The following is a 107,895-nucleotide window of genomic DNA, read 5'->3' as shown; positions in this document are numbered from 1 at the left end:
AGTGCCCGGCCATTAGCCACAACTCACAGATGGCTAGACCAGGCTGAGCCCAAGCCCCTTGGGGAGTTGGCTGCTGACCCTTGCCCTGAGAGATAGGCAGAGCCTAGGGGTGAAGGTGGGGTCACAGGCTCCCGGGTGAGGTTTGGGGGTGGGAGGAGTAGCTGAAGGAGTAGGACTCAAATGCCCCAGGGCTACCTGGGGCCAGTGCTGCTGTGTGTCCAGAGGTTTAAGTCAGCAGTCCCCAACCTTTTTGACACCAGGGACAGATTTCGTGGAAGACAATTTTTTCAAGGACCGGGAGGGGAGGGATGGTTTTTGGATAATTCGAGCGCCTTACATTTATTGTGCACTTTATTTCTAATCTAATGCTGCCGCTGATCTGACAGTAGATACCACTCCATGGCTGGGAGGTTGGGGACCCCTTGTTTAAATCACTCCAGAAATACTTGTTCCCCACTCTTCTCTCCTTAGGTGGCTTTAGTCCTTGCCAGAGCCCTGAATCCCCACCCAGAAGCATTTCAGATAGCTTCATGTGCACCTGGAGGCTCCCCATAGACCTTGTTCTGCTGGGGGCTCCTGCCTGCCCAGGGGCGGGCCAGGGGGCTCCGGGTGGCTCTCTGCAGGCAGGAGGAAGGCTTGGGACTGGGGTCATCTGCCTCTGGCTCCCGGCCAGTGCTGGTTCTGGTAGGGTGCATGGCAGAAACTCCTTTCTTTCTGCTCATTTCCATGCACTAGGCCTTTAGCCTCTCTACATTCCATCTATGATGCCCTGAGACCCAGCCCCTGGTGCCTGGGCAAAGGGCACTGAATCCAGGCTCCAAGCCCAGCCGGCACTGGTGGGGCAAAAACCGGCTCAGCTCTGGCCACCTGGCCTCCAGGACAGCTCCCTGAATCCATGAATGAACGGGCGAATGGGCCGCTCTCCAGAGAGTGGTGTCAGCCGTCTCACAACCTCCTCTTGTCAAATCAGAGATGGCTTGCTCCCAGGTGTCCTGGCGGAGCTGGCCTGGCCCAGCGGGCAGCCCTGAGAGGCCGCAGGGGTGAGGAGCCGGCCAGCCGCACCACATGGTTCTCCTGGAACAGAGCTGGCCAGGCCCTGCCAAGCTGCCTGGAGCACGAGGGCGGGAGTCTGTGGCAGGGACAAGGTCAAGAACTGCATCTGGAGGGAGAGGCAGTTCCCGAGAAAGGCGGGCAGGAAGGGGGAGGAAAGGGAAAGGAGGTGGAGGGAACATGGAGGGGCCCTGAGCGAGACTGGCGTGAGATGAAAGTGCTCGGATATTCAGGCCTCTATCTCAGGGGTCAGGGCAGCCAGGAGGCCCAGTGAAGGCTGACTTCAGTCTGAACTTCCCGCAGAATCGGCCCCGTTGGATCTGCAGATGGCAATCCTTGTCCAGCAAAGCAGCCAGGGAGGCCAGCCCTGGAGAGGGGAAAGGGACAAGGCAGGATGCAAGCATTTCCCCCTTGAAATGGGTTTGTTGCTTGCAGTCAATGCAGAAAATGAACTAGCTTCTGATAGTGGCTGATGGCAGAACTGTAGCCATTTCAGGGAAACCCTGGTCGGTTCAGGTTTTCTAGTCGGCTTTTCTTCTTTTCTGCCTGGCATCTCTTAAGTTCTGAGGTCCTGTGGCGAGTCCGGGGATCTGGCCCTCCCCTGTCATTGCACAGCCCTGCCGACTTACGCAGGAAGGCCCGTCTGTATCTCTCTCTGGGGCCTGAGAAACTTCTGGATGGTGTCTTTTCCTATTCTGGGGCTGCAGGGAACTCAAGGATATTGCCTCAGACAGGCCATTCCTCCATGATGATGGTAATGATCAAGATACTTATGGATTATTTACTAGGTATGGCCCTGTTCTAACTGCTTACCATGAATAAACTCATTTTATCCTCTCAACATACCATCAGCTGGTTGCGACTGTGCCCCTTGACAGATGAGGAAACAGAGACACTGAAGGGGGAAGGACTTGGCTGATCACTTCTCCACCCTCCCTGCTTTATAAAAAGGTTGGGGGACAGGATACAGGAGAGAACCCACCCCCACCCCCCATGATCTTAGTCAAACTCTGAGGCTCAAGAACTCTGTCTCAGCCTGAGACATCTGTGCTGAGTTTCAGAAGCCTGTTTTGAGTGTAAGGGCTAAAAGTGACCTCTCTCCTTTCCTTTTTCTCTGGCCTCCATAACTAAGGCAGCGGCGTGGGACACCTGATTAGCCTGGGCTGGGGTTGGACATGGGACACCATGCACAGAATTGCATGTGATTGGGACTTCCCTGGAGGTCTAGTGGTGAAGACTCTGTGGGGCCCGGGTTTGATCTCTGTTTGAGGAACTAAGATCCTGCATGCAGCACTCAGCGGCCAAAAAAGGAGAATTGCTTAGTATGTGTAGAAATGAAGTAGGGGCTTGGTTCATATATGAGACGTTTGTAAACTATTATGGATATTTTATTATTTTTAAAAATTGGAGTACAGTTGCTTTACAGTGTTGTTAGTTTCCACTGTATAGCAAACTGAACCAGCTATTCGTGTACACATATCCTGTATTCCTTGGATTTCCTTCCCATTTATGTCACCACAGAGCACTGATTCCCTGCGCTATATACAGTCCGTTGTCACTAGTTATCTATTTTGTACATAGTGGTAGTGGGGGTTGTGGTGGTGGTTTAGTCGCTAAGTCGTGTCCGACTCTTGTGATTCCATGGACAAAGGAGCCTGGCAGGCAGGCTACAGTCCATGAGATTCTCCAGGCAAGAATACGGGAATGGGTTGCCATTTCCTTCTCCAGGGGATCTTCCCAACCCAGGAATCGAACCTGGGCCTCCTGCACTGTAGACAGATTCTTTACCAACTGAGCTACAAGGGAAGTCCTTTGTACATAGTAGTGTATATAAATCACTGAGGATGGTGACTGCAGCCTCAAAATTAAAAGACACTTGCTCCTTGGAAGAAAAACTGTGACAAACCCCAGACAACATGTTAAAAAAGAGAGACATCTCCTTGCTGACAAAGGTCCATATAGTCAAAGCCATGTTTTTTCCGGTAGTTATGTACAGATGTGAGAGTTGGACCACGAAGAAGACTGAGCACTGAAGAATTGATGCTTTCGAATTGTGGTGCTTCATTGGAAGGACTGATGTGGAAGCCGAAGCTCCAATACTTTGGCCACCTGATGTGAAGAGCTGACTCACTGGGAAAGACCCTGATGCTGGGAATGACTGAGGGCAGGAGGAGAATGGGGCGACAGAGGATGAGATGGTTGGATGGCATCACCAACTCAATGGACATGAGTTTGGGCAAACTCCAGGAGATAGTGAAGGACAGGGAAGCCTGACATGCTGCAGTGTCCTCTGCGTTGACAGGCGGATTCTTAACTGCTGGACCTCCAGTGAAGTCCAGAGATTAGCATTTGAATCAATAAACAGTAAAGAAGATCACTTTCTCCAGGGTGGGGTGGGCATTGTCCAATCCATTGAGGGCCTGAATAGAACAAAAAGGGAGAAAAAGGACAGATTTTCTGTTGAGCTAGGACACCCATCTTCTGCTCTCAGGTATCAGCACTTCTGGTTCTTAGGCCTTCAGACGCCAACCAGGGTTCACAACTTGGTGTTCCCAGGCCCAAGTTTGAATTGGAACCGCATCACTGGCTTCCCTAGGTCCTTAGCTTGCCGATGGCAGACGGTGGGACTTCTCAGCCTCCGTAATCCTGTGAGCCAATCCCTCATACTAAATCTCTTTCTATATATCCTATTAGCTCTTTTTCTCTAGAGAACCCTAGTGCACATTTCTTCCCGTGTAACATGGGGTTACTAGTATCTGCCTCATAGGCGTATTGTGAGGATTAAAGATAAATGTAAAACGCTTACCCTCAGGCCCAGCTCCTAGGAAGTGCTCTGTAAGTGCGACCCGTGGGCTCCCATTACCTCAGTATGATGTTTTCTACACGTGTCCTGCTGCCCCAGTGAGAACTGAGCTCCAAGGAGGTGGGCACTGTGCATTTTTTTCCCTGTATCTTTGCAACCTGCACATGGTTGAAAAAAGTGAAAGTTGAGTCGGATTCCACGACTCCATTGGCTGTAGCCTGCCAGACTCCTCTGTCCACAGAATTCTCTGGACAAGAATACTGGAGTGGGTAGCCATTCCCTTCTCCAGGGGATCTTCCCAACCCAAGGGTCTAACCCAGGTCTCCTGCAATGTGGATTCTTTACACTGTGATACACCAGAGACGCACGAGTTGGTAGTTGATAAAAGCTGCCTAAAGAGCCAAAGGCATAGAAAGACCCTGTGTCCTGTTCAATGTGCCTCAACCTCAAGTAAGTTCTGCCAATATTTAGCCAGCTATAGAGGAGGGAGATAGCCCTTTTCAACATTCTTTTTTTTTAAAGTATTTTTGAAAATTTATTTATATGGCTGCACCGGGTCTTAGTTGTAGCACCCAGTATTTTTTTATTTTATTTTATTTTTTTTAGTTGTAGCACGCCGGATTTACTTCTCTGGCAAGGTCAAACCTGGGCTGCCTGTATTGGGAATGCAGAGTCTTAACCACTGGACCACCAGGGAAGTCCCCATCATTGTCTTTTTTTTTTTTTTTTAAATCACAAATAATGCATTTAATTGTTTTAGCTTCTTGCAGTACTCCTGGGTCAGGAAGATCTGCTGGAGAAGGGATAGGCTACCCATTCCAGTATTCTTGGGCTTCCCTTGTGGCTCAGCTAGTAAAGAAACTGCCTGCAATGCCAGACTTGGGTTTGATCCCTGGGTTGGATAGACCTCCTGGAGAAGGGAAAGGCTACCCACTCCAGTATTCTGGCCTGGAGAATTCCAAGGACTGTCCATGGGGTTGCAAAGAGTTGGACACGACTGAGTGACTTTCACTTTCATTTCACACTTTCAGTACTCACATGACAGAAGCTTCCCTGGTGGCTCAGAGGGTAAAGAATCTGCCTGCAATGCAGGAGACCTGGGTTTGATCCCTGGGTCAGGAAGATCCTTTAAAGAAGGAAATGGCAACCCACTCCAGTATTCTTGCCTGTAGAATTCCATGGACAAAGGAGCCTGGCGGGCTACAGTCCATGGCGTTGCAAAGAGCTGGATACTACTGAGTGACTAACACACACATAACAAACTGACAAATCCATGTTGTTGTTTAGTCACTAAGTCGTGTCTGATTCTTTGACACCCCATGGACTGTGGCCTGCCAGGCTCCTCTGTCCATGGAATTTCCCAGGAAAGAATACTGGACCCATCATTGTCTTTTAATAAATGAGACTTGGTCCTTTGGCTTCTTGGGCCATGAGAAGCCCCATCGGCAGACCCCTGGGCTGCAGTGACGATGAATTGATGGTGCAGGTCTGTTGTGTTGCACCTCTCGCCACCCAGACCTCACAGGAGGCACTCCTGCTGTTGTCTGTAAATCCTTCAGATAGTTTCCCCAAACCCAACACCAGCTGATGTAAACCTGTAATGGTCTCAAGGTAGCTGCCTCAAACCCTGTCACATCTTACTGCGCGTTTGGCCTGCCAGAATATTTACCCAGCCACCTCAAATTCCACTAAGTTCTCTATAAACCTTGTTTTAAAATATGCATTGTCCCTTAGATATTTCTCAGTATTGGCTCTTGGACAAATCCTTTATCTTCAGTTGACCTTACAATTCAGTTAAAAATAAAGACCCACTCTCTCATAGAATGATCACGGCTTGGAGCTCCACTGGTGAGTGGGGCAACTTGAGGTCACAGGAATTTTAGGTACATCACAGAGATATTTTCAACCTGAGTGGCTCTTCTAGGGACCATGCACATTTAAAGATGTCCCTTTGTTTGGTTCTCAGATCTAAGCAGCCTGGTGGAATCTTGTTTGCAGTCCTTGAGTCACTTTGCCTAACTGTGGAACAGATCAGAGGAGTGGGACAAGATTTTGACATCTAGCTTTTCCTAAACCCTGCTGACACTGTAATTTATTTGGGGGACCCCTTGGCAGCAACATCTTCAATGGCCACTCTTGTTCTGAGGAGGGCAGGTCTTAAAGGCGGTTCGAGAAGCACGTCTTCCTCTTTTACCTTTTCCTCTCTCTTACCCTTTCTCTGTCCCTTCTTCCGTTGTTTAGAGAGTCCGTTCAGGCACAGTTTACAATTACACCACAGAGTTCGCCTATGTTAAGCGCACAGTTCAATAAGCTTTAGTAAATGCATCCAGTTGTGGGAACATAACCACAGACCAGCTTTCAGAAGCCCCTCATCACCCCACAAAGTCCCTTCGAGCTAGTGGGCAGTCCATCTCCGCTCCCCTCCCCAACCCCCAGCAGCCGCTGCTGTTTCTATTTGCCTTCCTAGAAATTGCATGTAAATAGGATCATACAGTATGTAGTCTTTTGTGACTGGCTTCTTTCACTTGCTGTAATGTTTTTGCAGGCATCAGTGGTTGATTCCCTCCATCTTTATTTTTTGACTTGGCTTTGTCTCTCTCTCTTAGACACACACCTGCCTCTTCTTTTCTTACTGAATTCTCTGCCTTTTTTTTCATCCTAAGTCTTGATCTGGGCTTTGGGTGATAAGGTGCAATTAGGAGAGAAGTGTGGAGTAAATGTACCAAACCCTCCTACGTGGGTACCTACAGGGGCAGCCGGCCAGCCTGTGGGGGCCTGACCAGCCCCGTGGGGGCCCAGGCTGTGTCATCCCTCGCGGCAGTGATGGTGGGGGGCAAGGAGAGGTGAAGCGGGGTGGGGTGTGGGAGGTGCACTCCTCAGAGTTTCAGGCCCTGAGCTTTTGTCCAAGGGGACTGGAATGAGCACAAGACAAAGCTGGGTGAATAACGTCAGTTTACTGATTCCACTCAGGGTGGAGTGAGACCTGAAGGGGCGCCCTCCGCAGAGGGACCCCAGGCCATGGGGCCCACCCACTAGGGCCAATGGGTCCCCTTGGACTTCTGGGTGGAAGGGCAGCAGCTGGGTAGCCGGTGGGGGCTCAGCAAGCCCAGGCCTGGGACTGAGCGGATCGCTGTTGCTGTCTGTGGATGCTCGAGCCAGACCCCAAAAAGAGAGTGGCAGAAGGTGAAAAAGATAACTGGGAACGTGGGTTTCGGTTTCAGTGGCGAGGAGGAGGAAGGGAGGCTTGTGGGCACGGAGGAAGGGCGGCCAGGAGGAAGGCTTCTGCCCGGCCAGCTCCAGGGCCAGCTCCCTTGCTAGACAACTCGGCTGCTGCCTTCACAAATGCTGCTGTCACTCCCATCTCCCAGCTCGGAACCTGGAAAGCAAGAGGACGCTCAGGCTGCGGGCTCTGTCATGGAGGAGGATGGCATCGTTGCCCTTCCTGCCCGGCTCCCCCGAGCCCCTGCCCAAGCACCAGTGACAAGACACACACACACCACACATACATGCTACAGTGCCTGGAACAGTGTGAGGAACAGAGACCCCGCAGACTTTCAGGAATCAAATTGGCTGGACACAGAGGGTCATGGGATGGGCGGGGGGCGCACAGAGCCAGTGAGAAGCAGTGGAGTCAGAGTGGAGGAGGTGAGGTGGGGGTGCTTTCTTTATTCTTGGGAAAGATTCTTATTCTCAATATTTCTTTTCTCATTGGCTGGAGTGAGCGCGCTCCTTATTTGGAAGCACATTCTGACTGGTGAAGGGCAAGGGAACAAGAGTAATCGCCTCCCTCCATCCCTACCTGGACCCTATCAGCTTCTTCCTCCACAACAACGCAGCCCCAGCTCCAAGAGCTGCCCACCTTCTTTCCCCTTCCTCTTTCCCCCAAATCTAGTTGCCTTGACTTGTACATTTGGGGGGGGAGGGGGAGGGGGCATGTGCTCTGGCCCAGCCTTGGCTGAAGGCCTTCATGGCCATTCCTGTCCACACCTGTATTGATGGCCGCTGGAGGCATGATTCCCCTCCCTGGACTTGGACTGGGCTGTGGTGACCATTATTCGTGCCAGCCAAGAAGCAGCTGTCAGGGGGGTGCTGTGTGACAGTCTCTTAGACCCAGGCACGCCCACCCAGGGCCTCCCCCCAGCAGCCCTTACCTCGGTTCCCAGGCGCCCAGGACAATGTGCCCAGCGAGAAGGTTGGCATGAGCCACAGACAGGCTGGCATCTTTGTGTCACCTGCTGGGCCCTGATGTTTTGCCTTTTCCCTCCCTGTTTACCTGCCTGGGGCTAGGGCGGCGGGTCACAGCTGTGAGTCAGGTGAGTCCTGCCAGGCTGCCGGGGACCAGAGAAGCCATGGCCCCAGGGGGAGGGCGCGAGGCGTGTGGATCCGCCTTGGGCTGCCCTGGCTCTTGTCCTGATCAGGGCTCGGGCGGGAAGCCAGGCCCCGGCGGCGTCTGACCAGCGTGCCAAGACGGTCCCTCTGCGCGGGGCTGCCCCTGCCAGCGCCTGGGGTGTGCGCAGGGCTCGGACAGGCGGAGAGGGCCTAGACCCGTTTCCAGCGGGGGAACTCTGAGGCCCCCACATTAGGACTCTACCGGGAGGGGGTGGACCCTACAGCTAGTCCCAGCTTCCTGAAGAGACGTGGTTAGAGACGTGGCGCGGGGCCGGGGGCGGGGACCATCTGCCTCGGAGCAACACAGGAGGCAGGGTTCCCTCCGCGGCGACTCCGTTTTAAGCACCACCCCGGGGGCGCTCTTCTCCCGTCCTCTAGAGATGTCACCCAAACCGGGGGCCCCAGACCAGGAGCCGCGGTGCCCCTTCCGCATCCCCAAGCCGGGGTGTGGAGGGAGGCTCTGCCTCCTGCTCCGGGCCGCCCCCCGCCGCAGGGCGGCAGCGGGCCCCGCTGGGCACTAGGGGTCGCCCCTGCCCAGCCAGACCCGCCCGGGCGCGCCCGCCGCCGCAGGTTTCCCCGAACCGGGAAGAGCGCGGGCGCCTCCGGGGAGGGGCGCGGCCGGGAGCGGCGCCGAGAGCCTGCCCGGAGCCTCGGGCCGCCGAGCCTTCCTGGCCGACGCGCGGGGGACCTTTCAGGACCGAGCGTGGGCTCTCACCGAAGGCCGGGCGCAGACAGGGTGCATGCGCCCGCACACAAAGGTCTTTCCTAGCCCTCACCGCTCGCTGCCTGCCCTCCCTTCCCGGCGGCCCGAGGGGGAGCAGCTGCTCGGGGTCGGCCCGGGCGACGGCGCCGGGGGACCGGCCGCCCATCCCGAGTGGCCCCGGGACCTTGCGAGGGCTCGAGGGGGCTCTGGGCCCTCACCCGGCTCGGCTGGACCCCCGCGGTGGCGCCCGGGGACTGGGACCCTACGAGTTCCTTTTGTGAATGGTGAGCCTGGTAGAGCCCTCCCCACTCTGAAAATGAGCTGCCGGGTTCTGGGACTGCGTGCCCTGAATAATAGATTGGGTGCTCTAGGGTCCTCATCTGGGCCCCACCCTGTGGAGCTTTGAGCTGGTTCAGCCTCTGCAGGCGGGTCGGTTGCGGGGGGACGGGGTGTGGGTCCCCAAAGCATGACCATGACCACTGTATCAGGGTCACCAGGCGCCCACCCCAGTGCCTGAATCGGTGTCTCTGGGAGGGGCCCAGGAATCTATATTTTTCTAAGTTCCCCAGGTGATTCTGATGGCAAAGCCTGAGTGGAAATATCTGTTTTAACCCTTTTAAGGCAGGCCGTTGTGACATTTCTCTCCAGAACAGCCTCTGGGGATGGAACTGTCACCTCTGGCACCCCCTTCCTTAGCTCACTGTAACATTTATCCTCCCAGCTGATGGGAAGGGTCTTCCCACATCTGACCACCAGCCTGCCTGCTTTAATTGAGCATGTTTTCTTTAGTCGGGTTTTCTATGGGATCATAAGCCTGCTTTGGAGACAGCTGGCCTGGCCCTTTGGCCCTTTCCCGATACTTGTTTTCCTTGTTCAACTTCTGAATCCAGCAGGCCCACTGGCTTGGGCCGAAGAGTGAGAAAATCCAGTAACTCCAATACTAGCTTGTGAATGATGGTGGTCCCTTCAGGTAATGGCTGCACAGTGCCCTTCCGGGGTTTAAAAGAAAACCCAAGAGGCTTCCCCAAGTGCTCGATGCTGGAGAATCCCAGCAAAGGGAAAGGGAAAAAAAACCTGCTGCGGGTCATCCTATGTCCAAGGAAGACTGATCCTCCCTTTGCCCGCCTTTGCTCTCGCTTTCAGCTTGAGTTCAAACTCATCTCCTCTGCATCCAGCACACTTGGACTGCCTTGCTGACTGCTGCAGCTAGGGTTTCCCCAGCTTTGTGGGGTTATTTTTGCCTCTGGGGGCAGGGGGTGGTTATTACTTCCTTCCATAGGATTAGGTTGAACACAGCCACAGAAAGACAGCAAATTGCCAAACACCCTCAACATGGCAGGACTGATCCCCACACCTACTTTCATTTTCTTCCGGCCTGGGTTGTGGGTAGTTTCTTGACAACTATGGGAAAGAAGACAATGAAAAATGAACCGTTTTTTCCCAAAGCAATTGTGAACAGATGTCTAATCCCCTAGCCGCGGGAATATTCTAGGAATCCCTGACATCACCTTAAAGGGGCAGAGGAGGAGGCGTGGAGGTGCAAGGGCAGTGTTGATATTCAGCACCTGTGGGGCGTAGGCGCCTCCTAAAGACAGCGTCAGCGATAGCACAGGTCACCTTCGCCCGTTTGGGGCATCTAAATTTGGCAGTGTGAACAGACCTGCGTCTTCTCCGCAATTGATCTGAGCAGCAGAACCCCATCCGGACGGTCCAGAGTCACATTTCCAGGCAGTGGGGGTGAAAGCCGTGCTAATTGGCCACTTGCCTCACCACTGGGTTTTAAACAATCGGTTGTATTCTCCGCCCGGCAGGAAGCAGCAGGCCCATCAAGGCTCTGGGCTCCCTCTTTGTTCTGACTTTATGGCATTTTATGCCACAATGAGAAACACTGTTTACTCCGTGGGAGGCCATTGTGCCAGGCTGCGAGGATGTGGGCTCTGGGGCAGAGGGGCTCCCCCCCAGGGGGAGGAGGGCCTTTGTGACAAGCTGGGGAACAAAACAAGGGGTGCTGGACACTGTTACTGGGGCAACTGCCTGGCCAGTGTAGCCCCTGGGTCCCTCTCCTCAGAAGGCCGGGGGGAAGGGGAGAAGGTTGGAATTTCTTCTAGAGGAGCAGTGCTAGTTACCTGGTAAATTATACATCCGCCGGCGCTAGCAACGGCCTCCGTGTTCCCCAGGCTGCTAGGACGACCTCATCCCGCCTCTAGATTCTGTGCCCGGAGATGGTGGCTATCTAATGATGGCCACCAGGGGGCGCCAACTTGGTGAGTAGGCAAGCTTTCCCAGTAACTGGCCAAGCCTGGGCCTTGCATAATTTTGGGTAGATTTGGTCTTCTGAGGCAAGGGTTTTCCATTTTGTAGAAATGGTGTGAATGGGGAGAGCCTAGGGAAAGTCCATGGAGCCTCACACACAGATAGGCCAGTGGGATTTCAGAGTGACTTCCAACGCCCTCCCTTCCCCCTCCAGGTGAAGTGTGAAAGTAGCACACCTGTGGCAGAAGACAGGTGGGTACTTGTGCCAGGAGGGCATCGTGGAAGGCGTGGGGTCCCGCCTGCGCTCTGCCTGTTAGCGTGCACACACACAGAGGAATTCTTTCTATTTCATCTAGTTTGGCAAATTAGGCACTTGAGAGGTGTAAGGAAGCTGCCATGGGCAGGCAGGGAAAGCAATTTCGGGTACAGGGTCATTTCATTGAGGGGGGGAGATGGACAGCGTGGCACAGACGAAACCCACAGCCAGGAGGAAGCCCAGGTTAGGGAACCCCGGAGGGTGCAGTCCCTGAATACTGGAGTGCCCCACATGGACGCTGAAAGGGAGAAGGTGGAGGGAAGGCATGTCCATTTAGCTTCACCCTGCAGAACAGTCCTGTGTCCCCATGAGATTAAAGGGTGAGCCAAGTAGGTCAGGTGAGGCTGGTGGGGCCCCATGTTCTCTGGAGATGCTCCCATTGTGAACAGCTGAAGAGAGAAAAGGCCAGTTTCCTGCTAGGCTTTGCAGAGCATAACAGTCACTGCTCCCGTCAGCCCACACCTCACTCTGTGCCCACTTAAATCTGGCCCTCCATCTCCAGTGCCCCCCACGTGGGTCCCCTCACCCTGTCCCAGTGCAGCCACCACCCAGCTGGGCTCTTCCCCCTTCAGCCCACCCTCCACACGGCCGCTCCTGTTCCCTCTCAGAAACATAGCTCTCCTGACCTGTCAACCCCAGGCTAGAAAGCCTGCCATAGCCTCCCAGAGCTGCACCCAACCCCGTCACATCCTGCTCACTTCCGACTCTGGCCACACTCAGTGCCTTGACTTTCCCAGACACGCAAGTCTTTTCCTTCCTGAGGCTTTGTGTTCCCTTCTGCATGGATGCCCTTCCCTCCCCACCAGCCCTGGCCTGAGATTCAGCTCCAGCATCACCTCCTCAGCTGATCAGTTGACAGGAGCAATAAAGAAGCAGCTTTGCCACCAGGCTCCCAAAGCCGTGGGAAGATGGATGGCAAAGAGGACAAGCTAACTGGATTCAGAGCAAAGCCCTCTGAAACGTTGGCTTGTGTCCCTCCTGTCTGGAGGGTCTGTCCTGGAGAAGGTATGGAAGAAGTGCGGCGGGGGGGTGGGCAAGAACAGTGGCCCCCTCCTGTCCTTTAACTCTGCCTTCTTCCACATCCGGCTCCATCTCCTGAAATAACACAAGGCACTTTTTTTTTTTTTTTTTGGATACTGTTGGTTACCCATCTGTCTCTTTAGACTCTGAATCCCTTTTAGGCGAAGTGAGTCTTGATCATCTTTATATTTCCCAGGATCTAGTTTAGAACTCAAGGGCTTCACTGATGGCTCAGTGGTTAGAGAATCCACCTGCAATGTAGGTCGAGACACGGGTTCAACCCCTGAGTCAGGAAGATCCCCTGGAGGAGGAAATGGCAACCCACCTGAGTATTCGTGCCTGGAAAATCCCATGGACAGAGGAGCCTGAGGGTCTACAGTCCACAGGGTCACAGAGTGTTAGACATGGCTGAGCAGACCAAGTACACTTTAGAACCTAGCACGTGGTAGGCATGCAGGAAATCTCTGAGTACTCAAATATACCTTGAACTTGAAAGTGTTCCTTTACCTGGAATACCCTTTTCTCTCCATAAATTTACATTATCACTTTCTCCAAAACATAACTCAATACTTGCCTCATGAAGAAGCACGTATTGTTCACTTTTTCATTGCTTGAGCATCAGGAGGTTACTGAGTACCTAGTATGTGCCAGGCATTTTCAAGGCACTGGAGGACCACGTGTACAAAAGAGATAAGTGTTCCTTGTTCCAACTTGCCAATGACCATATCCTCCCCCTGACCCACTCCTGCAACCCTTAGCAGACCACATCCTTTTCTGGCAGTAATTCAGCAAGTTTGTAACCACTCAATGCTCCTGGCATCCATAGTGCCTGGGACTTGGTCAGCAGTCAAACATGATTGATTGTGTGTCCAGCTTCAGAAAAAGGACAGATGTAGAAGCTTTGACTGTGCCTTAAAAAGGCTCACAGCCTCACTGGGGAGCCAAATTATTGGTTTATAAGATCACTGAAAACCCCAGGAAGCCACTGTCAGGGAAGATCTTGGGTTTTTTATTTCACAGCCTCTGGGAATTCGCTGGATCTGTTAGTTCTCTTGATCAAGGGCTACTTTTTGATTATTTCCTGGTTTTCCCTATATGTGAGTCTCACCTTCCCACTTGATTGTTAACTCTTCAGAGAAGGGGACATCATGTCTGATAGCCACTTTCCCAGATCCCCATCTCAGTACCTGACACGGGCATACATGCAGGTATGAATGAGTAATCACCACCATGGACAGGCCTTCATCACTGTGCCTTATTGAGACTCAACCAGGAGCCTGTTGTGAACAGCTTTTCAGGTTCTGGTCAGTAAAGAAGACAGAAGGAGGCACTCTTTCCCATCATAGTGCCTCTCTCTTGCTAAACGTCACCCTTAGAATCTTCTGCAAGAAAATACTGAGACTCAAATCCAGAAGAGACTCAATCTGACAAAAGACACTTGTTACGGCAAACCCACTCCAGTATTCTTGCCTGGAGAATCTCATGGACAGAGGAGCCTGGCAGGCTACAGTCCATGGGGTCACAAAGAGTCAGACATGACTGAGCAACTGAGCACATTCAGACACCTGTTTTCCTACTTCCATTCGGGTACCTCTTAACTGGTTCTTAGTACTGGTTACTGCTTGGTGGTTTATATGGGTGAGAGCTACTGGGCTGGCCAAAAAGTTTGTCCGGGTCTTTCTGCAAGATGGTACAAAAACTTGAGTGAACTTTTTGGCCCACCCAATATTTCGGGGGAATCTCAAATTACAAGTAAGCTTGTGACGAGAGAAGTGTTGCCTTGTCCTTCCTGCTTCCTTCCCTGCTGGCTCCCGGCTTGCTCCCCGCATCACCTGCTCCTTCTCTGGGATAGTTTTACCAGAACGTTCTCTAGAGTCAAAGCTTTAAGGGTGTGGGTTTTTCATCAAATGGGTTGCACTATCTGTTGCCTTCTCGTGTGCGCATTACAGTCCCAGAGGCTAATGTCTCTTGCCTTTGTTAGTTGATGGTGTGGCCATCTGTAACCTATACTAAACCCTGGGTGCTTTGAAGTTCAATGTGCAATAAAAAGTTCATTAAAAAGATGTGGAATTGTGAAAATAAGGTTATAGAAATGTTAACAAAGGATCATTTCCTGCTTCCTGCTACACTTAAAAAAAATGTGTATTTCTCTAAGGAATTTATGTCACTATTAAAACTACGGAAGAGTGAAAGGAAGGACAGGCCTGGGTCAGAGAGAGGGTGAGATGCCTGAGGAGATATCTTGGCGAAGACCCAGCCTGTTGTCTTAATTGAGAGCTCAGGGTCTAAGGGGAGAATGGAAGCCAGAAAGATATAGAGACAGATCTCAAATTCTTATGACTAATGGTTTGAACCCAACATTTCTAGTGGCGTGCATGTGTGCTCAGTCATGCCTGACTCTGCAACCCCATGGACTGTAGCCCACCACGCTCCTCTGTCCATGAGATTTCCCAGGCAAGAATACTAGAGTGGATTGCCATTTCCTCCTCCTAGGGGATCTTTCCAACCCAGGGATCAAACCCATGTCTCCTGCATTGGCAGGTGGATTCTCTGCCATGGAGCCACCACAGAAGCCCATTTCTAGCAGGGATGGCTCCAAATGGATTGCCACGGCCTCCAGTGGTGCAGGGACTGGGGCTGTGTAGGAAGCACTTGGAGTCGAGCAGTTTCAACTCCAGACAGTGACTGGTGCTGGCAGGTGCCTCTTGTCCACTTGAGGTGGAAGAGTAAAGACAGACATGGAGAGCCAAGATGGTGAAGACAAAGAGGTACGTGGGACATGTCACAGAGCATCACTAAAACTGCCTCACGGTTCCACTGGCGGCTTGTCCACTGCGACACTGGCTTGCTTTCCAGTGGTGACCTTTTTTTTTTTTTTTTTGGCATGTGGAGCTGTATGTGGGATCTTAGTTCCTTGACCGGGGATCAAACCTGTATCCCCTGCATTGGAAGCATGGAGTCTTAACCACTGGACCACCAGGGATGTCCCTTCTGAACCTGTGAACTCTGTGAACCTGTGAATTCAGTCCCTTCTGAATCTGTGGTGACCTTCTGCAGTGAGCAGAAGGTCAAATTTCAAGCCTCAGGGGGTGTCCTGGGAACCCCAAACACTAAAAGCATGTCAGTGCCTGGCATGGCCTTCAGGTAAGGAAGGTGCCCCTGTCCTGCAGTGCTCTTCCCTGGCCCGGCCACCGGGGGGCATTTAACCAGGAGGGCAGTCTCTTGGGGCTCAGGGTTCTGACTTGATAACAGCCAAGGGTATTTGTACATTTCAGAGGTTTCCCTGCTCTCCGGCATTTTGATCTGAGTGGTGGATCTAGGCTTCTCGCCCCACACCACGCAGTCTCCTAGAGGGCCCTGGTTCTTTTATTAAAGGAAGGGCAGCCACAGATGATCATTCCTGGTAAATACGCTGTCACTTCTCTAATGACAGATGGGACCCCATCAGCACCTTTGTTTCTTGGCAATACACACACACAGACGCTGGGATAACACACCCTGGGAGCCAAAGCAAAATAAACAGCCCCCTTGGCTGGGGGCAGGGAAGGTTCCTGTTTCTCATGGACCCTCCTTGCTTGGGCAGTGGACATCCACACGTAACGCACACCCAGTCCCCGCAGCCTTGCTGGCCTCTATTTTGGGGGCCAAATATCCGTAGAGACCCACTTGCTTATATAACCATTAATGACCATTTAATTACCACTCATATTTAATAGGAAACAATTATGTGACCTGGTGGCTCAGACGGTAAAGAATCTGCCTGCAATGCAAGGGACCCAGGTTCAATCCCTGGGTCAGGAAGATCCCCTGGAGAAGGGAATGGCTATTCATGCTGGTATTTTTGCCTGGAGAATCCCATAGACAGAGGAGCCTGGTGGGCTACAGTCCCTGGGGTTGCAAACAGTCAGACACGACTGAGCAACTAACACTCACACTTGATGGTCACTTTTCAGCCAGAGGGCCACTGTGCCTATACCTGGCAGCCATGAGTCTTGGTGCCAATGATACAGTGCCTCATCCCACCTGCTAAACACAGATACACATCTACTAAAGCACACACAAGGTCAGGGACGCTGCTGCTGACGGTCCAGGCAGGGCCCCACTCACCCTCTCTCTAGTGACCCGGTTGTGGTTGAGTCTCATGAGTTCTGCAAACCTCTGTTCATAGAGATGAAGCAGCAGCACCAGGTACAAGCCTGAATTCATCAGCTCATTTTGTACCTAAGGTGGACAAGAAAGCCTTTAAGTTCATCTATAAAATATTCATGGTCTCAATCACAGGGTGGAGGATACTAGGCCAAGAGGGGACAAGAAATAGGAACGGGAGCCCAAGCCCCAAGGCAAGGCCTGCTCCAGAGGGGGACCGGAGAACAGAGCAAAAGGGGACCCAGGGTGGAGGCAGGATAGCCATCCTGGAATCCTTGACTGCCTAGTGGAGGATGCCTGAAGAAGCTCCTGGCCTGGTCCTGGGCTGTGGACACTTACTGAGTAGTTACCTGCCATAGCCTTGAGCTGAGTGTCAGGAGAACACAGGCCCAAAGGTCTCCGCTCCCTGCTGGGACCCCATTCTGTGATGTGGGAGAGAGTGTGCCTCATTCATAGACGGCTCCAGTACCAGCGGGATGTGTCAGGGGCCACAGAGGAGTCGTGAAGGGGAAGAAAGAGGCTGGTGGCATATGACCTGGAAGACAGTGTCTCTGATGGTCCTAAAAGGATGGGACGGACTTTGGTAGGTGGCTCTGGGGGGCATTCAGGGCCTTTCAGACAGAGGCGCTGACTGGCAGCACACACATGAGGGGGCAGAGTGTGTGTTGGGCAAAATTCTCTACTCATCAATATAGCTGGAGTATACGGGGAGGGTGTTGGCTTTGAATTTTTTAAAAATCTTGGCATGGGCTGGGGAGATGGTAAGGTGGGACCATATTAGGCAGAACAGAGGCAATTGGATGTCATGTTACGTATACACGTGTAGCTGCTGGGCGCCAAGAGGAGTCAACAGGATGAGGCTGTGTGTCTCAGGAAAGCGGATGGGTCTGTTGGAGAATCTGGGACCCAAGTGCCATGGCGGGAACATTTGATGTTCCTACTTCCCTCATTTGCTCAGGGAAAGGGCCTCAGGCCTTAGTTCTCTAAGTTTCTCCTTTCACAACTGGGCTTAGTGATGGTCGCACCTAGGGGCTCCCTGATTCCCCACCCTCCCCAGCTGTCCTGTTGTCATCTAAGCCCCAGAGAGCATGTGCCTGGCCGGGCCTCGGATGGCGCGTGAACCTCACGGCTTCTGCGCGTGCTCTTTCTCACGTGGTCTGTCAGCTTGTTTTTGTGCGTCTGTTTCTTTTGAAAATCTTTATTTAGTTGCGCAGGGTCTCCGTTGCAGCACTCGGAATCTTTGATCTTTAGTTAGGGCATGTGGGATCTTTAGCTGCAGCATGCAAACTCTTAGTTGCAGGAGGTGGGATCTCGTTCCCTGAGCAGAGATCGGAGCCGGACCCCCTGCACTGGGAGCATGGGGTCCCAGGCTCCGCACCACCAGGGAAGTCCCTTTGTGTCTCTGCTGTGAAACCTCCTCTGCCACTTTCCACCTTTCCAAGGCTGTGTCCATGTCTTTCTTTATAGCCGTCACAAGGTTGCCTCCTTGCAGAAATCTTCCTGATGAAACTCATCTGTTCCAGGCATTCCTCCCTGAGTCCTAAGCCTTCATCTTTGCTGTGTATGCCGCGTCGTGCACTGGCTAATGTCTTTGCTTTTTCTCGGTGGGTGGGTGGTGGTGTATTTTTCTCACTGGTGCTGACAACACGGGGAGGTTCCTCTAGGGAAGATCTGACCATCCGACTGACCATGGCACCTCTGTCCTTGGCTCCTTTGGCGGTCTGTCTTGCAGAGCCTCGCCCCGTGGACCTGCCTCAACCTTCAATAAATTCTCGGATTTGTGATGACTCCTCCCCGTCTGCCGCTTTATTTCCCCATCTGTCCTCGGGTCAGATCTCCAGGGTGGGAGGATCGGGGATGGGCCAGACGATGCTTAGGAAACCCCAGGGGACTAGAAGCCCCGGCAGAGGGCACGGCCCTTGACATCACCCTTGGGAAAGGTCGAAACCGTGACTGCTTTCCCAGGAGGACTGAAGCTCGGCCTTGACACAGTAGCATCTCAGCGCCTCCTCCTTCCTTCCCCCGGGAGGCCCAAGGGGCTTCACAGGCCTGGCGTCCTGTTCCCATCCCGTGGAGGGCAGCACAGGAAGCCGGCAGAGAGCACACCCCTTCCAGGATCGACCGGCTGCCAGAGAAGGTGCTCAAGCTGAGCAAAGATCCTTGTGCTTTTCCCTTCTGCATCGGGGCCAGCTCTGAATCTTGGTGACCACCGGCCTCAAGGTCACTGCTTGAGCCCCCTCCACCGCCCTACAGACCTGCCTTCAAAGACTCCAGCCAACAGTCCTTAGCGGGTAGCCTATTTTTAGCCTTTCTCTTCTGACCTTGGCCTAGAACAGGCAGAGAGGAGATGGCGCGTTTCTCCTTTTTCTGTGTGAAAGGCCTCCTCCCACCTTCCCCAGGAGTCGGTGCTTCCTTTGCCATCTGTCTCAGGAGCCACCGCCTCTGGGAAGCCTTCCCGGACTACCCACCACACAGACCAAGCCTTGTCCCTCATTGACTTTTCCAGGTGGGGGGTCTCCCGTGAGCTGTCGATGGCTCTCTCCTGAGTGCCTGCTTCACCAGGAAGCCTTTCTGCTCCCAGACACTCCGATGCATAATGGCAAATCAATCAGCTAGAAAATGGCTCGGAACTATCAGGTTTGTCAAAGCGTGCAGGGAAATCATTTACTTTTTATGACTCCATAAGACCCGGAGGCATGCAGATGGGAAAATATCCACTAATGTTTTCTGCAGATCATTTGAAAAGTCACTTCCAGCAGATTGTGTCTCTGCTCTGGTCTGTGGGAGGGAACCTGTCACTCGGTGCCATAAATCTCGCTGGCCCAGCTCCATTGTGTGTGCCCTTTGCCGAGCCTGTGATGCTGGACAAAAGGGGCCGGGCGGGCCAATCGGGGCAGGCATTTCATAGTCAGCTTGGAGTCATCCTTTTTACCCTAAGCCACAAGTGGGAGGCGTTTGTTATCAGAGAGTTCCATCCGTCATGTTTGGTCGGTAAGAGCAGGATGAGCTAATTTTTGGAGCATTATTTATTGGAGTTGCTCCCAACCTGACCCTCCTTGGCCCATGTGCATCACACTTTGCTGGCCACGTGCAACAGCAGAGATGGGGGTGGGGAGGCACGTGAAGCAGTGGGCAGGAGCTCAGGGGGGCACTCAGCCCACCTACCAGATGTTTTTCTTCCTTTTCTCCTGCCCTTTTATTTTGTTCACATCCATTTCGGCAGAGAGATTTGTCATGGATGGAAATTCTCAATGTAATCTGCTCGAAGAAAGACAGCCTGGCTAGGAGTTCTAGCAAGTCGTCAAATATGTTCCAAGGATGCTCCCAGGTGTGAGGGGGATTAGGTGGCTGTGTGTGTCCAGGGACATCCGTCCATGGCCGAGAGGGAGCACGGTCAGGCCTGTGCTTCCAAGCAATGAGAGCCAGAGGCCCGCTGAGCCCCTCCTGTGTGGCAGGGGCCAGGATGGCAGGGGCACTACTCCATCACACAGGGAGCCTGGGACCCCAGAATGGGCAGCCTGGGACCACCATGCCCTGTGACGTTGGGCAAAGACTTTTAACTGTGCATGGGCAAGGGGACTCCATTTATCAATGGGGAGAATTGTAGCCTCTGCACTGCCTCGTTTCCTCAAGGCGTCATGACAAAATGAGTTAATACGAGCGGACAAGGTATTTCGCAAAACAGAAAACATCCTGCAACAGACAAGAGCTAAAACTAGGATTCGGGGCAAGGACCACATGTGCCTTGCCTGCCCCTCTGCTCCTAGTGCCCGGCTCATGCCTGGGATATGATTGCTCAATAAATACATGCATGGATCAAAGAATGAGGGGGAAAGTGTATAATTTGGGGTTAGTGATGACTTTTGACTCTAGTGGTCCCAACTTTAACACATGTCAGAATTACTGAGAGGGTCTTTTAAATGCAGTTACTGGACACCCCTTTTTTTCCAGATGCTGATTCGGTGGGTTTGGGTGGGGCCCAAGAATGTGCATGTCTAACAAATCCTCAGATGATGATGTGGGCCCTGGTTTGGCAACCGCCCATCTTTGAGAGCCCCTGCTCTCAGCTAAGGATCAACAGTTGGTAGCCAGTAAGCAGAAGCTGGCCTGTGGATGTGCTCTGGTTGAAAGGAAGGAGGGAAGGAAGGAAGGAAGGATGTGACCACCTTCCGCTGGGGGGAGTATTCACTGCCTTGCCACAGTCGCCACCACTCCCAGTGGATGGCCCTCGGGAGATTCTGAGCAGCTGTTAACCTGCCTGGTCTCTATGGCATTTGAGTGTACAATCTTTGACCTCCACTTTTCTTAAACTTCTTTTCTCCTGGTCCATTTTGGAACCTGGACTGTTCCTCGGAGCTCTACCTGTTGCCATCAAGGAGCTCTTCCTTCCGCTCAGAAACCCAATCAACCAACCCATCAATCAATCATAAGTCCCACCTCCAGGTTCAAGAGCGTGTGGAGTTGCTTCATGGGCAACACTGCAGGGAGGTGGGCAGTGGGTGTGGAATGCCTGCTGGGCTTCATTTTCAGGCTTCTTTGAGTAAGTGTGGGAGCAAGTTGATGCCAGCCCCAGCAGGCCAATAAATGGACCACCTGATGCCCACAGCCCAAGGTGCTTAGGTCAGGTCCTGGTCTCCCCTCCACCCCCACCAGCTGATTTAGCTTCATTGGGGCCACTCCCCAGACAGCCTATAGGAGTTCCTAATCTAGCCACCTGGAGCCTGGTAACAAGCTCTGGTGGACCCTATGGGGACCACCCAGTGTCCAAAAAAAGGAGGGATAATTGGATTTCAGTGCCCTGTTAGAGGCCACAGTTAGCATTCCTGCTGGCCCTACTCAGCTGCATTGAACCAAACCAGGGAAACACACACTAATCCAAGCCCCTCAAGGAATATTGACAGTGCTGGCTGGGTACCTACTGGGCAAGTCCACAGTCTGTGGTCAGATGCTAAGTGAGGTATCTTAGAGGGCGTTGTCCTCAAAAGCCTGTGTGTGGAGGGCTCACTCTTTTTCCTCTCTGGTCTTTTCTTGGCTGTGCTGGGTCTTAGTTGGGGCACATGGGATCTCTGATCTTCACTGAAGCGTGTGAGATCTAGTTCCCTGACCAGGGATCGAAGCTGGGATTCCCTGTATTGAGGGCACCGAGTCTTAGCTACTGGACCACCAGGGAAGTCCCTCCTCACTATCTTTGTGCTAGACCACAGTTACTCCCATCTTCATCCATGGAGAGTTTCTGAACTTGTGGAAGTCACATTTCCCTAGTGCCTCCAGTTTAACTCGGACTGTTAGCAAACAGACACTATTAAATTCACCACCAGCCATCGGAACAGTTGGAACTGCCATAAAAGTGTGAGCCCTCAGCTGCTTTCCATCCGCAGATAAATATTGCACATTGGTTCTTGGGACCTTTGTTCTCCCACCAGGGTGGGTCTGTCAATCTAGTTTCTCCCTGTGATTATAATGAAGGGCATTTTTAAAAGGCTTTGATGGCCTGTCAAGTTCTCCTCGAAACTAATTTAAACTCTTTTCTGCTTCCATGTCATGTAATTAGTGTGCTGGATATTTTCCATCTTCCCCTCCAGCTCCATTTTCTACCCTGCTCTGCGGCCGAGAGGCTGATCTCTATGGATTGCATTTACTTGGCCCCCTTGTCCTCTGGCTCCCCATTGTGTTCAGCCAATGGGAGGCCCTGAGAGGAGACCAGAGGGCAGGAGGAGAGAGGCTGGGGTAATTATCCCCCAGTTCCCTCTCTGTGGGGCAGTGGGGTGGCCATGGAAGCTTTCCCCTACCCACAGGCTGGTGGTGACTCTCTCCTGGAGCCATAACCCAGGATTTAAAAAGGTGACTATAGGACTGCCCAAACTCAGGGGAACCAATTTGACTCTGTTGTACTTTATGCACAGAAAAGGTCTGGATATAGGCTAGGGCTTCCCTGGTGGCTCAGTGGTAAAGAATCTGCCTGCAGTCCAGGAGACGCGGGTTATCAGGTTCAATTCCTGGGTCAGGAAGATCTGGAGGAGGGCATGGCAACCCACTCCAGTATTCCTGCCTGGAGAATCCTATGGACAGAGGAGTCTGGTGGGCTATGGTCCATAGGGTCTGAGAGAATCAGACACAACTGAAGTGACTTGGCACGCACACATTGACAGGCCAATGATCTGAAAGCCAGAGTGACTCCTCTGAAGAGTGACATTTCAGTTGCTAACAATGATTTTATGGTTTTTAAATTATGTCATTTACAGTGGTGGTTATTAATCATTTTTTTTCCTAATTGCATGATGAGGGAGGTCAGTCTTGAATTATAATGGTAACGATGGCCTATTTTCATTTGAGATAAATATCTATTGACTGCTTATTTGCTAGGCATCGTCCAGATCAGCACTACCCAACAGAGATACAATGTGAGTCACCAATGCAAACAACACATGTAACCTGAAAATTTCTAGGAGCCACAATAAAGAAGTATAGAAAGAAACTGGTGAAATTATTAATAATTTTAATAATTTTACTTTATTTGATCTGATATGTTTTAAATATCATTTCAACTATAATATGGGCTTTCCTGGTGGCTCAGGTGGTAAAGAATCTACCTGAAATTCAGGAGACCTGGGTTTGATCCCTGGGTTGGAAAGATCCCCTGGGGAAGGGAAGGGCAACCTATTCCAGCATTCTTGCCTGGATAATCCCATGGACAGAGGAGCCTGGCGCGCTACAGTCTATGGTGTTGCAGAGTGAGACACAAATGAGCGACTAACTTTACTTTTTTTAAACTATAACGTAAAATTATTTATGTGATAATTGACTCTTAGTTTTGGACTGAGCCTTTGAAATTTGGTGTGTAACACAGCACACCTGGACTGGAAATAACCACTTGTTTGACCTAGTCAGTGGCTTGTGGCTTCCATGTTGAGCAGCATAGCTCTAAACAGAAAACCATTTGCCTGAGACTTGGGCAATGAACTATTATTCCAGGCATAAATCACCTTCCCACCTAAAGTTAACTCTTTCACAGTATTAGAATTGCAATCCAATGCCCCAGGAGAGTTAATTCAAGAGGTGTTTTTTTTTTTTTAATTAAACAGTAGGGAAATTCCCTGGTGGTCCAGTGCTTAGAACTGATTGCTTTCACTGCCCAGGACACAGGGTGCAGCTAAAAAAAAAAAAAAAAAAAAAAAAGGACAAAGTAGGTGCTCACATGTTTTTAAACCCTGAGCAAAGCAGTTCCTCATTACCCCCCAAGATTCCTTGATATATAAATTGGGGACTATTTCTCCAAGACCCTGATTTTTTTTTCTCTTGTGCCTACTCAACTTCAATTGTTTCAGCAAATTTGGGTGTGGAGCTTGCCAGACTTTTCCTATTTCTGTGTGTCTGCTCAGCTACTGCAGCTTCCTACTTTGTCCCTGTCAGTAGTGGGACCTCAGCAGTGGGACTGTCTTCTAATCCTCTGGTCCAATTTGGGAACAGACTTTCTTAGAGAAGTGAGATGAATTAGGAGCCTTGCACAGGACCTCCGCACCCCACCTCCACTACTAGTCCTTGTATCAGAGAGAGCTCCTTCCTGCCTTATTCCTCCACCCAGCTCTAGCCTGTGGACCCGGCATGTAGGAGGTTCTCTTACCCGGGACTGCTGGTGCTTTTGGTAGAACTCTGTCACGTTGAAATCATCCAGGTTGACCAGTAGGCTTTGCTTACACATCTCACAGGTCTTTACAGCACCAAGATCTGCTCCTTAAAATGAAAGAATCTTGTTACATGTAACTCTCTTGGTGTTGACATTTTGAGAGTGAATTTGTATGTGTTAGGAATTCTGAGTTTCCGTGACCTTCTTTTTAAAGTGGGTCATCTTCTGTAGAAAATGACCTTGAACCTGAGATCTGAAATTTCCTTTGTCATTGTTTTCACTATTACGCAAGCTTCCCATGAGTGAAATTCCCGTGACTTTTAAATAACAGGTCTTGCTGTCTGTTTAAATATAAACACATTGGTTCATAAAATTGGAATTACTACATGGAGGCTGAGAGTCTGTAACACAAGTGTTTGCCAGAAGAGTGAACATTGGGTCTATGTTATTGATGTTTTTCCTGGTAGATCTAATGCAAGTCCAAGCAAATAAATTAGTAAGGACCAAATTGATGGCAGAAGCTATCCTTGATCTATGGCTTAAAAATCTGCCTTTACTTCTGCCCATGTAACTCCCCGATTGAGAAAAGTGAGGGACCCCAGGCCCATGCGTGGGCTGTGGTATAGCAATATCTGGGGTGAACACTTGAGCCTGGGCTCAGCCTCATTTGGGAAAAGGAACAGGAGGAGGTTCCCTTTGTTCCTGGTTCGTTGCTGTTGATTTTTTGTTTGGTTTGGTTTTTTTAATATATTTATTTATTTGACTATGCCAGGTCTTAGTTGTGGCACGTGGGACCTTTAGTTGTGGCATGAGAACTCTTAGTTGTGGCATATGGGGTCTAGTTCCCTGACCAGGGATTGAACCTGGGCCCCCTTGCATTGGGAGTACAGAGTCTTATCCACTGGACCACCAGGGAAGTCCTCCTGTTTAGTTTTGTTTTTTAATGTGAATTCTAGATTAGCACATTTTCCCCCCTTTATCCTATACCTCAGTGCAAAGTGGAAGATGCAGATCTATGGTTGTTATGTCTAAGCAAACGTGATGCCATATGTCCTTTCCCCCTGGTGTGTATTTTGGTTAATGATGGTGCATTTTGGTTAATGATGTACCAGTGTTTGTTTAATGCTTTAGAAAACAGAGAACTGGGAATTCCCTGGTGGTCCAGTGGTTAGGACTCTATGCTTCCAATGCAGAGGGCCCAGGTTTGATCCCTGGTTGGGGAATTAAGGTCCCACAGGCCACCAGGCATGGCCAAAAAAAAAAAAAAGAATACAGAAGACTAATCAGTTACTTGAATTTATTTGGTAAAGATGGGGTTTGTACAGTTTTATAACCCAGTTCTACTTTTCCCCAGTGGGGATACAAAGAGGTAGTAAATAATAGAGAATTTCAAAAGACAAGGATGAACACTGATCCCTCATCTGCATTTTGTTGACTTGATTTCTTTTTTTTTTTTTTTTAAGCAGCATTCTGTAATACTTAAGGCTATGGATCGTCCCATGTGTCCTCCAGTCTAATCCTGCCTAGCACACCCAGGCCAGAATTGGCATTTATAAGCATTTAGCAGCACTTTCATCACACATCTCATGAGTAATTTTTTTCTGTGCTAGATGTTTAATTGGCCCAAATTTCTAGCAAGATAAAGCATCGCACGGCAGGGTCATTAGCTGCTGAGATCCACTTGTTCTTTGCTCTCTGAAGGGCTAGGTTCTCTGCTCACTGTGCAAAGATGCATTTAAGCAACTTGGGCTGCAGTCGCTACTATTCTGCAGATGTGGAGAAAGGGCCTCGGGGAGAGAAGAGTTAACCAGTTCATCCCGAGTGTTCATTCCCTGATTAAATGGTGTGCTGTGCTTGGTGAGGGGGCCTGGCCACAACCCATGGGGACAGGGTCAAGTTCTAGGTCTCCTGGGTCGTCTAGCACAATGACAAGCAAGGAGGAGAGCATGGAGGAGAGAAACAGCCTCTGGCTCTGGGGTAAAACGTTTGCAGAGATGGGGACTCTGAAAGACATAGCAGGTCTTTTTAAAGTAAATGCTTCTTTGCATTGGTGTCCTTTTTTTTGTTGTTGTTCAAGTTGCTCTTGTTCATAAATATTTTAAAGAAACTTCTTGTTCTCTGCCAAGAAAACTACAGCTGACCTACTGACGTGGCTATATTTAGGTTATAACCTCCCCAGGGGTTGAGAACGGGGACTTCACACCCAGTTACATGCTCTGTAAAGACAGAGCTACCGAAATGAGCACAATGGGAATGTCTTTATCTAATGTGGGGCTAGAAAAATTAGATTGGTAAGCTTTTCCTGCCCCTGTTCCAGAAACGCATCTTGGCTCAGTTTCTGGGTGTCAAACCTCTCCACACCTCCCACTCTCTCTCACAAGTGAAAGGAAGGTCTTCTTGCTGGGGGTCTACCAGCTGTCCTGACTGCTGGGTGCTTGCTGAGCCCCAACCATGGGCCCATTTGTAGTTCCCTCCTTCCTATGAGACAATCTTAGCATCTCTGCTCAGGCCTCAGACAGGAGTAGAATTTAAGAACATTCCAGGATTCATCCCGGAGCCTTGAAAAAAAACAAAAACCTAAAACCAAAACCAACTTCTTTTCCTCCCATAATTTGAAAGTAGCATTTAGTCCTGATCCTGTCCGTCATGGGCCTGCCAGCAAGAGCCCTGGGACGGTGCCCCCCCTTTTCCCTGTTGTCGGGGCTCGCGGGTCCCACACGGCGGTGCCTCATGTTAATTACATATTGCGGCACGTGTGTCCTTGCGCCTTCCCCACCTACCTGATGTTATTTTCACTTTCAGCCATTTTTTCAGGCACTCCTGATGAACAAACTGCAGGCTTCCCACACAGCCGCATGGCTCCAGGAGAGGGTTGGTGAGGGAACCCCCGGCTATCTGACAGATGCGACACAAGTCTCCCTCCTCCTCGGAATCCTCCTCCAGGAGACTAAAAGGAAAACAAGGTCTCGTCACCAGGAGTCTGCGCGTCGGCAGTTTCCACAAATACTAGTTTCCGCAAATACTAGTTCCCACAAATACTAGTTCCCAGATCATCCTTGGGGCCGGGGGAGGGGGGGTGGGGGAGGCAGAGGGAGCCTGGAGGGAGGAAGGTTGAGGGAGCACGATCTCCACCGCTGTGCCTTCCTGGGGCTCACCCACTGCTCCCTCCGACCCTGCAGCATGGTTCCTGATAATAAGCGCGTGGATTCTTGGCAGGCTTCTTTGCAGTTACTGATGGGTGCAGCTCACCAGGAGAACCCAGCGCTCCTATCACACAGCTAGAGATTGGGAAAGGACTCCAGAGGGAAACTGAGCCGGAGGCTAGGAGCCCCTCTCCACACCTCGGCCACTGTGGGGTTTCGCTGGTGTGGTGTGTTAGCGAGTGTGGTGGGGAGGTGAGCGTGGGGGGATTTGGGGTCAGCAGGCCTGGGTTTGAGGCTTCCTGGAGTTTAACAACATGCTGCTTAAGCTTCCCAGGTCTGTTTCCTCAAGTGGAAAGCCATGAGGATAATCTGACAACTGCTACCTACTTACAAGGGTGGTAGGGCAGCCTGGGTGCAGGGGGTGGTGATAAAGTGCATCTGGAGCCTGTCGAGCTTCGGCAGGTGCAGACCACTCAGTAGATGCTGGTTGGGACGAATGATGAACCAGTGAACTTGGACCTGAGCTCACCAGTACCCTTGCCAGTGAATTATGCCGACATTCCAGAATATAAGCTGCTGGTATGTGATGAAGATGGAATTAATGAAAGTGTAAGCAAACATATTTGTATCTCATAAACAGTAAGTCAGGAATAGCTGGTGGATATTTCTGTAGGGAGGCTTTTGAGAAGCCTAAGGCTATTTTTTTATTCTTTAGAATCTTCATGGGCCTGGGGACTGTCTGGTCAAGGAAAGGAAAGTTGGCTGGAGACTAAAATCAACAGAGAGGAAGAAATAGCCATTGCTCTGGATATAGGAGAGTATGCTGTTAAGAGAATTTTCTCCCCAAGAAAGGGAAGTTCAATGAAAAGGAACAGAATTACACTTTCTCGTGATAGTCACCAACAAAAGAAGAAGTATGCCATGTTTATCAAAAAAAGACTCCCCCAGATAATCTATAGATTCAATGCAATTCCAATGAAAATCCCAACAAGCTGATGCTTAAGTGTTTGTATAGTGAAAGATTCTTATGGAACAAAATGGAGAGGGAGGCTTTGCTCTGATAAATTTATAAAGCTGCAGTCATTGAGATGATGTTCTTTAGGGAAAAACAAAAAGGCCAATAGGACAGAAGAGAGAGCCCTGAGACAAACTTACACACTTATGTTATATGACAGATGGGGCTCTGCAGGGGGAAGATCCTGGGTATTCACAATGCATACCTCACACCACACATTAAATGTCACACTCAAGTCCAAAATTAACTTCACATTAAGTCCTAAGTATGCAAAGCAAAACTGTAGAGATTTTGGAAGAGAGTAGGAAGAATGCCACAATGACCCCAGGTTACAAAGGATTTCTTAATTAAGACAACAAGATACAAATCACAGTCCATACAAAAGATGGATACAATTGACTACATTAAAATTAAGAATTTATTTTCATTAAGAAAACATCAAGAAAGAGGAGATACCAACTATCAATACAAATTGAGAAAAGATATGTCCAAAATATAACTGTCAAAGGATCAGATTAGTTGCCAGAATATATAAAGGGTTCATATATATATATATATATATATATATATGAAGGATTCTTAACATAAAAGAAAAATATTCTAAAAGAAAAATGGGCAGAAGACATAGGTAAGCATTTTATAAAAGAAGAAAGACAGATGGCTGTTTAACATTTAAAAGTCAAGAGGGACTTCCCTGGTGGTCCAGTAGTTGACTCATCTTGCAGGGAGCACAGGTTCAATCCCTGGTCGGGAAGATCCCCTGAAGGAAGAAATGGCAAGCCACTCCAGTATTATTGTCTGGAGAATCCAATCGACAGAGGAGCATGGCAGACTTCAGTCCATGGAGTTGCAAAGAGTCCGAGACAACTGAAGCGACTTAGCACGCACTGTGCTAAGTGTAACTATCGCTGAGACAGTATACATTGTACACATCATTGTACACATCGTTGAGACAGTATGTTAACTTGCACAGTGGAAGCTGTGTGCTACCCACCAGCCCAGCAAGTCCACTCTTATACAAATATCCTGGAGGACCCATCACATGTATGCCAGACAACATTTACAAGAATGATCATGCAGCACCGTGTACAGAAAACAGTAGAAGACGCAAATGTCCATCGACTTATGGTATATTTCTGTGACGAACTGGTCTGCAGTGGTGAAAGCAAATGCATTAAAGCCTGAAAATATTAACCAGGATGCATCTGCCTAATGATATAAGGGGGAAAAGCAAGTCACAGAAGAACAGCTATTCCATTTCTATGGAGTTCAAAAATAATAGTAACATTTCTACAGAATTCAAAAGTATACACAGTGTGTTGTTTAGGCGTGCATATACTCACATGGTGAAGCCATAAGGCAAAAAACTTCTAACAGCAGCAAGATAAAAAGCAAAGGAATTATAAATTCAATGCAAGAATGGTTTCCAGGGGCAAAGAGTCAGATATGACTGAGCACCACACACACACACACACACACACACACACACACACACACACACACACACACACACACACACACACACACACACACACACACACACACACACACACACACACGGTGTTAAGAGGGAGGAGATGAAGGGAGGACATGAGGAGGTAGGGTGGGTGAGGGGCTCACAAGCTCCAGTGAGCTTCTGTCTGCTGGAAGGTGGTCATACAGATGCCTAGGTTTTGTTCTAATTTTCTAGATGTGTGCAAATGTTATATACTTATTTGTATGTAACTAATCAAGGGAAAAGTTTAAAGAGTGTAAGTGGCATTGAGAAATGGGCTTGAAATCTTAAGTCATATTATAAAATATAACCATGTTTACTAAAAACTGCATTTATATGCAAAGACCAAAGACTGGAAACAAAGTTTTTCACAGTGCTTTTCTCTGGATTATAGGGTTATTGGTGATTTTTCTTTTAAGTTTGTATTTTTAATATTTTCCAAAATGAATGTTTTTCAAATAATTAGAATGGCATAAGGTTTATTATATACAGAAAAAGAGAGTGTCTGATAAACACAGTACACAAATAGCTGTTTAATGCATTACTACACCTAGATGCAGATGCATTTTTAACAGAAGTCATTTTTTCACCCAAAGGCATTGCTTTGGGATGATGGAAGTCCAGACCCTTGACAAGTGGGTTTAAAACTGTGTTTTGAGGTAGATGAGGATGGACTGGTGCTGAGATCTTTTGGCCCTTAACCCTGGGTCAGTCTTTTGGTAGTTTGATATGAAAAAAAAAAATGCCACTAACAAGGAAGTTAACGTCATCCCTGCAGTTGGAGAATAGCTATAGGAGTGTTGTGTGCATTCTAAGTCTTAAGTCTTATCTTTTCCTCCTTTTTGCATTCAAATTCACTGCCATGGAATTTTCTTACTTGCAAATGAATATTAATAAGTTAATGGCCCAGTGAGCCATACTAACACACAAGAAAGAGGGCTTGCCTTCAAAGAACCACTTTCCAGATCAGTAAGCCAACATCAGGGCATGGTAACCCCTAGGAGGAGTGAAATGGTCGAATCCTGACATGATGCTTAATGAAGGCTTTAAAAAGTATCACATTTCATAGTTGTGGAATATCCCCAAATCATCTCACAAGAAAGGAGAGATCAAAGAAAAGAGCAATTCAAAAAAGATCTGATTTCTTTCTCATGCATGAGAAACAGCACAGAAAATGGAAGCAGTGATCACCCCAGTGTGGCCCTTCAGAGAACTGAGGTAACTATGGTAACTGTTTGAGACTGTCCTTGTAGTTTGGAAAATTCAAATTCTAGAACTATTGGTTGGATTTGCCCAGAGTCCCATGGGGGAGAGCTGGTGAACTTCAAGTGCTGAGTGGCTCCTTCTCTGGGGAGATAGCAACCTTTTTGTAAAAATCTCTTAATTGCTCGTGGTGGGGGAGTGGGTAAAGGCAAGCCCTATGTAACAGTCAAAAACCCTCGGGACTTCCCTGGCTGTCCAGTGGTTAGGACTTGGTGCTTCCACTGCAGGCGGCATGGGTTCAATCCCTGGTCAGGAAAGTAAGTTACTGCAAGATATGCAATGCAGCCAAAAGACATTCTATCTGGCAAACTTGCCTTTCTTACAGTTATAGCATGCAAGGGAAAAAAAACACTTTGGGAATACTGAAGACATTGGGCTGGAACACAGAATGTTTCTTTGTAAAGACATATATTTTAAAAGCAACAAAATAGACAATTTTCTTGAAAGAAGCAATCATTAAAATGTCAAGGAAGGGCTTACCTATGATTTAAAATGCCATGAACCTTTTTTAGGAAAGCACTGCTTAAGGCATTAGAGAAATGGAATTTTAAAAATATAGATGCATATTCATACATTTATGAAAACCCCTCACCTTTCTTGTATTTTCTTGAGTTTCTCAGGATCCGTCTTCATTTTAGGGGTTCCCTTTGCATTGGAAAAGCCAGGGAACTCCATTCTGCTCCCATTCTCATTTTGGTTTGGGAACTCAGACACTGCAAAGAACGTAAAAGGTATATTTTCTTGCAGAGACCGCGCCACATGCAAGTGGCCTTGTACATTCATTCCTGATGGGGAGGAGCTGGAAGACTCCATCAAGGACAAGTTACCCTGAGGATTCGGCAAGAGATTGTCTGTATATAATGGAGCCTCCTGAGATGGGCTTGTTGAAGTAACATCTTCTGCTGCCCTGACATCAAGTTCATGTGTGCTATCTACTGGAAAATAACTGCAATTTTCAGCACCAGCAAGTAGATTCCTGTTTCTAATGGAGGACAGTGGTTGACCAAACCTGGAACTTCCCTCCGAGTCTGAACTGGGAACTAAGGTAGATGGTGGGGGCAGGTCTGCCAGAGTATCATCTCTCAGAGTGAAATGTGTGACTGATCCAGGCATGTTATGGGACAAATTCATTGATGATCTTGGAGCTGTCGGTCTACCAGCAAGGAAAGAATCAAGAGGGTTACTAGACTCACTTAAACAGGCTTGCCAGTCTCTTTCATAAGCATGGGTCCAAGGCCTCTCTTCCATAGAGATACCATCATAGGATACATTTTCAGCATTGATGTCATCCTCCAGGCTGGGTTCGGATTGGGTGTCCCATGAATAAGAGGCCTTTTTCTCACTTTCACTGTCACTGCTGTCTTTCCTTTTAATAGATCCCCCATCAGACAACCCAGGGTTTTGAGATATCCTTTGCCTGACAGAAGATTGCTCTGTCACTGGCTCCACTGCATTGCTAATTCTTAAGGAGCCATGGCTGGCCTCACTCCTCCTTATAGAATTCGCTCTGCAGTGTGCAGGATTTTCTTCAGAATTTTTATTTTTGGCCTGAGTGGCCAGTGTCCCAAGGAATCTACTTCTCTTATAACTGGAAGGAGAACGGGGCAGGTGCATGCCAGCCATCAAAAGTGCTTCCTCCACGTGGGTTTCCTCTTCTGTGTCATCATTTTCTCCTCCAGGGTTTGAGGATAAAATGGAATAGAAGTCTTCATCTCGGAACCGAAACGTGGTTCTTCTCGGCCCTCTCAGGGTGCTGGCTGCAAGTGGTATCCCCAAGGACTCGCTCAATTCTTGGGGACTGTGTGTTCCTTGGAAGGCCTGGGGTAGGGCTGGGTGTGGCTTGCTCTGGGAGAGCGCGCTTGGGTCTCCTTTTCTGGCTCCCTCAGTGGGGGTGTTTTCCATCACCATTATTACTTGTGAGGATGGGACCAAGTTTCTTCTCTCTCGTGTTGGCCTCTTCAGCTTGGTGTCACTTGCCCATGTTGGGTGTTCTTGTTGAACTATTGGATCTGCATTAAGAATAGACAAGCTTAATCATTTTACTGTAGGTGCTCGCTGATGCAAGACCTTTTAATACCTAATGGGAGGGTCCTATAAGGCAGCCAACAAGCCCTGGAGAGGAAAATGGGCATGGTTAAAGTGGCTGGAGCTACTGGGAGTGTACAGGGGTGTCAGTCTCAGTTTAAAAGTAAAGTGTGAGTCACTCTGTCGCGTCTGACTCATTGCAATCCCATGGACTGTAGCCCACCAGGCTTCTCTGTCCATGGCCTCAGTTTACCACCTACAAATTCTGTTTTGCATACTTGTGGAGTTCAGGTTGGTCCTGGGGCAGCGGAGTGACCCTGAGGATACAGATCTTTTCTGCAGAAACTCTTGGAAGACTGTCCAGCCCCCATATCAGTCAGGGCTCATGATGAGTAAAACCTCTCATTCAATATGAATATGATTTTCATATTCATACCAGTCTTTATTGAGAAGGAAAACCAGCACTCCAGGAATGACTATTACAGAAACTACCAGTGCTGTCCCATCCCAGTTCATTCAACATATATTCAGGATACTCCTGCTTCACACGCAGCTTCACAGAACCTTAAGAAATGCATGGTCCACTGTGGCAGATTGGAGGAAGGCTCTAGAAACTGGTGCCCCATTAAATTGATGGTTGTGGTTACGTTTACTATTCCGTGCAGATAAAATCATAGCTCTCTCATGAAATCACGATCTCCCCTTTGTCACTAGCCCCTAATCAGTTTGTGACCTCTGGCCATGATAGAATTCCTCTCCATTGTCCCCTGAATCTAAAGTATGGGGAGATGTAGAAAGAGAAGAGAGGGTGAGTGCCTAAATGGGTGGCATCCTCTGAGTGTGAAATGGTTTGGTCAAAATTTACCTTGTAAAATTAATGAATAAGCACGACTTATTGAGGGCAGCATGCTAACTGTGCTATATACATTAGGAGGTCACATAACTTGCCAAGATCCTATTTCCAGTAAGTGATGGAGTGAACATTTGAATTCAGGTCTGCCTGATGCTACAGTTTGTCTCCATAACCACTACCCTGTGTTGCTCCTGAAGAAACAATTTCCTTGTGAAAATAAGAATCTACTTCATTCATCACGTGTGAACTGCTGAGCGTTTTTACCCTCATAGTGTGGATAGAACACTGGACCTACTTCTCTGATTCCACTCACCTGTGTTCCCTCTTGCCATCCGCCCTCCTTCCGCCCCACCCTCCCCTCCCCCGTTCCCCTCCCTGCTGTCTTGCAGGGTCTGGTGAGGTGCTACTGTCCTTTTCCTTCAGTTTCTAAAGCAATTCACCCTGTAGGGTGGCCAGCACTCCACAGCTTTGGGAAGGCCTGTGTGGTAACAGCTCAGGCAGGCAAAATGCAAATCCTCTGAGTGTCCAGCTTAGCTAAAGGCCAAGTCCATACGGACTCGCTTTAATGGAGGCGTCTCCCAGGCAGCACCAGTCCTGGTCCCTCTGTAAGCCTCTTTTTATTGTGAACCACATGGGACACTCAGGGACACAGTGAGAATCTTTACTCATTGGCTCTTCTGGAAATCAGTTAAGCTTTCCTATCAGGCTCCTCCTGGGTTTTATAAAACCCAGTAAGAGACGAAGCAGCGATTCTAGGATGCTCTGGGCGTGTGGCTGTGGATATACAGGAATGGAGATTTGTGTCCACCCAGGCTGGGCTGATGGCTTTTTAAAGAACAAATGCTTCTATGTAGCGATCTGAATTCTCCTGATATATATATATCTGTTGTTGTGCTCGTGTTCAGTCGTGTCTGACTCTTCATGAACCCTGGACTATAGCCCACCAGGCTCCTCTGTCCATGGGATTTTCTAGGCAAGAATATTGGAGTGGGTTGCCATTTCCTCCTCCAGGGGATCTTCCCAACCCAGGGATCGAACTCACATCTCTTGTGTCTCCTGCATCAGCAGGCAGATTCTTTACCACTACGCCACCATATGTGTCTATGTATAAATATGTGTATATTACATGTACACACTGCTATTTTTATTTATTTTTGGCTGCACTGGGCCTTCACTGCTGCATGTGGGCCTCCTCTAGATGCGGTGAGCAGGAGCTACTCTCTAGCTGCGGTGTGGATATCTCATTGTGATGGCTTCTCTTGTTGCAGAGCACAGGCTCTAGCGCGTGGGCTCAGTACTTATGGCACACGGGCTTAGTTGCACAGTGCCATAAGGAATCTTTCTGGACCAGGAATCAAACCTGTGTCCCCTGCGTTGGCAAGCGGATTCTTATTCACTGTCCCACCAGGCAAGTCCATATATATGTTTTTTTGTGTGTATATATATATATATATATTTTTTTTTTTTTTTTTTTGAGAAAAAGATAATGTGGAGGATTCAGAAGTATAGTCTTTGGTTGGTTACTTTTCATTTTGAATGTGACTGGAGAAGGAAATGGCAACCCACTCCAGTATTCTTGCCTGGATAATCCCAAGGACAAAGGAGCCTGGCCAGCTATAGTCCGTGGGGTCGCAAAGAGTCGGACACGGACTCAAGTGACTGAGTCCAAGGGCCTCAGAGATTAGCTAGCAAGTGCTGAGACCTGAATCTTCTGGTTGTTCCCTGAACACACAGAGCCGCTCCTCTGCCCTGAGTCTGTTTAGTTCAGGCTCCGGGAGACCCCCGCCCCCACCCCCGCAACAGGCTATCAGCTAGCTAGCTAGCTATCTAGCTAACAAGAATCAGCTTGAGCGGCTTCTGAAACCCAGAAACTGGAAACAGCAGGAGCCACAGCTTATTTCACAGAAGCCGCTGACACGGGCCTCTGGGTCAGGAGGAGTCGCAGGCTAAGTGCGGCCCTGCAGCGGTGCAGATTCCAGAAACACCAGGGAGCGCGTCTCCACCCTTCCTCATCATCCCAGCTGCCTCCCTCTTTAAAAATTCAGTCGCTGGTGTGTGTGCGTGTGTGTGTTTCCCCTAAAGGTGGCAGACTGTGCTATTCTATGTTATGCTATTTTAACCCTTTTTCTTGTGTCTATCAAATAGGGAGCAGATTTCATAGCTCCAGGCCTGGGATGACCCCTCGACTGCATATGTCCAGGGATGTAGTTTTCGCAGATCAGGCCTTGCAGATGCTTCTGAGGCCCTGCATGGGCTCCAGCTGTGAGCAGAGGGCCTGCTGTTTCCAGGAACCCCACTAGGTGCGACTGAATGTTGTAGGTGCAATGAGATGAAACCAGAAAAAGCACCTCTCTGCCGAAGGCTGTGGCTTTGTTCTAGACTTCTACATGTGCTTGACCAACAGTTTCATCTGTTTTGACAGCCATAAACTTTTAACTGTTTTCCTCCGATTAATAAAAGTAGTTGATGTTTATTGTAGAAAACTTGGGAGACACACAAGAGGATTGAAGAAGTAAAAATCACCAAGTATCTGAAACTCAGAGGAACATCGCTACTGTTCTGGAATTCAGAGGTGGGTTGCAAACTCAAGACCCCGGGCTATTTTTATTTTGCAGTTGTCTATTTGAACAATGAGTTACTTGCCTTCAGGTGGAGTGTGTCTGGTTGACTGCAAGCATCCTAGCCCTTGTTAGGTACTTCTCTTGCCTTACCCACCTGTCCCCTGAAGACATTTGAATTTACAACCTAGAGCTTGCTTATCTAGAAATACTGTTTTTAAAAACAAAATTGGGTATTGGGTATATACAATTTTCTGTCCTGCTTTCTTTCCCTAAACATTTTTATGTGAGCATTATCCCCTGCCATTAATTATTCTTTAAGAACATGATAATGATTCTACTCTAAGGGTACATTATACAAACCCTTCCCCTGTTGGGTATGTAGATTGTTTCCAGATTTTTGCTGCCACAGATCACACCATGATAGACATCCTCGCTCATACCTCCTTGACTGCAGGTCTTATTTTCTTAGAACAAATTCATAGGAGTGGAATTGCAAGCTCTCTAAAGACTAGGACACAGGTTGCCAAATTCCAGTTTGGACCAAGTGACCCTCCAGGTAGGATATGAAAGCATCTCTCCTAACTGTGGTGGTTACTGGGAATGTATGCTGTGGGCTTGGCATAGCACCTGAGTATCTGTACCTGGGAAATGTTAGTCAGTAGTTTCACTATCGGAGAAGGCAATGGCACCCCACTCCAGTACTCTCGCCTGGAAAATCCCATGGATGGAGGAGCCTGGTAGACTGCAGTCCATGGGGTCGCTACGAGTTGGACATGACTGAGCGATTTCACTTTCACTTTTCCTTTCATGCATTGGAGAGGGAAATGGCAACCCACTCCAATGTTCTTGCCTGGAGAATCCCAGGGATGGGGGAGCCTGGTGGGCCGCCGTCTATGGGATCGCACAGAGTCGGACACAACTGAAGCAACTTAGCAGCAGCAGCAGCAGTTTCACTATCAGTATTGAGCTTTTTTTTTTTTTATATAATTTTGTTTATTATATTTATTTATTTTTAATTTTGGCTGTGCTGGGCATTCATTGCTGTGTGGGCTTTTCTCTAGTTGGGGTGAGCAGGGGCTACTCTCTAGCGGGCCGTGTGTGGGCTTCTCTTGTTGCAGAGCAGGTGCTCTGGGGTGCACAGGCTTCAGTAACTGTGGCACGGGCTCAGTTGCTCTGCAGCCTGTGGGATCCTCTTGGATCAGGGATCAAACCCATGTCTTCCGCATCAGCAGGGGAATTTTTCACCACTGAACCACCAGGGAAGTCGTTGAGCATTATTCTAGAAAAAGACCTTAGCCAATTTGGTAGGCCAAATTTCTCTCTTGTAAATTTACATTTACTACTGAGTGAGCTTGAACTTTTTATCTGCCACCCCCCACCCCAGATTTTATTAACCACCTGTATTATTTCTTCTGTGAAACTGTCTGCAGTGCCTCTTCCCCAGTTTTTCTATTAGGTATTCATGTTTTCCTTATTGATTTGTAAGCGCTTTCAATATATTAGCTCTCTGTCACGTTTGCTTTGGATCTCTTGCTGACACAATTCAAACATCTGGCTCCTACTCCAACTTATGCAAACGACTTTATTATACTTATTTATTTATTTATTTTGCAAACTACTTTGGAATGTGAAAAAAAAAAGGATTAGAGGCAAGATAAGGAGTCAGGGGTATAATAGAAGATCAGGACAAATTCTCAGTGAATCTCAGCATAATGGAAGATATCTTCTGGGCACACGTGGAGGATTAGATGAGCCTGGTGGGTCAAGGGATGTATGATGCGTGGGGAACCTCACCTTCCAAACAGCAGTTTGGAGTTTACTGAGGACTGTTGGGGAGATGGCAGGAGAAACTAGCGTAGCTGAGTGCCCGCGATATTCAAGTGCTGCTGAGAATAGCACTTGCTTTCGTTATTCTAGCAAGGCAATGAGGTAGATTTCATTATACTTATTTTAAGACATGGGCATTGTAACCCAGACTGGCTTCTTGACCACCCCAGGCTGCACTGCTGGGAGGAAGGAGGGCTGGAATTAGAAGTGAGGTCCGCCCTTCCTGCCAGGAGGCATTAGATCACTGGGGGCCTGTGGACATTGAGTTGTTACAGTCACATGTGCTCTAATCACCCCTAACTTCAAGCCATCCGAGTGTATGTTCTATATTTACTTGTGTCCACCACAGTACACATCGACCTTTTAAGTAAAGGCTCCTGCGCTCAGTGGGTGGTGAGGAAATGTGATGCTCACTGGCTCCCCCAAGGGGATGAAACAGGTGCTTGGCTGGCAAGGTGGGCTGTCAAGTGTCCCCTTCCTTGACGCCCAAGGGGGCTCCTTAGGACCTATTCCTCCTTTGCTTTGCCACAGCAGGAGAGGACAGCGTGATTAGCAGAACAGCGTGGCTCGGGCCTTGGGATGAAAGCTCAGGACCAAAAGAGATGTCGGCCAAACCAGTGTTTTGAAATAAAGCCTATATCCGCCTCTATGTTATTTCTTACACATTAAGATCTTGACACCTTGGATCAGAAGAGAGAAAATCTCTGGGGGAGGTGAATTGTCTGCCATCCACAGACCTCTATCCTCCCCTCCTGGGAGGCGGGTGGGGAACTGCGGCGGGGTGAGACATCCTCAGGGCTGGAAACTACTTCTTTACCCTCCCCCTCCCCCACCCACTCCCATACCTAACACCCACCACCAAAATACCCTCTCCAGAAGCCTAACGGCGGGCATCCATCCACTCAAAACCTTTCATGGTCTCGCTTATGGAGTAATGGCAGAGAAAATGAAAACTCTCCCCGCCCTGCCTTTTCCTACCAGCCTCCCTAGGAGAAAGAAACTGGATCCAATAGTTTGTTTTTAAAACCTTTTAAGTGTTTCATTGTAAGGTACACTCTCTTCACATAAAAAGCACATGGAATTCAGCATGTAACAGCTCAAATCAGTCTCTGAGGTCAGAGATGTATGAGCATCCTTACCTATTCCCCCGAGGGTAGGTACCTTCCCAGGCCGCTGCAGTTTCTGTCTGCTTTTGTTCCCAGACAATCGTGGGCTCTGCATCTCTGGGCTGACTGTCAGTCTCCCCAGGTTTGGCCTCCTCTTCCTTGATAAAATCTGTGGTGCCTGGGCTGCTGAAAAGTGCAAAATCTTTTTAATAATTTTTTATAGGAAAACATCTTCATAGAAAGACTGCTCAGAGGGCCTGTGGTGGGGAAGGAGGTTAAGGGAATTAAAAAAAAAAACCAAAAAAAACAAAAAATAGGAGGCGAGGGCGAAGCTGGATTTGAACCCTGGTTCGATAACCTTGTAACCACATGGGCTTGGACAGATCACTTCCGGGAGCCTCAGTTTTCCCCACCTGTGACATGGGAATAATAATACCTACTTCACAAGGCTCTGATCACCATTCATGAGCACCCCCTGACACCTGCCATGTGGAGTCTGAAGGGGGTCCTTCCTTTTGCTAAGAAATTTCTAGCTTCCAGTTCATAGATATTGGGATGGGCTTGCTGGTAAAACCATCAAGAGCCTTTACCTTTGGGACACACAAAGCCTGGCTCCCCATGTCCTCATCCAAACGTGAATCACAGTCTGTTCTGCACCTACACATTCATATCCTCAGGTTGTTTATTAGCAACTAATATGGCATTCCAGAAAGATTCCAAGCATCTGGGGACCTTTTTTTTTTTTGCTTGTGTGTTACCCACCACTGGGTGGGGTTGATACATTCCCAGAAAGACAGTAACTGAAGTGCCAAGTCGAATTGAGTTACCGGTAATATATTTTTTTAAAGTCACATTTTGAATTAGGTTGCTAATTGGTATGAATAATCTCAAGTTTCCTCTTCACATGTATTAAGTCTCAGTGCATGTGAGCTAGGGAAAAGGGTTTTGCTGTTTTCCAAGCATCTCTACAAGTTCTCAAGTTCACAGGCAGTTAGATTGTGAATTTCTAGATGAAATGCTTCCAGGAGAATTTGCCTGGCTCATCTCCTCTTGGACAGTTCAGAACTTTCACAAATAGCCAGCAGTCAAGGGGGAAGGGGGTAAAGCTGGGAAGGGTCTCTGAGTTGTATGCAAGAGAACAGCCTTCCTTGGCACGTGAAGATGACTGGATTTATGTCCCACAGTGTAAGTTGTGGTTATGTGGATCTTTTTAAATCAGATTAAGGAAAGGAATGGAAGTTCTCCTTGGCTGCCCGTGAAGCCTGGTTTAAAACAATGATTAGCTACAACCTACTTTCCCTGACAGGCCCTCATTGGGGAACTTGCTAGAAGGGGGAGCTGCCGGTGGTGTGGGTTCCAGCTTAGGGCACGTCAGTGGAGCCCAGAGAGGTTGTGGGCTTGACCAGAAAGAGAATTCTCCAGAAAATGAGAACACATTCTTTGGAGGGTGTAGGATGGTGATTAGACAGGATCTCACTGACTGAGTTGGGAGAGAGGAGGGTGAGAGAGAGGGATGGAGGGCTTAACCGTAGGGGATCCTACCCCCCCACCCCAGGAGCTGCATTCCTCTAGCGCATAGGCTTCTCCCAATCACTTGAGGCCTTATTCCTCTGCAGCTCTCAGAAGTCATCAACTGCCCCCTGCTTAGCACCTGACAGATGGGTGCAGCAGGGCGGGGAAACAGCAGGATCATTCTTTACTGAAGAGGAAACAGGAGGACCAGGGAAGGGGCAGGCTTGGGGTGCAGGCCAAGTCCAATGGATATTCAGGACCTGGCTCAAAGGTCCTTCCCATGAGGATTTTACTTTGATTTCCAGCCGAATATTCAGACTTCCTTCACACCCCAGGCAGCAGCCCTCCTACTCCCCCACCCCATCCACACCCCTACACCCCCTGCCTCCCAGAGGGCCTTTTTCCTCCAGCCAGCCTGCACTAGCTTGCTCCAGCCAGCAGGTCCCTGGAGGTCTGTTTCCTGTTTTACAAGTCTGCTTTGGCCAGAACTTTCAGGGTCCTTAGGGCTTTTAGTATTTAAATATTCCAAGATTGCGTGAGGATTGTGTCTTTTCTCTCCAACTAGACTGTAAGCTCCTTAAGGATGAGGACCCTGTCTTAGCCAGCCTGTGTGTTTTCTCAAACTCTCTGGCAGGACAAACAACCACCACCTAGTATGTTTTATAGGGCTGGAGAAGGTGCATTCAGCTGAAAACTGTGTGGAATTCCAAAAGTAGCACCATTTTTTTTTCCCCTTGTGCTGAACACCCCCAGATAACCCAAGATAACAGATTAGTCTATTTTCCTGTTCAAAAAAGTACTTTCTTCAAGGCATCGGATCTCTTAAGTGATTTCCAAAATGATTTCTGTAACCATGTCTCCTCTAATTGAGTTCTCAGCAAACTGAAGTAATGAAACGGAAAAAAACTAGAGATGGTTTGACCGGGTCTGGCAGTGAAGAAAACCTTGCTGGTAGTGAAGCCAGAGTCCTCTGACTTTGGGGAGTTTGAACCTCAGTATCTACAATTGTAAAATGGGAATGTTCTCATTTCGTTGAGTTATCGTGAAGTTTAGCAATAATGTAGGTAGATGGTCTAACTCAGTGTCTGGTGCTTATTAGTTGATAAAAACGGTAACTGCTGCTTCTACCATAAACAGCGATAATAACACTACCAATAATGATTGGAAATCTGATGTCACTCCCCTGAGAGAACTGAATTTGACCAGAAATGTTTTATTATGCAGGCTTTATAGGTTCAGGATAACTTATTCAGCAGCCTTTATTCCTGTGTAATTCTTGCTCTCTTCTTTAATCCTATTATAAAATCCAAAAGACAAATAACAACTCTTTTTATTGTAATTTGTTCAGCAAATGCCTTTTCTGTGTAATAATCCAAGGGCTCACAAAGATGAGTAAGACATTTTGGCCTAAAGATTATAATCTAACTTGGCTGCACCACTGACTTCTTCCCTGTGATACCCTTTTAGGTTCTTTGGAAAGCAAAGTCTTATGAAATATTCCTTCTTTTCTGTCTGCATCTGCAGTTACAAATGAAGGGACCTAAGCTGCTTGCAGTGCAGGAGATCCGGGTTAAGTCTGCAGACTGGGAAGATCCCTGGAGAAGGGACTGGCTACCCACTCCAGTATTCTTGCCTGGAAAATTCCACGGACAGAGGAGCCTGGAAGGCTACAGTCCATGGGATCACAAAGAGTTGGACAGGCTAGCAGCACACAAAGTGCCTAGTTTGTATGTATCAATACATGAATTCCAGTTCCTAATCACCTTACTCACATCCAAAGTGAACATAACCTCAGGCCATGGGGGTCTTTCTAAGACGATCTTCATGGTAGCATGCTACATATATTAATTTTTAGGAAGACTAAATTATACTGACACTAAAAGGTAAAATATAACTTCCTCTCCAGGTAGTAAGACAAAGCCTTTGTCTTACAGAGGATAGAGCAAGTTGTGTTCAAAAGTTTTATTGCCAGGCAACCTATCAACCTGAAGTTTGTCAGTGAATTTTGGGAAGAATGTGGCTTGCTTTGGGCACCATGAAACCCATTCCTTCTAGTATCTGGGCAAAGGGATGCCTCCAGTAGCAAAGAAATCAAACAGCTGTTTACATAGAAGATGTCTGCCTCAATTGTCTTGACATTGCTGGGACACCAACTGTTGACTGAATAGTTGTTAATTTGACCAGCAAAGGGGAAAAAAAAAGTAGAAATCTTATATTTATACAAGACCCTGATGACTGGAGATTAGTTCAAGATAGTGGAGAAGAAGGGTGTGCACTCACCTCCTCCTGTGAAAGCACTGAAATCACAACTAACTATTGAACAACCATTAATTAGGAGATGCTGGAACACACCAAAAAAAGATACACCACGTCCAAAGTCAAAGGAGAAGCCACAATGAGATGGTAGGAGGGGCGCAATCATGATAAAATCAAGTCCCATACCCACTGGATGGGCAACCCAAGAACTGATGAACAGTTGTATCACAGAAGTTCTCCCACCGTTGTGAAGGTTCTGAGCCCCATGTCAGGCTTTCCAGCCTGGGGATCTGGCAAAGAGACTAGGAATCCCCAGGGAATCTCTCTGTAAAAGTTAGCAGGATTTGACTGTAGGACTTCCACAGGACCAGGGGAAATGCAGTATCCACTCTTGGAGGACACACACAAAATTTTGTGTACACTAGGACTCAGAGAAGCAGCAGTGTGACCCCACAGGAGACTGAACCACACCTACCTGCTAATGTTGGAGGGTCTTCTGCAGAGGCATGGGTCAGCAGTGGCTCGCCACAGGGACAAAGGCACTGGCCACAGCAGTCATAGGAAGTACGCTTTGGCATGAGCCACCCTGGAGATCACCATTAGCTCTACCATATAACCTGCAGATTCCAGGGATGGGTTGCCTCAGATCAACAAACTAACAGGGAGGGAATACAGACCCACCAGACAAACAGATTCAAGTTCTACTGAGCACAGCCCTGCCCTGCAGAGCAAGCCTCAGTTCTATACACCACCAGGTCCTCACAACAGGAAGTTTGCCCAAGCCTCTTAGATAGCCTCATCTACCAGAAGTAAGAAGAACTATAATCCTGCAGCCTCCAGAATGAAAATCATAGAAATGGAAAGGCAGAAGATTATGTCCCAGATGAAGGAACAAGATACAACCCCAGAAAAACAATAAAGTGGAGATAGGCAACCTTCCAGAAAAAGAATTACTCAGAGCAATGATAGTGAAGGTGATCTGGGATCTTGGGGAAAATAATGGAGTCAAATATTGAGAAGATGCAAGAAACATTTAATAAAGACCTGGAAGAACTAAAGAAGAAACAAACAGATGAACGATACACTAGAAGGAATCAATAGCAGGATAACTGAGGGAAAGACAGAATGGTGGAAGTCAATGCTGCAGAACAGAATAAAGAAAAAAGAATGAAATGAAGACATCCTAAGAGACCTCTGTGATAACATTAAAAATACCAACATTTTCATTATAGGGGCCCTAGAAGGACAAGAGAGAGAGAGGACCTGAGAAAATATTTGAAGATATAATAGCTGAAAACTTCCCTAACATGAAAAAGAAAATAGAACTTCAACCAAGTCCAGGAAACTCAGAGAGTCCCAGGCAGGATAAACTGAAGCAGGAACACGCTAAAACACATACTAATCAAACTGACAAAAACTAAAGATAAAGATAAGATGTTAAAAGTAACAAGGGGGAAAAAAAAAGAAAAAGTAACAAGGGAAAATGATAAATGACATACAAGGGTTAACCCAGAAGGTTAACAGCTGATTTCTCAGCAGAAACTTTGTAAGCTAGAAGGGAATGGTATATTTAAAGCAATGAAAGAGAAGAGACTACAACCAAGAATACTCTACCCAGTGAGGCACTTATTCAGATTTGATGGAAAAATCAAGAGCTTTAAAAGTTAAGAGAATTCAGCACCTTCAGTCAACTTTACAACAAATGCTGAAGAAACTTCTCTAGGCAGGAAACACAAGAGAAAGAAAAGACCTACAGAAAACAACCCCCCCACCCCCGCCCGCCGCAGGGCCCCTGACAACTGAGAACCGAGTCCATTTAGTGGCCCGTGTTAATTCCATGCACCTGATCATCCTTTAATTCCTCACATCACTGTATACACAGACACAGTTCTGGATAGACAAAGTCGAAAAGGAAGGTGGAGAGAGAAATACAATTCCTGAACCTGTACCCCTCCCCCACACCATCTCCACTTTATTGCCCAGTGCCTAGGATTGTGCCTGAGAGATGCCTTTTGAATAGGTTTTATTGCTTCTTTTGGATCATGGGCAGAATTACAGCTTAACCGCAAGAGCTGATGTTGCCCTGGTGGAATAGGCAGCCTTCTGTACAGTCACAAATAATAGGCTGTGTCTGTTTGCTGGTCTGAGTATGCTGGGAAATGTGTGTTGTCTCACATCCCCAGAGGAGATCTTAATGAAAGCTTAATTATGGACCATAAATGTGTTTTATTTAGGAACACAGGAGGTGGGATTTTTTTTGATTTGGAGAGATGTAGGGCCTAATAAGTAGTCAGGAAAGAAAACATAAACAGTGACTGAACCCTTTCACTTGTCCCTCCCCGGTGCGGTGCTGAGCGGGCTCTCACATCCAGCGTGGACGTCCCCCACCCAGTCCCGTCTCTGATGCCTCCCTCTCAGGGCCGGCTCTGCGTGCATGGCCATGCCTCTAGGACTACGATCGGACACGGAGGGGCCTGCTGCGTTTCTGGTGGTTATGATCCAAACTGTGCCAGACACAGGCGTGAAGAAATCAAATGAGTCTCGAGAGAGAGAGAGAGAGACTGAGAGAGGGAGGATGGGATTTTATTGGTCGCTCACTCCTTTAAGTGCTAGGAGAAGGCTGAGTGAAGTGGCTGCAGCTGTCTGGTCTCCCCCGACGCACCACACCGGCCTGCCGTGGGCCCCCCTCTTGTCCACCTGCCCTCCGGAAGCTTGAGGTTCCCCCCTTCTCTTCGGCTCCACTGTGCTGTGCGCCCTGCCTTGCCGAGGGCCGCTTACCACACGAGGTAGATTTTACTGGGCCGTCGGGGGCCGGGCAGGCATAGCACAGGGGTCTCAATGGGCCTGGGGCTGGAGATGGGGAAGTAGCACAGTGTGGCTGGAGACTCGGGCACCGGGGAGGAAGGAGAGGGGCTCAGCAAGGGGGGGAAGGGGGCTGGAGGGAGGTGTGGTGGGGTGTCCTGGCCCGCCGCTGGGGAGGCAGGTGGCACTAGCGGCAGGAGGAGGCAGCAGTAACTGGTATTGGGCTGCAGGACAGGGGAGAAAGCAAAGACGGAGCAGAAAGGGGAATATTCGACGCAGAACAGCGGGTGCTCGCTGCTGTCACCTGCACAAAAGAAAAAAGCAGTCAGGAGGGAACACTCGCCCGGGGGGCAGGACAATGAATGAATCAAAACTCAAAAAATTATTCCCGAGGGCTGGATGGCATCTCTGAGTGCCCAGCTCCTGCCCGGGAGGCGCCTGGCTTGGGTCTCAGAGTCGCTGAAGAATTAAGCAGGGCAGTGACATCACCATCACCCCCCTTTCCGGCCAGTGTTCTCCGGCGTCCCCAACAGATGCAGGAAAGTTCTTCCCCACTAAGTTCCCATGTGGAAGCTCACGGGCCCTTCTCCTCTCCCACAGCCAGTCTAATTAGCTGTTCTGGCAGCAACATATGGTGGTCTGCGGGGTCTCACTTAGGTAAGCCTCTCTCCCCCGCTCTTCCAGCTGCCCACCCCGGTTGGGAGGTTGTGGTCATGCCCTAATCTGGCCTTTCTGTTGCAGAGGGGAGGCTTGGGGGGAAAAGGGAAAGGAGCAGAGACATCCTGGTGGGCTCACGGGCAGCGAGAGGGAGCAAGCAGGAAGAAGCAGGTGGACAGGAGGGAGGGGTCCAAGTGAAGTTAATGATTTGTTTGCTAACCTCACACTCAATCTGCCATCCTTGTTGGAGGCAGAATATGGGCGCCTGATGGAGTCACGATCCAGAGAGACCCCCCTCAGGCAGGACATATCTCTCCGCTCTGGCGCTCGCTGAGCTGGGTCACCTTGGATTGACGGCTTACCGCCTCAGAACCTGTTTCCTTGCCTGCAAAATGAGACAGGTGTTCTCTCTAGCCCTGTTCCTGCCAGGGTGGTCCTGAGACCACAGCAGTGTGGCTGTCGCCTGGAAGCTGCCTAGAAATGCAGACTTGCTGCCCATTCAAACCTACCGAACCATAACCGGCGGTTTGTTGAGGTCCCCAGGTATTTCTGGAGAATTTTAAAGCTTGAGAAGCAAGGCTATGAGACAGTGGCCCAAACTTACGATGAGAATCACCTGTAGAGCTTGTTAAAAAACCAGCTTTGCGGCCCCTTCATTGGAGAGACATGCTCTGAGTCAGGACAGGCCCCAGGGGTGTGTGTTTTATAAAAGACCGCCCTGGAGATTCTTAGCAACAGAAGAGTTTGGGAAATGCTATGGCTGAACTCGGTTCCAAAGCTAAGAAGCCATCGTTGGAGCCATTACCTATAATGGAGGGCTCTAATCCTTAAGCACTTGAAAGTGTTGTAGGAGCTTACCCATCCATTTCCAAAGGCCTCTCTTGGCTCCTGGAGTGGCTCCTACTTCTTGGAACCTTTCTCTGTAGTTGTCTTTCCCTTCCTTCCTCAACTGTTCTTGCACCATCTCTCTCGTTACTCCGTCCACTCTCTCAGGGAAGACACTCTTGTGGTTTCAGCCACCTCTTACTCCCTGCAGACCCTTGGCTTCCTCCTGGTGGCCAGGAGCTCTCTGCTGAGCAGCAGACGTGGGTAACCAGGTGCTTCCTGGCATCTCCTGGCCTGACCAGGATGTTCCTAAAGACAACAGCTACAGAATAAGCCTTGCCTTCTCCTTGATTTCTCAGCCTTGGCCAAGGCAGCCGCCGTTGGCCTAGTTTTCTGGGCCAGAAATCCAAGATTTCTCTGATTCCTCCTTTTTCCTTTTCCCCATTCCTGACCCTCACCAAATTCTGCCAGGCTTACTTCCTTAAACACCCCTCCAGCACAGGCCCTCTCCCTCTGCTTTTGCTCCAGGTCAAGCCCTTCTCAGGTCTCTCTGGGTCCACTGCAGTTGTGGGTAATCTGGTCTTCTGGCTTCTGTCTGCCCTCACCCTCCTAGCCAACCCCCTTCTCTGGTCACAGTCAGCTGCTAACAACGCTGATCTGATAGAGTCCTTTTCCTGCTTAATCCACTGCTCCATCACCCCCAGCATGACATTCAGGGCCCTCGGGAGCCGAGTCCTTGCTTACCCGGAGGGCACCAACTTTACGCTTCCTAACTTGTAGCCTGATCCTGACCCAGAGTTTCTCAAACTCAACCTGTGCACACAGATCTCCCAGAGAGCCTGTTACATGCGGGTTCTGCATCAGTAAGGCTGGGCTGGGGTTCTTGCATTTTTAACAAGTTCTCAGGTGATGCCTCTGTTCCTTGTCTGGAGATACTGTGAGCCCCTAGACTCGTTGTAGTTCCTCCACGTCTGTCTGTCTGTCTGGCCTCTCTCTCTCCTCCCTCTTCCTCGTCCTCTCCCCCACACCTTTGTGTACTCAGCAGCTCCTGCTGGGTGCACCTTTCCTGCTTTAATCTCCCGTGCTCATTCGCTCAGTCCTGTCTGATTCTGTGACCCCATGGACTGTAGGTCGCCAGGCTCCTCTGTCTATGGAATTTTTCAGGCTAGAATACTGGAGCGGGTTTCCCTTTCCTCCTCCAGGGAATCTTCCTGACCCAGGGATCGAACCTGTGTCTCCTGCATTGGCAGGCGGGTTCTTTACCCCTAGCCACCTGGGAAGCCACCTTCCTCCTCTGGCCCTGGCTAAATCCCCTCCTTCAGGATTTTTTGCCCCACAGGCCCCTCCCAACACATCTTTAGAACTCACCTTGGCCAGGGTGTGTTGCTGTCCCACCCTACCACTAGGCTGTGAGCCCCTGAAGGCAGGTCCTGTGTGTGTGATTCTTGTATCCCCAATATCTATGTGGTGCCTGGCAGATAAGCAGGCAGTAAGTGAATAGTGAAGTGCTGACTGAATGCATGATGAACAGGAAAACCAAGGCCCCTTGTGCCATGCACTCTGAGATGGTGGGGGCAAGCTGAATGTGTTGCTAATATCCCATAGGTCCTGGGGGTATAGATGGATGACTTTATTGATAATCAAAGAGTTAAACATTTTAAATAATCAGGTTATGAACTGTCACATCTCAAACTAAAATATCTTTGGTTGAGCTATTCTCTTACACAGATGCTAACCTGGGAGCAGCCTACGGTGTTGGCAGCAGACTTCATAAGTAGAGGGGGTCTTTGGGACTAACCTTTACCTAAAGCCCAGTCTGTACCCAGGATTTTAGTCCTCACGTCTACCTTGTGGTGTTGGTAACAACTCCATTTTACTGCTGAGAAAACTGAGTTTGGAGAGTTTGCCAGTTAATCTTCATAGGGTAAAGTAGACCAGAAATCTGAACCAGGACCTCAAATTCCAGGCTCTGTGATACCTGTGTCCTTCATTTAGGAGCATTACCATACATGGACTGAGAATTAGGATTCAGCCTATAAATATAGGAGCATTTGCTTATGTCAGTTGTTTTCTAACTTGGGCAGACAGCTTGGAAAGTTGTTGGACGCCGCTGGACTTGCCTGGAAACCCATTCATCTTGGCCTCTCAGGGAATCTTCAACAGAACTGACTTGCCAGGTAAGTTATGAAGATTTGGGATTTGCCCTCAAATTTCTCTTCCTGGCTGCTCTTCAAGTGAATATTTCCCAATCCAAAAGAGACCACAGTTGTCTTAGAGGTGTACCTTTTAAAATATGAGTTTACTGCTTTTTCTTCATTTTAGTCTCCATCATAAGCCCACTCTTAGGCTGACTAGGTCTTGCTACTCCTACAAATCTGTATCTGGTAATGACTAACACTGAACTCAATAAGAAGCGAGGAGAATATCAGAACATTTGGCTCTGTTTTAAAGGGCAAGATTTTGGAAGCAGGCTCACCGGACTCCATCCAGATCACTTTTCCTGGCACATAACAAGAGGGACTCAGCCCGGGCTCCAGGTGAGAGGAGAGGGCAGGCAAGGGCTTTTACTTCCTATGAGCCTGGCACTGGGGGTCAGGAGCATCTTAAGGACTCTGGGTGCCAGACCCCCCACAGCACAATGGCCTTTGGATGGCTCTACATGTCCTGGAAAGGAGAGGCAGCTCCTGTCCAAGTCAGGACAGGGCTGGGAGGTGTTTTGGGAACAGGCAGGAGTCCAGGAGCCGGTGGCCCCCACAGCTCCGTGCACTTAATTGGCCTGCTGTCTGCTCTGCTTCCCACTGGTTCCTACAGGTCGATGGAAGGACTCAGATCCTGGGTCCAGACTGGGCCTTTGGTAAAGGCTAATCCCCAAGCCTCCTCCCTCTGCTTCTGAAAGAAGAATATGTTAACAGGGCCAGGCTTATTTTTCACTCCACATCCATGTTCACCTTGATTGTGAAATAGGATTTCTGAATCGATTGCATGTTAGGCCCAGATGAGTCTTGACTCGCTGCCTGAGTTTTTCATGTCTTTTTGGAGGGAAAGCAAATCTCTGGCTTGGTGAATGCTTTCTGATTGTTCATCTTTTTCCATTTGGTGTTTTGCTTTGGAAATTCAGGGTGTAGTAAAAGTGTCTGTGCCTGTGTTTGTGTTAGGTGTTTAAAAGTACAACTCTGATTTTTGGTAAGGGGAAGAAGACTGAGGAGGGGGGAGGAGTTAACATAAAGATAGAAAAAATTTTCTAGTCCATTCTCCTTATTGAATAAAGCTCTTGTGTGCAGGATGCCTTAGTGAAGTGAAAGTGAAAGTCACTCAGTCGCGTTTGACTCTGTGACCCCATGGACTATGCAGTCCATGGAATTCTCCAGGCCAGTATTCTCCACCCAATACTGGAGTGGGTAACCTTTCCCTTCTCCAGGGGAACTTCCCAACCCAGGGATCGAACCCAGGTCTCCTGCATTGCAGGCAGATCCTTTACCAACCGAGTTATCATACATGAGCTATCATATATGAGCTATGGTGCTGGAGGCCGTTCTAATGGTTGAGAATATGTTTTATCATTGAATCCTCACAGCTATGCTAGCAGGTAGGAACTGTTCTGACTCCCAGGCTCTGCCATTTTACAGATGAGGAAACTGAGGCACAGAGAAGTTACTTTTCAAAAGGACACAGCAAATGAGAAACAGGGCCCAGATGCTAATCCAAGCATTTTGTTGCAAAAGCACTTGCCCACAACTGCACGGAGATAGGGGACAAGGAGAATCATAAGCCAACTCATTTAGAAACAGTTCCATGGAATATATGAATTAATTTAAAATGCATGAATTCCTCCTAAGAGAGTGTGAATCACAATGAAAATCTGAGACCTTCTTGGTTATAAATCTATTAGTAGTGGGTACTGGTGGTTCCTCTCTTGTAAATAGCCGTTTTAGGGATTCCAGATGATAATTCACATATAAGGATTATAATGGAATATCACTACATAGGTTTGCATGTAAGTCAAGCCACATTCCCCAGCTGAATTATTTTATCCAGGAAAAGTGTGGAATAACACAATATGGAATGTTAGCCTATTAAGCAAAGGAATTCCACTGTCTTAATGGAATTAGTTTTGCGTAGAACTCAGGTCTGACATGGCAAGTTTTGGTAACTCACTGGAATTTTTGGGTGGCCCCCAAAATGCTTTAGAAAATTATTTTCCTGCAGAAGTGGAGGAAAACAGGAGCCTGTGAATTTACCCACTGAATTGGATGGATGTGTCCTAGATACTTTAGGTCCCCACACCTCTTTTTCTATTACAGCAGGGTATTTATCAGAATATTCTGAGTTGTCACCACCACTGGACTCAACTTTGCCTGAATAAACTCAGCTTGTTATTGCCTTGTCCATGGCTCTCATTTCACTGGACTGATAAAGGAATTCTGTGGGTGAGACTACACATGTCAAATGAGTGGATCCCAACACACCAAGACTCTACCTTTAGTTCACCCGAATTAACCCAATTTGCTATAGAACTGAATTGGCTTCTGCGTAACTGACATCAATCAGCAGGGTTTTTATGCTCGCTGGATGGCTGGGCCACAGTGGTCCTGCTCATGGTTGCATAGAGCTCGGACACAGTCTAGAGCTATAACTAATAAAGCTGGTGTTTTAAAATTTATTTATTGTATTATTTTTAAGCTGGTGGATTTTTTTTTTATCAAGGTGGTTTTTAAAGTCTTTTACTCCAAGTGTTGCTTGCTTAGTTGCTCAGTAGTGTCCAACTCTTTGCAACCCTTGGGACTGTAGCCCTCCAGGCTCCTCTGTCTGTGGATTTTTCAGGCAAGAATACTGGATTGGGTTGCCCTTTCTTTCTCCGGGGGATCTTCTGACCCAAGGATCGAGCCCATGTCTCCTCCATGGCAGGCAGATTGCTGCTGAGCCATTGGGGAGGTAACATCTCTTATTTGGTGAAATAATTATCCTTCTGCCAACCTGGCTCTCTTGCCTATACCTTGGTGCTTTCCAGCCTAGTAATTCCTCAAATTTGAGGTTTTATAGAATGGAAAGTGAGTTAATTTTCCTTTCCTGTCAGTGTTGTAAGTTCCATATGGAGTTCACTCAGTTGGAAGAACATCTGTGTTAATCAGACAAACTAAACGTGGAATGGGCCTGAACTGTCCATTTGAATGATTTATCTCTGCAAAGGACAAAACACAGCATGCAAATGGCTACCCAGTTTTAGCAAGAAGGCTAAAAATTATAACGAGTGATTACAGCTCCATTATTTAAACTTAAATTCAATTTTTTAAAAGACATCCTCAGTTTGATCCATGACAGCGTGTATTTGAAATATTTGAGGAGTGATCTTATCTGCCCTATTTCATTCTTAAACAGTCGAATTAAAAACCTAATTCCTACTAAAACACTTCAAATGAGCAGTTGTTAACTAGGAAGAAACATGAGGTCACTTCTGAGCATGATATAGGTTTTCCACTCTCAGAGAAGGAGATGTGGACAAATTTTAATGATGGAGCCTAAGACAGTCATAGGCAAGAACATCAGTGAGCATGTGACCAAACTTATTCCACACACTTACATTACAATGGAGAAGCCTGCTCACACATCTATTTTCAGCCAATGGAAAGATAGGAAAGATGCTCTGGGCTAAGACGACCAATATCTGTGGTTACAGCATCAGGAGTGGCAATAGTGTCCACTGCTACTGGTGGGTCTCTCCCCATTACCCTCAGCCAGAACTAGAATTTTTGCTTGCCCCAGGCAGCGGTGAATCCAGAGGAGCTGGTGAAGACTCTTAATTGGATGGGGTGTTAAGCCATGTTTATCCTTCCTTCACCCATTCATTGTACCTTTTGCTATAAAAGCACCAAAGGTGAAAGAAAATTTGGCCAATTAAATAGGAAAAGGAGTTGTGGCTTTGCCTGAAAGGACATCATTTCAGAAGTCAACTTTTTTTCCCAACTTCATTAAAGTTATAAAATATGCCTAGTTAATCTGAGAGCTGCCATTGTCTAAAAATGCATCGAGACTTAACTGGATGGGTGGTTGCAGAACAGGAGCTATTTAGGATTAGAAAGTCATTGTGCTTTTAAACAAATTGCATGCTATTTACGAATTCTCGGGCAGTTAATCTGGATCGTTTCCATTCCATTGCAAGCAGAAGATGGGCCTTTCTGCCTGGCTATCCCAACTTCCACGTCAGTTCCCCAGAGGAATCAAGTTTGTCCTACAGATGTTAGCTCTAATGGAGATGAGCCTGAGGGACTCTAAACTTCCGGCTACATTTATCCCCTCTCTGGATACTATTAAGTCGCTCCTGCCTGAAGCAGAGGATGGGTCTTTGCTTCAAAGGCAGCTAAAGAGTGAATTATTTACCAAATTGCACAAAGGGGAGGATTTATCAAGGCTCCCCTTCTTTTCCCCAAGAGAGGACAACCACAGAACTAGAAGACTTTATTACTCTCTTTCTCGGCAGTAAATTATGCCATTCAGATGCATTTGAAAGCTTCCCTTCATGCTCTGGATTGAGTCATAAAACTTGATACCTGGGGCCAAATGCCTTTATCCTCCCAGAAGGGTAACAAAGGTGAAAGGGCAGCCATTCTGAGCCAGTGCCACACAAAGGCAATGAGTGGGCAGAATGCGTGGGCAGTGGAGACCCTTACTCTGCCTACTTCACACCTCTTCAACCTGATGTTCTCTGAAATAAATCTGATCACTAGCAGATCATCAAACCCTCCAAAACCTGAATGAGCCACATGGAAACCACTGGGTTGTCATCGGACCACCTATCTGATTGTTGTCCTTAGTGTGATGCTAGACTTAAAAAAGCTTGTGAATTTCAAAACAAAACAGAAAACCATCACTCACCTTTTAGATTTTGTGTATTTCGATAAATCTGCCACTCACCTGGAGGGGGTTTGCTGGGGCCCGCTTTCTCTGATTTCTTGGGAGTCATGGTACTCTTATGTTTCTGCTTGACTGAGGTTTGGTCAATTGCTGGAAGTCTAGAATCGGTCTTACAAGCAGAACTCGTGGCAGATAATCTTGGTTCGGCTTGAGCATCCTCATCACCAGAACTCTACCGAAAATGAAAGGTCAGATCTGAGTATCAGTGATCAATAGGTCCTTTTTGCTGGGCAGAGGAAAAATAGACAAGCCAAATGCAGCAACCTCTCAACAGAGATATCAGAGTGTCTTGCCAGCTCAATGTGCCCTTTTCGCCAGTCAGATTTTCATGGACTGGGCATAGCAATTTAGAAATAATAGCAGAGTTAATGAGTCTATTTGGTAGGACATTATGAAAAGAATGAATTCCTGACCCTTAAGTAATTGGATGACCAATAAACAGCTCATGTTAAAAGCTGCACATGAAAGCATCCATGCATTTAAACTTCTTGCTATTTGTTATTTGAACTACTCCAGGGTGGGTGAGGAAGAACCATTCCTTATGTTAATCATATAGTTGATAATGAAGAGGAAATTTAGAGATGTATGTTGGGACTGAATAAATGAGACCTCAGTTTATGCTCTGAATTATCAGGTGCAACATAAGACCAGATTAATTTTTTAAGAAAGCCCCTACTTGTCAGTCTGCTGTAAAGAAGGTAAGGTAGGAAAGGTAGGAAAGATGCTCTGGGTTAAGACAACCAATATCTATGGTTACAGCATCAAGAGCAGTTAATAGTGTTCACTGCTACTGATGGGTCTCTCCCCATCACCCTCAGCCAGAACTAGAATTTTTGCTTGCCCCAGGCGGTGGTGAATCCAAAGGAGTTGGTGAAGAGACTCTTTTTTTTTTCCATTTATTTTTATTAGTTGGAGGTTAATTACTTTACATGCATGGACAAATCATGACTCACGTGGTGTCAGAATATCTTAACACAGCCTTACAGATGCAATGAAATCTGCCTGCAGTGCAGGAGACCTGGGTTTGATCCCTGGGTTGGGAAGATCCCCTGGAGAAGGGAATGGCTACCCACTCCAGTATTCTTGCCTGAGAATTCCATGGACAGAGGAGCCTGGCAGGCTATAGTGCACGGGGTGGCAAAAGAATTGGACACAACTGAGCAATTATCATACTTTGACACACTTAGAGTGAAAACAGCATACATAATTAGGAGAAACTTGGTCTTGAAGGTGATTTAAGTCCTGCCTTATGGTCCTAGGTCCTGGTGTTCATATGATTTGCTAGGTGATATGCTCCGTGGCAGATAAAACCAAAGGATTGCTGCCCCTCCTTCCAGGAAAAGGGTCACTAAATACTCCTGCATTGCACAATGGTCTGTATTGGCAAGTCCTCTGAAAATGTATTCCTCTGTCAACACAGAGTGCTAAATTAATGCCCCCCACGTCTCTCCAGTGGTGGCAGTTTGTATTGATCTTGCTCCCTGTTCTCGCTGACAGTTGTGGCATTTTCATTTTAAGCCACCTGACTCAGGAAAATACTTTGAATAGCTTTGAATTATTGGGTGCAATGTAAGACAAACTCAGCTCTCAAAACAGTCCCCTACCTGTCAGTCTTCTATAGGGAAGTCAGTACAAATCTACAGGTGGACAGATCATTCTTCTCCGGATTATAAATCATGTTTGGTAACTTAGAGCCTGGCGACAGCCTTCCAACAAATAATTATTGTTTCTCTCTGCATTTTCAGAAAACAGACCACCCTCAGATAAAGGGATGAGAAGAAGGAAAGGACATAATGAGTTGCTTGTTCTCCCTTTTCCCTTGTGAATCTGGAATTTAATAGAAATCCTTGATAATGATTCTGAAATGTCAAAGATGAAACATGAGGTCATTTCTGGGCATGAGATAGGCTTCCCATTCTCAGAGAAGGAAATGTGGGCAAATTTTAATGATGGTGCCTAAGACGGTCATAGGCAAGAAGAACATCAGTGAGCATGTGACCAAACTGCCACACACTTACATTAGTGAATGGAGAAGGCTGCTCACACATCTATTTTCAGCCAATGGAAAGGTAGGAAAGATGCTCTGGGCTAAGACAACCAATATCCATGGTTACAGCATCAAGAGCAGTTAATAGTGTTCACTGCTACTGATGGGTCTCTCCCCATCACCCTCAGCCAGAACTAGAATTTTTGCTTGCCCCAGGCGGTGGTGAATCCAAAGGAGTTGGTGAAGAGACTCTTTTTTTTTTTTTTTTTCCATTTATTTTTATTAGTTGGAGGTTAATTACTTTACAATATTATAGTGGTTTTTGTCATACATTGACATGAATCAGCCATGGATTTACATGTATTCCTCATCCAGATCCCCCCTCCCACCTCCCTCTCTACCCGATTCCGCTGGGTCTTCCCAGTGCACCAGGCCCGAGCACTTGTCTCATGCATCTAGCCTGGGCTGGTGATCTGTTTCACCCTAGATAATATACATGTTTCGATGCTGTTCTCTCGAAATGTCCACCCTCGCCTTCTCTCACAGAGTCCAAAATTCTGTTCTGTACATCTGTGTCTCTTTTTCTGTTTTGCATATAGGGTTATCGTTACCATCTTTCTAAATTCCATATATATGTGTTAGTATACTGTATTGGTCTTTATCTTTCTGGCTTACTTCACTCTGTATAATGGGCTCCAGTTTCATCTATCTCATTAGAACTGATTCAAATGAATTCTTTTTAATGGATGAGTAATATTCCATGGTGTATATGTACCACAGCTTCCTTATCCATTCATCTGCTGGTGGGCATCTAGGTTGCTTCCAAGTCCTGCCTATAGTAAACAGTGCTGCAATGAACATTGGGGTGCACGTGTCTTGAAGAGACTCTTAATTGGGTGGGGTGTTAAGCCATGTTTATCCTTCCTTCACCCATTCATTTGTAACCTCTTGCTTTAACAGCACCAAATGTGAAAGAAAGTTTGGCCAATTAAACCATGCCTGAAAGAGCTGGACACAACTAAGCAACAAACAACAACAAAATTATATTTGGAATCATGCACTTGCCTTTCAAATGCATCTTTCTCTGCTTCCTGGTTCTATCAACCTGACTTCCGGTTCTGAATCCCTATATTTTTCTTTTTTTTAACTTTTTATTTTATATTGGAAGATAGCTGATAGTTTCAGGTGGACAGCATAGGAACTCAGTCATACATATTACGAGTATGATAATCACTCTTGGGTCCAGAAATTACAGCTGAAAGTGAGTGTTTTGTCAGCTGGAAACTAAAACCACAATGGAAAGAACTAGAATACTTATAAATGCCCTACTGGGTCTTTTCCTGCTTGCTTCATTGACTAATCTTAAGCCAATCACTTCAACATTTTGTGTCTTCATTTGTGTCTTATCATGTACTCAGCCTCATGCATCTCTCTCCTGAAAACCCATTATATTATCCAAGGAGGATGAGCCTTGGGTGAAAGGAGTTGTAGTAACTCATTCTGGCAATAAAATGTAATATTAATATATAAGGCTGTAGCCCAGCATCCTGGGAGTGAATCCTCACTGTTACACATAGTGACTGTGTGACGTAGGGTTAGTTTTAGTTAGTTCATCTCTTTACCTCTCAGATTTTCTCATCTGTGAACAATAGTGCTTTCCTTTCGGTGGTTCTCTGAGGACAAAATGAGTTAAGATATGTTTATTGCACTTAGAACACTGCCAGGCACAGAGGAAGTGCCATGTAAGTGTTGGCTTTTGCAATTAGCCATTCATGTTAAGCCGTTTAAACAATTAACTAGCTAACTACTGAACATTAACTGCTTGCTGTTGAAACCAAAACCATAAGCCCCTCTGAGAAATTCTAATGGGTCTTCACGTATTTCAAAGAGCAATGGACAGCAAGGTGGGGCAAGTCCTACACCAGACTCTTGATTTCTTCCAAAGGCTGTATAATTTATGATTGTGACATAAGTAGCCAGTTGACATTTATCTAGCCTTAAGAAAAATATGGTACAATTTCCCTTTCAGACAGTAAAGCTCTAATGGAAAATATTTAACATTTAAAGATTATCAGACGATAATAATTAAATTACACTGATTTAAAGCTGATTTTAAAACGATGTCTCCTCCTCTTGCAATTTTAAAGAGCATTTACAATTTTCATTTCTTCTCCCTTATGTTCCTATGTTGAAATGTCACATGGAGGTTGGAGGCAACAGCACATTGCTATTCCTTTAAGAGGAAGAAAACTAGCTCTGTCTTTCAAAATCAAAGCCTGAAACATGAAACAAAAACAAACAAACAAACAAAACAGAAAATCCCAGACTAAATTTTCTCTTGGTAATTTGAAGAGTCCTAAGAAAGCCATGTTAACTAAAGAAACTATTGTTGAAATTAATATGTATATAGGGTATTATGATTTTTGTAATTAACATTTTTCAAAGATTCCCCAGCTTGCTCTTTGGGCATCGTCCATAACAAAGTTGAGATATTACCTTACTCAGAGCTAGAATCTCTCAAAAGTTCAGAAAGGGGCTTCCCTGGTGGTCTAGTGGCTAAGACTCCATGCTCCCAATGCAGGGGGCCTGGGTTCAATCCCTGGTCAGAGAACTAGATCTTACATGCTGCAACTAAGAGTTTGCATGCTACAACTAAGACCCATCACAGCCAAATAAATAAATAATATTAAACAATTTTTAATCAAACCAATTAAAAAAAAAAAGAAAGTTCAGAGAAAAACTCATACAGGAAAAAGAAATTTACCTTAGGGTATGTAAGTGGCACTGGACACTGAAGTAGGACTTTGAAACATTATAATGGTTCTGGTTAGACCTTCTGGAAGGTGGAGACCCAAAAGTTGGGAAGTGGGATACATTTTCTCAGGGATGTGAGAGTGACTGGATCTTTAAACAAGGACCTACTGATGTTGAGTCTGAAACGGCAAGGTGACACTGAACAGAGATGATCAGAAGGGCAAGGAGACAGAAGTAGTCAGGAACAGAGAAGATCAAGTCATTTTCCAGCTCTTGCCTGATGGCTCATTTCCAAGACCTAAGGAGCTGCTTCTCAACCGGTATGCCACCTCCCTCCCTCCCGTTGCTGAATTCTGATTGATGTGTGCAAATCCCATTGTAGCCACGTGTCATGTGACGGATGGAAGGCTGAGCTGAGTGGATCTTGTGACCTAGTGTAGAGATCAGGACATGACCTGCTGTGAATAAGAAAACAGGCAAAGAGCAGTGTCAGGCTGGTGTCAGAGAAAGCCAGTGTGCTTGTTACAGCTGAAACAAAGCATTCTCATGAGATTGTGAAAGAGAAGGATCAAGGTCGTGAAACTCGACGCTCAAACAGTGATGACACGGGAAGGGTGGCCAGGGGACTGTGGGTGCAAACGTGTGTCTTCCGAGCGGTGTCCCCAAAGTCCACATTCCTACTGCGCCTCAAACACAAAAGCTGCCTTTGGAAATTGAGGGCAGCTTGTATAAATATAGCACTGGCCAAGAAGTTCATTCCAGTTTTTCTATTACGTCATATGGGAAACCCCAAATGAACTTTCTGGCCAACCCAATAGCATTCTGGACAGGATGGGTACCTTTATGAATTCAAGAAATATAAAGTTAGCAGGTTCTATGCAGTCTCATAAAGCTGGCTAAATGTTTTCTCTTCTAGGGGAAAAAAAAAAACAAACACACAACTGTCAGGGCAGCAATCCCTGGGTTGGGAAAATCCCCTGGAGAAGGGAATAGCAACCCACTCCAGTATTCTTGCCTGGAAAATCCCATGGACAGAGGACCCCAGTGGGCTACAGTCCATGGGGCCATAAGAGTCAGACACTGCCTTAAAAGCTAAACCACCACCAAGGGCAGCAAAGTGCTTTCCATGTGCAGGACAATTTTGAAATTGCTTACCAGGATTGTAAACTTGAACAACAGTAAAGAATGGATTAGTAATTTTGGGGGGTGGGATTTGGACTTGGGTACCACTCACCTAATAAACTGTGGAAAATTCTGAAAGAGATGGGAATACCAGACCACCTGACTTGCCTCTTGAGAAACTTACATGCAGGTCAGGAAGCAACATTAGAACTGGACATGGAACAACAGACTGGTTCCAAATAGGAAAAGGAGTACGTCAAGGCTGTATATTATCACTGTGCTTATTTAACTTATATGCAGAGTACATCATGAGAAACCCTGGGCTGAAAGAAGCACAAGCTGGAATCAAGATTGCCAGGAGAAATATCAACAACCTCAGATATGCAGATGACACCACCCTTATGGCAGAAAGTGAAGAGGAACTAAAAAGCCTCTTGATGAAAGTGAAAGAGGAGAGTGAGAAAGTTGGCTTAAAGCTCAACATTCAGAAAACTAAGATCATGGCATCTGGTCCCATCACTTCATGGGAAATAGATGGGGAAACAGTGGAAACAGTGTCAGACTTTATTTTTTTGGGCTCCAAAATCACTGCAGATGGTGACTGCAAGCCATGAAATTAAAAGACGCTTACTCCTTGGAAGGAAAATTATGACCAACACTAGATAGCATATTAAAAAGCAGAGACATTACTTTGTCAACAAAGGTCTGTCTAGTCAAGGCTATGGTTTTTCCAGTGGTCATGTATGGATATGAGAGTTGGACTATGAAGAAAGCTGAGCACCGCAGAATTGATGCTTTTGAACTGTGGTGTTGGAGAAGACTCTTGAGAGTCCCTTGGACTGCAAGGAGATCCAACCAGTCCATCCTAAAGGAGATCAGTCCTGGGTGTTCATTGGAAGGATTGATGCTGAAGCTGAAACTCCGATACTCTGGCTACCTCATGTGAAGAGTTGACTCATTGGAAAAGACCCTGATGCTGGGAGGGATTGTGGGCAGGAGGAGAAGGGGACGACAGAGGATGGGATGGCTGGATGGCATCACCAACTCGATGGGCATGAGCTTTTTTTTTTTTGGACATGAGTTTGAGTAAACTCTGGGAGTTGGTGGTGGACAGGGAGGCCTGGTGTGCTGCAATTCATGGGGTCACAGAGTTGGACATGACTGAGCGACTGAACTGACTGACTGACCACTCACCTAAATCCCACCGCTTCTTTACCCTGTTTGTGTCTCCCACCTGAAGACGTGGCTGCCAGATGCGGTTGGACGAGGCCAGGCTCAGCAGGAGGCGCTTTTGGGAGTCAGCTGGGCTGTCATGTGCATGAATTTCACGAGCTGTTGTCTCTGCCAACGATGGCTATAGAGAATGCGCTCCTGTCTGCCATCTTTTCTTTGATTCTCATGCTAGCAAGTTGGAATGGTCCTGTCTGAGACACTGACCTGAGAGCAACAGTGGCCTTAGGGGTTCACATCTTCATAGTCTTTGATCACCTTTGGGGCTGCTCTCTGAAGGAGAGGCACTGTGGGACTTTAATAGAACCTGCTTCTTGTTTACGAGACATCCCCCTGGGGAAGGGCCTCTGGGTGAAAGCTTTGCAAGCTACTGAAATGGCAAACGTGACCTGTTTTATGACACTCGCTAGTATTTCTTAAACCCAACTGAATCCCTCATGTGCTTCGGAAATCAGGGTTGGTTTACATGGGTGGTAACCATACATTTTCATGCTTGGGGGACAAGCGAATGTAGTGTTCTCTGAGATGGAGTTCAGTGTGGTGGGCAGTGAGTGAGGAAGTGGCATGTGGCCAGGAAATTGTTGGATTTAAAAAATTTGGACACTCCAGTACAGTGTTCTGTAGCACACCGAGGCCGCGCTCTGTGAGAGGAGCATCTGAAGAACGTGAAAGATGGCCCTTAAGTGGAGGTCATCCATGAAAATACCTCCTACTCGAAACAATAAGTCATAGAACATTTAATTGAAAATCATCAAATGTACCTACTGTGTCTTCAGCCCCCACATACAAATAAGGTGCTTGCAGTGTGTGCATGCTCAGTCATGTCCAGCTCTTTACAACTCCATGGACTGCCAGGCTCTGCAGTCCATGGGATTTCCCAGGCAAGAATACTGGAGTAGGTTGCCATTTCCTCCTCCAGGGGATCTTCCCAACCCAGGGATTGAACCTGCATCTCTTCCATCTCTTGCATTGGCAGGTGGACTCTTTGCCACTGCTCCATCTGGGAAGCCCGTGCTTGCAATGGGAGAGGCGCAATACTAGCCATACTGCAAAACTATGTTTAGTTAAGTGATAAACTGGGTGGTACCAATTCTAAATTTCAAAGGCATTCACAGCAAAAAAGAAAAAAAGAAAACAAGAAGTTAAGGGATGCTTCATGGAGGAGGTGGTATTTGCTATGAAAGACTGATAGGAACTGGCTTTGGCTGGAGTCAGCACAGGCGCCAAGGTGTGGATAGAATGAGACACATGTGGTGTGATCCTCAGTGATGCACGTGGCCAGAACAGAAGGCATGGGGAGGAGAGGTAAGAAATACAGCTGGCTGGCACAGTCCCCCACACATTTCGGGGGTCTCTGAGATTCAAGCAAAGGATGGAGAATCAATGCATTGGAGAATAGGGTCCAAATGAAGGTTTCTGAGTTGAAAGCTGTCATTTTAATGTGGTATTTGTGGTTAAGATTAGTTTGTATGTTTCTTTCAGGGAGAAAAAAATGAAGCATCCAGCCAATTTGCCAGTGAAATGATGTTTTTGTAGTTTCAATGGCTTATTTTCATAAAATGTAAGTCTTTTCTTTATTGCAAGAAAAATGCATGTTCATAATGGAAAACTAAAGACAAAGAGAGAAATTTTAAAGCATTCAAAGCTCCATTAACCTTGGAATAAAAACTGCAAATCGCTTGGTCTGTGTTGTTTCAGACCCCTTTTTAATGACTCTGTTGGAGACTGCTAGCTTTCCACTGAAATCCCTGCTCAAGTGATAAGAGCTGCAGCTGGGATGTGGCTGCACACCTCGAACTCAATGACTCAGTTTCCCGCACAACGAGGTGTTGCCCCAGGAGGAAAGGCTCCCTAATGGGGTGGGAGCAGGAGTGATGTGTGCGGCCTGCTTCAGAGATCATCTCTGGCCCTGCACCTCAGCTGAAAAGGCAACAGCTTTGAAAGTCATGTGTTAAACAGAAACACCACAGGCCTGAATCCCTGTGAGTCCTAGTGGAGGAGAGATGCCTTCTGATCCGGTTCAGCCAACCTGGGCCGTCATAGCTGCAAGAGATAAACCTCTGTCTTGATTGAGTCGCCACATTTTTGGTCCCTTTGTTAGAGCAGCTAACATTACCTTACACAGATGTTTATGCATCTGCATAAATGTTTCTTTTCACAGAAATAGAATTGAACCATACTTTACATTGTCACTTAACAATACATTGCATCCATAGATACCTTTCTACAATTTTTTCAACGTTATTTTGAAAAATTTCAAATCTATGGAGAAGTTGAAAGAATAATAGAAATAACATCCATTATCCTTCACCTTGCCAATTTGCTTTCTCTCTCTCTCTCTCTCTCTATATATATATATATATATAATTAATATATATATTCTTTTTCCAAACAATTTCAAAGTGACTGGACTTCATGATACTCTACCCCTAGATACTTCAACATGCATCTCCTATCAAAATAGCCATTCTCCTACAAAGCCACAATACAGTTATCCTATCCAAGAGAATTTAATAGTTTCATAACATCACCTAATATCTAAAGCATATTCAAACCAAACTGTCACCAAAATGCTTGTTTTGATCTACCATCCAATGAAGATACACCAGTTGTGTGCACTTGTTATGTCTCTTTAGTTCTCGACCCTTTTTGCCTTTTCATGATTTTTACTGTTCGAAAAGTCTCAGCCTCATAGAAGGTTGTGTGTTTTGGATTTGTAAGCTTTCTCATAATAAAATTCGGGTTAATTGTTTTGGGTAAGAATATTCCATGGGTGGTGGTATCCATCTTTGTAACATCACCTCAGCACCAAACAACGCTATTTGGTCTCTAGGGTAAGGAGCTGACTACTAGATTTCTCCAATATAAAAGTGTATTTTTCCCTTTTGTAATTAGTAGGTAATCTATGGGATGATTCTTTGACACTAAATAGCCTATTAATTACACATTTTTATCCAATAATTTTAGCATCTTTTGATGTGCTTTGCCTGAATTGATAATTACATCAAAGTAGTGAAAGGATGATTTTTCTATCATTTCTTCTACAATTATTAGCTGGTATTCTTCTCTAAAGAAGAACTTTCCTTTCCTCCCTTCTTACTTGTTTACTTGTTTGTTATCATCATTGTGGTCTCACAGGCATATTTTATTTAATTATCTCATCACATTTTTTGAGGCTCAAATTATACTAGAAGTGCTGAATGGGAATTCATTCTAGTCTGCTGTTGACTTGAGTCTCTGAGCACTTCTTTGCTTTCTGGTACAGTAAAATTTCATAGCCTAACCTTGTACTTTACCTGGCTCGGACCTAAAATCAGTTGTTTTCCCTGTAAGCTCCGGTTTCTTCTAGTTTAGAAAGCTATTTAGAAATCAATATCTGCTTGCTATGTGCATTCATTGCAAATAGAGGGACAGTATTCCTAAGTCTTTTCAGTGGAATTAATTAGAAATATGTATTTTAAAAATTATGAGCTCGCAGAAATATTTAAAGTTAAAATTAAAGACCTTATGGAATTTCCTCTTCCTTTCTTTTATTTTCTCTCTCATATTTAAAATCTTTATTCCTCAGTTATATTAAAACATTTATTAATTTGTTTTACTCTGCAATACACATGAAATAATTTCAGAATCACAATACAATGTTACTCTAACAAACCCACTAAGTAAAGTTTATTCTTTCTTAACAGTTCTCTTTGTCTTTACAATATATTCACATTGTATGGCTCTGTCATAATTATTTCTGTTGGTCATTTAGGTTGCTTCCAACTTTTTCTATGGTAAATGATGCTATGATGAATATTCTTATGTATTTATGCACATCATCAATTATTTTATTTCTGAAGTGGGAATTTATATTGGTAGATTAACAGTATCACAAAGATTTACAAATTTTTGTTCCCAAACTGGCCTCCAGAAATGCTGTATTAATTTACATTTCCAGATGTACATGCCAGATTCTACAAATATTCTCCAACTACATACTATCTTTTAAAAAGAATCTTTGTCATCTTGGGAAAATACTGTAATTTGTAACTTGTATGTAATTTTAATTTAATTATTAAATAGGTTCATTTATTTAGCTCATCTGTTTAGAATCTGTATACCACCTATTTCTAAAAAGGGTCTGAAATGACTTAAAAGCTGAACTGAAGAGAGTGTAAAAAAAAATGGGAAAAGGCAAAACTAATTTATGGTGAAAACATGCAGAATAGTGGTTGCCTCTAAGAGGGATGGGGCAGGAATTGACTGGGAAGGGGCTTGGGGTAATGGAAACTCAGTGGGGGTTCAGGTTATATGGTTACAAGCATTTATCAAAACTCATGAAATACTACTCTTAAAATCTGTATAAGTCACTGCAGGTAATTTTTACCTCTAAAATTTAAAAAATGGGGAAAAAAAATAGAACAAATCAGATCGCAAAAACCGTAAACAAATACTCAACTCTAGCTAATGATGTATGTGTGTGTTAGTTGTTCAGTCGTGTCTGACTCTTTGCGACCCCATGGACTATAGCCCACCAGTCTCCTCTGTCCATGGAACTCTCCAGGCAAGAATACTGGTGTGGGTTGCCATTCCCTTCTCCAGAATGATGTACTGGGTTGGTCAAAAAGTTTGTTTGGGTTTTTCCATAACATCTTATGCTGAAGTTTTTTGGGGGGAAGTAGGTAGAGTACTGATGTCTGCAGCTTACTTTGAAATGCACCTAAAGACAAGATGGCTCAATGGATGGATAAGGGGCTAGATACGTGATAAAGCAAGTGCGCAGAGCGTCAGCGCTGTAGTGTCTAGATGGTGGGGATGTGGATATTCATAGTACAGTTCTGCCAGCTTTTCCATAGTTTAGAAGCTCCTGGTAAAACACTGGAGGGAAATGGAGCAGCACTGCCGATGTAGAAGTACAGGTGTTTTCAGAGCTGCTGGGATAAATGAGGTGCTTTAGGGAGTGCTGCTGGTCTTCTGTTGCATGGTTCATCACAGACATTCATTTCTTTAGAGTGAAAAATCTTGGCCGGGACTTCTTTGGTGGTCCAGTAGTTAAGAATCCACCTTCCAAGGCCGGGGACACAGGTTCGATCCCTGGTCTGGGGAGATCCCACAGGCCACAGAGCAACTAAGCCTGCACCCTGCAACTACGAAAGCCCATGAGCCACAACTAGAGACCATGTATGCCGCAATGAAGGATCCCTCACGATGCAACAAAGATCAGTAAGTTAGACCCAACACAGCCAAATAAATAAATACATATTAAAAAACAATCTTTCTCTTCATGGTATCATCAGGTAACAATGAGCGATCAATGATCAATTCAGCAAAGTCAATGTAAGATGAATTTTAAAAGAAATGTCTTATCTTACACTTGGTGCTTTAGGATGAGCATACAGTTACACTAACAGGGACCCTCCCATGGAAAAGGCAACATAGCTACTTATGTTGGGAATATGAGAATAAGGAGTCAAAGACTGCCCTTACAGAGCTGACAGGGACTTCCCTGGTGGTCCAGTGGTTGTGACTCTACATTTCTGTGGCAGGGGGCATGAGTTTGATCCCTGGTTGATGAACTAAGATTTCACATGCTGTGTGATGCAGCCAGGAGAAAAAAAGAAAAGAATGAAGGACCAGGCTGGGAACTTTAGCACTGGGCCTGTTGATGGGCAGCCAGAGTGAAGTGGGTTACATTGTGAATAGGAAGTGCATCTCATTTTAGGCATTTGAAAATATTATTGTGAGAAGAAGATGCAAAGAAGTCATCTTTATTGCCTAAGAAGCCTGAGACACAAAACCAGGATTAACTCCCAGGTGTAGAGTGAGAAGAGAAGCAAGCCTGGAGAAATCCCAGGACTGGAGAAGGGAGGAGCGGGAGAAGCCAGGAGAGAATCAGGAGACTGTGGCTTCGGAGAAGCTCAGGGACACAGCATTTCAAGGAGTGTGGAGTGGCCAGGAGAGTCAGAGCTGCCGAGAGGTGGAGCACAGTGAGGAGCACGGGAGACCTTCTGCACCACGGACGTGGAAGGCGTCTGACCAAGAGCCAGTTCTGTGGAACGATGTGCATGGCAGCCAGGTTGGAGTGGGTTGCGTTGTGAGTAAGAGGTGGGGAAATGGAGTCAATCAGAATAAATGATTCTAAGAACCTTGACTGTGAGGGAGAAGAAACAAGCGGGGGGGATGTGGACTCAAGGAAGGTCTGTTCTGCTGTTTTCTTACAGTTTTAGAAAGGAGAGCTTAGTGTTAGTTGCTCAGTTGCAGTCCGACTCTTTGTGACCCCCTGGACTATAGCCCTCCAGGCTCTTCTGTTCATGGGATTTCCCAAGCAAGAGTACTGGAGTGGGTTGCCATTTCCTCCTCCAGGGGATCTTCCTGACCCAGGGATCCAACCCAGGTTTCCCAAATTGCAAGCAGATTCTTTACCATCTGAGCCACCAGGGAAGCCCTGAGAGCTTAGGTCATGATTAAACACTGATGGGAAGGCTCTGGTACAGAGCTGGGAGGTGCAGGAATGGAAGTGAGGTGGGTCCTGAGGAGAGAGCTAGGAAGTGGGCTCCTGAGCAGAGGTGGAGAGGTTGCTGACTGAATGGTAATGAGGGGAGGGCAGTGCAGTCTTCAGTGGCCTGGGTACCAACCCAGAGACCATGGATGGGCAGGATTTTGCCAGAGAGTATGGAAATAAAACACAGGGCAAGGGAACATTAAGAGGATCAAACACAGAACACAGTCTGCTTGGGAAGGGAAAGAGGGGGCAATAAGAGGACCAAGGGAGAGGAGCCAGTGGACCAGAGGTTCCCCACGGGAAGAAATGTCATAGTAGAAGTGGTTGAACAGAAGAGCAGGAAGGCTGGTGGTGATCAGTAGTTTTTAGAGATGGAGAACTTTTATCTGATGATGCCAACTAGGATGTGGCATTGGGGAGGGGAGCAGAGAGGAATGGAGGGGGACCTTTAAGATGCTTGGGGAACTGAGAAGGCAGGGTGTGGCTGGATCGCCCAGGTAGATGCTGAACTCATCTAGGCCAGGGGTCCCCAACTTCTGGTCACAGACCGGTACCTGCTGTCAGATCAGCGGTGGCATCAGGTTAGAAATAAAGCGCACAATAAACGTAATGTGCTTGAATCATCCCCAAACCATCCCCCGCCCCCTGGTCTGTGGAAAAATGGTCTTCCATGAAACCGGTCCCTGGTGCCCAAAAGGTTGGGGACCGCTGATCCATGCTTGTGACCAGAGTTCAGGAGATGGTGTGGAGAGGAAGGGAGCCACGGCCCAGGAGAGGGGAGAGTGGCCAGGAGACAACAAGGATGACGGCAGGAGGGAATGGTGGAATAAAGCAGCACAAGCCCCAGGGGACGGTGTGTCCAACAGAGCCGGGGAGCGGGGGTCTGAGAGCAGCATCAGGGAGCAAGAAGGGTACCCTCCTGCCTCCTGATCCCGAGGAAGGGATGTCGGGGGATGTGAACAGCACCACCCCCTCCCCCAGGGGGCGCTCTGATGCACATTTCCTGTGCTGCAGGGGAGCCTGGCCAGCCTACCTGCTCCCTCGGTGTGACTCTCCTTGACACGGGCTGTCCCTTCCGCCTGTAACCTCTGCCCTACCTTGGCTCCCCACCCCCCACTCCCAGCTCCCCAGTACCTGCCCGCGTCTTAATATCCAACTGAAACTCAGCATCTCCAGGAAGGTTTCCCAGGTTTCCCTTGCCTTCTTATCACACTCATCAGATACTATCTTGACCTGCAGGCATTCGTGTGATGTCTTATTTTACCAACACTACCAACTACCCGAGGGCGAGGGCGGGAGCGAGGCACAGTTTATTCATCACTATCGCCCCATACCACCCAACACAGTGTCTTGGACACCAGTTATTTATAATTCTGTAAAAAGAAAGCAACGTAACAGTAAAACAAAAGGAGGTTTTAGGATGAAATGCTGTCATTACAAATTATATTTAATGCAGGTATGCCTCTGACTAATCACATCTCACAACTGAAAACTTTTAAAATTTTGATATCTGAATTTTAATAGGTTTTTAACAAGTTTTTGGTTTTAAAAAGCAGTTGGAATCTTTTTTTTTTAAGTAGGGGATTTTAATAAGAGGTTGCAAACAGAAACACACAGCACTACATAAAATGTGAAAAGAGCCACTTTATTATAATCTTCGCTCATGCAATTTCTGAGCTGCTCAGTCCAATTAACACGGGGAACTCTCGGGGTCAGAGGTCAGCAAGGCTTGGCACTGTGGATTTCACTGAGCGGGGATAACCAATTGGTGTTTGTCTGACCTGGCCGCATGGCAGAGTCGTCCTGTGGAAGGATTGACTCTAGGCTATCCTGCTTATCTGTTGAAAAGGCAGGACGATGCTCTGGAAGCAGCTGCAATTTAAACTGACAGTTGCCCCATTTTCCTGCCATGCCCTATTTTAAGATTACCTAGTGGAGCTCAGGCCAAGCACAGAAACAAAGGAGAAATGAGGCCCTGCTGGTTTTGCCTGGATGCAGTTATTCGCCTGCGCCATTGCTGCTCTGAAAGGTCTGTGGGCCCTGGGTGTGTCTAATGGAGCCTGCGCTCCAGGTCTTCCAATTACTCTGTAATCTGATCACAACCTTTGCATGAAATGTTCCCTTGGTATCTCTAATTTTCTTGAAGAGATCTCTAGTCTTTCCCATTCTATTGTTTTCCTCTATTTCTTTGCATTGATCATTGAGGAAGGCTTTCTTATCTCTCCTTGCTATTCTTTGGAACTAGGTGGCAAGAATACACAGAAGAACCATACAAAAAAGATCTTCATGACCCAGATAACCATGAGCCAGACATCCTGGAATGCAAAATCAAGTGGGCCTTAGGAAGCATCACTATGAACAAAGCCAGTGGAGGGGATGGAATTCCAATTGAGCTATTTCAAATCCTAAAAGATGATGCTGTGAAAATGCTGCATTCAATGTGCCAGCAAATTTGGAAAACTCAGCCACAGGACTGGGAAAGTTCAGCTTTCATTCATTTCCCAAAGAAAAGCAATCTCAAAGAATGTTCAAACTACCTCACAATTACACTCATCTCACACACTAGCAAAGTAATGCTCAAAATTCTCCAAGCCAGGCTTCAACAGTGTGTGAACTGTGAACTTACAGATGTTCAGGCTGGGTTTAGGAAAGGCAGAGGAACCAGAGATCAAATTGCCAACGTCTGTTGGATCATCAAAAAAGCAAGAGAGTTCCAGAAAAACATCTATTTCTGCTTTATTGACTACGCCAAAGCCTTTGACTGTGTGGATCACAACAAACTGTGGAAAATTCTTAAAGAGATGGGAATACCAGACCACCTGACCTGCCTCCTGAGAAATCTGTATGCAGGTCAAGAAGCAAGAGTTAGAACTGGACATGGAACAACAGACTGGTTCCAAATCGGGAAAGGAGTATGTCAAGGCTGTATATTGTCACCCTGCTTATTTAACTTATATGCAGAGCACATCATGTGAAATGCCAGACTGGGTGAAGCACAAGCTGGAACCAAGATTGCCAGGAGAAATATCAATAACCTCGGATATGCAGATGGCACCACTCTTATGGCAGAAAGTGAAGAAGAACTGAAGAACCCCTTGATGAAAGTGAAAGAGGAGAGTGAGAAAGTTGGTTTAATACTCAACATTCAGAACACTAAGATCATGGCATCTGGTCCCATCACTTCATGGCAAACAGATGGGGAAACAATGGAAACAGTGCCAGACTTTATTTTCTTGGGCTCCAAAATCACTGCAGATGGTGACTGCAGCCATGAAATTAAAGACGCTTGCTCTTTGGGAGAAAAGTTATGACCAACCTAGACAGATTATTAAAAAGCAGAGACATTACTTTGTCAACAAAGGTCCGTCTACTCAAGGCTATGGTTTTTCCAGTAGTCATGTATGAATTTGAGAGTTGGACTATGAAGAAAGCTGAATGCCGAAGAATTGATGCTTTTGAACTGTGGTGATGGAGAAGACTCTTGAGAGTCCCTTGGACTACAAGGAGATCCAACCAGTCAATCGTAAAGGAAATCAGTCCTGACTATTCATTGGAAGGACTGATGCTAAAGTTGAAACTCCAATACTTTGGCCACCTGATGAGAAAAACTGACTCATTGGAAAAGACCCTGATGCTAGGAAAGACTGAAGGCAGAAGGAGTAGGGGAAGACAGAGAATGAGTTGGATGGCATCACCAACTCAATGGACATGAGTTTGAGTAAGCTCCGGGAGTTGGTGATAGAAAGGGGAGCCTGGTGTGCTACTGTCCATCGGGTTGCAAAGAGTCGGAGACGACTGAGCGACTGAACTGAACTGAACTGATCACAAAGAAAACCTCCGGTTCAGCCTGGTGAGTTACCTGGTGGAACGTTCAATCACACCAAGATGACCTCTTGTAAAATATGAGTGAGCCTGGGTCAACTTTGGGCTGTTCTGAGTTTCCTCTGTCCACGGAGAACTGCTTATGTCTTTTGTGTGTTTGTGTGTGTGTGTTAGTAAAAGAAAGATGCTTTCATCTGAAAAGCCAGCAGTCTGAGGCAATGGTGGACTCATGTCCAGAGGTCAACTCCAAAGATTCTGCTCAGTCATGAGTTGTTTTTTTTTAACTTTTTAATTTTGTATTGGAATATAGCCGATGAACAGTGTTGTGATAGTTTTAGGTGCAGAGCAAAGGGACTCAGCCATACATATGCTAGTATCCATTCTCCCCCAGGGGCTTCCCAGGTGGCTCAGCAGTACAGAATCTGCCTGCCAATGCAGGAGATTTGGGTTTCATCCCCGCGGTGGGAAGACCCCCTGGAGAAGGGCATAGTGACCCACTCTAGTACTCTTGCCTGGGTAAGCCCATGGACACAGGAGCCTGGCGGGCTGCAGTCCTTGGGGTCACAAAGAGTTGGACACAACAGCATGCAGAGCAGCAACAGCACACGCTCCCCCAAACCTCCCTCCATCCGGGCCACCCCACAGCACCCAGCAGACTCCCCTGTGCCATACGGAGGGAGAGGCTTCTTACGTCTCTGTGTTCCTGCCCACCCAGGACAAAAGGAGCCCACCGGGTGCTTTAAAGCTGCCACCTGTCCCTCGGCGGAGTGGTGAGCCAGGAAAAGAAGGCTCCCTGCAGCTGGTTAGTCTGGTCATCAGCAGTGAGGCTGTTTCCAGATGGCTGACGGCAGTTCCAACCTTCAGAGCCAGACTGGCCCTTGTTCACTGCCTGTCTCACCAAACCACCCTCCTCTGGATGATTTCAAGCCAGGCTGGGGAGCGCTCACCACCCTGGTAACAGTACCCGCTTTCTTCTCCCGCTCAGGGGAGGAGTCCTGCTCCGGCTATTGTGGCTGCATCACTGTGACTTCAACATGAGCATATTCCTAAAATGGTCTTGCGACTGTCAGTCCTCAAGCATTCATGGAGAGCTTAGCATGTGGTGGGCACTGGAAATGGAGGAACCACCAGGGCCTGCTCCTGAGTGACCCCCAGCCTGAGGAGGAGACAGACACGTGTCCTAAGGTGGGCTTGAGCCTGGAGGGTGGTATGGGGACACAGTGGAGGAACGAAAACAAAACCACCGGACCCCCCAGGAGCTGCTCAGAAGCTCTCCCCAAAGGATGTGCCTGCAAAGTTGACGGTCAGGCCACCAGTGGCCTTGAGGGCCATCAGGGCCATCAAACACTTTGCCAAGGTATTTGAACTTGATCCCAAGACAATGGGGAACCACTAGAGAACTTTTAAAAAAAAATTTATTTATTTGGCTGCACTGGGTCTTAGTAGCAGCACATGGGACCTTTAGCTGCAGCAGGTAGGTCCTAGTTCCCTGACCATGGATGGAACCTGGGCCCCCTGCATTGGGAGTTCAGAGTCTTAGCCACCGGATCACCAGGTAGGTCCCCACTAAAGAACTTTTAATAGTGAGTGACACAATCTAATTTGCTTTTAGAAGGATCATTCTTACTGCTGCCTAGGATGCTGGCCAGAAGGGTTGAGGTGAAGGTGAAATGACCAGGAAAATGGCTTCTACAATAATCCAGGTGAAAAGAAAAAAGGAAGACAGAGCTGTGTAAAGGGAGGCGCTGGTGGACAGATCTCAAGACAGAGGAAGGTAAGATAGTCCAGCTCTGGTGTCTGATGGCTGTCAAATGTGAGGAGGAGAGGGGGGAGGAGTCTGAGGCTCTCCAGAATTCTCCTGGGCAGGAAGAAGTTCAGGCAAAACAAACTCAAGTGAAGATTCTCACAGGTGTGCACCCGGCAAACCGTGGGCTGCACATTCCATCTCCCTGACGTCCATGTCAGGTTCGAGATGCGGGGCGGAGGTGTGTTGTCACTCAGGGGCACCTCGAGGGCGCAGAATCTGCGCTAGAGTCAAGGGGGCGGCGGTGACAACACCTGGCCAGGTGTTAGGGATGACTCACAGCCTCCCAGGGTGGGGCAGTTGGAACCAGCGTGTGTGTCTGTGTGTGTGTGTGTGTGTGTGTGTGTGTGTGAGAGAGAGAGAGAGACCCGCCTCAGCCACACACAGCCCCCAGGGCCAGAAGGATGGGAGGCCCAGCCCATGGGGAGTCTGGCAACACACAAGTCAAAGTTAGAGAAAATCAAAAGGATGAGTCACGGAACACATATGCCATGTGCTAAGCTGGCTGCTTCCGTGACACCACCAAGGGTGTTGGTAGGTTGACACTGACAGGTTAATGGGAGAACAAACAACTCCCTGAGAGCCGTTTGAAAGAGGAGAGGCTCAAGGTTTTCACAGGCAGGAGAGGCCGAGGAGAAAGGTAGTGAAAAGGAGGCATGCAAATATACCCAGGTCGGAGGAAAACCCAAATGCAAAGCAAGCCAGCTGACTCATCATCGGAGAGCGAACGTTTGCAAGGAGCTATCATGGACAAAGCACTGCAGTGTGGATTATGCAGGGCTGATTTCTGGGAAACAAAACCCCTTCCTGGCCCATGAGATCTTGTCTTTTGGGCTTGATTGTAATCTGGAGCGCTTTCCTAGTGGTTCAGTGGTAAAGAACCCGCCTGCAATGCAGGAGACGCGGGTTCGAACCTTGGATTGGGAAGATCCCCTGGAGAAGGAAATGGGAACCCACTCCAGTGTTTTTGCCTGGAAATCCCACAGACAGAGGAGCCTGGCAGGCTACAGTCCATGGGGTCAGACACAGTTTAGCAACTAAACAACAACATAATCAGGAGCAGTGCTGTTCCTCAGGATTTCTGCAACGATGTTAATGTCCTATATGGCAGCCCTGGACCACAAGTGGCTACTGAGCCTGGAACTGCATTTACAATTTTATCCTAATTAATTTATATAGTCTCATGTGGCTTATGTCCACTGTATTAAACAGCACAGTTTTATGTTTTTGCTGCCTTCATGAATGAACACACATTCTGACTTTTTAAGCCACTGCAGATTACTTGAAGAGACTTTACTTTTCATTTCAACCTCTCAAGTTTGTGTGGATGATCATGAACAAAACAATTAAAAATGTTTGTGTTGGGGAGCCGCCTCCACACTTGAGTTTACCTTGCTTTCCGGGAGGTTCAGGTGATCTCTCGGAGGTAAACATCCCGCTGAGCCAGGCCTGGGGCAGAGCCAGCTGCTGCTGGCGTCAGGTTCACCGCCTCCTTCCAGCGTCACGTTGCGTCCCTGTGACGTGGGATCTAGACGTCGAGCTGCTCAGTTGCTGATGGTGGGAGGACGATAATCCTATTCCTGTTAGCAAAGGGTGCTCTTGAGAAACTGAGGGCTGGTCCCCACCTTCTTTGCCGATACTGTAAATACTGTATTGTGTGCGTCCTCAATCCTTGACATTTGTGCTTTTGGAAATTCCCATCTGGCACGGATGCAGGGTCTTGGGATGAGAAGGGTCCATGATGACTTTCTTCATTGAAGGTTCCTGTCCCCCAATCAGTTTCACCATTTTCTGTGGGGAAATTGGGGCTCCTGACCCTTCTCTGTGAAGTCTTGAGAGGGCAAAATATCCCTGTATCCCTGTCATCACAGCAGGCTTCTCTGGGCCATCAGTGTCCTGGGGACACTGTTTCCTGTTTATACTGAGAGACTGCTTCGTTTTTTCTTTTCTTTTTTTTTTTTTTTGATGTGGATAATTTTTAAAGTCTTTATTGAATTTGTTACAATATTGTTTCTGTTTTACGGCTTGGCTTTTTGGTGGCAAGAGATGTGGACTCTTAGCTCCACTACCAGCGACTGAACCTGCACCCCCTGCATTGGAAGCACAGTCTGAACCACTGGACCACCACAGAAGTCCCTGCTTTGCCTTTTAATCTACAAAATCATCCAAGGTCTCGTTGGTTCTGCGGAGCTGCTGTTTATTTCCCTGTTAAATTCTAATTTGATTAAACAGCTCAGAAGGTTGTAGGTAACTTTGCAAAAGGTCTAAAATTACGTTGCTACATTAGGTTGGCTTTTAGACATGTGGCCTGGGGCCTGGCTGAGGGGAAAGGAGGCACTCTAGAAGCCTCAGAAGCTGCTCCTCCATAGAGAAGTGTTGGAGCATCATTTGCAGAAATAGCTGGACACCAAGGCAATTTATAATGAATCTAATGTTAGTATGATACTTGAGAGGCTCACTCATTCTTACAGTGATCCCATGAGATAATAGCATAATAATAAGGATCTCCTTGATGGGAAATTGAAGTACTTAGAAGTAAAGTGCTTTGTCTGAATTTGCACTGTAATGAGAGGCAGAACTGGCCCTTGATGGTAAGTATTCCTTGTACTGAGTCACATCACTAACTTAATTGTATTTAGGAGGAGCCACTTATTTATTTATTATTTTTGGTAATTTTTAAAAATGGAAGTGTAGTTGATTTACAATGTTGCATTAATTTCGGCTTCACAGCAAAGTGATTCAGTTGTACATATACAGACATTCTTTTTTATATTCTTTTCCACTATGGTTTATCACAGTATATTGAATATAGTTCACCGTTTTATACAGCAGGGCCTTGTTGTTTATCCACTCTGTTTATAATGGCTTACATCTGCTGACCCCGACCTCCCACTCCATCCCTTCCCCAAACCTCTTCCTGCTGGCAACCACAAGTCTGTTCTTTATGTACGTGAGTCTGTTTCATAGATAAATTCATTTGTGTCATATTTTAGATTCCACATATAAGCGATATCATATGGCATTTGTCTTTCTCTTTCTGACTTAATTTATTTAGTATGATAGTCTAATTGTATCCATGTTGCTGCAAATGGCATTATTTCATTCTTTTAATGGCTGAGTAGTATTCCATCATATATATGTACCACATCATTTTTATCCATTCATCTGTCGATGGATATTTAGGTTATTTCCATATCGTGGCTATTGTCAATAGTGCTGCTATGAGCATAGGCGTGCATGTGTATTTTTGAATTATAATTTTGTCTGGATAAATGCCCAGGAGTGGGATTGCTGGATCATATGGTTATTCTATTTTTAGTTTTCTAGGGAACCTCCATACTGTTTTCCATAGTGGCTGCACCGACTTCCATTCCCACCAACAGTGTAGAAGGGTTCCCTTTTCTAGAAGGTGCTGCTTTAAAGACCACTTTAGCACAGGCTTGGTGATGATTGCTTTATCTTGGGTTTAGATTGAACACCATCTCTGCATAACCAGTGGTTAAAGCCTCAGGAGTAAGGAGTCTGGGCCATAAGGGAAAGGCTACCACATTAACTGCGTATTTGGGGATCTGCCCACCCCCCAGGCAGGTGCTTGGAAATGATATCTTGATACTGGAGCTATTACTTAATGGCAAATGCCTCACTTATTCCAGGCCCATCAGCATTGTGATGGCCTGAGACTGGCTTAAGGAATGAACGAGTAATGGAAATTGCAATGCATGTGTCAAAATGAGGTGGTGGCATGCCTTAGCTCATGATTGTACAGTTGGAAAAATTTCCATGGATTAAGCCATCCACTCTCACACAACCCACTCAATCAGGGAATGAACTTGCCTTCTCCAATCAGAGGTGAAACCTCCCCTCGAGCTTTCAGCCATAGCCACCTACAGAAAGATATTACTCAGGGGAGTGTTCTCCTAAGGAAGAGGGCTTGGATTGATTGGGTTTACGCTATCTTATTGGACTGTATCTTTCTCCTGCCCCTGTCTTTGCTTTTTTTCTCTTTTAAAAATATTTGTTACACTCTTTTTCTTTTTAAAAAATACTTATTATATTCTTATTAAAAAATAATTTAATTAATTAATTTATTTTTGGCTGTGTTGGGTCTTTGTTGCTGCTCCGGCTTTTCTCCAATTGCAGCGAGTGGGGGCCACTCTTCGTTGCAGTGCCTGGGCTTCTCTTCTTGCAGATAACAGGCTCTAGGCATGTGTACTGCTAGCTGCAGCTCCAGGGGATCTAGAGCTCAGGAGCAATAGCTGTGGCGCATGGGATTAGTTTGCTTTGCGGCACGTGGAATCTTCCTGGATCAGAGATCGAACCTGCATCTCCTGCATTGGCAGGCAGATTCTTTACCACTGAGCCACCAGGGAAACCGGCTTCATCTGTATTTACAGCCACTCCCCCTGGGCTTGCATGACCGCCTGAGCTCCACCTCCTGTCAGATCAGCAACGACATTAGACTCTCGTGGGAGCATGAACCTTATGGTAAAATGCACATGCGGGGATCTAGGTTGTGCGGAGAAGGAAATGGCAACCCACTCCAGTATTCTTCCCTAGAGAATCCCAGGGACAGAGGAGCCTGGTGGGCTGCTGTCCGTAGGGTCACACAGAGTTGGACATGACTGAAGCGACTTAGCATGCATGCATGCATTGGAGAAGGAAATGGTAATCCACTCCAGTGTCCTTGGCTTGAGGATCCCAGGGACAGAGGAGCCTGGTGGGCTGCCGTCTATGGAGTCACACAGAGTTGGATACGACTGAAGCGACTTAGCAGCAGCTGCAGGAGGTTGTATGCTCCTGATCAGAATCTAATGCCTGATGGTCTGAGGTGGAGCTGAGGTGGTGATGCTAGCTAGCGCTGGGGAAAGGCTGCAAATACAGATTATTATTAGCAGAGAGGTTTGACTGCCCAGAGACCATAGTAAAATCCCACCGATTCTGCATTATGGTGAGTTGTATAATTATTTCATTATACATCATAATGTAATAATAATAGAAATAAAGTTCATAATAAATGTAATATGCTTGACTCATCCCCCCAAACCATCCCCTTCCCCTGTGTCCGTGGAAAAATTGTCTCCCACAAAACTGGTCCCTGGTGCCAAAAAGCTTGGGGACTGCTAGCATAAGGGTTCTCTGACTTCACTTGTACTGGGCAGAAGTCGAAAGATGGAGTGAGGAGTGATTAGCATTATGAGCATACAAGCCAGATGGCTGTTGAGAAGGATGCCTTAAGTGACATCTCCCCTCACCTTACCCTGCCTGCACTTTTGTATCCAGAGGCAAGGATCCCTCCAGGATCCCCCAAGGAATGTCTGTAATACAGGGACTGAAGCAGAGGTGAAATTCACTGTGGAAAACTTGCATTTTGTCACTTTTTTTTTTTTAAACCTTGTAAATCAGCCCTTTAATTTTCCTTTAATTAAATACTACTTTGTAGGATAAAATGTTCCCACATTTATTGCCAATCCAATGTTTTGTGATTAATGACTTAGGTAATCTATTTTGGTACTTAAGTCCTTACGTGTGTGCGTGCTGTTAGGTCCGACTCTTTGTGACCCCATGGACTGTAGTCTGCCAGGCTCCTCTGTCCGTGAAATTCTCCAGGCAAGAAAACTGGAGTGGGTTGCCATTTCCTTCTTTACATAAGTCCTTGGCTTATTAATAAATAGGGTTATGATGCCCTCATTATTTATATTATGCATAAATTCAATAAAAAATTGATATAATTTATAGGTTTGTAAGAAATATTAATTAGGTTAACCACTATTATTTTCTGCTCTTAAAAAAATACTTTTTATTTGGTATTGGGGTATAGCTGATGAACAAACAATGTGATAGTTTCAGGTGAACGGCGAAGGAACTCCGTTATACATATACACTTATCCATTCCCTTCCAAACTCCCGTCCTATTCAGGCTGCCACATAATGCTGAGCAGAGTTCCATGTGCTTTACGTAGGTCCTTGTTGATTGTCCACTTTAAATGTAGCAGTGTTTTGTCGCTCTTCCTGATAGAGAAGGTGCAGCCTGGAAGGCACTTGTACAACAGTGAAAATTGAAAATGTCAGTTGCGTCTGACTCTTGGCAACCCCATGGACTGTATAGCCCATCAGACTCCTCTGTCCATGAAATTCTCCAAGCAAGAATACTGCAGTGGGTAGCCACTGCCTTCTCCAGGAGATCTTCCCGACCCAGGGATAGAACCCGGGTCTCCTGCAAAGCAGGCAGATTCTTTACCGTCTGAGCCATCAGGGCAGCCCTGGCACTTGCACAATCAATACCCAAGCCCTTGGGACAGCATCATCTGGAAAAAATCGGGAGTATTCAGTCATGTTTTGAGTTCTCTGACATACTGAGGTGCCGTGACACAAAGCCAACATGAAAAATCCTGTCCTTGGGCTTGAGAAATTGCCGGTTTTATGCATTTCACCACATATTTTTGTCTTTATTTCATAATTACTTTTATATGTACAACTGTGTCCTTTTTTAGATGTGGTCTGAGTATTTTGCAATGCTGTCTTAAAGCAGCAGTCCCCAATCTTTTTGGCACCAGGGACCAGTTTCGTGGAAGACAATTTTTCCACAAATCGGGGGTAGGGGGATGGTTTCAGGATGATTCAAGCACATTACATTTATTGTGCACTGATTTCTATTATTATTACATCAGCTCCACCTCAGATCATCAGGAATTAGATCCCGGAGGTTGGGGATGCCTGCCTTAGAGAATGAGTAATTTTTACATCATGAAACTTCAAGTCCTAGAATATCCCAAATGCATGAGTGTTGCCGTGCAAAATGGCCAAGATTCTGCACGTGAGACTTTGCATGAAAATAGAAGAAGAACCCAGCTGCCTATTTGTTTAGTAATTCCAGTCTAGGAAGATTGCTACATGCTACTGTTTGACTGAAATTACGTTACTTTTTTTTCTCATCTGTCCTTGATTTTTGTTTCTAAGTGCAAAACTGGGAGAATTTATCTTAATGCTAAAAACGTGTTGTTCTAGCCAAACTAGATTTAAGTTTTGGATTAATCTCACTCCATAAGTTTAATCAGCAGCAGGCATTTTATCTAGTCCTTGACTAACAGGAAAAGATGGGCTTCCCTGGTGGCTCAGTGGGAAAGAATGTGCCTGCCAATGCAGAAGATGTGGGTTTGATCCCAGGTCGGGAAGATCCCCTGGAGTAGGAAATGACAACCCACACCAGCATTCTTGCCCGGGAAATCCCATGGACAGAGGAGCCTGGTGGGCTACCATCCATGGGGTCGAAAAAGAGTCAGACACAACTTAATGACTAAACAATAACAACAAACAGGAAAAGATGCAGGCAGCGTGTTCTTCTCAGAGCTGCCAATATTGTGAGGTAGTTTCTTTCACCTTCGGGCTTTAGGTGGAACGTTTTATTGTGCAATTTTATGTTCCTTAATAGGGAGTAGAGGTCTCTCCCAGGGATATATCCATAAACATCCATCACTGATGTTTTTAAGGTGTCCTTTGAACACATAGCTGCTATGTGAATGTCCTAGATTAGAGAAGAAATCCCAACAAGAACTTGATTGATATCAGGTATCCAGGATCTATCTCAGGGATCCACACCACTGATAGAAAAGAGAGTCCATCCTCCAGAGTACATTTTAGGCATAAAATATTAAATAAGAATTCATAAAAGGCATATTACTCATCTTAAATCAATTCTCCATACTAATAACCAGTGTTGAATGCAGCCTGCGGTATTCAGGGCTCACACAGGATAAGTAAAACTTCACACAGATAAGATCTTAAACATGAAATATGATCATACAGCTCAGGGGTTCAGAGCCACCCTTTCAGGGGTCAGACTGCCTGGAAAGGAGTCTGTGTGTGTGCGTGCGTGTGTGTGTGTGTGTGTGGTTGCCCAGTCATGTCTGACTCTTTGTGACCCCATAGACTAGCTCATCAGGCTCTTCTGTCCATGGAATCCTCCAGGCAAAGATAGTGAAGTGGGTTGCCATTTCCTTCTCCAGGGGAAGAAGGATCTTCCTGACCTGAAGATCTGGGGGATCTTCCTGACCCAGGGGTCAAACCCAGGTCTCCTGCATTGCAGGTGGATTCTTTACTGAGCCACCAGGGCATACTAGCTGTGAAATCTTAGGTAAACTTTCTCAATTTTTCTAAGGCTCAGTTTTCTCATCTATAAAATGAGGCTATAAGCTGCAAGGAGATTTATGAGAATTAAATAAATGAATAGGTAAAAAGAGCCTAGCATGGTACTGGAACATTGTAATCACTCAAGTGATGGTAACTATTACTACCGTTGTTATCATTTTCATATTGCTATTATGTTGGGGTAGTCTAGTGGCTAGGTCGTGTCCAACTCTTTGCAACCTCGTGGACTGTAGCTCACCAGGCTCCTCTGTCTATGTGATTTCCCAGGCAAGAATACTGGGGTGGGTTGCCATTTCCTTCTCCAAGGGATCTTCCCCACCCAGGGATTGGACCTGGGTCTCCTGCTTTGCAGGCAGACTCCTGATCTTATTTTTTTTTTAATTTTATTTATTTATATTTATTTTTGGCTGCACTGGGTCTTTGTTGCAGTGCACAGGCTTCTCATTGCGGTGGGTTCTCTTGTGGAACATAAGCTCTAGGTGCCCAGGCTTCAGTAGTTGCAGCACAAAGGCTGGGAGTTCTGGCACACAGGTTTGGTTGCCCCCAGGCATGTGGAGTCTTCCCACGCCAGGGATCGAACCCGTGTCCCCTGCTTTGGCTTCTTGACCACTGGACCACCAGGGAAGTCCCTATATTGGTCTTATTATTTATTAGTATCATCCAGACAAAAATATTTGAACAATTTCTAGTTATTCCATGGTGCAATTATTACTGCATTTTACTCTATTTGAAATAAAATCTATACTAAGCAATGCATAAGATCATAAGCCTGCATATATATATGTCTCTATATAGACAGATCAAGTAGGCATAGATATAGGTATACAGACATATTATGATACTGCACTTTAGAAGGCCCAGTGCTTCCAACTCTTAAATGGTCACAGCGTTTCTGATTTGGATGGTACCTCTCCACTGGACCCTTTATATATAGGAAAGAAGAGTCGAGACTCAACAGGGTGAAGAGGGAGGGTCACACAGCTGAGGAGGAGCAGGCGTGGTGGGGGTGGTACCCAGGATGAGAGCTTCTGCCGCTGTCTCTCCCTGCCCTGCCCTTTGAAATCCTTAAACATCACACACAGAGATACACATACACACACACATACCCTCTGCAGCAAAAAAAGTGTCTCCCAGAGTTCTAAGTACCTGTTTGGAAGATGACCCGCTTGAAAACCGGGATCTCTCGAAATTTGTCTCTTGCCCCCAAAATTGATCTCGTTTCTTCTCATTTGGGTCTCTTTTGTATTCCTGTCGTCTTAGACAAGCCTGCAGAATAACAACAAAAATGTTTCTTTGGCTTAGGTCTACAACTGGCTCTGATAACTTTATGCTTGGAATTCCTATTATGAGGAACATGCAATACAGATCTAAGTCCATCTCTAAGTGTTCACCAGTACCTCTTATCAGGTGTAAAGACACCCAGGCATCATTTCCTCCTCTCTTTGCCCCAAATGCCAGGTCAAGAATATTAGCTGCTGCCTTAATAAATTCAAACAACAGAGGCATTTGTCAAGTACTTACCCCAAAACTGCCTTTTAGAGGTAGGAAGTACCTAGTGTGCAATAATTACTACTCTTTCTGTTCTCAGCCTCCCTTTTTAAAAACTGAAGTATAGTTAATTTACAATTTTGTGTTAGTTTTAGGTATATAGCAAAGTGATTCAGGTATACACACACACACACACACATATATTCTTTAGATTCTTTTACATTATAGGTCATTACAAGACATTGAATATGGTTCCCTGTGCTATACAGCAGGTCCTTGTTTATTTTATATATAGTGTGTATCTGTTAATCTGTGTATCTGTTAATATATAGTGTGTATCTGTTAATCCCCAAACTCCTAATTTATCCCTCCCCTTCGTTCTTATTCTCTTCATACTCCTCATGCTCACCTCCATTGCTCTGTATCCCCGTGGGTCAGATTCCAAGCTACAGGATAAGAATTCTGTAGATTCCCAGATACAGGATAAGAATTTTCACACATGAGAGCTTTAGCATATGCTGTTCCTCCCACTTGGAATACCTTTCGCAGCACGCTGTCTTGGCAAACCCTGCTCCATCTGCTAGGAATCAGCTCATAGGGCATCTCATCCCTGTAGTTTCTACCCTGACTCAGGGTATATTCTTCCCCAGGCCCTATTAATTGCCCCTGTATACATACGTGACTTGAATCATGCAACTTTTCCAATATTGTATTTAGTTGTTTTATTTTCTGAGCCTGTTTCTCCTGCTGATCAGCAAGAAATCCTGAGGGTAAAGACCACCCATATCTTTTGAATCCCCCAGCATCTAGCACTTGATGTTAGCTAAACTTCCTTTTTGTTTTGGAGGGAACTATCTATTCCCAAATGCAAAAATAAATAAATAAATAAAACAACCGAAGAATTGTTCCATTTTTAAAGCAAAATTTAGTACCAAAATATTTCTCTTCCAGTACTAGGACTGAACAAAATCCAAGGCTATTGTGTTCTATGGGCATGTCAATGGATTTTTTTTTTTTTTTTTGAGGTATAGTTGATGTACAATATTGTGTTAGTTTCAGGTATACAACAAAGTAATTCAGATATATGAATCATTTTTTTCAGGCTCTTTTCCCATATAGGTTATTACAAAATACTGAGTACAGTTCCCTATATACAGTAGGTACTTGTTGGTTATCTATTTTATTTGTAGTAGTGTGTATATATTAATTACAAACTCCTAATTTATCCCTCCCCCGCTTCCCCTTTGGTTCTATGTCTGTGGGTCTATTTCTGTTTTGTATATAAGTTCATTTGTGTCATTTTTTAAAGATTCTACACACGAGCAATATCATATGATATTTATCTTTATCTGGCTTTTAAAATTTTATTTATTTTTGCATAGTGCTTTAAAGTGTCTGTCTACAATGCAGGAGACCCAGGTTCGATCCCTGGGTGGGGAAGATCTCCTGGAGAAGGAAATGGCAACCCACTCCAGTACTCTTGCCTGGAAAATCCCATGGACGGAGGAGCCTGGTGGGCTAAAGTCCATGGGGTCGCAAAGAATCGGACACGACTGAGAGACTTCACTTTGGTGTATCTAAGGACACTTTTCATAACCCAAGGTAACAAAGGCTTTCTCCTATTTTTTTCCTAAAAGTTTTAGAGTTTTACATACAGATCTATAATCCATTTGGAATTAACTTTATATATGATAATAAGGGCTTCCCTGGTGGCCCAGTCGGTAAAGTATCTACCTTCAGCCCAGGAGACCTGGGTTCAATCTCTGGGTCTGGAAGATCCCCTGGAAAATAAAATGGCAATTCACTCCAGTATTCTTGCCTGGAGAATCCTATGAACAGAGGAACCTGGTGGGCTACAGTCCATGGGGTTGCAAGAGTGAGACACAACTTAGGGACTAAACCACCACCATGATACGAAGTATGCATGCTAAGTTATAGCATGTAGCTCACCAGGCTTCTTTATCCAGGGGATTCTCCAGGCAAGAATACTTGAATGGGTTGCCGTGCCCTTCTCCGGGGGACCTTCTCCAACCCAGAGATGAAACCCGCATCTCCTGCATCTCCTGCATTGGCAGGTGGGTTCTTTACCACTATTGCCAGCTGGGAAGACCTATGTGAAGAATGGACCCTGGTTTATTTCTCTTGTCTTCTCATCTCTTCCTCCTTCCCTTTCTCCCTTTGCATATGGTTTCCCTTCCAACTGTTTCATCATCATTTTTTAAAAAGTAACTTATTTATTTTTGGTTGTGCTGGGTCTTCATTACTGTGCTGGCTTTCTCTAGTTGCAGCGAGCATGGGATACTCTCTAGTTGCGGTGTGCAGGCTTCTCGTTGCGGTGGCTTCTCTTGTTGCAGAGCATGGGCTCTAGGGCTCAAGGGTTCCTGGGCTCTAGAGCACAGGCTCAATAGTTGTGGTGCACCGTCTTAGCTGCTCCACGGCACATGGGATCTTCCCCGATCAGGGATCAAACCCATGCCCCCTGTGTGGGCAGGTGGATTCTTTACCACTGAGCTGCCAGGAAAGCCCTCAACTGACATTTTAAATACTGCACAGTAGCAAAACTTCTTGCAGAGTTTCTATAGGTCCAATAACTGAACTCACCTTTGTCCTGCCAGAGCCGAATTATCCACTGCTACAGTAAAGAAATGCAGTGTAAAGACAGACAATCTTATTTCTAAACTAGGCCTGACATCTTCCTTTTCCTGCCTGGGTTAAGAAAGGAAAGATTCCTTCCACATCTTTTTCCCTCTGTTAGAAAATGCATCTCCTTCCTTGAAGGACTTGCCAGAATTTCACAGCCAAGGGGAGAGCCAATATTCTGCCACAAGGTTAAGAGTAGAAATGACCTGATATTAACAAAACATTTACCACCTGGGCTTTGGAACAGAGAATCAGTTACACTGTGCTTCAAAACTGATTGGCAGGTGAAGCACTGGTCTCAGGGTTCATCTACAGTGGCCAGGTGGCACCTGTAGCAAGGTGAATCCTGGGTACTTAGGAGAAAGGTGTCATTTTACCCCACCTTGCTTGGAAAGGGAGAGGACTCCAAAATGGTGGAATTTTTCCCCTTGCTGTTGTTCAATCGCCAGGTTGTGTCCAACTCTTTGTGACCCCATGAACTGCAGCACGCCAGGCTTCCCTGTCCCTCACTATCTCTAAGAGTATGCTCAAACTCTTGTCCATTGAATTGGTGATACCATCCAACCATCTCATCCTCTGTTGCCCCTTCTCCTCCTGCCCTCAATCTTTCCCAGCATCAAGGTCTTTTTCAATGAGTTGGCTCTTTGCGTCATGTGGCCAAAGTATTGGAGCTTCAGCATCAGTTTCTTTCAGTGAATATTCAGGGTTGATTTCCTTTAGGATTGACTGGTTTGATCTCCTGTTGTCCAAGGGACTCTCAAGAGTCTTCTCCAGCACCATAGTTCAAAAGTATCCATTCTTTGGCACTCAGCCTTCTTTATGGTCCAACTCTCACATCCATACATGACTACTGGAAAAATCATAGCTTTGACTATTTGGACCTTTATTGGCAAAGTGATGTCTCTGCTTTTTAATACACTGTCTAGGTTTGTCATAGCTTTTCTTCCAAGGAGCAAGCATCTTTTAATTTCATGGATGCAGGCACCACCCGCAGTGATTTTGGAGCCAAAGAATATAAAATCTGTCACTGTTTCCACTATTTCCCCATCTATTTGCCATGAGGTGATGGGACTGGGTGCCATGATCTTAGTTTTCTGAATGTCATGTTTTAAGCCAGCTTTTTCACTCTCCTCTTTCACCCTCATCAAGAGGCTCTTTAGTTCCTCTTTACTTTCTGCCATTAGAGTGGTATTTTCTGCTTCTCTGAGGTTGTTGATATTTCTCTCAGCAATCTTGATCCCAGCCCTTGGTTTGTTATTTTAAAAAATGATGCCATATTCCAATAGATAGCAAGGCTTTTAAATAATTCTGGACAGTGTTTGTTTTAATAAATAATTTAAATAAGAACCCCTCCCCAATACTGAATAGTAACTATAATAAGTTAAACAGACACCAAATGATAGAATAAACCAAGCTAAAACTAAAAAGAGTCAGCTGGAGAGTTCAGTAATGTCCAACTAAATATGGGCCTCTTTTTCCCTATTTCTTTACGATAACTTCAGAGTGGAGCTCCTGTTGGGGGCAGGGGAGCCCCAGCCTGTAGTATTGTTTCCTGGAGCCTCAGAGGTCTCTGTTACCCTAACTGACTTGTATTAGAGGCTAGGGAAGGAAATGCTGATGGGCTGAAAGTGGAGGAGCCCGTATTAGCAACTGCATGCAGGACCAAGGCAGATTTTGTGGGATGAACAGAATTCTTGTGGGCTGAGTGTTTTTTGAAACTTGTCTCCAAGAATGCATGCGACTTAAATATTTCTTTACTAAAAGGGGAGGAGGAATAGAATGATTTGCAATGTTGAAAAAAAAAAAATGTTTTTCCCCTCCGGTTTTCACCCCCCCTCCTTCTCTCATAGAGGAGGAGCAGGAGAAGAAACGAGTGGCAAGGTAGGTACTTTCTAATTTTAATCTTGAAACAGCCAAGCAATCTTTCCATGTAAATCAAACATTAGTCCTCTCCAAGTTACAGTTTTGCTGAGAAGGGGACATGGGGACAGAGCTAAGCTCAGACTTCCAGTCCTAGAAACAGCAAGAATCTAGCCATAAGCCCCAGCCCTACCCAGGGACCAGTTTCTTGTTATTTGTACATGTGAATGATTTTTTTTTGTTGTTGTTTTCTGATGTTGATGAGGTTTCTGCTTGGAGGGTCCTGAAGGGATAGGGGCTGAGGAGTGTGAAATCCCCAGGATGGGGAGAAGGAACAGATTTGTAATTCATCATCACCAGGGGCTCCCCTTACCCTGGGACTTTATTTCTCTTTCAGTTTCATGTGTCTGGAGCTAGAGGGCTATAAATAAGTTTCTGTTCTTGTGACAAGAACTGGCTGAGTCTTGAAATGGAAGCTCCAGGTAACTCCTTGTTTCTTCTTTCTGGGGAGAATTGGGGCTTCTTCCTTCACCCCTCCTTTGGTGTTGTACCCCCCTGGACCCCCAAACCCATCCTTCTGACTGTAACATGTGTTTGTCAGCCTGCCTTCTGTGCAGAAGCTACCACTGTGGGGCTGGAAAACAAACATGCCTATGTGCCTTCGGGGGATGATGTGGGTTTTGTGATTCACTGTAACTCAGTATGGGTAAACGCCACAAGGCCCAGCTCTGCCACTTTCTAGCCCTGTGACCTTGGGCAAGCTGACTAACTCCATAGATTCTTGCTTCTCCCGTCTTTGGGATGGAGGTGTCTCTGTGCTGGGAGACTGCAGGGAGAGCCTGCAGTGAGATGCTTAGCAGAGTGATTGGCTCGCTGTAGCATCAGTAAAACTCAGCATCATCACCATCTACCACCCCCACCCCCACCATTGTCACCACTACCATCTTCATCATAGTCTTGATCAACCTCTAATTGTTTCCAATCCCACTTCTGGGTGTACTCCTTTTTCTAAAGTCCGCTCTTGCCAAATAATGTGACTCCAATCTTGGCTGTGGAAGAAGAAAGACTCTTCTTGCAGGCCTGACATTCATCCTTGTTTATCTGCCCAAGAAGCAGAGATCTGCTTGCTGAGCTCATGCACCCCCTCAGCAGCCAACTGAGGAGCTCCCACTCCCAGTCATGCAGGCTACCTCTGTAAACCATTTTCTTCAGAATTACAGCTTTCTGAACCCACAGGGATGCTCAAAGTTTCTTTTGTCCCTTTTATCACCAGCCCCATTCTTCTAGTCATCATCTGGGCTCCTGATACCTTAAGAAGCCACGCACCCCAGAAATACTTTTCAGCTTCATGGTTCTGGTCTAAAAAGCATTGTAATGATGACCCAACTCTACATCTTCATCTGCAAGGTTACTGTTACTTGAATCCCACAAGCATTTTGAGAAGCGGGACTTGCTACGGCCTTCAGTTGCTTTTGGTTGTTCTTATGCTCCATCAGAGGCTACCCTGATGGTTCAGTGGTAAAGAATCCGCCTGCCAATGCAGGAGACTCTGGTTTGATCCCTGGGTTGGAAAGATGCCCTGGAGAAGGGGATGGCTACCCACTTCAGTATTCTTGCCTGGAGAATCCCATGGCCAGAGGAGTCTGGTGGGCTATAGTCCATGGGGTCGCAGAGTTGGACACGACTGAGTGACTCAATAACAACAATGATCCAACATGCCTAACTCAGAGTTTGGGCTTTTAATTATCACTGGGGACATTATCAAAGTTCATCAGTTTTAAGAGGTTGAGAAATCAAAGGTGTAAAAAACAGTTTGATATGCTATTCCCCTCAAGTGAGTTTTTTTTTTGTTCGTTCTATGAAGAGTAGAGAAACGCACATGTCACATACCCCTCCCCATGACTCCTGCAGGAAAAAAAGTTGAATTATCTCTGTTCCCTCAACCCCCTGAGTGGATAGTTCCCAGACTCGTGCCACCTGGTGCAGTGACTCATCACATCCTTAAACAAGTTTATATCATCATATTAGGTTTTGATCTGTACTTGAAAGAACCCGAATGAAAAATAAGCAACATGACGTGAAACCCATTTGAACACATTTGATAGAGTCGAGAAAATCATCCTGAAATGCCAGGTGTAATCTTTCTTTCTAGCTTTCAGTGGATGTTAATGGTTAAATTTTGCCACAAGCTACATAAACACATTTGACCAAAAGAAGGGGAAATAAAAAGCTACACAGCATGAACACCCTTGAAGAAATAGAGCCAAATTCTGAGATGGCGTATAATTACGTACTAGCTACCAGATTCTGAAATAGCATGTAATATGCCAAATAGATGTTTATTTCCTCTTGGTTTTTCAAAAGTGTCCCACCCAACCACTGAGAGGAATAACATCAGAATAACTCAGGGTGGGTTTAACCTTCCTCTCCTGCTGCTGACAGACAGACCTGTAAAGGCACTGCTAATTTGGTGCATACCAGCCTGAAGAGTATTTTAGGCAGTCACAGGAATAGTGTGTATAGCGGGTTTCTAAGGGCTTCAATTCGAGCCAGTTCATTAAAGGCAAGTCCAGCACAGGAAGGCGTATGTGGCAAAGGTCTATGATTTGGGAGTCACATCTGGTTATTAGGCCTTACACTATTGTACACCCTGAAATGGGGAGTCCTTTGCACGTCACTGGGCTGCGAGTAAAAGCTGGGGTTTCCACGAGTAACTGGTCAAGCTCACTGATGCCCCAGGGTTTCAGTATCTACCCAGTGCAAAGTCTATCTTAGTAAACTATCTACATACATGCAGGTTGTATGTGGACCAAGTTATTGAGGGGGTCATTAAAGTCATGCAACTGATTCTTTTTTTTTTTTCAATGTGGACCATTTTTAAGGTCTGTATTGAATTTGTTACAGTATTGCTTCCGTTTTATTTATTTATTTTGAGAGTTTCTTTTCTTTTTGACTGCAAGGCATGTGGGATCTTAGCTCCTCGACCAAGGATTGAACCCAAAGCTCCTCCATTGGAAGGCAAAGTCTTGACCACTGGACCACCAGGGAAGTCCCATGCAACTGATTCTTAAATCCCTACTTTAAATCTTTTCTGGAAGAAGGCGAGGGACAGAGTCGACAATATAACTCATCACTATTCCCATCAAAGCAGTTTCTGTGGGTTACTATATACTTAATTTGACAATCCTCAGAACATATTAAGGACAACCAAATTTATTTTTGTAGACCTTGTGGTGAGTGGCTTTGAAAATGCTCAATGAAGGTGGATTTGACTTTGAGGATTAGTTACAAGTCAGCTAAACCTGTGTCTGATAAACATTGTTGGTGGTCAAGTTCGCTAATGCTGACTTTAATCAATGACAAGGCGTTTGATTCAACACAGGAAAGTGACTCCGTCCTTCCCTGAAGAAGTTGTGGTCCAGTTTGATAGAAAGACATACAAAAGACAATTCCAATACAATCTCATCAACAACAGTACAATCTCATCAACAATGAAGAAGAGGTATGAAGAGGGTGCGTTCGTATTGGTGCGATAGAAATGTTCTAACACCAGATGATGGTGATGACAGCAAACTTGGTAAATTTAAATTTAAAACAGGTGAATTTTATGATATGTAAATTACACTTCAATAAGGTTTTGTTTTGTTTTGTTTTGAAGAGGGTGTGATGGGAATACAGAGGGTCCCTCTAGTTCTAAGTTAAAACTATGATCTTCACCACTCTTGTTGAGAGAATAAAGACCAGGGAAGGGAGGTTAGAGAAGTGTGGAGGATTGGGCTGTTCTTGCTGTGGTTCTTGGGTCTGGGACCTGCCTCTGCATGAGGGGAAAACGATGGAATCGCATATTCAGTTCTCATTTTCCATAAATTTTGATCTGAAAGGTGGCAAGGTTGCAGGCAGGGAGAGCGGTTATGAGGATATTTTAATAAACTTGGAGATAAACCATGGAGGTTGGAAGCAGGGCAATGGCCACAGGATGAGAAGGGAGGCACAAGTTCATGAGCTTTTAGGTAAACTCAGCAGGACTCGGTAATTGGCGGGGGTGGTGGTGGGGTGGTTTGTGGGTGGTGACAGAGAGGAAGGAGTCAGGGAAGGTTTGGGCCACCATCTTCAGAGAGGGGGTACATAAGAGGATGATTGGGGATGGACCATGCTGAGTTCACCATGGACACGCTGAATTCGGTGTGCCTTTCTGACTCCTAGCTGGACCCATCCAGCAAGCAGCTGTGTATGGGATTCCGACACTTTGAGAAGACGCGGGATTATAGGTCATGAGTGTATGTTATTGCCGTGGTTTAGTCGCTAAGTTATGTCTGACTCTCTTTGCAACCCCATGGACTGTAACCCTCCAGGCTCTTCTGTTCACAGGATTTCCCAGGCAAGAATACTGGAGTGGGTTTCCATTTCCTTCTCCAGGGGGATCTTCCAGGGCTTGACCCCATGTCTCCTACCTTGGCAGTCAGGTTCTTTACCACTGAGCCACCTGGGAAGTCCCATCAGTGTATGAGTGGTAGTTAAAAACATAGGAAGGGATGAGATGGGCCACAGAAATTGTGAACTAGGAGAAAACTGGGCTGATGGAAACCTACGGGAATTAACACATGATGGGTAGAGAGAGGAACGTGAGCGAAACAGGAGGAAAACCAGGAGAACGTGATGTCAGGAAGCCAGAGAAGTAATGTTTCGAGAAAGAAAGAATAATGGCCCCAAATGCAGATAAAGTTTCAGAAAACAAAGACTTAAAATTTGTCCGCTGATTTTTGCTACTGACTTTAGGAGACGGCCAGGCTAACAGGCCAGTAGGTAATGAGATGCACCCGAGGGAGCAGGAAGTGGAGACAAAAGTCTCGCTGACTGTTTGGGGACATATGGAGACTAGAAAGTGCCAGGGTTGTGGCTGGAAAAGGACACATGGTCCACAGGCAGCTTTGTTTTTTGTTCTCGGTGTGAGAGAGAGTTGAACATGTTTGTGGGCTGAGACAGTAAGAAGAGGAGGAATTCCAAGGATGCAGATGGGAGGTCTACGGATGGAGAGGGGCTGGGAACACAGGAGCGTGGACCAAGCTCTCAGGTCCGGCCCCAGCAGTGAGAGTGTCCTTCACCCCTCGAGACTTGAGGGCTAGACAGGCATGCATCCCGGGATGGAAGGGGAAGAGCTGAGTGGTGTCCCACCTGTCGGCCTCAAGTTCTTTGGTTTCATGTGTGTGTAAAACAGGGAGGGATGGTCCTTGTTGAAAGTAGAAGGATGGGAGGTTTGAAAAACTAAAGTTTAAACCGTGATAATGGAGGGAACTGATGGACAACAAAAATATTGGAGTTATCCTTCATCCCTCTTTCCCTCACTCTTCCTCCCTGTCTATCAGCAAGATGTCTGTGCAGCTTCTGTTGATATTTCCTGGGGTCAGGCTGCTTCTCACCACCCCCACTGTCACCATGCTGGTCTCGCCTAAATTTTTATCAGTTTCCTTATAAGTTTCTCTGCAGCTTCTCTTGCCCTTTTCAGTCCTTTTCCCACACAAAAGCCAGAGTGATCTTTTTTTTTTTTTCCTAAATTCATTTATTTCTGGCTGCTCTGGGTCTTCACTGCTGCACACAAGCTTTCTCTAGTTGAGGCGAGTGGGGAGCTACTCTAGTTGTGGTGTGCAGGCTTTTTGCTGCAGTATATTCTTTTGTTGTGAAACACAGACTCTAGGCATGTGGGCTCAGTAGTTGTGGCTCATGGGCTCCAGAACACAAGCTTGACAGTTGTGGTGCATGAGCTCAGTTACCCTGAGGCCTGCCGGATCCTCCCACACCAGGGATGAAACTGGTGTCTCCTGCATTGCAAGGCAGATTCTTAACCACTGGACCATCAGGGAAGCCCCCGAAGTGATCTTTTTAAAAAGGTAAATCAGATCATCCCACTCGCCTGCTTTAAATTGTTCAATAATTCTCACTGGGATAAGAATAAACACCAAAGACCAAGCTTTGTCCTGAGAGACTCAATGTGATCTGGTCCTATCTACCTCTTCCATACCCTCCCTTAGCACTTCAGCCAAGCGCACCTTCTTTTGTTTGCACCAAGTTAGTTCCTGCCACAGGGCCTTTGCACCTGCTTCCTTGCTGCTCAGGATGCTCTGACCAGCTCTTTCCCATCATTTTACCTCCAGGATCAAATGTTATTTACTCAAAGAAGATGCCTTGCCTGTGTAAAAGAGCATCACCCCATCCCCTTTACCTCTGTTTTAGTGGCCTCATTATATTTATCACATATATTATATTATCTTACATATTAATTTACTTGTGTGTGTAGTTTGTTTCTCAGTCATAGAATAAGAAGTTGGGGAGAGAAGGGACTTTGCAGAACATTGTTGTTCACTTGCTCAGTCATGTCCAACTCTTTTCTGCCCCATGGACTGTAGCCAGCCATGTTCCTCTGTCCACAGGATTTCCCAGGCAAGAATATTGGAGTGGGTTGCCATTTTCTTCTCCAGGGGATCATCCCGACCCAGGGATCGAATCCAAGTCTCCTGCATTAGCACGTGGACTCTTTACCATTTGAGCCGCCAGGGAAGCCCTGTTCAGGACACAGTAGGCACTTAATAATTATTATTATTTATAAACACAGTGTTGAAAGTGTCCTTATTAACAAGCACAGTGTTGAAAGCCCAAATGAGATTAGAAAATAAAGCTGCAAGTGACTCCAAGCCGCGTGGTTGTGCGGTTTTCTTCAGGAAAGACCATCAAATAATAAGATTGATTTTCTTATGTGCCTGTTCTGGAGACAATTTCAAGCAAGTATTTCTAAACCTGGGCTCTGTGGCAGAGGCATCTTCGTGGAAAGCAGAGGGCCTCCCAGTGTGACCAGTTCGGATGTTTACGTTCTTATTATCTTATAGAAATCCCCTCAATTCTACAGCCTTGGAGGTGGATTGACAAGTGTAGGAGGCAATTGCTGACTTCATTTCCAGGCCCAGAGCTGAACTGTGTTATACAGGTGAAATCAGGTTACTGAGATCGGTCTGGTTTCCTTGGTGACACGGGAGGTTCGGTTATATTTGAAATTGCTAAGAAGGAGAAAAACCTGATAATGACAGGTCTATGTTTTCCTTTGGGAAGGAGCACTTTTTGATTCTCAGCTGAAGCTAAGGATGTGCCTCCTTGATTGTTGAGGGGTGACCTCCAGCCAGTAGGCTGAGCGACACTTTCTAACTGCTTCCAGAATCCCACAAGCCAGTCTGGCAGGTTTGTCCCACGCCAGCTCTGGGTAATTACATCATGACTTCTCAGGCTCCCTGTCTGTTTTGTTTTTGCATGTAAACACTGTAACTAGGGTGACGAAGAGTTAGCTTGTTGTAGAATGTGTTAACCACCTTTCTTCTGGCGGCAGGACAACGGAAGGGTGTGTTGTTTGATAAATGGTAGGGTGACCCAGTTAATTCCTTAATGTCTTTTTTTCTTGATTGCTGGTTTATCCAATTTAAGCCCTGATGTCATTTGTTGATAAGGTTTGTGTACCAAGCTTTGGACTAAATAGTTGAAAAATGTTATTTCATTTCCATGATGATATAATGGGGGGGGGCACTATTATCCCCATTGTACAGACGAGGAAACAGACTCTGAGAGGTTAAGTAGCTTTTCATTGGTCACACAGCTGTTAAGTGTGGGTTTTTGAGATTTATTTTTTTCTTTTACAGATTTTTGTTGTTGTTGTTGTGGACCATTTTTAAAGTCTTTACTGAATTTGTTACAATACTGCTTCTGTTTTTTTAAAAATATATTTTTAAATAATATAATTGCTTTAAAATGTTGTGCTGGTTTCTGCTGCACAACAACCTGAATCAGCCATAAGTATACATACATTGCGCCCCCTTGCCACCGCCCTCTTGAACCTCCCTCCTACATCCTCATCCCCACTTCTCTAGGTCGTCCCAGAGCACCAGACTCAGCTCCCTGTGATCTACAGGCCACTTCCCAGCAGCTGTCTATTTCACACCCAGTAATGTGCATGTTTCAGTGCTACTCTCTCAATTCATCCCACTCTCTCCTTCCAACACTGTGTCCACAAGTCTAGTCTCCACATCTGCGTCTCATTACTGCCCTGCAAATAGGTTCATCAGTACCATGGTTCTAGATTCCACATATATGCATTAATATACTGCTTCTGTTTTACTTTTTTTTTTTTTGGCTTTGAAGCATGTGGGATCTTAGCTCCCAGAGCAGGGATCGAACCTGCACCCCCTGCATTGGAAGGCGAAGTCTTAACCACTGGACCGCCAGGGAAGTCCCAAGTGTGGGGTTTGAATTTTGGAAACCTATTCCTGCTTCTCATATACTGGTACTGTTCCCCTGATTCTCTCCTCATCCTGTTGGTGGGAGAGAATTCTCATTTCCTGCTATTACCTGGTATTCTGAGTCCACTTTGTGCTGCATGTCCCGCAGATACTGAATATCACTGACGAACTTCTGCCTCTCCTTTGCTTCGTGTAACATGATTCTTGATCGCCGACCTGCGTACAGAAGATGGATAAATGTGCTGTGATATAACCCTCTGTTGCTTTGCCATTTGGGGACTTCTCTTAGTATAATTGCTTTTATTCTCTTATTAATCTCAAGTCCATTGTTGGAAGGGCACAGATGCTCCTCAGCACAGACTCAAAGGACTCTTTGTCTGGGTGTCGATGCCCTTACAGCCCTCTTGTTCCAGACATAAATAATGTAGCTACTTTCGTCAGCTGGCTTCAGCCAGCCTGTCCTGGTTACTCAGAGGGAGTTAGACCGGCAGAAGCAGTTTGACCACACGACAAAAAAGAACCTAGCTTGATTAGCAATGACCGAAGCTCCAAGCCCCGTGGTCACATAAACTCATGGACTCTACGATGATCACACCCCCTATTCCAATCCAGGCACTCCACTGGGCACGGAGGCCAGGTGGTCTGCAAGATGACATGGCCCTGGGCTTTGTGGTTCTCAGTCTAGGGTGGAAGCCAGCACTGAACATGGTAGTCCCCCAGCCCCCTCAGACTCCACATGGCTTTCTCACAAACTGCTCCTCCTCCCAAGTTTTCAGAAGGGAATGTTGGCATCAACCAGCTGGCTGCCCGAGCAAGTAACCTGGGTGGCTTCCTTCACCCTGCCCTCTCTTGGTCCATCCATATGAAAACCAAGTCCTGATGGTATTCATCCCTGAGTATCCCTGGGATCCATCATGATTAGAGCTTGGGCACTGGTGTGAGACTCTCTGGGTTCAAACCCCAAGTCTTGGAACACTGACAGTGGACCCTGATGTTGATAAGTGCGATGGAGCAGAAAAAAGGGGGTCTCTGAGAAACTGTCACTGGGGGAGGGGGAGGCAAGGTTTTCCTTAGGGAAGGACACTGGGTTTGCTAAGGAGTGAGCAGGGCTGGAAATGGGACCAAAAGGATCTGGGATGAAAGGACAAAAAGTACAGAGGCTTCAGGGCAGGAAGGGGACGGGGCAGCTGGAACACAGGGAGGCCAGGACAGCCACGGAAGGGCTGTGGGCCCAGCTCATGAGGGGCCTTGGAGGTTGGATTCAAAGAGTCATATAAAGCCACTGGAAGGTTCCAATCGGGGGGAGGATGTGATTAGATCTGCATTTTTAAAGTTCCCTCCAGGGGATTCCCTGGTGGTCCAGGGGCTAGGACTCCATGTTCTCACTGCCAGGAGCCCAGGTTCAATCCCTGGTCGGGGAACTATGTAAGATCCTACAAGCTGTAGCCAAAACCAAAACAAAGCCAAAGGTCCCTCCAGCTGTAGGATAGAGACCGGATGGAGGGTGGGGGAGGAGGTAGAAGAAGAATGGAAGTGGACAGACCACTGGGGACATGTTAGAGGAATCTAGATAAGATGGTGCCCAGACTTGGGTCACAACTGGAGGGAAAGAGGAAGAGGAGGAGGAGCTCATAGCTACTGTTTATGGAGCCTCTGGAAGTGCTAAGTAGTGTTTGAAATATTTAAACATACTAACATAACATGCAATCTTCATGATTGCGGCAAAAATTATCACTCTCTTGCAGATGAGGAAACTGAGGCACAAAGGGATTAAGTAACTTGTCTAAGGTTACAGAACTGGTAAGCCCAAGAGTTGGGGTTTGAAACCAGGGAGTCTCATGCCAGCACCCACGCTCTAATCATGATGGGTTCAAGGGACACTGAGGAGAGAAAAATCATCAGGTCTTGGTGATAATAAAGATGACACGATAATAAAAATGACATGATAATAAAAAAGACGGAAGTGTAAAGGTGGCTGCCCAGGTTACTGGTTCGGGCAGCTAGCTGGTTGATGCCAACATTCCCTTCAGAAAACTTGGAATGAGGAGCAGGTTTGTGAGAAAATAATGCAGATTTTGAAGAGGCCGGGGACAGCAAATGGAGATGTCGAGTAAGCAGTTAGATATATAGCTCTGGAGCTGATTAGAGAAGTGAAGACTGGGGCGTTGCTGGCATTTTGGTAACAGCTGAAGTGGAAGGCACGATGGGTATTGTAAAGAGAAGGATCACCCAGGACAAAATTCTGAGGACCACTGGATTTTAAGAACAGGAAAGTTAGTAGAAAAGAAACTCTGGAAAGAAGCCAGAGAGGCAGGAGGAAAACTGAGAATCAGGTGGGTACAGTTTCATAGATGCTGAGAAGTGCGTGTTTCAAGGAAGAAATTATTAATAACCTCAGTGAGAGTATTTTAGTGGAGTGACGGGGCTGAAGACAGATTGCACCGAGTTGCATAAATGTGAGGTAAGGAAGTGCAGATGATGATTTCGAGTTTGACTGTTGTGGTCTAAATTGATGACAAAAACATTGAATTAGTTAATGGCATAGTTCATAGTGAGTCTACTGGCTTTCATTTATAGGCTCATCAGGGGTCCCACACTATTTCTGCTTATTGACCAGTAAAGCTCTTTCACTTATTTCCACACATCTTTTTTTTTTTTTTTTTTTACTGAGATATAATTGACATATGGGCTTCCTTGGTGGCTCAGTGGTAAGGAACCTGCCTGCCAGTGCAGGAGACACAAGCTTGATCTCTGGGTTGGGAAGATCCCCTGGAGAAGGAAATGGCAACCCACTCCAGTACTCTTGCTGGGAAATCCCATGGACAGAGGAGCCTGACATAACATAGCAACCAAGCAACTACATAATTGACATATACCATCATACTAGTTTCAGGAGTACACTGGTATTTGTATGTATTGCAAAAGGACCAAGAGTCTAGTTAACATCTGTCAGCCCACGTCATTACAATTATTTTTTGTTCTTATGATGTGTCTATTCTGTTAGCAATGGTCACATATACTGTTATTAACTATAGTTACTATGTTGTACATTGCATCCTTAGTGCTTATTTATTTAATAACAAGAAGCAGGTACTCTTTAGCTCCTTCACCATTTCACTCTCTTCCTACTCCATGCCTCTGGCAACCACCAATCTGTTCTCTGTATGCTCTCTGTATCCATGAGTTTGGTGGTTTCATTTTTTAGAGTCCACATGTGAAAGAGATCATGGTATTTTGTCTCTCTCTGACTTATTTCACTTAGCCCTCAAGGTCAATCATGTAGTCACAAATGCCAAGGTTTCCTCCTTTTTTATAGATGAATAATATTCCATTAAGTGTGTATGTGTGTGTATGTGAGTGTGTGTGTCCATGAGTGTGTGCATGCTCAGTCATGTCCAACTCTTTGTGACCCCATGGACAAGCTCTGCCAGGCCCCTCTGTCCATGGAATTTTCCAGGCAAGAATCCTGGAGTGGGTTGCCATTTCCTTCTCCAGGGGATCTTTATAGATACACCACATTTTCTTTATCCATTCACCCATTGATAAGACATTTCAGTGGCTTCCATGTCTAAGTTATTGTAAATAATGTTGCAATGAACATAGGGGTGCACATGTTAATATCTCTTAGAGTTAGTGTTTTTGTTTCCTTTGGCTTAAATACTCAGGAGTGAAATTGCTGTGTCAAATGTAGTTCTCTTTTTAATTTTTTGGAGGAACCTCCATACTGTTTTCCATAATGGCTGCACCAATTTACATTCCCGCGAACAGTGCACATGGGTTTCTTTTTCTCCTTATACTTGCCGACACTTGTCATCAACACTTGTTTCTTTTCTTTTTGATAGAAGCCATTCAAACACATGTGAAGTGATATCTCATTGTGGTTTTGATTTGCATTTCCCTGATGATTAGTGATGTTGAACACCTTTTCATGCACCTGTTGGCCACCTGTATGTCTTCTTTGGGAAAAAGTCTGTTCAGATCAGCTCATTTTAAAAATTGGGTTGTTTGTTTATCTGCTATTTAGTTGTATGAGTTCTTTATATATTTTGTATATTAACCCCTTATTAGATATATGATTTGCAAATATTTTCTCCCATTCTGTGGGTTTGCTTTTTCATTTTGTTGATGGTTTTCTTTGCTATGCAGAAGCCTTTTAGTTTGATGGAGGCCCACTTGTTGATTTTTGCTTTTGTTGCCACATTTAAAAAATCCATTGCAAGGACCAATATTGAAGAATTTACTATCTTACTTCTCTTAGGAGTTTTATGGTTTGGGGCCTTATGTTCAAGTTTTTAATCCATTTTGAGTTGATTTTTGTGTATGGTGTAACACAGTGGTCCAGTTTTCCCAACATTGTTTATTGAAGAGGTTATCTTTTCCCCACTATATATTCTTGGTTCCTTTGTCATAAATTAATTGACCACATATGCATGGGTTTATTTCAGATTCTCTATTCTGTTTCATTCATCTATATGTCTATTTTTCTTCTAATATCATACTGTTTTCATTACTGTAGCACTGTAATATAGTTTGAAATGAAGATGAGTGATGCCTCCAGCTTGGTTCTTCTTTCCTACATGTGTTTTTTAATGATAGCCATGTGACAGACGCTGCTGTAGGCTCTGGGAAAGCAGCAAGATAAGACAGACAACATTCTTGACCGCAAGTGTTTATATTCTATGGCTTTCCTTCCTTGTTTGGTTTGTTTTTCCAGTTGTGCAGATATTGGCAGAATCAGGTTGCCTCTGACTCATGGTGACCCAGTGTCTGGTCTGGTCTCTATGAAATCTTGCAAGATTTATCATTAAGCCCCAAACAATATCATCTAGGAACTTGTGCTGATCCCTTGGGGCATATTTTCTCTCATTTATAGCAAGCTGATCTTTGTGAGTCAGAACCCAAAACTACAATCTGATAGGTAGTTCCACAGATGACACACAAAGCCTAAATTTTGTCTCTGAGAATTTTAATAGTCATTTACGGAAGTCTCACTTAAGAGACCACTTTTAACTTTTCATATGAATTTGTACCTGCATAGAATAAACTTATGTTCCCACGCTTTTCAGAAAACAATGGTGTTAAAACTGGCAGAAAGATGAATCCCTGCTGCTACTGATGGAAAGAAAAGCCTGTCTGAATATTAATCAGGCAGAGAACATAAGGATTCACAACGAAAATATGTTAATGGTCACTGAAAGAGTGCATCCCAGAATCCACTTGGATGAAACATTTTGGTTATAAAATTAACCTGGAAAAGCCAGCTAATCTCTCCTGGCTTTAATGCTGTGTTATTTTAAGGAGGCTTCTCAGTCAAGAGACATGAAATAATTTTGTCTAAAGAGGTGGGAAATAGCATTATCTGAATTACTCCATGCTAAGTTACCTCTGACTTCACAATTACCTACCAAATAATGGACTTTAAAATTGCCTACAAGTCTCTTTGTCCTCCCATAAGCTCTCTAGGACTGGACTCTACTATAAAATCAATATTTAGAAGCATCATGGTGCCACATTTAATCTTACTTAAATACATCAGTACTTTGTGAGATTAAACAAATACTCTAGGCCCCAAAGAAACAGATTATTGGAAATAGATCAAGGAGATGATGGGTAGGTCACCACAGTTTAGGCAAACATCCTCCACATTTCTGAAGTGGCACTTGAACTTTATACTGGACTTCGGGTTTGAAAAACTGACCAGGAGGAACCAGAAACAGAAATCACTATATGGAAATAAATCCACATGAGATCATGCTTCATGTGTGGATCTCAGCTTTGTGGGCCTACTCAACCAGATGGCCATTTGAAGCCCCAATTTTTTTTTTTTTTTTTAGCAAATACGGACAGGTGGAGGGGAGGAGAGTGATGATAAAATGTGGGCAGGGTGCATGTTTCTAAAACAGCGTTCTGTATTCTCTGCTGTTTCTCACCTTTGAACTGCTTCTCAATTCAATATCCACTCATGGTTATGCACACTTCTGTTTTAAGTCTCTGGTGATAATGTGCCAGTTTTGGGCTTTAGAAATCCACAGGAGAAGCCATATTAAGTCAGGAGAGGGAGCAGGAAATGAGAAAAGAGGAGGAGGCATGTGGGAGAGGAAGTCCTGCTTGGCTGAAAGCGAGAGTGAACAATTCTTCTTGGCCTCAAAATTCTACACGTCTGTGAAATTTCAGGGAGGAATATTCTAAGAACTTTGTGACATATGCCTTCCTCTCTAGTGTCAATTTCCAGTGAATTCAGACTTAATTTCCCTGACTAAGGAGAAACAAAGTCTGACTGCAGAATATATTTCTTCCAGTGCTCTAAAAAAAATCACATGTGCTGTCTTTCTGTTCTCTGGTCACGTTTCACAAAAAGGAATTGATGGGAAGGGAGTCCTTTTTATTATTAATAATAAGCAAGCCATTTCACTGTTTTCTTACGATGTTCTCATGTTATAAGTCTCATCAAAATGAATATGTTATTTATTGGTTCACTCACAAAGAAAAATGTCAGTGTAAGCCCCTCTTTCAACTCAAAGTTCCTCTGAACCAAAACCTAAATGTCTGTATTTATATTTATACTTGACCATCAGGTTTATGGGCTTCCCTGGTGGCTCAGACAGTAAAAAATCTGCCTGGAATGTGGGAGACTTGGGTTCAATCACTGGGATGGGAAGATCCCCTGGAGGAGGGCATGGCAACCCACTCCAGTATTCTTGCCTGGAGAATCCCCATGGACAGAGGAGCCTGGCCGGCTACAGTCTATGGGGTCACAAAGAGTTAGACAGGACTGAGTGACTAAGCAGAGCACATCAGGTTTATAAATCCCCCACCTTTCCATAACTCGGTGCTGGGAAGAAGGATTGCAGAGGATTTATTCATCTTCTTTACACAATTAATTTGTAATAACAAAGATTACAAAATTTGTTAAAATTTGACTTTCAAAAATCTTAAAAATTTGAAAAATCTGTAAAAAAAAAAAAACAATAAAATCTTAACTTACAAAAATATTTTGAGTATAGGCGACGAATATGAGTGATTTAGGCTCACTCTTCTAACACTCCACTACTGAGAGAATCATACTATGACCGAAGAAAAAGACGGGGTAATTGAGAGGGGCGAGGGTAGATGGTTTGACTCTTCAGGAGGCGGGGTTGGGGTGCTGTGCTATAAATGGCTTATGAGAAAAGTTCTTTGGCGTTGACTTCCCTTTATTAATCAAACCGTTAAAGAACCGGACATTCATACACTGACCATCAAGCCCAGTAAAGAGAGACTCAACGTGTAATTGGGAAACTCTGGGGCTGGGCGGGGATGTCACAGGCTAGACCAGCAATTCGATGCTCTCAACAATACCAATAATTTCGCACTGAGGAGCCGGAAGGGCCGTGAACCGTATACCCATCTTGGAGTCTGTGGGGAAGTTATGTGGATGCGAGGGGGCCTGCCAGAGTGTAAATACATGCCCCCCAAACCGTGTCTGAGGGAGAAAAATGCGGGGGGTGTGGCCAGCTGGGAGGGAGTGACCAAGTCCTCAGGATTTAGGCTGGATTCCGCACCCCCCTCCCCCCCAACCCCGCCCCAGAATCGGAGTCGTCTCAAGGAAAAGTGGTCTCCCATCTCTTTCCCCCACTTCCTCGGAGGACCAGGGGCCGCGTGGTCGCGTGGGCGGCTGGGCCGAGCTGGGCCGGCCGTTACCTTGCGGGTCAGTCCTCTCCGCCTGCAAGGGGCTAAAGGGGCCGAGGGGCGGGGCAGGCGGGCCGGTCCAGGGCGGAGGAGCCGCCCATCAATCGCGCGGGGCTGTCCCGGTGCTCCTCTTCCTCCTCGCTCTTCTCCCCTCCCTCTAGCGGCCCCTCTTCCTCCTCCTCCCCGGAGGCAGCTTTTAGCCGCGGCGGCCGGGCTTGCTAGGGGCGGAGGCGGTGGGGGCGGCTGCCTAGCGTCCTCCCGTTTCCTTGGCAACCCGGCCCCCTACTTCCTCTCGCGGCCGTGGGGGCGGGGCGGGGCTGCGGCCGAGGAGGTCCTGAACCCGGACTCCGGCGCCCGGCCGGTTGCCGTGGGAACTAGTCGGGATGCTATCCGGAAGGCCAAGCGGCGATGGCAGCAAGCGAGGAAGAGATGCTGAAGAAGGAATCGGATTGGCTTTGTCTTGATGTCCAAAGCCCAGACCTAGATATTGAGGCCTTCGCTCCTGCCCGGATTAGTGTTGAAGAATGAGGTTAGAAAACCAGAGGGGAAAGTATTTTTAATCGAATAAAATAATATTAAAGGCAACACAACGGTAGAGGGAAAGACAGTGCAGCCCTGCAGTCTGAACTGTGCAGGGGATCTCTGAGATGTCTGCGGCAACATGAAAGGGAAGAAATAAATGATTAAGGGGGTCACCCCATCAGTGGTAGATCGGAGACAGGAATCCAGTTTTCTCCTGATTATCAGTAATCTTGGCTGCTTTTCCCAAGGTAGGAGGCTCTTAGAGGTTTAGACTAGTGCCCACAGATTTGCAAAGAAGGCACCGGAGCCTGTGCTAGATACACCCTCTGCCAGGTTTATTTTTGTCCGTGTTTTTCATAGGCAAAGATGACTCTCTTCCATTTATTGTGCATATTTAGACACTTGATAACTTGCCAACTAATGTCAAGTTCTGGCATTTTTGATTGGGTAGAGAATAGGGAAAAGGGAGAATAGAAATACTTGGACTTTTCATCAGTGCTCAGAATCCTCAGGTGTCCGTGGTTTGGGTGTCTTCTCAGTAATCCCCCAAATCCAACTGACCTCCATGTCTCCTGCAGCATCACACACCCTTCTTTGCTTATCACCGCCACCCTAGTTTTGGGCTCTATGACCTTTTAACTAATCTTCCCAGGTAGCTCAGTGGTAAAGAATCTACCTGCCAATGCAGGAGACACAGGAGATGTGGATTCAATCCCTGGGGCAGGAAGATCCCCTGGAGAAGGGAATGGTAACCCACTCCAGTATTCTTGCCTGAAAAATGCCATGGATAGAGAGCCTGGCGGGCTACAGTTCTTGTGGTAGTAGAGAGTCAGACACGACTGAGCACCTGAGCACAACCTTTTAACTGGATTATTAGATGAGCCTCCTAACCACACCCTGCATCCCTGTCTTCCACACCCTATGCCCACAATTTCCATTGTTCTAAAACCAGCACAGATCCAGTGTCATTGAGCCACACTGTTAGGAAGCTCTCAAAATACCTTACTCTCTGGGGAATGAAATCCCTTCCCCAGGGCTTACATTCTTGCTTTTCCTCATTCAGCACTTCTTCAACCATACTTCCACCAGAGGCAACTGTGTGTTACATACTGAACATTACTCTCTGCCTTCATACCAACTCCTAAGGCACATCCTGAGCCTGGCAGAGCCCAGAGCAAATGTATTGAGTTGGCCAAAAAATATGTTTGGGTTTTCCATACTCTTATGAAAAATTTGAATGAAATATTTGGACAACCCAATATTTATGTGAAGTCTTTATTTTGGGCACTTTGTCATCCAGACTTCATTGGTTCTTCAGCAATCCCTAATACCTGTCTATCTCTTGTGGCATTGTTGTTCAGTTGCTCAGTTGTGTCCAACTCTTTGGGACCCCATGGACTGCAGCACACCAGGCTTTCCTGTCCTTCACCATCTCCCAGAGCTTGCTCAAACTCATGTCCATTGGGTTGGTGATGCCATCTCATCCTCTGTCATCCCCTTCTCCTGCCTTTAATCTTTCCCAACATCAGAGTCTTTTTCAATGAATCGGCTCTTCGGGTTAGGTGACCAAAGTACTGGAGCTTCATCTTCAGCATCAGTCTTCCCAATGAATATTCAGTGTTGATTCCTTTAGTACTGACTGGTTTGATCTTGCTGTCCAAGGGACTCTCAAGAGTCTTCTCCATCACCACAGTTCAAAAGCATCAATTTTTCTGCGCTCAGCCTCCTTTATGGTCCAACTCTCACATACATACATGACCAGCTGGAAAAACCATAACTCATAGCTTTGACTATACAGACATCTGTCAGGAAAGTAATGTCTCTGCTTTTTAATATGCTGTCTAGGTTGGTCATAGCTTTTCTTCCAAGGAGCAAGTGTCTTTTAATTTCATGGCTGCAGTCACCATCTGCAGTGATTTTGGAGTCCAAGAAAATAAAGTCTCTCACTGTTTCCATTGCTTCCCCATTTATTTGCTATGAAGTAATGGGACCAGATGCCATGATCTTAGTGTTCTGAATGTTGAGTTTTAAGCCAGGCTTTCCACTCTCCTCTTTTGCCTTCATTAAGAGGCTCTTTAGTTCTTCTCTTTCTTTTTATTTATTTTTTAAAAATTTATTTATTTTTTATTGAAGGATAATTGCTTTACAGAATTATGCTGTTTTCTGTCAAACCTCAACATGAATCAACCATAGGTATAATATATCCCCTCCCTTTTTAACCTCCCTCCCATCTCCCTCCCCATCCCACCCCTCTAGGTTGATACAGAGCCCCTATTTGAGTTTTCTGAGCCATACAGCAAATTCCTGTTGGCTATTTTACATATGGTAATGTAAGTTTCCCTATTACTCTGTCCATACATCTCACTCTCTCCTCCCCTCTCCCCATGTCTGTAAGTCTATTCTCTATGTCTGTTTCTCCACTGTTGCCCTATAAATAAATTCTTCAGTACCATTTTTCTAGATTCCATATATATGTGTTCAAATACAATATTTATCTTTCTCTTTCTGACTTACTTCACTCTATAATAGGTTCTAGGTTCATCCACCTCATTAGAACTGACTCAAATGTGTTCCTTTTTATGGCTGAGTAATATTCCATTGTGTATATGTACCACAACTTCTTTACCCATTCATCTGTTAATGGACATCAGGTTGTAACTATTGTAAATAGTGCTGCAATGAACGATGGGATACATGTGTCTCTTTCAATTTTGGTTTCCTCAGGGTATATGCCTAGGAGTGGGCTTTCTGGGTCATGTGGTGGTTTTATTCCTAGTTTTTTAAGGAATCTCCATACCATCTTCCATAGCGGCTGTATCAATTTACATTCCCACTCCTCTTCTCTTTCTGCCATAAAGATGGTGTCATCTGCATGTCTGAGTTTATTGATATTTCTCCCAGCAGTCTTGATTCCAGCTTGTACTTCATCCAGGCTGGTATTTTGCATGATGTATTCTGCATATAAGTTGTAGGGTGTAATGTAAATAAATAGTGTCACAATATAGAGCCTTGATGTACTCTTTTCCCAATTTGGAACCAGTCTGTTATTCCATGTCCAGTTCTAATTTTGCTTCTTGACCTGCATACAGGTTTCTCAGGAGGCAGGTAAGGTGGTCTGGTAATCCCATCTCTTGAAGAATTTTCCAAGAATTTTCCAAACTCTTGAAGAAGTTTGTTGTGATCCACACAGTCAAAGTCTTTAGTGTAGCCAATGAAGCAGAAGTAATTTTTCTGGAATTTCAGTAGCCCAACCCATATTCTGTTCTTGTCAGCTAGCCATCAAGTAATCCTTATTAAAGTATTAACTGATAATTGAAACATTAACTGAGAAGTACTAACCTACAACCTCTTCCCACAGTTTGTGCTTTTCAAAAGGAGGTGCTTAAAGATGCAAAAATCTTTAAGACACACTGGATTGAAACTGTAATAGTGAAATGATGAGTAGAGAGTTTGTTCTGTTGGAGCTAGGACATCCCCCTCAAATAAAATGATTATAATGATTAACAATGGAGGAAGTTGAAATCCAGATGAGATAGTCAAAGA

At 46.1% G+C, this 107,895-nt stretch overlaps 1 protein-coding gene, 1 long non-coding RNA gene and 2 other non-coding genes across 6 annotated transcripts; 2 read left to right on the top strand and 2 right to left on the bottom strand.

Moving 5' to 3' along the window:
• Positions 1-6,788: 6,788 nt before the first annotated feature.
• On the bottom strand, positions 6,789-103,957 carry MARCHF10 (membrane associated ring-CH-type finger 10). Of its 3 annotated transcripts, XM_043465378.1 has the most exons (11): positions 103,843-103,957; positions 96,272-96,378; positions 83,048-83,167; positions 54,554-54,725; positions 39,626-39,778; positions 31,813-33,229; positions 27,085-27,251; positions 24,302-24,411; positions 16,642-16,755; positions 10,304-10,346; positions 6,789-7,229 (listed from the first exon to the last, which is right to left on the bottom strand). In XM_043465378.1, the coding sequence occupies exons 2-11, from the start codon at positions 96,359-96,361 to the stop codon at positions 7,168-7,170; spliced, it is 2,448 nt and encodes an 815-aa protein (XP_043321313.1). In that variant the 5' UTR covers positions 96,362-96,378; positions 103,843-103,957; the 3' UTR covers positions 6,789-7,167. The 3 variants fall into 3 exon arrangements, 1 of the variants encoding a protein (XP_043321313.1); XR_006269004.1 differs by lacking the exons at positions 10,304-10,346; positions 16,642-16,755; positions 24,302-24,411; ... (5 more) ...; positions 96,272-96,378; positions 103,843-103,957 and adding an exon at positions 8,005-8,740 and having other exon boundaries at positions 7,093-7,229; XR_006269005.1 differs by lacking the exons at positions 10,304-10,346; positions 16,642-16,755; positions 24,302-24,411; ... (5 more) ...; positions 96,272-96,378; positions 103,843-103,957 and adding an exon at positions 8,127-8,740 and having other exon boundaries at positions 7,095-7,229.
• On the bottom strand, positions 25,147-25,220 carry TRNAG-CCC. Its single transcript has one exon. It is a non-coding gene; the product is annotated as a tRNA-Gly (tRNA).
• On the top strand, positions 25,455-25,527 carry TRNAW-CCA. The gene has a single exon. It is a non-coding gene; the product is annotated as a tRNA-Trp (tRNA).
• LOC122439893 lies at positions 73,219-76,750 on the top strand. Its single transcript, XR_006269011.1, has 3 exons — positions 73,219-73,309; positions 73,565-73,726; positions 75,801-76,750. It is a non-coding gene; the product is annotated as an uncharacterized LOC122439893 (long non-coding RNA).
• Positions 103,958-107,895: the final 3,938 nt, after the last annotated feature.

The sequence above is a fragment of the Cervus canadensis genome, chromosome 1, assembly GCF_019320065.1.
Source record: "Cervus canadensis isolate Bull #8, Minnesota chromosome 1, ASM1932006v1, whole genome shotgun sequence".
Classification (NCBI taxonomy): domain Eukaryota; kingdom Metazoa; phylum Chordata; class Mammalia; order Artiodactyla; family Cervidae; genus Cervus; species Cervus canadensis.
The sequence above is the reverse complement of the archived record's forward strand: the minus strand, read 5'-3'. Positions and strand labels throughout refer to the sequence as shown.

Excerpts from the sequence above, each read along its gene's own strand:
- MARCHF10 (XM_043465378.1), bottom strand. The coding sequence starts at position 96,361 with ATGTTACACGAAGCAAAGGAGAGGCAGAAGTTCGTCAGTGATATTCAG. Across the intron at positions 54,726-83,047 it reads GCGGGTCATCTTCCAAACAG|AGTTCTGGTGATGAGGATGC; the intron begins GTACTTAGAACT and ends CATTTTCGGTAG. Across the intron at positions 39,779-54,553 it reads CCCCAGCAAACCCCCTCCAG|CAGCCCAGGCACCACAGATT; the intron begins GTGAGTGGCAGA and ends TGCACTTTTCAG.